Source organism: Sceloporus occidentalis, unplaced genomic scaffold, assembly GCF_023333645.1.
Source record: "Sceloporus occidentalis isolate IW3139 unplaced genomic scaffold, rSceOcc1.0.p SCAF_1, whole genome shotgun sequence".
Classification (NCBI taxonomy): domain Eukaryota; kingdom Metazoa; phylum Chordata; class Lepidosauria; order Squamata; family Phrynosomatidae; genus Sceloporus; species Sceloporus occidentalis.
Window position 1 is genome coordinate 193,514,329 of NW_028316981.1, and position 141,893 is coordinate 193,656,221.

At 39.7% G+C, this 141,893-nt stretch overlaps 2 protein-coding genes across 3 annotated transcripts; one reads left to right on the forward strand and one right to left on the reverse strand.

Annotated features, from left to right (window-relative positions):
• Window positions 1-4,619: 4,619 nt before the first annotated feature.
• On the reverse strand, window positions 4,620-103,640 carry MOB3B (MOB kinase activator 3B). 2 transcript variants are annotated; one of them, XM_089488142.1, is made up of 5 exons: window positions 96,726-96,810; window positions 88,484-88,604; window positions 69,042-69,604; window positions 20,820-21,022; window positions 4,620-9,577 (listed from the first exon to the last, which is right to left on the reverse strand). In XM_089488142.1, the coding sequence occupies exons 3-5, from the start codon at window positions 69,457-69,459 to the stop codon at window positions 9,548-9,550; spliced, it is 651 nt and encodes a 216-aa protein (XP_089344268.1). In that variant the 5' UTR covers window positions 69,460-69,604; window positions 88,484-88,604; window positions 96,726-96,810; the 3' UTR covers window positions 4,620-9,547. The 2 variants fall into 2 exon arrangements, with proteins under 2 accessions (XP_089344268.1, XP_089344276.1); XM_089488150.1 differs by lacking the exons at window positions 88,484-88,604; window positions 96,726-96,810 and adding an exon at window positions 103,568-103,640.
• Window positions 103,641-113,279: 9,639 nt separating this feature from the next.
• Window positions 113,280-113,873, forward strand: LOC149323168 (interferon tau-2-like). Its single transcript, XM_089536838.1, has one exon. It carries the CDS (start codon window positions 113,280-113,282, stop codon window positions 113,871-113,873), a length of 594 nt encoding a protein of 197 aa, XP_089392964.1.
• The last annotated feature ends 28,020 nt before the right edge of the window (window positions 113,874-141,893 follow it).

Below are 141,893 nucleotides of genomic sequence, written 5' to 3' on the forward strand. Positions count from 1 at the left end.
AATGACCTTATCATGGGGTTTACTTGGCATATTTCTTCAGAGGGGGGTTGCCATTGCCATCCTCTGAGGCTGAGAGAGTATGACTTGCCCAAGGTCACCCAAAGGATTTCCATGGCTGAGCAGGGATTTGAACCCTGCTCTCCAGGGTCATAGTCCAACACTCAAACCACTACACCATACATATGCCCAGATTACAGAGGGACTGTAAAATGTCATAAATAAATATGTGAATCAGAACTTTGAATTTTCTTGGATCTTATTCATAGATAGATGCTTTGTGATGGGATAAATGCCCACCTGAGTCATTTTATTTTTTAAAAAAATAACAATGTATCCTGTATCAGAAATAATCTGTTGAAAGACCAATTAAATGTCTTACCAGTTAAGTGCTATAGCTCCATCCTATGAAATGTTGGGATTTGTAGTTTTACTAGGTCCTTAGCCTTCTCTGCCAAAGAGTGCTGGTGCCTCATAAAACCACAATTCCCAGGATTCTGTAGGATGGTGCCATGACAGTTAAAGTGGGGTCAAACTGCATTATTTTCTACAGTGTAGATGTACTCTACATAGTCTGACTTCAGCGACTCCCCAACAGATGTCTATGAGCATAATGGAACTTTATTTGCATTCTCCCCACTACCATTGTAATCTTCCATGCTGTCCAAAAAGATTTTTGTCAGAAGACTTCTCAGTCCTCTACAACAGAGAGGGAGAACTGCAGGGAAGAGAGGGAATTGCTCTCATCCCAAATCCACTGACAGATCCATCAAATGGAATAAAACTGTAGGATTTCACGCCAAAACCGATTTTGCCACCTGCCTTTTACTTCTGCAACAAGGTAGATGAACATCTGTAGCAGACCATGATTATGACTAGTGGTTTGTGACAACCGGGCACAAAGTAGTTTAAGTGGTTTGTCATTTTTTATGCTGCTTGTCCTCACAACAACCCAGCAGCGTAGATCAGGAGAATTGAAGATGGGAAACAGCACCTTGCCCGGATGTAAGCAATGACTGGATCCTGTTTTTCCAAATCTTAATTCAATGTTCAATTTACTTGAGTTCCCCAGCATCATCATATGTAAACCTTCCAAGGGATAAATACACAAGTCAAGAAATACAAATTCCAAGAATATTATTTTTTCTGTCATTCCTTGGTATCTTGGTACTACTCTTCTTAATTTGTGTTTTTATTGCGTTTATTTATTGCGTTTATTATTAATTATTTGTGTTGATTACTTAATTACATTATAATGATATTGGCTGGAATCCTGTTGGGCAGTTACAAATACATAACCTGCAATTAAGGGTTTGTAATGGCTACGCATTCACAAGTCTCGCATACTACTTGGAGAGGAGACATACACACACCCGTAGCCCCACTTACTGGGCAACAGCCACTGGGAACAATGGGACCTGTGCCTCTGTTGACTGAGAATGTCTCAGGTCAGGCAGCCGCTTCTATGTCAATTAGCAGGGAATGAACCCCCATTGATTCCAATGGCTGGTTATGGGAATGGATGGTTTACTTGTAAGTGGGATTTGAGAGGGTCTGGCTAAAATCCAATACATAGCACTGCAGTTACAGTGCTATGTAGTACGGAATGGTCATATAGGATCCCACTACATATTTGCATGGGTTTAACTATACTGCGTGTAGTTCAGTTTATACATTGCCTTGATTCCCTCCCAGTTCAGGAAGAAAAGGATAGAAATACTGTGAATAATGATAGTAAATAATAACACTTAAATCCTCTTACTTGTTACAGTGTGTTGCTGTTATTTGCTTTGATGATAGAGTAACCGGTTACTACTTTCCTAAAACTCCCCATCACTTTTTTTTGAGGTTCAGAATTTATGTTTATTATTCTCAATTTATAAGAGAATAGCATCAAATTGGGGGGGGGGGGGACCTTGCACCCAAAAAAGTTGAAAAGTAATGTTTCAAAGTTACTAAAACCATTTATGTCTTGCACCAATAATGTAAGTTGTTTCTCACATTACTTTTGGTATCATTGTGCACTCCAAAGAACCAGTACACATCATTTGTAACTCATTACTCTCAAGGTTTGTCTACTATTCTTAGAAATACAGAAATACTACTCTATTACTATTACTAGTTTCTGTTACTATTACTCTGGTTACTACTCCTATTGTTCTTATTACAATTATTACTCTTGGTATGCCTTCTCTTTGTTACTCTTGTTATCACTACTACATATACATTTGTCACTAATTTCCCTTTTCTCAACATTTGTAATTACTTTTATTACTCATCACCCAAGAACTGAAATGGGTCCCATAACTGTGCTCTGAAGCTAATAAAACCTCCAAGGGAAAGTAGTGGTCACATAAGGAAAAAGAGGGAGAGATGGAAGATAGAAACCAGTGGGAAGGGAAATGGTGAAGAAACCACTGAATACAAAACAAGTGAAGGAGGCCTAGAGAAGAGTAGGAGGGAAAAAATTGAATGGAAAAGGACAAGAGGAACAAAAACATTTAATGCCCAAGGGAGAGAAAGAAGTTTACTGTAAAAGATGCATGATAGTATTAACATGGAAATATTGGGAAGAAGCTGTTGTGAAATGAGATGAGATGCTAAAAGAAAATGCAAAGGGGTAAGCCTGAATACCCTGGCTTCTCTGATCTTGCAAACTAAGCAGGACCAGCCCTGTTTACTACTTGGAGAGGAGGCAGCCAAGGGATCCTAGATGCTGGAGGCCATATTTCAGAGGAAGGCAATGGCAAACCATGGCCAAGCATCCCTTGCCTAAGAAAACCTAATGAAATTCATGGGGTCGCCATAAGTCACATGTGACTTGTAGGCACTTTTGCACAGTTAAATAAAGAAAATGGAGAAGAAAGAAATAGAGCACACTATAAAGAATAGGCCTATGTTTCTTTTTCTTTAGCACCCCACCACCACCACCACAAAAGCTCTTTTTAAAACTGGTATGCGATAAAAAGAGTGTAGAGGCAGATGGATGACTAAAATCCCACTTTCATAAGAAATATTATATTAGCAAGAGGGGAGGTAGATATTGGGAACAGAAAAGTTTGGCACTCGAAAACCAAGTCCAGGAACTATAATAATTTACTCACTCACACAGTTACTTGAATAATACCCAGTTCACCATTAGTCCAGCAAAAGGAGGCTCATTTCCAGTCACTTTAGACCCTGTCGTTACCCAGCAACTGTCGCTGACAAAATCCAGCTAGGAAGATTGTTCTTCTCACTCCTCGAGGGCCAGGGAGGGAGACTAAAGTTCATCCATGGCTCTTTTGCCGTATACTCAGATGGATGGCATGAGGTAGTCGCATCCCACAAAAAGGGCATCTTATGTGGCAAGTGCAGGCCTTTTGTGTCCATTGTTTGGAACATTTTGGGTTAGGGAAGTGGGTTGAGCTCTGAGGCAGTCTCCTTCTGTGCCACTGAGATGCAGACTTCGTAGACGCGAAAGGTGGCGAAGGCACCGCCAATAATGCAGCATGTGCCTACAACGTACCACCAGTTGAACACGCCAAATGTGGCTCCCTTTAAAATGCAGTAAATGCCAAAAGAGACTGCAACAAAGACGGAGATGATTTGTGTGCAGACAGGAGGCCCCCATCTATCCTCTTGCATGGTCCAGGCTGGTGTGAGTCAGTCCCGAGGTGCAATTGTCAAGGATTCTGAAAAGTGTCTCATTTTTTGCAGAGCAAAAACACACACCCAGTGCTTGTAGCTATATTCTCAAATCAGAAGATGAGGTTGCTGAGAGAATGAAAGATGGTCTATCATGCTGTGTTCGTACTATCCGCAATATATAGTAGTACTTGACTCAAAGGATTAATGCTGTGGGCGTCTTGTGATGATTTCCAATTAGGCAAAGTGCCTAGTAATCCATCTGGTGTTACCAAGCCCCTTAGAATACACAATGCCTCCTTAATTTATTGGGTACGAGGAGTGAGGTGAACATCAGAGCTTCATAAAATATTGGGGGGGGGGAACCATCCCTCATATTATGATGCCATTTTCAAAGTGGAAAATTCCATTTGAGGGGTTTCAGTGGAATCTACAATAAAATTCTTCTGATCCCCTTGGAGGAATTTCAGAATTTCATGGAGCAGTTTTAATATTACTACAATAGGCAATGAGGTTAACCACTTTACTCATTGACACACAGTGTGTGTGTGTGTGTGGGGGGGTGCACATACCCAATTCCTGTCACACAACCCTCTGAGAACCAGATTAAGACCTGGGAGCATGACCTTACCCTATTTTCAGGTTCCAAGATGAAGTCCTGGTTTGAGGTTGGGAACTCTGCCACATTCCTCCCACTTTGTGTAGTAAACTCAACCTGAGAGACATCCTATCTCTTTCCTTGTGCCAGAAACAAATCTAAACTGATCCTCTCCCATAGGTCATTTGTGTTATTGGGAGACATTAAACAGACCAATGTCATGTTCTTTCTCCAAAGGAAATTTGTCTCTCATCTCCTCTTTTATTGTATGTGTGTTGGACAGTTAAAGTGGACACTTCTACAGAGCAGCTGCAGGAAATATGTGGAGATGTCCCCCTTTTATTTGATGCAATTTAAAAGCGTGGGAATGCAGACCTCAGCACTGTTTATCCTTTTGTAAAAGTCATTTTATTTCACTGACAACATTGGGCTCATCATACAGTTGAACTCTTAATTTAATCACAGACAGAACTAAAATATTCCATAAATGCATTGGCTTTGACATTGTTAAAGCCCACACACTGGTAGAATTTGATGGGGGGGGGGGGGCAGAAAAAATTATTTCTACAAATCATTTCCTGAAAATAAACATGTAGCCTAAACATCTGTAAATAATCAACAGTTTGTCTAAATCAGTGAAGGGAACCCCCCATTATCCATTACAGACCAGACCAGACCAGAAGCACAACCATGTTCCTTGGGAAGCTATTTCAACAGAAAATTACATGCACTCCAAAATCTGAACAGAAAAAAAATGACCTACTACCCTTTTCTAGTATCTGATTTTGTTTGCAGCTAATTCTTGAAAGGGAGTCAGAGATAAGGAAGATCTATCAGACTAAAATTTTAACATCCAACAAACAAATGGTTGTTATTTCAGACCAGTCAAGTGTATTCAAATGGTTCATAATAGTATTTTGATGAAATATTCCTTTTTTTCCTCGTAGGAAATCTAAAACGCAGTAGAAAGATTGCTGGGGTGTGCAATCAATACAATTCTATTCCTGAAATACCAAATGTGATGGTTTAATAGCAGGGATGAACAACCCTGGCCCTCCAGATGCTGCTGGGCTACAATTCCCACCAGCCATTTCCAGCACAGGCAGAAGTGAGGAATGGTATGAGCTACAGTCCAGCACATTCACCCACCTGGGTTTCAACATTCTGAAGTACATGTTTATAAAGCAAAGATTTTGACCACGATTTACTAGTAGAAGAGCAGTGAAAGAGCCAAGTTTGGGCCTGAGCAGATGGGCCAGGAAAGCATGGGCTGAGTCTGTGCTTTCCTAGTCCCAGTGTTCACCTGGGTTGGTCCCTGGGTCAGCACAGGGACTGGCAGATGTTCATGCACCCATCCTCACACCAACCCGGAACTTGTATGCAACTCCTTACCTTGCTGGCCATTGATCTGACTGAGAAGGCCCCCAGTCGCTGCATCTGACATGGAACTGGGGCAACTGACTGCATCCATGAGGCCAGGCATCCCGTTTCCTTATCAGATGCAGCAACTGGAGAGCTTCTCAGTTGGATTAACAGCTGGCATGATAAGGAGCACTGGGTCAGGGCTGTCTGAACCATTTGATTTGTTGTGGAGTTTCTTAGAAAATCTGCACAAAACCAGGATTAATAACCCCGGGTCAGGCCGGATCCTTTGGATCCATGTCTGGATAGGCAGGATCAGGCCTAATCGTGCCCTGGGTGTTTTGCCTGCGTTGTCTAATCTAGATGAGCCAAGACAAGCCATGCCTTTGGCCCTTGTGGACAACCCCTTAGTCATCTTTCAAATTTCTTTAGGATAATTATCTAAGAATGGTCTTAGCTTAGGCCTCTTGGATTCAGTTTAACAGTTCTTTCTCAAGCCGATTAACAAGTGAGAAAGCTGACACAACTCAGCCAGTTCTTCAGGTTTGAACCATCATCTAAAGAAACTGCTTTTTAAATCCATTCATTTCCACTTTCATACACATGCTCACATTCTTCACCACTCTAAAGCACAGAAAATAGCAAATTATTTTTTAATATTACTTCCTGAGTTAAGGATTTAAAAATTGGTTATCACATGCAAAAGAGCAACACTACAAAGCCTGACTGGCTACTGGATGGCAATACATCACCAAACTGTAAAAGGCCATTCCATAGTCTCAATGTTCTTTGCCATCATGCACAAAGTGGTTTTTATCAGTCCAATTAGGCACCTGCTATTTAATTCCCTTGAGATATCAAGTTCAGATAAATATTCTATCTCAGTTTAAGAGAAGAAATGGAAAATGCAAAAATTCCAGTACTCAAAACACTGGAATCATTGCTGGTTTGGGGACTTGGTGGTATCTAGGAAGTGGAACTATCCAAACCTTTGTTGCAGTGAAGTTTTCCTCAGGGTGTTTTGATCCTGGCTTCAGTTTACAAATTCTTGACATGGCAAAAGGTTAATCAGTAAAGTATTAAAAGAATGGAAAACAACCCCTTCGTGTTTTAGTTCCAGGGAGAAAGGTGGCCTAGAGCCATACATATTTTGACCAAGGGGAGTAGTGTGGGAGTATGCACACCGTATTTCATTTACAATGCTGATTTTAGGACTGAGCTCAGGGGACATCAATTCTATCAGCTACAGCACACTGATGGCTTTGTCTCAGTGGACACAAATTCTAAATGGATTTAAATTCATGAATATCAATTTAATCTTTAAGCTTTTAAATAAATAAATGGAAGAGCTGGACACAAATGGCTGGAATCTTGTTTAATTTTTACAATCTTGTATGTTCTTGTACGCTGAATTTAGAACATTATAATTTGGGGGATTCATTTTTATAGTATTTGCACTAGCGCAATCACTGGGAATCCTCTCCAAACCAGACTTTAGAAGCCAGGCAATATCACCAGTAGCAGGATTTCCAAGGGAAAGCACAGGGAACAAGGTGGTTAGTGAAGAAGGCTCCATTCTCAAAGGGTGCTTGGGAACAAGCAGTTGCAAACTCACTGTGGGAAGAGGGAGGATGCTTCTTTATAACCAGTCTTCTATTCTTTATATACTGCTCCACTCCCCAGCACTTTGGATATCCCTATGTTGGCGGCACTGCCTGGCATTTAAGCTGGGTTTGTAGGGGTTGAATCTGGAGATGTACTGCGATGACAGGGAATGAGAATATCTCCATATGGAAAAAAGCAACCCAGAGTCCAACACCTTTCATGTGACATTCTGCTGTAAGGTTATTACAGGCTGTCTGTTGTATCTGTATTTTATAATTTATACCTCCTGTGGGATTAATTTTCTAATATCGTTCTTCAAAACACTCACGAACAATTGACTGATAGGGGCAAGAAGAATTACAAGGGCTGTCAGAGTATTCCAAAATAATCACTATAATGAAAGACTGGACTAAGTTCTACAGAAGGCACACAATGTTTTAGTTCATTTTCCTCTTATTCTTATTTTCTAAATGGTAATTTAAAACTGTGTCAGCAAATACTGGTTAATAAATTTAGCCAGGGATATTCCTTAGCTGTTTATTGATGTCACTAATATTAATTTCGCCAGATAAGACTGGATAACCAGTCGTCTATTTACAATGGAGAGAAGGCAATTTTTTTTATCACACACACACAAACTGGAATGTTTCCATCATTTTCAGCATTGTTTCCGCATCAATTGGACAATGATTTAATTTGTAATTTAAAGAGAACAGAAGTAATGAGGGAAAGCAATGAAATGAACAAGGAATGTACACAACCACACTATGTCATTCATGCGTGCAACATGCCTGCAGATTTTTTGCATGTACAAAGTGCATCAGTTGTGAACAAGCCCTGGGATGGACGGATTGTTCTACAGTTGATGTTGCTTTAAAGCCACCTTATGTTTTCTACCATCCTCTTGCAAAAGGTCTGGATTTAGAAATTTCACATTTAAGCCAATCAGCAATTTCCTGGTAACTGAGTAAGTGTATCCAAGAAAACAAACAGTCAAAACAAAACAAAACAAATCACGGTAGAGGCACAGTGGTATTTCAAAGCATTTGCCAGCTTTAGTATAAAGACAGTCTAGAAAGCTGCATAGGTGTCATCACAACATGGAATATGGTGTCATAGTGCAGAGCCAAGTGGCTTTGAAGGGATCCCTATAATTACACGTTGTGGGTATACCCTCTGAAAATGCCTCACATCTCATATAGTTACAACCACGGTGTATGAGCGGTACATCTAATGCCAACAGACTGGTATTCTTTATGCCTCATAGTATTTGCTTATTAATTACATAGAAGTCTCTGTCTCCTTCCATCTTCCTTTCTATATAATACTCTATACACACACACTTGCTCACAGAGTACCACTTTTCCAAATTCGGAAACATTTCACTTAGCCCATCAGTTCCACTTGTTGCCTTTCTCCAGATGTTCTCATTACTGCTCACTTGCCTGACATGGAATATCACTTTTTATAATCTGACTGTATATGCAAAATGGATTTGGCATTTTGATTGGCTTGGGTGAGCCGACCATACTAAAACTTGCTGCCAGAGAAACTATACAGGAATCTGCCCTCCCTACCAGTTCAGTTTTCATCTGAGGTCTTTGGAATGGATGTCCTTGTTTCCAACACATGAATTAACAGCCTGTCTATGAAATAAGTAATCCCAGGCAATCGTTACACAGGAAAGGAAGAAACATTTATACAGAACTGGAGGTGTTTGAAGGCACTACCTAGGTAATTCCCAGCACTGTAAAAACAGTTTGCCTATTCCCCTGGGTAACCAGCTTCTTCCCTACCTGTGTTTTGGATAACCAAGGATGGTAGTCTAAGATAAGAAAGATAGTGCAACTTTTTAGGCAAATTACAGGCTCACAGTTCTAAGCTGGTTGGACGTATGTAAAGAGCAGAAACTTAGTCTCTCCATGCACACTGTATCTGAAGAACAATGCACTTAATAACCGTTTACATTTTAAAAAAAACCCAACAACAGCAGAAATTTCCAAAGTACACCTAGAAACCACAACTGTAGTAAAGCTTTAAGAGCAGAAAGGTGGATGGAATCAATTTGTATTCTGGGCAAGTCCTCCTCAACCATTCAGGGAATATGGAAAAAGGCTCATTTCATCCTTTCTTTCCAAGAAATCCTCATCATTCCAAGGAGGCACCTAGCAGCATTTTCAGGTTTAAGAGCATACATAATGGTGGGAAGTGTCTGGGAAAGCAATAATCGTTTGTTCTTGACTTTCCTGCTTTTTTGAGAATTAATGAGGCAAGTTTTGTCTATGAAGGCCGGCGTATCCTCTAGCTCTTCTTCATATAGCAGGAAATTGCATTTTATTTTCTTTCAATCCCAGCTCTTCAGTGACACATCCTAGCTGTCATCTCTTTCTGTAAAACATGAGGAGAAATAAAAATCATCAGGTCATATGACTGAAATTGATGCACATTTCTGCCCTTCTTACTAATATCTACAACAACACTGACTCTGTCCATCTCTTCATAACATTCCCTATTTGTCTGTATTATATTGTCTTCAAGGGCAATATTCATAAGTGGCAATTAGGAGAGAGTGCTTTATCAACCTGACAACTTTAATGGGTCATTAATTTTCTAACCTCCCTTATCCTAACTAAAAGAGTTAAACTACCTGCACGGCTCTGACACAAAAAGCATTCCAAGCTGATATAACAAGATCCCCATTGTGCCATTAAGCTCCCATCACAAGTCAATTTTCCATTAGGGAGTGGGAGTTACTTGGGATGGATAGCAGTAAAATCTCACATTTTGGAGGATACAATTTAGGCATATATATATATATATATATATATATATATATATATCCTCCGCAATGTGAGATTTTACTGCTATCCATCCCAAGTAAGTCCCAATCTCTAATGTATGTATGTGTGTGATACACACACACACACATACATGCTTGATGGCATGCTTTAGATAAAAACAAGGTTGGCTGTTTTGACCCATATCTTAAATTAAATGACTTTTAAAAATCCTGTTTAATTATTATTCTTTTCTTTAAAAAAAAAAAAAAGTCTGGCTATTATTACCATTTCTTAACTTTCTTACTGGAACAACAATGACTGTTTGAATTTAAACATTATAACTTTAACAGCCTAATGACAGCTGTTCATTCTTAGACCAGTATCTAGTGTCAGTTTCTCATTTTTAAATACTTTACAGTTGGCCCTCTGTATCCGTGGAGTCAACCATACACACCTTGAATATACAGTATTCACCAAAAAAACAAACAAAACCAAAAAGCAAGCCTTGATTTTTGCCATTTTATATAAGACACCATTTTACTAGGCCATTGTATATAATGGAGCATAAGCATCCAGTGGCATCACGGGGGGGGGGGGGGGGAGTGCGGTGGTGCGACTCACACTAAGTGACACCCCAGAAGGGAGGTGACATCTAGTCTCCTGCCCCCACACTGTCCCCTCATGCGCTTGCACCTGTGTACCATCCCCATTTTATAGAGCAGAAAATGCAATTCAGAAACAAATACTTCAATTAATACAAGTTCAGCCAAAATAACATGTTTGAGTTTTTTAAAGCATTTTTAAAAGAACAATTATTATTTAAGCTAGTGGCCATAATATCTGAACTGCATTTTACTACTTAATTTTCTGATTTAGTGCTATGTTGGTGTAGTCCTATACTCCTATATATAAGCTATTAACTTATCAATACAATATAATGGTTTTATTGAAATATGTAAATCATATCAATGCCTAATAACTTTGGATTGTTAATGTTAGAAAGCATTAAAGCATGGGTGATCAAGCTTTCCAATACATAAAATAATGTTTCATAGTATTAATATAATAAGCAGGAGTCAACTTTTTCATTAATACATTTAAAAAAACCATTTTAAACCCTAAAACCCATTTTTACTGTTTTCCTCCCAACCCTGTATAAAACTTGTATTTTGCTTTTTACACAGCTTGTTTTGAATTTAAGCTTCTGATTTTCATGAAACTCAGCCCCTAATTCAACTGTCCCCAACCTGGTGCCCACTAAATGTGATGTACAACAACCCCTAGAATTCTGCAATGAACTATGCAACCCAATACATCAGGAGAACACTAGGTTGGGAAAGGCTACTCTCACTGGTGAATTTAGGAATTTGACGGCAACTTGCTACTCCTCGGCTTCAGCTGGAATAGAATAAACCCTTCTATGGGGTTGTCCACATGGGCCAAATGGCCTGGGTTCCCCCTTGCCTCGTGTCATCCAGTTTAGACGATGCAGGTCCAGGGCAGGATCGGGTTCTGATCCAGAGGATCTGGTTCAATTCTGGAGTAAATAACCTTTACCTCAGGATAAAAAAAAAGACCTGGTTTTGTGTGGAGTTTCATTGAAACTCTGCTACAAAACAGGGCTGTTTAAACCCCCACTGGTGCTCCTTACCTTAAAGTCCAGTGATCTGTCTGAGAAGCCCCCCAGGCATTGCATCTGATGCAGAAATGGTGCCCCTGGCCATGTGAAGGTCTTTGTTGTCTACTTTAATGTTATGCAAATCATCTGTAGTCATTATTTTTGTTTTCCTAATGTTCAACTGTGCCTTTGCACTGTTTTCCTTGACTTTAGTAATCATTCCAAATCTTACTTGGAATAACTGCATTATAGACAGTGCTATATCAATAGCAGCAATTATTATTGCAGGTGCAGACTGACCAAATGTGGAACTGATAAGTGAATGACACAAGACAGTAATTAACAAAAACTCACTCTCCCAATATTACTTTGATCATTTCCAACAAATGACTCAACTCAGACATCAGCTCCTGTTCAGTTTGTGTTTTGACATACAACCACTAAGTGGCACCAAACCTACTGCTGTTGTTACAAGGCTGGGAGAGGAAACATAATCCCCTTCACCAGCACCGTCTTCCAGATAAAGAGCAATTACAACTTGCTTCCCCCCACTCCCACCCCCTGGTTAATAGACTCCTATTTGGAAGGTACAAGAAATGAAACCTAAATGAAGGCCAGAGATTTAAATATACTTGAACTCCAAAACAACCTTATTAGCAGATCATAAGATATGCCCTTATAAGTATCTATCTGCAGATGCCCAGCTCCAATGTCCATTATAGTGCAATATTCCTTCAAGTGGGTTCCCCACCTCACCCCACCACGCACCCATTGCAAATATAAATAAGGAATTGATATTTGAACAGCACTGAAGTGTCATAAATGATTTGGAAAACTATGGATCCCACTCCCAGATCATTAAGAGACAGTAGAAATCTGATGCCTGGTATCCAAAATTTGTGTTCACTATCTAACCAGTTTACCACAACAAACACCCCCCCCAAAAAAAAACCCCACCAAAACAAGTCACTTAACTTTAAAGCATTTGCTTTTTTTCCTCCTTTCTAATTATAACTTCCTTTTTTTTGTCATGTTACAGTATTCTGAATATAAACCTGAAGGAAAGCAGTAATTATTAAGGCTCTATGGTGCATTCTTCCCATTTGTGGGGGTTTGTTCCCAACCCTGCACAGATGAGGGGGGGAAAACATGCATGCTCATGTCCCATTATAGCCAATGGGTGGCGATGTGCACACAGTTGTATGGGGTACACCATCATAGACAATAATGGGATGCAGCGATCTGCGGATGCTTAAGTCCGTGAGTCACCAGCCTGCTCATATGGCAAGCCCACTGTATGTATAGGGAGCAAGCCCCGCTGGAATCAGTGGTTCTTCCTTCTGAGCACACATGGATAAGATTTGTGGTGTTCTTTTTGTAACCCTGGGTGCACTGCTTGGCAAACATGAGGTTTCCAGCAATTGCAGGAAGGAGGCATTTGCAAGGAAAGATTACGGAGGGCTAACTTTTCTCCTTCACCTATTCCTCAAGCTACTATTCCTCTCTGATTTTAATCAAACAGCGAGAACTATATCCAAGAAGGAATTCCAGAAGAAAAATAACAGATGAAGAAAAGGTTGATTGCCATCACACACACTCTGCCCTTTGTAAAAGTACCCAGCACTGCATGGTACACAGATGGTAAACACAGCATTGGAAATCCCCATTCCTATCAAAGAACTAAATATTCACTATGAATTTACTGAACATGTTTGTTTGTTTGTTTTAGGTTTTTTCCCCTTTTGCTTGATGGCAGGGACCTATGTAACTCACCCGTCAGGAATCAGTTCCATATTCATTTCCCCAACAACCTCACTCACAGAAAAAGGGAGAGTGAAATATGACAACTCAACATTCTTAGAAATGCCCTGGCCTACACAGGCCCAAATGATAAGATTTTTGTGGGTTTGTGAATGTTTGCAATTTCAAAACAGAAGCAGATTTTTCTCTCCTCCTCCTCATTTAAACTATTCAAGGCTTATAATGGCCAAACAACAAAGGCATTAGTGTCTTGACCCCAAAGCAAAGCTGTTTACTAAGAGGGTAACAAACATGTTCACTTAACACTTTTGTCTCTCATGCATACTCATAAAAAACTGCTGGTCACAGATTTGCGCAGGAGGATCCACACATTACAAGAGAAGTGTTCTCTCAGGTAAAAAAAACATATAATATTTTTTCTGGTAGATTTTCCACTTTCATGGGGGGTCCTGTGCCCCTAATCCCAGTGAATGCGGAGGGTCCACTGTATTTCAGAAAAGTGAGATAAATGATACAGTACTCCAACATCCAGGGAAATAAACAGTTGCCCTAGTAAATACCTATACCAAAAACAAAACAAAACACAAAAACCAAAAAGAGATATGTTCTACTTTCAGAGTGGGGAACATTTGCCCTCCAGATACTTTGACCTACTACTTTCACCAACCCTATCAGGTATAGCTAGTGATAAGGGGTTGTGGAATTTATAGATCAACATCTGGAGGATAAAGTTTATACCCTTCAATCTATAGTGGGCCCTTGATATCCACTGGGGGTTGATTCCAGGACCCCTTGCCCAGTGGATACCAAAATGGATGCTCAAGTCCCATTGAATACAATGGAATAATAAAATGGTGTCCTTTGTATAAAATGGTAAAATCAAAGTTTGCTCTGTCTGTCTGTCTGTCTGTCTGTCTGTCTATCTATCTATCTATCTATCTATCTATCTATCTATCTATCTATCTATCTATCTATTCAGAGTGTGGGTGCTTGAATCCGTGGATAAAAAATCCATGGATATGGAGAGCTGACTGTACTTGTTGCAGACTAAACAGGTAGTTCTTCTCAGACCTATGAACATTAGAATGGAAGTTTAATACAGGAAAAGATGATCATGATATGATATAATATGCAGCTCTCACCCACAATGTTCTCCTGAGAAAATATTAACTTGTAATATAAGCACAGTATGGTGTTGCTAATATCTGTGACCATGAGTAATGACAGAAAAGAATGCTTTGCATTTGTATATTTCTTTCCCTAAGTGATTAAAGCAGTTGATATACATCAATTAAGAGAGTGTGATCTTGGTACTACTATGTGAGAGCATAAGGGTTTGCTTATTTATCTTACAGAGTGAACTGATGGTTGAGCTGAGATATGAGCTTGGCGGCCTGACAGCATGTAGCTCAATGTCATTCAACCATTACACTATACAAGTGTTCCCTGAAGGACAAGGTAGGGGGTCAGGGCAAGATTGTGTTCATAGATCAATGTTCCCTTTGGCATTCTTCCATCTTTGCTTTCCCTCTGTGTCTATAAACACATGGTTTTCATTCCAGCAGTTCAAATGATTGTGTGAAATATCTTTGATTAAATAGTAGCACCTCTAAATCAAGCAAGTTTCACTTTCATGTAACTAACACTGAAAAGGCAGTTAATGTACAGTTAATATATGGCATTTTCATAAGGTACAATATGTAGAATTTTAATACTGTTTTGGAATTAGGACTAATGGATTCTTGAGAAGTTATGTACTGATTTTATTTATATATAATTGCATTGTGTGTGTGTGTGTGTGTGTTTAAAAAAACTGTTTGCTCATTAAAGGACAAAAGTGTTTATCTATCAATCTATATCTGTGGAGTTACTGTAATTGTTAGTAAAGGTCGGATGAAAGTTCATATGATAAATATAGTGAATTCATATTTTACATGTTAAATGTTATTTTTGTGTAGTTGTATTTGTAGAAATTAGTAGGAGTGTTTTCTGTATATGTCTGTGATTTTTGTAATATATGTATATATTTAGACAATAAAAAAAGAATTATAGTGCTATTATTCCACTTTAACTGCCATGGTTCCCTTCAATGGAATCTGGGATTTGCAGTTTAGAGAGAAGCTAGAGTGGGATAGCGGTTTGAGTATTGGACGATGACTCTGGAGACCAGGGTTCAATTCCCAGCTCAGCCGTGAAAACCACTGGGTGGCCTTGGGCAAGTCACATGCTCTCAGCCTCAAGGGAAGGCAATGGCAAACTTTCTCTGAACAAATCTTGCCTTGAAGACTCCATGATGGATTTATCTTAGGGTTGCCATAAGTCAGAAATGACTTGAAGGCACACAACAATTCTGTGGTGCAAAAGAGTCCCAGGTTCAGGTTTTCACTGAGTTATGAAACTGACTGTGTGACTGACCCTTGATTAAGTCCTCTCTCTTAGATAACCTTTTTCACTTGGGCCTTTTCACACTATACGATGTGAGGACAAAGGAGAAGGAAAACCACAATGTTGCCTTGAGCATATGGGAGGAAAAGTGGCACAGAGTTGCTGCAAACCAACAAAATCCTGCAGCAGGGAATGATGAGCCAGAGCAGAATTACATAGCCAGAGAAATCAGATTATTTATTTCATGATTTCTTCTACCTCTGTCTTTTTCTGGGAAGATTGAGGATAGATTCTCAACAAGCATCACCATTAAGCAATAAAAGAGAAAATTCAGGACTTCAGGTATGAAAGAAAGTCACAAGAGGACAGAGAAGGAGTGAATGAGATCATGAGGAGTTAATGACTAAGATACAACTTTACATATATATAAAAAAATTTGGTCTAGTCACCCACACAGGTATGCAGAGATACATGGTAATGCATGATAATAAATACCATGCAGCTTGGTAGCCCTGAGTTGCACTTCAGCAACATAAGGACCTTTCCTGAAACTACATATCTCTTAGGTTGATGTTTTGAAGACCTGGGATGGGAACACTGTCATTTCCCCTGTGAAAACTGGTGCTTTGGTCAGGTCACCTGAACCCTCACATCCAAATGAGAGGTTTCAAAGTTCACACTGGGTACACATACAGAATGTACACAGGCCCTCTGGAACCACTGGATTTCTGTCTGCACAGCTACAACTCACATTATATTATGCTCACATTATATTCTGAGCCAAATATTAGAAGTCTAACTGCTTGATAATCAAAAGGTTTGGCAACAGCAGCAACCTCCCCTCCCCCCCAAAAAACCCCCTGCTTTCCCCATATTTTTTAATTTTGATGACTTTTTCCCTTCCTCCCTGGAAAACATGACTCCATCACAGTAACTAAATGTAGCCAGCCATCTAATATAATTTGCAGTACCTTTAAGGGTGGATTTAGTGAAAAGCACAAATACTGCAGTGCAGCAGGGACACAGGGTCACTTTTGGTTTAATATGAAATCAGTCTCGATATTCTCAAGTGATCAGTTCATTTCTGCAATCACCACATGTTGGAGGGCAACTGAAATCCAGCCCAACTGATGTCAGGGAGAACAGTGCCAGTGCTGAAGATTTTCAACAGCATTCATCCAAAGGTGCTTATAGGACAGGAATGTGAGAGCATTCCTGTTACCAGTTGCCACAAACTGCTATGGCAGAACTCTTTCAGAATTGGAGGATAACATGTTCTGGAAAGCACTCCTGCCAGCAAAAATAGATCCCTGGTAGAAGAGCCTGACTGCCCATTCTGCAAATGGAATGCCCCCCTCTTTCTCCTTTGATAAATGACTCTGTGGCATAATCTATAACAATAAAAGAGAATGAATGCCTTTACATCCATCTGTAACTCTTCAGGACATCATGTTAGACACCTCTAAACCTGACAAAGGAGGTTTGGTGTCCAAGTGGCCCGTGCTCAATTTCCAGTTGAAAATACAAGTAGGGGGCTTTCTAGAAGCAAAAGGGGGGCTGGTCTTAACTCATTAGGAAACTACAGTAGATACATTCAAATCTAACAGGGTGTTTTTGCCTTAAGTTTGGGAAGCCAGTTTCAAAGTAAAATGATAAACGGGGGACGCTTCTGAGAAGTAAAAAGGGTCCTGTCGTAATTCATAGGGACATGATGTTAGATACTTCAAAATCTGGCAGAGAATTTTTTTGTTGTTGCCAAAAACCAAACTCAAAAGCATTCTGTCAGATGCTGAAGTATCTGTCACGATGTTCCTATGAATAACGGCAGTCCTTTTTTCTTATTTCTAGGAAATATAGGTTTCAGTGGCTAGTTTCAAATCAAAACTCCAAAGGTGCATGTGTGCATGGAGACTCCAACAAGTTTAAACAGAAAAAGAGGCATGCCATAACTCATTAGAACATATTGTCTAAAAAGGCTAGAAAACAGGAGAGGGCTCTCTGATGCTCTATAAAAAGATTCTTTAGCTGGGAAAAATAAGATAGGAGAAAAGGAAAGGTCTAAGACATTGCTGTTAACATTTCTGAAGTTACAGAAATGGCAAATGCTGGTAAGATTCCTGAGGTAAAAAAGGTGGTGGGAAAAGATGTGGCCAGATGGGTTGCTTTGGGGATTTTAGGTACAGCTCTAGACAACTCCAGATAACCTTAGCTAGTTTTAAAGCAATGTAATTGGAATATAGACAACTACCTAGCAGACTGCAGTTTAGTTCAATTTTATCTTGTTTTTATCTTTTATATTGCTTTGTATAGTTTCATATTACAGTCGGCCCTTCTTATACATGGATTTTATATACACAGATTCAAGTATCCACGGTTTGAAAATGTTCCAAAAAAGTATAACTTTCAAATATCAAACCTTGATATTCCATTTTTTATAAGGGACACCATTTTGCTATGTCATTATATTTAATGGGACTTGAGCAGCCACAGATTTTGTTATCTATGGGGGATCTTGGAACCAAACCCCAGCATATAACAAGGGTCCACTGTAGTTCACTGAGTTCAGGTAATAAGATTTTATAAACAATAGCTTCCATTTACATGTCCATGAACAAAATGAACACAGTCACTCATTCATTTATTCATTCATTCTACAAATGGCATAAAAGAATTATGGGAGATAACCTCTACCTACTTTAACATGGCATATGTAAGTAACACAGTGTGTAAAAGCTATATTGAAGAATTTACAAAACTGCCCTATATTCAGATAGGTAACTGGTCTACCCAGCCCAGTATTTACTGTAATTATCAATGCTTTCTAGAGGCTGAAATTTTTTTAACCTAGGTCTCTTTAAATGGAGACATGGAAGATTCAATCTCAGGTCATCTAAATGCCAAGAATGGGATCCAGCAGTGAAGGCTGGTTGTTTCCATGTCAGTGGGGTGGTGAATCAGGTCTGGGTTTTAGTTTATACTTTAAAAGTACTTTCCAATGAGATGGACCCTATCCCCAAAATAAGTCTGATATCTTAGAAAACATCTTTAAAGTTCATAATAAAATCCATAATGGATTCACTGTCTCATTGACATGGGACCCACCAGCCACCACTGAACTCCAATACTGGATTATGGGCTCCTTGAAAAACAGAAAATCCCCACAAGTAGCCCATGATCTGACTCCTGGGGATCATTCACACTACAGAATTATAGCACTATTATTTCACTTTGATACAGCAACAGTAAGTACATTTCTATACCTCTTATCAGTGCACTTAAGCACTCCCTACGCAGTTTACAATGTGTAAGCTAATTGCCCCCAACAAGCTGGGTACTCATTTTAGCGACTACGGAAGGATGCCAAGCTGAGTCAACCCTGAGCCCCTGGCTAGGATTGAACTCACAACCTTGTGGTAAATGAATGGCTGCAGTACAGGAATTTTAACCACTGTGCCACCAGGGCTCTTTTAACTGCCATGGTACCATTCTATAGAATCCTGGGATTTGCATTTTGGAGGAATCAGGCTAAGGATTCTCATGTTTTCCCTAACCTGCCAATCTTAGGAGTCCAAAGGACAGAATCATGACAGTTGAAGTGGAATAATAGTGCTAAGTGAAATTCTAACAGAACACAACTTTGATTGGTACTTATCACTTGATGATGTGCCTGTCCTGCTACTGTCTTGCATTCTGTTTGTTACTGTAGTACACCTTTGATGGGCAAAACCCATCAACAGGCTCTCAATCTCACTGTTATTCTTTAGTGCCTTCCTGCGATAGGTCCCTTCTGCTGCAGTTCTGCTTCTCAGGAAGTTACGTGGTGTGATTCTGCTGCTCTCCCCCTCGCAGCAATCATGGCAGCCAACACTTTCCTGAAGCCAGCTGCTGTGTGCACATTCAAATAGCAGCAGGCTTCAGGAAGTGGTTGGCTCAGCAGCGATTACTCGTTTCATCCCCTCCTCCTGGAAGGTGGCATTTGGTAGTGAGGAAAACAGATCATGTAACCAAGGATCGCCAAAGCATTATTCTGGGGAAGACTGTGATAAGAAATTATGCCAAGTCAATATGTTTCTAATCATAAACTAGCACAATTGTGGCAAGACAGCAGGCTGGTATGATAAAGTCTGCAGTGTGAATGGCCCCTGGTTTTTATGTTACTCCCATTAACAGAGGCAGTCCTCCTGACAGAGGTAGTCCTCTTTACAAGAGATTCTGTGTCCACAAACTATTCAGTAAAAGGATAGGGAATTATTTGGATACATTAGCATTTTAGTATTAAATTAATGAATTTACACTTCTCATATTTATTTCTGAACACAGTTACTCCCCATTTCAGTATTCATACATCTTAGATTTTTGTAATTCAGTTCTACAAACAAACAAGCAAATGAACAAGGTGTATATGGGGGGAGGAGTTCATACAAAATGTATATATTATTGAAAAATGTCCAAGCCCCCATTATATTTATGGAAAGCTGCTAGTCAAAATACATATATTTAGCAAATTTGCACACTAAAATGCACATATTATGGAATATGTGAACAAAATATTGCTCAAGCTATGAATGGTTGAATCTGTGGATACAGAGGTTCAACTGAACCTCCATCATTAATTCTAAATTAATTTATGTTTTGAACCTTATGCACAATCTGTTTAACAGACTAAGTCTTGGTTGACTTTCTAATCATAGGAATAAAATGAGATATTTTCTTGTCCTGATGAGCTTGTGCCATCAGAGGTCATCCTTAGCTATTATATATTTTATAAGGGAACCTGGGGTATTTCAGAAGCCACAGTAAGCTTTCCAAATGAGAAAGAAACAGAACACAAGTGTTACATGTTTGTGTTTCTTGAGACTCAGTTATAACTTGGTTCTTCTCATCACCCACATTTAGCTTCTTGCAAATGCTGCTGCTGAGAAAAAAATAGTAAGAGCAAAAGTTCATTTCTTTAAATATCCTTTGCCAAGGCGCATGGTTTTCTGTTTACAGTGCAAAAAGCTGACCTTTTTTGAGAGAAAGAGCAATGAGCAGATAGATAACCCTGAATTTGGCACTTAATGCCTCATTCTACACTAACACTTACCAAAGGCTCCAGTTCTTTGCGGTCTATGAGGTTGAGCTCTGTTACAAAATAATAAAAGTGCTTGTAACAGGTGTTGACATGGGCTTCAGCCCCCATGATGATGATGCGGTCAAAGTGATGAATGTAGACATGAACAAATACTCTAAACAGCCTGCACAGGATCTTCTTGCAGATCTGGAGGAAGTTCTTTGGGAATGGTACACCTGTGAAAACAGAAAGGACAGTTTCAGTTTCCATTTCCTGTAACCATGCTCATTGTCCTAGTTCTTAGGGAGTCCATATAACAGGATAGCTGTGGTGGTGTCCCAGTTCTGGAATGCCCTCCCCAAAGTGGCTTGCCTAATGGCTACATTATCTTTTGTTTCTCCGGTATCAAGTGTATATATACCTCTTTATTTCCTCAGGATATCAAGTTCATTTTAACTGTTTTAACCATTTTACTGAGGAGACATAATGGTGTGGCAAACTGCTTTTCTTGCTGCCAGCACAGTAGATTTGCCTTTGAACTCTACACTGTATCCAACCAAATTTGCTCTAACGTTTTGACCTTAATCACTCTAGTCACCAACCCACTCATTTCATCACCAACAGCTGCCCTGGTTATTGATCCACATTTCTGAAGTCAACCAGAACGCCAACAGAACTGCATATGGAGACAATAGGAAATCCCCAAAAGCTGTTAAAAAATCATCTAGATCTATCAGCCGTCTGGGATGGATCATCTTAATTCTTCCCCCAACGTTGCAAACCATTAGTTCCAGCAAGCTTAAATCTCACTAGATAAAGATATATCCATGGCAATGGCACTACACAGAGTCCTCCATACAAAGATCACCATAATCATCTAATCTAAGACAGAAGGCCAGGTCCTACAACCATGATGGCAAACTTATGGCATGCATGCCACGGGTCACATGTGACAATATTTTGCCCAGCACGGGTCAGGGAGGAGCAGGTGTGCACACACCTGTTGCTCCTCTTCTCTGCTGTTTCCCAGCCTTCATCTGTTTGTCTGAGACAGCTGGAAGCCGGCAAATGGCGCTGGGGAGAAGGAGCCAGAGGCATGCACCTCTGGCTTCTCCTCCCTGGCTTCTCCTGGCTTTCAGCTGTCTCTCAGAGACAGCTGGAGGCCAGGAAAAGGCCGAGGAGAGGAGATGCAACTGGCACGTGCAAGTTGCTCCTCCCCAGGGACCCTTCCCGGCCCCCAGCTGCTTCTGAAGGGACAGCTGGAGGCAAGGAAAGGTCCAGAAGGAGGCAGAATGGCACACACCTATTTGTCCTCCGCCCCAGGGACCCTTCCCAGGTTCCAACTGCCTCCGGAGGGACATATTTTTTCAATGACAACCTCACCCTGTGAATAAAAATACCACAAATAGCTATGGGAAGGAAGAAATTCATCTGGTAAAAAAGGAGGAGGAGGAGGATGCCAGGGTTCCCATGAGATGTTTTGTTACTTTACCCCAAGTAAGATAACTATCTCATCTTTATTATTGATGCTTAAGCCAAAGGCCATTCGCATGATAAAATATAAAATATAAAACCAATAACAGCAATTTAGAATTATAAAATATCCCCTCAAATAACATCCAGATTTAATACATAATACATAATATACTTCCAATCAGTCAAATAGAACAACATTAAAAAAAAGTGGGAAAAGAGAAAAAAAAAAAAAAAAACACTTCAAAGTTTGGGTAAAATCATCCACCTAACAACCATTAAAAGCATTGAGAAGAGAAGTAAAAAAAAGAAAAAGGAAAAAGCTTCAAAGTTTAGATAAGGTCATCCCCCTGGCAATCAACTGCGATGTCTGCCATTACCCTTGCCCGAATTTTAATTGCTGCTGAAGCAAATAGTGAAACCTTATAAGTTACCTTAGAATCGGTATCAGACAGAAGATAATAAATTTTTTCAGAAATGGTATTAGACTGTAAATTGGACAAAATAGATCCCATAAATTTAGTTCTTGGACCAGTATATAGTGAGCAAGAAAACAAATAATGAGGTAAATCCTCAATTTCTGGGGCTCCACAAATACATAAACGGGAATCCTTAGGTGTATGTGAATATCTACCATCAATCATAGCTGAGGGCATTGTTTGAAAGCGGAGAGCTGTAAAAGCCTGTCTAAGCTTTAAAAATGTAAGATTCCCTAAATAAACAGCCATTTGATGGTCCAATTTATATAATCTAAACCATTTAGAAAATTTCGAGTTATTAATAGTCAGTCTATCCAGATGCATATCTTGGTTAAAGATATATTCACGAAGTAAGATAACTAAATGACCCATCTATCCCCTAACATCTACTCAGAATAAGAGATCTTCAAGATCTTAGACTTCCTCAGCCAGGAATCCCAAGAACTTTTAACAGGAGATATGAGAGACTAAAGCGAACAGCTTGCCTTTAAAGCATAAGCTCTGTCCTTGAGCCCTTTGGAAGTTCTGTTCCACTTCTAGAATAAATACAGGATCAAAAACCAAACAGTGCTGTCAGCTACAGCCTCTGAATATGAAAAGGCTATCACTGGGACAACCAATGTACAGAAAGCTTCAAAAATGTTATTTTTTAATTATTAATAATTTTACTTTTATGCTAGCTTTTTCACTGGCACACTCACTGCTATCCACAACTATATGTTAAAAGAATTCTGCTTAGCCAATACAAGTTATATTTTTTTCTGTTTTCCATAAATTAGTATTCCAGGGTAGAAAATGCACAGAGGCATCTAAAAGCAGTAAAACAGAATTGCTACTGTAATAGGTAGCAGCCACATCACTCTAAAATGCATTACTATGGAGCCCTACTTTACCATCTGGAATCAGCTTCCCTGAGCCTTCCTTTGTCTATTATGTCAATGAAACAGCCCTGCCATGAAGGAGACATAAATGGATAGCAGACAGCACTTAAATTTAAATGATTTGCACAAGTGTCACAGTGTAATACCTCAGTGAGCAGTTAAAGATAAAGGGCCTAGGGAAGAAGGAGACTCAATTACTTCTTCCATGTGCCTATATATGCTCCTTCCTTCCTTCCTTCCTTCCTTCCTTCCTTCCTTCCTTCCTTCCTTCCAAAAAACCCCTCTAAATTCCATTCTGGGACTGCAAAGCTTGAAAGTGCCTCAGTAAGATGGTGATGATGATTATATGCCAGACATAACGGTGACTGAAAAAAAGATGATCAGATTATAGATGTGGCAACACCCAAGGACAGAAGAACTGAAGACAAAGCGAGGGAAAAGATTTTGAAATATCAAGACCTACAAATTGAGATTCAGCAAACAGAAATTTCAGAGTGGGAGGGGGGATCAGATGTAGTTCCCATGGTCATAGATGTTCTGGGAGCAATTCCAAACAAGGTGAAAAACATCTGAATGAATTGTCACAGATGGGATCACAGTAGCACAATTAGCAAAAGTGACACTACTTGGAATATGCCACATTATCTGACAACTGATTCCAAGGAGATTATCAAATGGGAGAAAATCGGGGAAGAAAAATGCATACTTCTGTCAAAGTTGTGTGATCACGCTGCAAACTTTCAGATGATGTCGCACTTTTCCAGGAGTTAACTCATGAAGATCCAGGAATGTTCCAGCAACAAACCATCCCAGTGAATGGTTTGCATTGAAGAACTGGCATCCCATATAATAGCTGCTGGAAAACTCAAAATGGATCCAGAGATGCAGTGGCCTATCTTGTGTGGCTGATCCAGAATGATCTACATTACAGGCAGTGGCGTCACTAGGGTTAGCGTCACCTCCTCCTATTGGTCTCCACCCATACCACACCATACAGAATCCTTAGTAATGGGTTGTTGTTGTTGTTGTTGTTGTTTTGTATTAACATTACTCATGGATCATGATTCCTGTACATCACTGAAGGTAATGGCAATAGTTGTGACATAAACAATTAGCAAAATTAAAATTATACCTTTATATTGCAATATCATATGCACAGCCCAAATGTATTAACATGTCCATTATGTGGTTAAAGTGAAGATTTGGTAAGATGTGAGACTTTTGAAGAACATTTAAAAAAAACCTGGGGCCTCTCCTTTCTCTTCCCACTGAGCCACACACCATCTCTTCAGCATTTTAAAGCAATTCAGGCAAACTCCACAGCCCTTTTCTCCCAAAAGACAGATATTTGGGGAGCAGTGTTGTCACCTCACCTTAGCGTATCACCTGGTGCGGCCTGCAGCCCACTTGTGATGCTCCTGATTCCAGGCAAGCATCACAGAACATAACTGAGATAATCAATTAGTCAATTATTGTGCTGGCCAAATGGCCGTAATAAAGTTATTATTAATTAGTCGATTATTAGTATATTGGAGGTTATTTCAATTGCTAGAGTGTTGTCTGATGGCAAGAATAGACATGTGGCCTTACAGAACTTTGAAAATTAGAAGGAAGAGAATTTTGTGATAGAATGAAAATGCACTAAAATATGACCACGAGATGCTGCCATCTCAGGAAAAAATTACCAAAACAAGCTCTTACGGCAACAACTGTTATTATGTTTGTGTATAGAAAGGAAACCGCCAGACATTTGGCTCTGCAATCTGGAGTGAAACTCATGTCACAATAGGAAGTAATTAGTTTGTTTCCTCTGAGTGAATTGAAATTGCTACAGCCTGCTTACAGTAATGCAAGAACCTCCATACATATCATATTCATTAATAATTAGTTGACACAACTGTAATAAACTATCTGGAAAAGAAAGAACCTCCTCCTTTTAGCTTGGTGATCAACATGCATGGTATGAAAACAACAACACTGCGAATACACAGATGGTTGACTAGGAACTTGTTTGGAATCAGCAAGTGGAAGATGTGGGACTATGCTGTGTAATGGGCAGATCTCTATTCCCATTTCCACTTAGTCAATGAATGGCCTAGATCCTATCATCCTTTCTCCACCAAACAAGGATAAAATGATGTCCCAATCTCTCAGAAAAAGAGAACAACCCAAACATTGGGATGGGGAGGGAAGGCTGCAATTTTTTTGTAATTTTTTTTGGTAAATCAATAGAAGTGAGTGATATCTTATTTAATCCATGCTTCCCATTTATATATATACAATGGCCAAGGCTGCATCTGAACTGTAAAAATAATGCAGTTTGACACCACTTTAGCTGCCATGGCTCAATGTGATGGAATTCTGGGATTTGTAGGGTTTTTTTTACATATTATTATTCATATTCAGCCTTCTTATTCATATTATTATTACATAGTCAGCCTTCTCTGTCAGAGAGCTTTCGTGCCACAACAAACTACAAATCACAGGATTCCATAGCACTGAGCCATGACACTTAAAGTGTTGTCAAAATATATTATTTCTGCAGTACATATGCAGCTTAAGACAAAAAAAGTACCCTTAGCATCAACCACAGTATCCTCCACATTAGAAATTCTGGAAAATTGCTACCAATTAGAGAGCTAAATCCAGTATCATTTCTACTTAGGTCAAGCCCACTGAAATCAGTAAGACCAAAGTAACAATTGTGTGGCCCTCCAGATATTGCTGAAATGCCATTCCCAGTCACCCAGACAGTATAGTGAATGGTGAGAAATTTCCAGCTTCTGGATTTGCTGGATAGTTCATCTGAGAAAGAGGAGAAAGTAACTGTGAACTGTGTTTGGGGAACTTTTGACTTACACCTTTAAATATGTTCCTTCCTCCTTGAAAAAGCAGTAATTAACATCCTCTTCTAATGATAAGTTCAACACCAACTTGACATTGTCCTCCAGTGAAGCAATCCTCTGCCAATGTGCTTTGCTAGTTGCACATTTGGTAATGCTGAGCTCCAAAGCAGGAGCAGGGAATTTTGGTCCCAGGGGCATATTGCCCCAAGACCGATCCATAAGGCTAGATGACATTATGGGGGTGAGGTACAACCCTGAGACCTGCCTTTGCCAATATCTGAACCTGCTCTCCCACATCCATTTCAATTTCGTCCACAAAGAGGTCAAGCAGAGAGTTCCTTGTCTCCATCTAGAGAAAGGACTTGGCCAGTGCCTGTTAAGAGCCCACTTTGAATATGGCATGATATTCACTCACACATTTTGAGTTGGGAAGGTAGTTGGAGAATCCTCTCACTCCAACAAGTGGATCTCCCCAGAGGGACAAGCAGTTCCTCTCCCCTGCTCTAAATGGAGATAACTGGGCCTTTCTCAAACAATTCAGTTATTGATCTCACTTGTAATAAAAATCTCATTTGTAATAAAAAAAACTTAACTCTGTTAAGTGGGTGTCCATATATGTTTCACTGCACGACTGAAAGCCTCACTCCATTCCATTAATTAAAGCAAACCCTTTAATTGTGGCCCTTCTGAACTCTTTAAGAGTGAATAAGGCCTAAGTGTTAACATGTAACATTGTTGATACTTTTAAAAGAAAGAAACTTTTTGATGTTTTGCCAACATAGTGAGTTTCTCAATCTTCAGTTCAATTCCTTTCATGTTAAATACACAATGAGTCACTGAAGGGGAGGTACAGGTTTAAATTTTAACAAATATTAATTACTGTACCTTCAACATAATCCAATTTTGTACAAATTAGCAAAGAGAAAGCACCAAACACTGGTTCCAACTTTGCTTTAAAAACAAAGGTCTGCATTTTTCCATTCAATTACACTGCATGAGTTGTAAATATGCTGTCTAATATTAAACTCGGTGGAGTTACTCTTTAGTTGTGCAGCAAAACTGAGCCTAGTATTTTTACCTTGCTGTAGTTTCCATTAGTAGAATTAAGCCAACCAGGAAGCACAATCAACTCTCATATTGATTTTACTTCTATTTAGGTCTGGCAAAATGATATTTTCTAATTTATTTAGTTTTATGACTCCTCTCTTCCTTTCTACTGCCAAAGACCTTGGCTGACACAAAGCCCAAATGTACTTAATCCCCCCTACTAGTACACTATAGAATAAAACAAATTTTAAAAATATGTTTAAATAGTCTGATTTTAAAAAGTTAAAGAATTAAGGAAGTGGGGAAGAAAAAGAAGACTATGTAAGTTCCAAAAGAGAAAATATCTGTTTTATCAGAAGCACAGGAGGCACTGTGGGTAGAAGGAGAAAGAGAAATGGATTAGCTCACTCAGCTATAGTTATTAAAAAGAAGAACAAAGATGCCAGGATTTCTGTTACTTGCAGCTACTTGCTGAAATAGGCAAAAAGAATTTACTCCTGGATGAATGACCTGGCTGTGGTTCAAGCCATGCAAGTGAGTCAGCCAGGTTTCAGCCTGTGAATAAAGGGAAAATGACAGAAATATTTTGCTAACCTGGAGTTTACAATCCTATGGCTCCAGATGGTGTCCCTCCAAAGTGCCAAATTATTACACAAGAGATTTGCAAGAATTCCAGCCGCACATTTCAGACTCCTCCAAAATGCTATGTGATGGTAACAACAGGCCTGGAACACACTTGATGTTGATCTAATTTAACTAGGGCTGCAGTTCTTATGCAAGCACACCTACACCCATGCTGTGCAACAACCCTGCTACAGAATTAGTCACATCATCATCTAAGGTAGCTTTCTCCACTCTGGTGCCTTCTGGTTCTATTGGCCTGTAGTTCCCAAAAGCCTGTAGCCAGTATGACCAAGAGTCAGACATTATAGGAATTGCAGTCCAAGCTATCTGGAGGGCAGGGCTGGCCTGTGTACTTCAGAATTATATTGAAGAATAATCTAGATGGCAGGCAGAATGTACAAGACCCCTTCACGTCTTGCAAAAGCTGCTTTAGTTCACTCCATGTAGAACACTGCATGCAGTAGTGGTGAAACCCACTCTTAAAATGTCTCAGTACTGTGTGTGAAACTCAGGAAAACAGTAATCAGCTGGCTTCATGCAAATGTATGGTTGTGGATTGGAAATATCTGCCTCCTAAAGCAGATTAATATGGTCATCACATGAAAGCCTATGATATAAAAACTGTAATGGTAAGAATAGTTTGAAACAAAAAAAAAGATTAGCTTTCAAAGAGTTAGCGTTTTCATCTGTTGATATAAAAAGAGGGAAGGAAGAGAAAAGGAAAAGAGAAAAAAGAGATTTGTAGCATCTTGAAACTAACCAATGTATTTCAGCATAAATTTATATGAACTTACAGGTCACCTCTTCAGAGGCAAATGCACCTAAATTATCAGTAGCCATATAGTTTTACCTCTTGTCTAGTAGACTGAGTCTTCTGGAAAGGAAGTAGAGACAGAATACTGAAGAGAAAGGCAGGAAGACAGTGCTTTATTCTATGCCAGCAGTAGGGAGTCCCAGACCCTGTCGCTATTTTGGCCTATGGATTATGGGGACTGAGGATCAAAACATCTGGAAAGCTGAAGATTCCCAGGCTTGTGAGTCCACCTGTGGCAAGTGAAGAAAGACAATACCCCTCACTGCTGTGACTGCTATCTGTGGTGCCCATGATGTATGCTGGTTCATGCAAGCTGGTCTTTTAACTATACTGAGCAACTGCTTCTCTACCAGTCCATTGGTTTCCATCAACATAGAGAGAATCCTTATTAGCCCTAGGGCTCATGATACTAAGTCATACTATAATGTGGAAAGGGTCATCCTACTGTTGGGATGTAAGAGCCCCCCATCCCTTGAGGTTGTCCAGATCTCATTCACTTTCAGAGGCAAGGCAAGAATAGATGGTCTTTGGAGTCCAAGTAGACATGCACACGCACACACACACACACACCCTTAAAGCTGCAACTGTACCTTTGAAAATCACCTACTAAAGTTAACATCTTCCACTCATTTCTCCTAAACCAAAGTCCACATAATTTTGTTTCTGACTCCATATTGCTGTGCTCCGGGAAACTCCACTAGTAAGAGGAGAACCAAGGATTCCAAGCCAGATGTTTCAAGTTATTCTCAGTGAGTTACTAAAGGAATCATCTGTCTTGAGTGCCAAGGAAAACAAGTTCAGGGAAGCAGGACTTTGTTCCTCCCCAAAATAACCTGACAGCTGCAAACAGTTAGATAAACTGGACTACTTACTCGATACCCACAGCTTTCCAGATGCTGCCCTCCTATAATGGCGAGCTCAAGAAAGCAGAAAAGAGACTAGACTTATGATGAAGTCTGCACACACAAATCAATCAATTTTATGGGAATTTTACTGTCAACTCTTTAGAATAGGGATAATAATAATGCAACATCTGGAGAGCTACACAATTCCTACTTCTGGTCTAGAAGAAATCTGTCTCTTTTGACTGGTGTGTTTCATGTTCGGAAAAAAACTAACCTGGTGACAGTAAGAAGCTTTTGTGTGCCAATCCCTGTTGTTGTTGTCTTTATTTATACTGTACTCTGCCTTTTTCTCATAACTGGGACATAAGGAGGCTACAGGACTATTTTTATTACCCCATCATATTAAGTGAACAACATGAAAGAGTATATTGATTTCTATTAATATACATAACACACACATCTCTACATTTTCTGTCTGTTGAGGCCATCAATAGACTTTTATTTTTATTTGGCGCACTTATACCTTTGGCTCTTTAGTACAGTTCACAGATCTCAAGAACTCAGAGCTCGACAGAAAAGTATTGAGTTTGAGAGAATATGAGATGACATGAAAGTGGCTGGCATTTAACAAAATGGGAAGCAGGATCCAAGAATGGCAAAAGAAGATTATGGCTGAGATCCTGCTGCAAGCTGGAGAAAAGCTTGGCTGATACATAGGGCTGAGAAGAGGGCAGAGATAGCCAGCCTGGCAGCAGTTGGGACTGCTCTGTCAGCTAACTGGGGGCTTCCTAGTGCATCTAACAGTGGCCTTCATGGTTGGAGAGGTGTTGGTGTGCCCAGGGGAACACCTGCCCAAAAAGATACCTGCTTGTGCTAGCTCAGAAAAAAATAAAATAAAACAACTAATGCAACCCGAAGTTGTGCTAGAGTAGTGCCCCATCAGGATTTGGGCCTAACCATATAGCCACATTAAATCAAGATAGCAGCTTGATACCACTTCAACAGGCATGGAGTCATCCCACCAAATCCTGGGATTTGTAGTTTGGGGAAATAATTCTCTGCAGGAGTGTTCTAGTGCTGTAGTTCAGGAGAGTTTACTTGAGCTCTTTATCAGGAAATTTTAAACACCAAACTATAAACTCCAGGATCACACAGAATGATGAATTATTTCATGAACCACAAACTCACATCAGGATGTGCCTAACTGCTTTTGTCATTTTACAGCTTTCTATCCTTGGGGCTGATGGAAGAGTTAAAATGAGATGAAGTTTTCTTAAATGAAGAGAACGATTTTACAGTTGCCATACTATACTGAGTGCTGATTTGAGGGAGCTCCGATTGGGAACTAACACTTTGGTAGCCATTTGTTAAGTGATACTTTACTCTTGTGACAGAAAGACAACTGGAGAATATGACTTCTGTACAACAGATCAAGTTCTACTGCAGTTTATAAAAGAATCAATGGCAACTGGGAGTGCAAATCCATGGTCTGGCATCTATTCATAGGATCTGCAATCAAAAACAAAATGGGGACTCCTTAGAATCTCAGCTATAGAGGTGAAACATGGGACGTTTCAAGATTGCTTCGCAAATGTGGAAGCAAGAGCACAACAGTGGCACATGTACATAAGACAGCATTGTTCAGAGACAAAACTAAATCAGTGGCAAACCTCACCACTGAAAAGCATATACAGTGGGGCCCTCCATATCCACTGGGGTTTGGTTCCAAGACCCTCAGTGGATACCAAAATCCGTGGATGCTCAAGACCCATTACATATCACAGTGCAGTAAAATGCCATCTCTCATATAAAATAGTAAAATCAAGTTTCTTTATTTGGTTGTTTGTGTGTGTGTGTGAATATTTTTAAGTTGTGAGTGGTTGAATCCATTGATGCAGAATCCATGGATATGGAGGGCCAACTGTATTCCTAAACATTACCAATGTTCCACTCTATCATTTCTCAGATGTGTACATGAATCCTTTGAAGATGTCATCCAAACTCATTATGACCGCATCCCCAAATAAGAGCATCCATTAAATATGCCTCTCATATCTAGATATTTAGAATAAGCCCCATCGCCAGAAATTATGTCACGAGAATCTATGATTTCATTTGGCCTATTGCATCATTTGATTCTACAGTTCTAAGCTGTACAAATCAGAACATCATAAAAAGCTAATGCTGAGTTTATTAAGTTGGCAAAAATCAAGACCAGCTTCTAAAAGTACTCAGATCTTCTCAGGTCTTGTATGAGATATTACCCTGGGACATCTGAGACTTAACTAAATAACTAGGCACTTTCCATCTTTACTGGAGGAATTATATGCAGTCAATTGTAACAAATACCAGCTTTCCAAAGGAAAGTAAAAAGGACCAAAGCATACAAGCCATCAACAAAGGTAGCAATCTTTCATTTTGTTGCCCACATTTGTCTCCTCAAAAGCTGCCCCTTAAAGCGCTTTTCTAGGAGGCATTTTGTTGTTTCTCTGTTAACACATATTATGTTATCCCTTAAGATCAACCTTGACATCTGGGACAAAGTTAGCATGGCAGATTGTCAAGTGGCTCATTTCATTTGTTTCTCGGTTGCGTAGGTCAAGGGGGAAAAGAGGGAGGGAAAAAAACTAGATCAGAAAGGTTGTAAAATAAATGAAGAAGGAGCAGAAATAATGGGGGAGGGGACCACCTTAATCTGTTGTCCCAACATAACCCAATGGTTGGGAAAGTTAAATGCATATTTATAATCAAATAATAAGAAGCATATGATTCAGATAGTGTGTGTGCACGCGCGCAAAGAAATCTGCTCTGCAGTGTCCTGCTTAAGGACCTCTGGATTGAACTGATGTATTTTATCACATTAAGACTTGGTGGGTCATGCCAGGATTGACAATCAACCCAATTTCAAACTGGATTGAAAAGTCAGAGGTATAATGAGTTGTTTAAGTGGAAATTTGCTTATGATTCACCTTGGTCCAAAACACACTCCAAAAATAATCCAGTTTGAGACCACTGTAACTGCCCTGGCTCAATGCTAGGATATTCTGAAAAATATAGTTTTGTGAGACATTTAGCCTTCACTTTCTGAAAGGTTGAGTGCCACAATAAACTACAATTCCCAGGATTCCCTAGTACTGAGCCAAGACAATTAAAGCAGTCTCAAACTGGATTATTTCTGCAGTGTGTTTTGGACCATTGTTTTAAAAAGACAAAAAGAAGAAGAAGAGAGAAGTGGTTATTCAATAGTTCAGAGTTAGATAACCAAATATAAAATAATGCATTGTTTTTTTATAATGCTATGGCTTTTTGTCCAGCGTCATTTCATAACAAAAAAAATATGGAGAGCCTTTTTTCTGCATGACTTTCAGTGCTTGGTGCTTTAAATAAACACCTGCTAAGGCATAATGGTCTCACAATGCAAGAGCCGCTCTTGCTGAACAATGGGTATGAAAAGAGTTAGTGTTGCAAAATAACCAAGTAATTAGTTTTTTCTGTTGAACACAAAGGGAGCAAAGACCTTTGTATGGTGTGGCCTGTCAACAGATGGCAAGTTAATAAAACCATGCACCCCTTGCAATGCTTCCATTATTAAATTACTATAAAATACTTTATCCACCAGTTATGTCCAGCGTGCATAATCCATCACAGTCTTTAACTAGTCACTGAAATGACAAATCTTTTCTTGTCATCGAATTACAGATTGACATAAAAATCATGGGAACAGAAAGAACATGCGTATTTGTATCACTATCACATCTGTGAAAGATGAATGCTGTGGGTTTTCTGGTTCAGAGCCATACACTTGCCAAGAAAACCCTATGATAGGTTTGCCTTAGGGTTGCTGTAAGTCAGAAACATCTTGAAGGCATGCAACAACAACAACAATAGTAGAAGAAACCCACTGGGTGGCCTAGGGCACATCATGCTCTCTCAGCCTCACAAAAAGGCAATGGCAAACCTCCTCTGAACAAATCTTGCCAAGAAAACCCCATAATAGGGTCACCTTAAGGTCGCCAAAAGTTGGAAACGACTTGAAGGCACACAACAAACAAAAATCTGCTTTATTTTACATTTGCCTTCAATATTAATTCTGTAGCATGAGTTTTCTATTTCTCAAGGTCCACATATACATAAGCAGCATCTTAAAGAGACTGTAAGGACTCTCTGATCATTGTAAAAGCATCATTGAGGTGTACATAGCAATGAATGCACTGTCAGGGGAGGGGAACCATTTCCCTGTTGCAGTGTACACTGTTACCAAACCTGGCAGAGTCTACATTCTAGATGATGGCAGGAGAGCTATAGCTAAAACTACAGAGGCTAGGTGTCAAAGACAAAGTAGTCAGAGCTTGCAAAGCTGACAGGGTTAAAACTAAGCCGAGCTCCTGTGTGCTCACTCTCGTATTCAAAGTACTGAAAATAAGAGTGGGAAGTAGCTCCAAAATGATCTGCCTGAATTTTGATATTCTCAGTAGATGGCTTGTTGCAAGCCCTACCATCTCAAGCGGTTAGGTTGGTGAGTATGTAGCAACAGGACTTCCTTTGCAGCAGCACCCAGAAGAATCTCCTTGCAAGGGAAATTGGGATGGCTGCACCCGTATCAGACATAGTCTTCAATCCTTAAAACCAGAGGTGCCTGTTTTAACGGTGTGTTTATAAACTATTTTTAAAATAAATTCCTTTAGTCTCCTGTTAAATTATTATTCTGACTATATCAAATCTTTATGTTATCGTCTTTAATTTGTTGTACATTCCCTTGGGCACCTTGGTGGGCTAAATAAATAAATGCTTTTAAAAACTATCTAACCAACCAACCACAAATCTAAATGTAGGAATTTAATATTTTTTCATGTGCATTTTTAGCTTCTCTTGTTTATTTTTATTTTTTAATTTGGACTCAAGGTTTCTCTTGTTCTTCCAAATCAGACTTTTGAAGGACTTAAGTATTATCTCTCCCCACATCTCAGGAGGTTATCCCTCAACTGGTATTTTGGATTTTGGAATTCCAGATAAAGGAGACCCAGCCTATAGTAGCAAAAAGTTTCCAACACTCACAAGCATCCATTAAGACTGACACCTTGTCTCCAGCTTCAGTGCAGCATACAACCCCCTGCCTTCCTAGAAACAAATTAACAAGGCCTAACATGAAAAAAATATATATGAAAGGATAGATTAATTACTCAACCAAATGTAATGTCTATTTATTTATATCTAGTCTGTTACACCTGAAAGAACAAGCTAAAACCACAACCATTTTCACTCTTTTAAAGTAGCCACTTTGCCAGACAGCTTGTTCTTAGTCACTCCAGAATCAAGGCACCAAGACTGACTTTGCACAAAGGAGCTGGTAACCAAAGACTCAGCAATAAAAAGGAGCAGCAGCCTATTTATACTCTAAAGTTTGGAACTTGGGTCATTTGCTAAAAGTCATTAGCAACAAGCGATACAAAAGATTCCTATATACCAGGCAAGAAATAGTTATGTACTCGGGATATCTTAACTTTCTTCTCCCCATGTATACTCTGTGACACAATATATGACTCAAGATATACAACACAACAAACACAGGACTGCCTTCTCCTCCAAAAGGGAGGCAGGTGGGAGAGGAAGAAATGATCTCAAGAATTCAGCGTACACTACATATGTCTAAGAGATCGTATGCAATTCCACATTAACTAGACAGACTTATACATGCTCTCTCCATGTGCAAGTGCATAGCAAATGTCTGGTTAATAATCCCACAAAAGGTAAGGAAAAAATAAGGTACAGTCTGCCTCCATATCCACTGATTCTTTATCCATAGATTCAACCATCCATAGCTTGAAAATATTTAAACATACACACACACTCCAAAACCCAACCCTGAGTTTGCATTTTATATAAGGGGCACCATTTAACTATGCCATTGTATTTAATGGATGTTAGTATCCATGGGGTGGGGGTCCTGGAACCAAACCCCAATACCAAAATAGTAAGGGCCCACTGTATTTAGCTCTCTCTGTCAGTGAGCCCTGGTGCCACAACAAACTACAAATCCCAGAATTCCACAGCACTGAACCACAGTGTTCTAGCCAATGCAGTCACCATCGTGGTTGTGAAACCTTCCTTAGACATCTGAAGTTTCAAAAAGCTTTGCATGAGTTTCTCAGTGGAAAAGAATGATAAAACATACAAGCAGCCCCAAAGACAATTTGTCTGCCATTACTTGTCTTCCCTGGCAATGCACAAGATGAAAGCCCTACATTTCATGGACCATTCAAGAACCATTCTCAGACAGTGTAAGACAACAGTTAGGGCCAAACGTGCATCCCAGAATCGATGACACGAACAGCTTTTGTGGGTGATGTACATGGCTTCTTTGGTGGGCAAATCAATGTGGAACAAGCTTTTTGATGATAAGAATTTCAACAACATGTAGTCTATTAACTGATCAAATGAAGCTATATGAAAATTTTTACCATGAGCCAAACTATTTTGTAAGCTTGTAAAATTTTGATCTTGTAAGACAAACACACTAGAGGGACATGGCATATAAAACTTATCATGATGATGATACTGATATTGACGATATTGACGACTGATGATGCAACTCCTTAAAGTTCATCCAGTATTATCCAAATAGTCCAGATTTCTGGAGGGGGGGGAGCATGATGAATCTAAGTCTCATTGGTTTCAATAGGAATAAAGAGTGTCTAATTTAGTCAAACCTGTATGTTGATGAAAACTGCCCATTTGAATTAATGGTAGAAGTGCTAATAGTATGGGTGTTTCTTGGCCCAAAGTTAATTCAGCATCTGTACTTCATCTTCGTGTTCCTGTCTGTATGCTAGTATAAAGAAAGAAAATACCACATGTATGGCTCATATAAAGAATATTTGCACAGAACCCATGAAGCATTTGGCACTATGGATATAAGCTGATTTCTAACAAGCAGCTAACACTATATACTGGAACTGCCATAGCAAAACTGGTTCAACATCATAGATCAAGTTCTGCCATCTGGATATCAAGGCTAGTTTCTGTTGTCCATCTGCCCCTTTATTTCCCTATAACATAGATTCCCAGAATGTGAAAATGCATTAGCACCAAAACAGTGCCCTATATTTCTCATGACATTATTACTTTCCTTAACAAAGATCTCAAGAGGGCACTTTATAGATTATGCAACTAATTCCTTTCTGGTGCACAGATGACTTTTCCATATGGTCATGCTTTTACAGAACAAATGCACCTTTGTTGCACAAAAAAAGCCAAACATTCCCCCCTTGAACTGGTGTATTTGTGGCAGCAGCACTTGCAATGTACCTTATTCTGAAAACACACACAAAGATGTAGTAATGTAGACATCAGCACATCTCTTGTCTGTATAAACAGCAAAGAATCAAAGCAAATCTCCTGCTCTTTTACAGTATCAGGGACATTGTCTCCTGGGGGAACAAAACCTTTGGAAAAAGAAATCCTACCCTGTCATTTTCAGATGCAATTGCGGAAGTTGTTTACTGCTAGATAATTACAAACCAAAGGCTTTTAAATCCTTTGATTTTAATTTTTTTTACATTGTCAACTGACAATAAAATAAAATAAATCATTATATCTTCTCAAGACTAACTTGATATCCATTGTCTTCAGGCATGTTTCTAAGGATCCCTTGCCTTAAATAGCCAGTAAATTAAGGGATATCAGGGTTTTTTAGTTTTTAATTGTTGTTTTTATGCATTGATATTGTGTTTTAATATGTTATACTGTTTAATACTGTCTTAAGGGGGGGAGGGATAAAGTGTTTTTAATTGTCATATTTTATATTTTACTGTTGTTAACCGCCCGGATTGGTTTGCCAGAGGGCGGTATACAAATAATTATTATTATTATTATTATTATTATTATTATTATTATTATTATTAACTAAAAATAGAGAGAAATCCTCCTATAGATACTGTTCAGTTCCCTGCACTTTCTGGCACAGTCTGAGCAACAGTCCTCTTTAAAACCATTGTCAACACAAGTGAACAAGGTGGACAATTGCTCTTACTCAATATAAGGCAGCTTCCTGATCTAAATTGTGCTGAATTGTGTGTATGTTTAAATTTGGATTATTTCATTTGTTGTTGTTTCTTAACTGCAAATATCACAGAGAAATGCAATTTCATAACAGAGATCTTGGAAACAATCTAGATGCAGCACCAAGCAAACATTTATAATGATAATATTCCAAGACTGAAGGGCCAAGATCCTGCATATGAAGATAGAGCGTAAAATTTGGCCCAGATGGAAATATACCCTGTATTCCCCCCCCCCCCCCCATCTCTCACAGGACTCACATTCTCTTGCACCTTCTCCAGACATGGTCTCCAGACATGGACAGGTGGACAATGTGTGGTGTCCAAAGGAGTGTCCAACTATATCTCTATAGCTGGACCCTCCCCCCCGCCCGCTTTCAACTGGCTATTAAATGGCCATGTTGGGGTGGGAGGCAGGAGACTGGTTGAGTTTTGAGTGGGTTGGTGGGTCACTATGGGAGAGAAGTGCTGAATCCTTCTTTTCACAATGACCACACACACACACACACACACACGACATGCAACAGTTATGATGGTGTATGTAAGTAACAGGATATCAGCCAAAGTTTTTAAAAAATATCTAGGTATAAAGACTGCAAACTGAATGTAAAAAAATACCAATTCATCTACTGCAATGTTATTCTTATGCATTTGCCTAGGTAGTCTCCTCTTCAGTGTTTCTCTCTGGCTCCTCTTGGACTCCGCCATTTGCTTTGACCTCTGAGGGAGAAGGAGAGCAGGCAACATCTTGTGGACTCAATCCTCTCCTCCACTGCCATTTCCTTTTCTTTATGCGTCATGTCTTATTTAGACTGTAAGCCTGAAGACAGGGAATTGTCTAATTAATGATTTGCAAGCCATTCTGGGAAATTTTCTAGCTGAAGGACAGAGTTTATATACTCTAAATAGATAAATGCTGTAAACAAACAAACAAATGTTGCCTTCACACAGCATGCTTCTTCATTCATACAGTTGGCCCTGTATGAGTGGACTAGTCACCCACAGATCAGAGCATCCATGGATTGGCGCATCCACAGATGGTCCCACCCCGTTATTGTCTATGGCACGCAGCCGTGCCAACATGGCCACACACACACTGTCATCCACTGACAGTAATGAGACTTTAGGTTCCATGGTTTTTAGTATCTGCACGGGGGTGTGAGTCAGAACTGAACTCCCACCAATATGGAGGGCCGACTGTACACAGACAAGTACTGTATTAAAACAAAAAGATTTCACTCTGCATGGATGAGAGAAGGATGTAGCTAATTTACTCTGCTTTCACTTCCTTCCTAGTGGGAAGTTTTGGATGAGCATGAAAGCCCCTCCAACTTCTGGACCATGAAAAATTTGTGGCACTTTACCAATCTCCTGGACCTCTCAACCGCACAGATGTTTTTAGGTTGGGCTGATGAGACATTCCTCTGGCAAGCAGCCTATTTTGCATATACCTTGTCCTGAGCTGAGTTCTGCAGTTTCACGCATGTATGCACACAAAGCTGTTCTGTGCATACAGAACATATTTTTTTTTTAAGTATTTACTTCCCAGGGCTGGGGGAGGGGGAGAAGTTAAGGATAAATATCCAATGTAAAAAGAATCTGTAAGGTAACAACACTTACTTAACAAAAACAAAAACAACAAAAAAAAAACAAATTCATTTACAACAGAGAGATCAATGACTATTAGCAAAATTAGCCAACTGAACTAGACAGCAGATTACAACACTGGTGTCCCACAAGAAGCTACACTGCATGGAGTTTCAGAGTTTCACAATCAATCAACATAAACAGAGGCCTGTTACAGACAGCCAAAATAAAGCTGCTTCGAGTCACAGTGGAGGTATGGTGTTTCAATGATGCAAGAGTCCAGAAGCCACACCAAAGCCACGCTCCAGTCCTTAGGGCCGGAGCGTGGCTTTGGTGCGATTTCTGGACTCTTAGGACGCATGCATCATTGAAACACCATACCTCCACTGTGACTCGAAGCAGCTTTATTTTGGCTGTCTGTAACAGGCCAGAGAAAATCAGCCCAGGTACTAAGTTACTACCCTGTCACCTCAAAGCTATATTACTATTTAAAGTGTTGTTCTGTTATGCTGTACAAATCCACATGTCCTTAATCCACAGATATGCAGATTATTCCATGTGTGGCCATCCATCTGTTTCAGATGGATATGGATCCCTGAGCATTTTCAACAGAGGAAGGGGCAACAGATGCAAATAAATGTGAATTGATCCAAATTTGTGCAGGCAAGTGAATACTATTAACCACTGATGAGAATATGTGAAAATCTACACATTCGTATAAGACGCTAATGTGTAGACTATCCCTACTACTGACATTCTGAACATCCTGGGTTACTATAATTTCAGTCTGATAATGTATGCTCTTACTTTAACTTTTTGCAATAACTGACCAATGCAAGTTCCTAAAATTATGGTTTGATTGTTTTGTTGTTGTGGCGACTGATGGCAATACTAAGGTGAACCTATCATGGGTTTTCCTTTGCAAGATTTGTTCAGAGCAGGTTTGCCATTGTTCTACTCTGAGGCTGGGTGAATGTGACTTTCCCAAAGTCACCTAGTGGGTTTTATGGCCAAGCTAGGAATCGAACCCTGGTCTCCAGAGTTGTAGTCCCACACTCAAACCACTATGCCACATCATATCTCATGTTTAAATCACATGAATGTTAAAGCATGACGCCAAATGTAAGCAAAACCATTTGTAAAACACTGTACAGTAATTCAGTTTGTGTTGGTTATTATTTTTCTCTGAGACGCCTCTTAGTGAAATTATAATATAATTGAGTAGGCCAGAACCGTGCCTATGCTACTCTCTCTTAGGTCCAAGACAGTGTGGCTACCTTAGCTGTGACTGCTATGGAAAGAAGGCTTCAAGTTGAGTCTGTAAATGATGAGGAAGAAAAAGCTACCTTTACTTGCATTTGTCAAGGGAGCCAACAAATGTGGTTGCCAACCAGATGTTCCATAAGGAACATGACTGGGCAGAGATTCTTGCCAGGAGATTTAAAGGGGGGGGGGAGTATTTTGAAGATGGTTGGTGACAGCTGACAAATTAGAAAGGAGGACATTAAAAAACCATAGTAAAGGAAGAGGACTGGACCCTGTGAAGAGAGAGAGAGAGAGAGAAATTGCTCAGAGCTGGAAAAGGAGATGTCTAGCAGCATTCTTCTAGGTCAGTGATGGTGAACCTTTTACAGACCGAGTGCCCAAACTGCAACCCAGACCCCAATTATTTATTGCAAAGTGCCATGCCCCTCTGGCTTTCTAGTAATAAACTCTGGCAAACTCTGTGCTAGAGCAACAGCATGTGTGCCAACAGAGAGGGCTCTGAGTGCCACCTCTGGCACGCATGCCATAGGTTCGCCATCACTGCTCTAGGTCGATCTGGAACTTGGAGTTAGTGGTTAAGGAGACATTCTGCTGTGATGCTGAAGCATCAAGCAGGCAGCAAAATCCAGCTCCAGAAGGCTCCAGATGGAGGTCTGAGCAGGATTTCAGCAAATAATACTTAAAACCAAATAATCATAGCAGACAGGAAGAGCTGGCGGCAGAGGAAGATTTCTTGTTCCTTGCTGAGAGGGATTACTTGATGTGCAGTTTAGGGGAAAGCTATGAGAGCTTATTAAGAGGAAAAACTCTCTTATGTATTGGGAATGGTAACTAATCATATTTAGTTTAAATACAGTTAAGTAAGCTCAACATATTGTTTCAAGAGTGATTGTTAATTCCCTCACGTAAATAATAAACATCTTGTCTTTGTTGGTGATATCAGTCCCATGCTGAAATCCTAGAACCCAAGCCACATCACTATTTTGTGACCATGGGAGGAAATGTATATAGCATTGCCACAGAACAGTAAAGTGGATAAATGAGAACTAATGACAGCCTTAGATGTGTGTAATGGAAGCGAAGACTCTTACAGAAGCCAATTCTATATTATATTATATTATATTATATTATATTATATTATATTATATTATATTATATTATATTGCATGAAGGACAAGTTCATATTAACAAAGAAGAAGTAATAGTCAGAGAAAGGGCCTCAAAAGTTGACAAAACTTATAATCCATCATTTTATACAGTTGCTAGTTCAATACTTCCAGTGAGCTGCAGAGCCCTCAAGGAAGTGTCACAATGAATGTTCTATTATTCTTCTCTTTGTCTGTCATGTCTCCCAGGGGCTATTAGGAGAGTTTCTAGATAATGTAACCCCATCATACCACCACTGCCTTCAGCCTAGCCACATAAATATTTAAAAACTGCCCAGGCAATCGCTGCAGCTCAGGCAAGGTTAGATACATACAATTATATGGATATGTGAAAAGATAGGGTTTCTTCAAAAACTATTCACACTCGCAGCTCAGGACATATCCCGTGCAAAATTTGTGCATGGTATGTTTCAGTAGAAAACACATTTTCTGCTCAAAGAATAATGTTTTTGCTATTTTCTGTACAACAACAACAACAACAACAACAAAAAACATTTTTAAAAATAGAATAAGTCCCGAACTGTGATGATTCTCATCAGCCTACAATTCTTCTTGTCAGTGTCTCCCAACTTCTGAGAAATATCTTTTAAATTTATTGTTTGAATATTCTTTCCACCCCATGGAAGGATTACTACACTTGTTGTTTTACTGATATGAATGGTACTGCATAAGAAGTTTGCAGCAGAAATATGTGGTTTGATTTTCTGCGTGCGAGTGAGATGAAAACAAGTTTAAATCTTCCCTGCTGTGTGCATATGTTTTCAACAATAAACTGGTTGCAGATACAGTTGGAACTGCTTACAGGATGCTCTCGCTTTTTGAGGTACCACTCTTTCAATGCCTGCAAATTACTGTACAGACAAGTTCCATTAATTTGATGCAGGGTCCACTTTTTCATCAGTTCTTCTTGCCTACCACACATGCTTGGGACCACTCACACATGCACACATGGTCCCAAGGATTGCCTATGGAAAGAGAAGACCCTTCTTTGAATTAATGGAACTTGTCTGTGTAATTTGCAAGCATTGAAAGAGTAGGCTTCCCTCCGTTCTTCTTCCTTCTTCACTTTTGACTGCACATGATATTGCAAAGTGAGTTGAGAGTGGGGGAAAGGTGCTAAGCTGATTACAGAGGCTCGGAGCTTTCCCCCGTCTCAGCTCGCTTTGCAAACAGCATATGCACATGCATGCAAGAAGCCCAGAGTGAAGCTCCATAGCAGTCCAAAGCAAGCACTGCTTGATGCCTCCCCCACCCCCTCTCTGTGATCAGTCTGTGGTGCTTCTGAGATTGTGGACAGTGCTCATTCGATCTGTATTCAGTTGTTTGTGGGAAGTAATACACTTACAGTTCAGTTGGCCCTCGGTATCCATAAACCTGTCACCTGCGGATTCATGCATCCACAGATGGCAATCCTACACTGTCCCCAATGGTGGCACGTGCACATGGCCACACGGCCATTAGAGACAGCCCCTGTTGTCCCCAGTGGTGGCGCATGCACACAGCCACACCATCATTAGGGACGATGGAACTTCTGTTGTCCCTAATGGCAGTGCAGCCACTGGGAAAAACAGGAGCTGCTCAAAGCAGCGTATACGTACGTAATGGTGGCGCAGCCACATCCATGCATTGCCACTGAAGTACCCTTGCCCCTAATGGTACCATTGCCCCTAATTGTCAAGTTCTGGTGGGACAACAAAACTTGAGCATCCTCGGACTCTGGTATCTGCAGAGAGGTCTGGAATGAATCCCCCATACTGAGAACTTACTGTATTTGTACAGTGGGCCCTTTCCATACAGGGGGGTTCCATCCCAGACACACACACCCCGCGTAAGGGAAAAAAATGCTATGCTTAACCCCACTGAAAATAATGGGCATGGGTGCACACACCATTTTGTCCCTCTGGGTTTGCCGTACGTATACGCTGCTTTGAGCAGCTTATAGCAAGCCAACATATGGCATGGGCAGACTGTATACCACGTTTAGATATGTGTGTGTGTGTGTGTGTGTGTGTGTGTGTATAGAGAGAGAGAGAGAGAGAGAGAGAATGTGTTATTTAGTTTTCGTATGCATTCAAATGTGCTGTATAGTGTGCTATTTCAATTTTTCAGTGGCCAAAATGCATTTGCAAGGTAAAAAAATGGGTCCCACTTTTCAACCAATTACACTTTCTGACAGTGCTTTGGTATCTAGCTCATCACATAAGTGGGAGCTTACTATGTATTAAAAGCAGTAAGGACTGACTGAAAAAAAGAGAGAAGGAATGAAGGAAGCAACCTTACCACTACTGTCAGAATCTGACCTTACCACTACTGCCAGATTACTACAACCATGAATCACTGAAGAATGCACATAGACCTAAATAAATCCCCTTGCACTTCTTAACTTTTATCTCTATATATCCCAAATCTGTATTACTACTAGAACTGCAAATGCCAACTCAAGTGCCAAATTCCATTTGCAGTATATCAACAACATTTTTAATGATATAACAGAGAACTTGCCTTATATCAAATCAGCATGCCCATATGCACAATATACCTCTGAGCTGTGCAACTCTTTGGGGTTTTGGGCTTAGGGTTTCCTCATTGCCTACTATTCAATTCCTATTCACATATAACAAAAATTGGATGATTTTACTTATTTGGCTTGCATATCATTTTTAAGAAGTATGAACAGGAGGTATTAGAACCTATCTTTGTAAAATCTGATCTGAATGCAGAAGTAAAATTAAGACTTTATAAAGTGACATGTTAAAAAAAAAATCAGCACAGCTTAAAATACACAAATTAACTGTGCTGCCTCATATAGAAAATTACAATCATACATTGACTGAACCTCAAGAAATAATTATTTTCGATCCATATCAAGTGGTACCTTGTATAATTTCTATTATTCTTTCTGCTTCCTGCCCTCCCTAAATATTTATTCTAATCTCTAATATTCTCATCAACAAATTAATATTCTCATCAGTGATGTAAGATTAAAACTGACAAGTTAATAGCAAATACCACAGAATTGTAAAGACTCACTGGGTACCTATTCTAAATTCCAATCTGGTATATGCTAAAACTATATCAGAACTCCATTTGTAGTCAGAAACTGAAAGAAATGCATTTTTCTTCAAACCTCTGACACATGCACACAAACACACAAAATCTCTATCAATATAAAATGACTGGAAAGAGGCACTGTGTGTATTAACAAGTGAGTTTTTTATAATCACAGGGCAAACGGGTATCAGCTCTGGCAGATGACAGAAGAGATAACAATTAAATCATTCATTTTTGCTGAAAGCTACCGTCTACTACAACAAAATCCCCCATCCCTGGTTTTACATATCATTGTGTTAGTGTAAGTCTCTCTAGCTCATGGATAGACAACAGCAGCAGCTGCTGCTGCTTATAAATGAGCAACCAGATCAGTATCTAGCTATCTTTTAACAAAATTCCTAGCAAATTAGGGGTTTGTCCAAATAGCTGATTGCTGGTTGTGAAACCTTTAAACATCGCAGTTCCCCCCCCAAAAAATAACACTGTATAGTCTGTTTTCCCTCTCTTTAACAGACTTTAGACAAGCATTAACTCGCAAAAAGAACAGAACACCTGCAGGCTTTTCCCTTTATTCCTCTGGTTTGGTATAAACAATAATCAGAGGAGGTGATGCATCTGTGCTTGGACAATCTCACTTTAGAGAGCAGGTTGAAGTCACATATTTGAATGCTCACTCATGGTGGGAACCCACTTAAAAAAACCTTGTACATTAGCAAGGCTGGGCTAAGGCATTCCACTTCTTGAAACACAGAACAAGATTCTCAGTTCCCGTTCCTGCATATGGAAGACAATTAGGCTGGCAACTGCATCTTTGATACTGGTAAAGGGAAAGCGTTCTCCATCACATCTAAGGGCAGCTGTTTAGCGTAGCAGGGACACGCAAGCCTGGGGGAACACAGTGCTCTGTCCTCTAAAACAACGGCTCTCAAACTTTTTACCCTTGTGGCCACCGCTTTGCATCTGTATGCGGACATCACCCCCTCCCAACTCAACATAGTATATGGATAAAACTGTTTAGTTTAGTTTGTGTATTTTCATTCATAAATTCCTGTGTATGTATATTTTAACATTTATAAGGAAATGACTCCCCCTTCCTCGTCCTCCTCCGGCAGAAGTTCCAAGCACCCTCCTCAACTTTCTCTTCTCCTCCAGGACAGAAAATGTGTGGGAAGTGGAGAAGGAAGAATCAGGACCTCCAAGTCTCACCCCAAGCTCTTGCACCTTCCCTAGGGGTCCCACCCCACAGTTTGAGAATCACTACTCTAAAACTAATCAATCAATTAGTCATCTAATCTCTCCTCTAGGACTACCACCAGAAAATATCTCTAAAAACAGCTACCTGACAATTATTAACAGTAGGGCCAGCCCTGTGTAATAATGCCAAGAGTAGACCCTTTCTGCCAAATGTCTAACATTCTATGTGACGAAAAGTTAAACATTTGGTAGAAAGGGTCTACTCTTGGCATTTTCCCACAGGGTCAGCCCTGCTATTGCTTATTGTCAGGTAGCTGGTTTCAGAGGTATTTTCTGGAGGCAATCCTGGAGGAGACATCAGATGACTAATTGACTGACTATTCTATGTGTAGATAGTTAGACATTAGTCTACTTTCCCTACTTTCTTTTTGCAGACAAGCAAAGACTTTTCTATTCGGACAGGCATTTAAAAGTAATTATATAAAGGCCTGTCTTACACAATACACTGGATATTGCTAATTGTTATGCTGGTATTTGTGTGTGTTTTGATAATATATGTTTTAACCTGGTTTAATTTTTGAAACTTATGTAATTGTGTCTTAACTTCTGACTTTTATGTATTTTTAACCATTTTTTTTAAAAATTGTAAGCCATTTAGAGTCCCAGTCTGGGAAAAAGGTGAGATCAGAAGAGGGGTGACCAGACACCCCCCTTTCCCAGGACATGTCCTACATCTGAACCTTCTGTCCTGGAGGATTTTCAAAATGTCCTCCATTGTATACATTTACAATTATATTAGTGTTTTTAGCTTTATTTTGCAATGTCTTACATTGTTCTTGAATGTTCTATATTTTGTGGTGCCTTGTCCTCCATTGTGTCCATGACATCTGGTCACCATGGACAGAGATAACAACAACAACAACATCTTGCTTGATCATTAGAGAGCAGAAGCCGTTATGAGCAGCAATCTTTGAGCAGCTCAGCTTACATCTGTGCAGCGTGTTGCTCAGCCAGAGTCATTCAGCAGCTTTCTAAGGTCAGATGGACTCATACTGGCTTGCATTTAAATGGATCCCAGCAGTACCAACACCGTGTTTCAGCCACTTGCCATGATAGTGCAGCAATTCAGCAAATACAAGATCAGCAGTTACCTTTCCTTTAAAGAGAGAGTACGTGTTTTGCCCATGGCACCAAAATTCCCAGTACACAACCCTTGGCATCTAACATCCAAAACACACTGTAGAAATAATCCAGTTTGACACCACTTTAATTGCCTTGGCTCAGTGCTAGGGAATCCTGGGAACTGTAGTTATTGTGGCCGTAGAGTGTTCTGACAGAGAAGGCTAAATGTCTCACAAAACTACAGTTCCCAGTATTACCTAGCATTGGGCCATCTCCAACTGGATTATTTCTTTAGTGTGTTTTGGACCTAACTTATGCCACCTTTGCAAAACATCTCAGGAAAGAGAATACATGTAAGTTATCGTAACAAGCTTCAAATTATGAGTATCGACTTAAAAACATGGGTGGAAATAATGTGGCTTGAGGGCCACATGTGGTCATCCAGACTATTTTGGAAGACTCTCTTCAAACCCAGTTTTACCCCATAAAAGCTGGAAAGATCCTTCAGGTCACAAGGAAACTAATGACATCATAAGAGGTCCTCGAGCCAAAATAAATATGGCCCACAAATTGCCAGATCATGTCTACTACTATTTAAAAACTACTATCTGTATATATGTATCTTCAAGTTGCCTGTCAACCTATGTCAATCCCATGAATTTCATTGGCTTTTCTTAGGCAAGGAATTTTCAGATGTGGCTATGCCAGTTGTTTCCTCTGAAATATAGCTTACAGCACCTGGTATTTGCTGGCGGTCTCCCACCAAAGAACTGAACAGAGCTGACACTATTTAGCTTCCCACATCAGACAGGGATCTGGTGCCTTTAGGGTATTCAGATTGCCTATACTCCTATACAGCTATCAAAATACTGTAATGTCAAGCTAAAGCTTTAGATAACATTGACGCAAATATTCTAAAAAAAGGTCAGCGTCTTGTGATCAGGGCAAGTCTACGAAGCTCAGCGCTCCAACAAAGCAGTTCTATTAACAATTCAGAGCCGCAGCCAAATGCCAAGGCAGCCTTTGCCTGGATGAGGTCAAGCTCTTAGAACTCCCTGGCAAAATACTTTGGCTTTAGAACAATGAGGCTGCTAGAGTTTCGCAGTGTTTTTTTAAAGAAACATTCTCATACCAAGACTGGTTTTATAATTAAAAAATGTGGCTTGCTGATGTTGCATGTTATAAAACAAGCTGCAGCTTTTAAAGGGCTGGATCCAAACCAGTCATTCTGCTGACACAACAACTTTCACTGATGGAACAGGGAGTGGTCATTGTCTCCTCTCTTCCTGCAACCCTGCTCCCCACATAAACTTTTAAAATGTCTTCCAGAGGGCTAGGAAAATCTCTAGGGCAGATTTTGGGTCAATTATGGGCCACAGAAACAGAGGAGAGAGATAGATGCTCAAATGCACTAGTGGAAGTCCACTCGTGTAAGCCAAAACACTTGGAATTTTAACAAGTAGATGTGATTTCACTACAATTTCAAATTGGAAAAGCAACTCATTGACTGCTGGGAACAACAGATCATTGATTCTTATGTAGAACAGCAATGAGAAGACTGTATATTGCATCACTTGAGGCTTTTGCCAGTCATTTGGGGTTAAAATTCTTCATAATGGCGTGAATTTCAGGTGTACCTTGACAATACAAATTTAAGTATTCTTACCTCAACATAGTGGGAGTAACTTTCAAATTAAACATATATATCTTGAGGGCCAAAGAGCAGTCTGCACACTGCATGTGGCCCTTGGGGCAAGTCTTGAAGCTCTCTCAAGCCTCCAGACCGCTTTAAAAAATACACAAATATTTCACTGTGACTTTTCACCTCCAAACAGCTCCAAACTGCTATAAAATGCAGCAGTTTTGCACAGCTTTAAAATACCTTTAAAACATGCTAAAAATTCCCCTCCTCCCCATTTGTCAAAAAATGAAACTGGAACACGGTACACTTATTCTTTTAACATGTCATTTGTTTTGATACTTTAATAATTTAATTCTATTTTAATGTACTAATTATGTAACTTTATTATTAATGTTACCAGCTGCCCTGAGTCCCAGTTTTGGGGAAAGGGTGCAATATAAACAACAACAGCAATAGCAACAACGTCCTTGGCCTCAGAGGGAGAGGAGTCAGGCATTGCTCCACTAGGTTTAACCCCCGAGGAAGATGATGAAAGGCCTCCCTCCATTTCAACTGGCCCTCTCTCCCTGGACTTGGAGGGAGAGAAGAACTGGCAGTATCTGCTGGACTTGATCCCCTTCCCCACTGCCATTCCCTTCTCCTTGTGTTTCATGTTGCTGTGTAAGCCTTAGGGCTGGGAACTGTGTTATTAACAATTTGTAAGCCACCCTGACAAAAAAGTGGAGTATAAATACTCTGAATGAAGGAAGGAAGGAAGGAAGGAAAGTTGACAGCTGACATTTCTATCATTACTGATCATCAAATCTTATTTCCCATCTTTCTAGGACATGCGTGGGCAGGATAACTTCAAGAGGTCTGAGGATCACAAATATTCCCCATTAAACCTCAGAAGTGTTTTAGATTTATTTTTTCAGATTTTGCAATATTTGCGTATACTTGGAGATGAGACCCAAGTCTAAACACAAAATTCATTTATGTCTCATACACTCCTTGTACACCGACCCTGAAGATATTTTATACAGTTTTTAAAATAATGTTGTGCATGAAACAAAGGTGCAAAACACACTGCAGAAATAATTCAGTTTGAGACCACTTTAACTTCCCTGGCTCAGTGCTAGGAAATTATGGGAATTGTAGTTTTGTGAGACATTTAGCCTTCTCTGGCTCTGGTGCCACAATAAATTATAATCCCCAAGATTTCCTAGCACTGAACCTGGGCAGTTAAAGCTATCTCAAACTGGATTATTTCTGCAGTGTGTTTTGGACCAAAGTTTGTGTTCACTGAACCATCAGAAAGCAAAGGTGTCACTGTTTCAACTACCCATTTGGATTTCAGATTAGGGATACTCAACCTGCATTCCGCAAAATGGGCAGACTGAGGCCTAAATCCTACTGTTAGTGCTGACTAGAGCTAACCCGCTATATCAATGGGATTTTACCTATGTGTTCAATAACTGGGTCAATTGATCTACTCTAGTTGGAAATAACCCACAGGATTCCAGCCTCCAAAACCAACAATATAGCAATTTCATAGGATATCTATAAACACTCAGGCACATACGCTGAAGTTGAAATCATAATTTAGATTAGCTTTCTTGTGTCTGTGAAAACCTAGGAGTGGCAAGAGGGCTTTTGGGTCATTTCAAATTGACAAGAAAAATTAGCCCTTGAAAAAGACTCAGAACCTGTTTTCCATCACAAAATCAGAAATGCTGTGGCTTCGAACTGGCATTCCTATCAATAGATATCCACATTATACATGCCACTATTTCATTAATTTGTTTCACAGATGATTTTTTGTTTCCTCTAGGAGGGGTTGTAAAATTGCTTTTCTCAATACATAATATGTATGTTTGCATGAAAAAAACAGAATTCTTTAGGTACCCAATTTGCACAATTCCATGGTAGCTTAGGGAAGAAGGTTGAGGTTGGAATCTTATACCCACTTAGTTGAGAGTGAGCCTTATTGGAATCAATGAGACTTACTTCTAAGTAGACATGCATAGAGTGGATCTGAATTTATTTTAATTTGTAGCATGAGTTCCCTCTTTCTGTTGTTTTGTTGCTCAGAATGAGCAACCTCAACTTTCTCCCCTAAGCTACCATGGAATTGTGCAAATCTATGCTCACTGTTACTGGTAAATATGTTGTACCCTTACCTGTCTAAAGCACTATAGTCGCCCCTTGGAACTCGCGGGGGATCTGTTCCAAAACTCATATTCAAGCCCCATAGGCACATGCCCCATTGAGGTTAATGGCAGTCACCCCTCCGTGGATTTTCAAGTCCATGGATTTCAAGTCCATGTACTTGAAGAGGTGACTGTACATGAATAAAAGTAAGCAAGCTACTTTTCTAGTAAGTTCTGATAATGTCTGCAAAGAGGACCATACAGGTCACCTGAAGGAGGGATGCAATTCCTTCAAGCACCAACATAACTCACTCTCAGGAAGAAGTTATATACATTTACCCTTACCCACTGTCCTGCTCTCTACAGGTGTTACCAGAACAATATAATATAACACCACAGAAAAGAAGCTCTCATACCTTATGGGTAATATATGAATCAGAACCAACTAAGACAAGCAGCATTCCTGTTTCTATGCATGTCTGAGCAATCCTTTGGCCCTCATGTGAGCTGGGATTCTTGAGATGAGGAATAGCAATGTGTCAGCAGTGAGGTACACCTGATTCACTTCAGTCCTTAAAATATGCAAAGTATTTCTTTTAAACGGATTACTTTCTTTAAAACTCCATTGATTGTCCAAGTCTTCCACATCGGTAGTCATCAGGGAGTTAATTCAGCTATTTGTTTGCTCATGAACTCAAGTATTATTTTAACAGGTAATGTCCCAAATATATCCATTTTAAAATGAAACCACTTTAATTCCCCACTTTCTAAAGTTTCCACATGAGAACCAGCATGGCATAGTGGTTTGAGCATTGGACTTTGACTCTAGAGACCAGGGTTTGATCCCCAGTTTGGCCATAAAACCCACTGGGTGACCTTGGGCAAGTTATATGCGCTCAACCTTAGGGGAAGGAAATGGCAAACCTCTGAATAAATCTTGCCATGAGAACCCCATGATAGGTTTACCTTTTCGCCATAAGTCAGAAACGACTTGAAGGCAAACAACAACAACAACAACAAATGTTCCTATACAGTGGAGCCTCTCCTTATGCGGAGGATCCATTTCAGACCCCCCTGCATAAGGCAAATTCCACTTAAGCACAAGCCCCATTCAATAGAATGGGGCTCGTGCTCGCAGCGTCGTGGAGCATGCACACCATGGGCACACACCCCATTCATTCAAATGCAACACAGCTTCCGCATAAAGTAGAAGCCACGTATGGTGCGCGTGCGTATGGAGCGGGCGCACTGTAGTTGTTTGTAAATTTAAGGAATGCTGGCTCTTTTTTCCAACATACTACAGTCATGTACTTTCAGTAACAAAGGATTCTTTTTTGTTTTCCTGGTGCGATCGCTTATTTGAAACTGACCCTTTCTCCCTGGACTTGGCTACAGATCAAATTTGGCTATGCACCTGGTCATCTGGCCAATGGGACTTTGCCCTAGCTTCAACCAGTTGGGGAAAGTGAGGAAAAAGCAAAGCTACACCTACTCAGGCAGCACTTGGTCAATAAGCCATGAGGGCAATGACCAGAATTAGTCAGCTCCTGAAGATCCTGCTGCTTATTCTTTGGTCCTCGTCCTCCCTATGCTGTCTTAAATCATAATAAACATGTTCAATTCTTGCCCTAAGACTTGGTCTTCTTCACTGCAGCAGAGTAACACAGCTATATCCCCTGGAATTCGTAAGGTGCCATATTTACTGATGGTGCTATTCAACAGTAATACAACAACAGAATTCATTTACAATAGTCCCATTTTGTACATAATCTCTCTCTTGGCCAACTACCAGGCCATCAAGACACAACCTGAGAAAAGACCTTCACAACCCCAAGTCCTCCACACAATGCCTAAGAGCAAAGAACTACTGCAACAACAACAACAGTTAAAAATAAAACCTGATGTGAACTGATGTCACCTTTGATCCTACTGGATATGCTGGTAGAAATTAAAAACAGGAAGGGTTATGGATTGGGCTACACACTTCCATAGTGTATGTGCCTTTTCAAATATTTTCAAGTATTCCTTCCATCCCTAGTCAGAGACTGACCCTTTAAAATGTAGAGGAATTTCACCCACTTATTTTGGCATTTGTCAGATGGTGGTATGCAGCAGTGCAAGTAAAGTTAAAGGATGCTGAAATTCACTCTTTCTGATGCAGTTCCATCACTTTGCATTTTAACTTCTGGCACCTTTCAGCCTATGCTATCTTGTTCCCTCCTTCAGCAGGCACTCCATTGTCAGTTGAGACAAATGCCCATTAAATTTACATAAGCCCAGTAAACGTGATCCCAGGGCACAAGGAAACAGTAGACAAACTAGTTCAGCAACAGTGAGCAGGTTCTTTGCCTTCCTCCATTTCACATATGGCACCTTTATTTCTCACAAATATTTTCTGAATTCTTTTTCAGCTCTAAGGGCTGATCCTATTCCTATGATTTTACATTAGTAGTAAGTTTAGTTCTTGCACTGAATGATTCTACAGCGTCACAACCTGCTCCTTATATAAAAGGGGAGCTCTCCTAAAACTGTTGTGGTGACTTTCAGAAGTCATCGAAAGAATAACACTATGGAGCAATTTCACAAGCTCATAATACTGCTACTTCAGTTTTAAGCTTTTGGACAATATACATCAGCAGAGCCAACAACACAATCTGTTCTGCAGCTGAATGACACCTCTTTGAAAAATCCAAAGGAAAAATTGCTTGGGAAAGTTATGCAGGTAATACAAAAGCAGGTTTGGTTCTGTATGATGACCAGATGGAATATTGTCTGGGAAGGAGATCAAAATCATATGATATCTTGGGAGGAGCAACCATAGTTCCCAGCATTCCTAACCGCTTATCATGTTTGAACCACTAAGTTCACACTCCTCAGTTGTTCCCACTTGTTTTTTTCTGCAAGTGTGAGCAGCTAAACAAACCACAGATCTTCTTTTCACAGTTTGTTTATTGCGACATGTAAACTAGTAACTCTGGCTTATCCTCATGAGATAAGCCAGACTTATAAGCCATGATTTGTTTTTAGCTGTTATGACGCAGACTTGTCTGGGGAGAGACAGGCCAAAATTCCTGGTTTACATGTCACAATAAAGGTCTGTGGTTTGTTCAACCATTCCTACTTGGAGGATGAGTGACCGTTTCCATCAGCAATGCTACCTCATTCATGATAATCTTTAGTGAGCTGGTTTATTATGCCATGCAAATGTGGCTAATGACTCACATCACCTGCATTTCAGAAATGTAAGTATGGAGTAAGATGTCTGCCAAACTGAAGTGTGTCAGAAATACAAGATACAGTATTCTTCAGAACAGTGGTTCTTAACCTATTATTTAACATGGGCCCCCTTTAAATATCTTTTGTATTCATGGACCTCACCCAGATACAACTCAATGATGATGATGATGATGATGCCACCTGAACTCTGAATTAATTACACCATCCATTAAACCTTCTCTCAGAGAGGTTGGGGTAGAAGAAAGACTTTTCTCCTGTTTTTTCCTGCCAGTCTGAAGCTCGAGCGGATTGAACAGCAACATGCAAGCCCAGCCAGCCAGCCAGCCAGTCTTTGCCTCCTGTCACGTGGCTGCTCTGCTGTGGGAAGGAGGTGGGCTTCAAGCCCTCATAGACCCCCTATGAGGACATCACAGCTCCCTGGGGGTACGTGGACCACAGGTTAAGAACCATTGCTTCAGAATATAAAACCAAATGTAGGTCCAGTGCAGCATCCTGTTTCCCAGAGTAGCAGGCATCTCTGGTCAGTCTACAAGCAAGAGCTGAGGACAATCCATTAATACAGGAATATCTGGGAATGGCTGAACACAGAGAAGCATAACAATTGCTAACTAACTAACTAACTAACTTAAAAAAAAAGATTCCTAGAAGCACAGAGTATGTCTCCTATATCTCATAAGCACAGAAGAAACACAATACAAATGGAACACTGTAGACCTGTCAAATTAAGGGTTTTAATCTTGTTTTTCTGGTACCTAATTTTGATTTTTCACTGGAGGATGATTCAGACATTCTCTTCCTGCTCACAGCATTAACACAGAGACTTGAGAATTTCCACAGAAAAGTCCTAGGAGTAGTTCTTACCACAGGTATTTTAATACAAAAATAGCTGTACTGTTCCAATTACTGACAATGGAAAATAACCTCATAATCAGATATGCATAGATGAGCCCAACCTTGCATTTCCTTTCACAAGGTACCTGTGAAATGTTCCTAATAAAGGTCAAATTTTATTGCTCTTATCTATAAATGCCCTTTCTCTTTTTTGCCATTGCAGGAAAAATGCATAACAAATAATGTGATGGCAATAATCCCTTTTGCAGCAGTAATTTCAGTGGGATTTATGAGCTAGGGTTTGGGATGCAACATTCTGTAGTGATTTAAACTGACTAGAGACTGCAGAATGTTTTTAAATTTGAAACATAAGGAATCACATACTTTTATCATCAGGAGGTCGTATGTATTCATTTAGTTTTTAATTACATGCTTGAGTTCAAGTTCAAGAAGTCTAGAAAAGCAAAAGGATTGCAATGAAATCCAATAATGAATTTAATCTTGTTCCTTTATAAAGGCAGTTATTTTTCTCTTTTCAGACCCAATGTAATTTGATGCAAGTTCTTGTAAACCACCAACATTCTGCATTCTTTCAGTAATTCTGAGCATGTACACTGCATAACTTCAGACAGCTAACCTGACAGTGCCAAGGGCTAAAAATGTACAAGTAATTACATTTGAAATGGGATCTGAAAGGAGGAGGAACTACTGCTCCAATTGTGAGCCTAACATAACCTGTAGTCTTCATTTATATGGGGACAACAATTCCATGAGTTCAAAGAAATGCTACAGAGACCATTAGCTTTATTTGAAAAACTGTGTTTTCAGAGGAGCATTCTGCATGTTTACCCTTGTGTTCAAATAATGGAACTCCTACACCCATTTGTTACTGTTGCTGTTTTAACTGCCTTTGAGTTGCCTTGTGGATGAGACATCTCCAAGACCCTCTTGTCCTCAACCACACTCTGCTCAAGTCCTGCAGGCTCAGGGCTGGGCCTCCTTGACTGAGTCCATCCATCTGATATGTGGTCTTCCTCACTTCCTACTGCTCTCCACCTTACCTAATATTATTGTCTTTTCTAGTGAGTCTTGCTTTCTTGTGATATGTATAAAGTATGACAGCCTCAGTTTGGTCATCTTGGCTTCCATGGAGAGTTCTGTCTTGGTCTGTTCTAGGACCAAATCGTTTGTCTTTTTGGCTATCTATGGTATCCTCAGCACACTTCTCCAGCACCACATTTTGAATGTGTTGATTTTCCTTATATCAGCTTTCTTCATTGTCCAGCTCTCCCATCCATACATGGTAAGGGGGAATAATATGGCTTGGATGAGCCTAACTTCATAGCAGGTTTCTGTATTATGAGTTTGATTTTACTTCTGCACATGAGCCACCCAGAATGCACCACTAATTCTGTTCTCTACAGCCAAGCACTCTGCTACAATCACAAGACAGGGACTCCAAACTCACGGATTTACTGTCAATTGTGGATGAGTGAATGAGGTGGAAAAAAATTGACAAGGCAAAACTGATATCTGGGAATGAAGCACAACACAGACCCAACAACGTAAAAAGGACAGGACACCACTCACTGTTGCTTAAAGCTTCCAGCTGAGGAACCCAAACACATAACCAGTGACCTACAACCCCATCCCAGACAATAACATTGCCTTTGCATAAGCACTCACTCGCTGGCAGTCCAAGCCTCAGCCTTAAACAATCACAAACCATGTAGCATGGATGGAAATACAAGAATGAGACCAAATCCAAAAGCAGATGCCAACTTTGTTTGCATATCTATTTTGGCATCACCGCTTACAGGCCCTAACAACATCGCCCACAGCATCAAAAGTACATTTCCTTGCTCATCTTCTAATATGATATATACTATCCTCTGCCAGCATTCTGCATAGGACAAAAGAACTGCCTCTATGCAAGAGAATAAATGGACACAAATATGACATTATGAATGGATATACGTGTCCCTATTTGTATTTTGTTTTATTGTAGTTTATTTTGTGTGACTATGTGTTTTATTGAATTTTTAGTATATGCAGAATTTTTATAAAAATTATTTTTTAAAAAAGGGAATGGCAATATTCCAAAATGGAATCAGAATACTTCAACCTCCCAGGAAACTCAGTCTCTGACCTGAAAGTAAGTATTGCTGAACAAAAGAATATGCAAGGAAGATTTAAAAGGGAGTCAAAAATTCCAACCTTTGATCAGGGATCTGAACAGAGATAATGACTTCAGAGAGAGAAAGAGAGAGAGAGAGTGAGAGAGAACATATATTCAATAGTGACACCACACTCTTAATATTTGATGATTTATCACTTTATACCAACATGATTCCACTGTTACTGAACTCATAAAATTCAGAAACAACAAAACTTCATGTGCAAAAGTTATTAGTCCCTCAATAATTTTGCTTTTAACCACTAATTTTACTTCTAACCAAAAACATTACCTTGTAATGGAACGTGCACCAATGGGAACATGCATTGTTCCATCATATGATCATTTATTTATGGGTAAACTACTTTCTATTTATCTGTTTAATTTATATCCTTGCTTTCCCATTGTACAGGATACAAAGCGGCTGAGAGCCATCTTAGGAAATGCAAATATAAACCACTTGTATGGTGGAGATACATTGATGATAACTTCACAGTATGGAAAAGCAACCGATAACATTTTAAATTCTTTATAAATTATATCAACTCTGTTTATTCTACAATTAAATTCACCTATAACACCACCCTGAAGATGGATATTTTTTCTGGACGATATTCTAACCATCAGGCAAAATAAGATGGTTACAGATCTGTTTGGAAACTACGTGATGCTCACATGTAATGGAAATGGAATTCTAGCCATCTTCAACATATGAAAAAACAGTATCATATAAAACAGTTTTAAACTCAGTGTTAAAATATTTTTCAATTATAATACTACATACTAATAAAGAAACCAGGACCTGCTCCAAATAGGATATCAATCTTTTCTTATTAAACACAACATTCATCAGGCTGTTACTTTCACTTGTACGGTTCCAGATCTCAGGGCCTGACCTTTCTTGTCCAGGTCTCAGGACAAAGGAAAGGAGTCTCAGTGCATGAGTGCTGTGTTGAAAACAAGGTGCGTACATGTCCATGTACATTTCTTTCATTATTGTTATTTGGATGGCCTAATTTGTGCAACCCATGCCAAATGGCATCACCAGGCGTTGTCCCTTGTAATATCACCCTTGCAGTAACACCAGGACCCACTCTGTGACAAGGGGGCATCCAAAGGGCTCGCATTTTGCCCCTAAAATCTTGGGGCCTTTAATGGTCCTGAGTTGGCAACCCTACGGACTACAGAATGTCACTTGTACAAAATAGAGGGAGTATGAAATGAAGAGACTTGCACTTTGTATAGTCGACTGCCAATTGTCATCTCCCAATTGCCACTCAGAAATTAAGGATAGCTAATTCACTAGGCCTTGCTAATGCTATTTATAAGCTCCTTATTGTTGCTTTCTATCAACCACCTACTCTAAAGAATCTGCTGGTGAGAGCTGCAATAAAAATGCCAACTGAAAATGCTGGATCACATCACTGTGCATCCAAGCATTGCATCCCTTGTGCATATCTGTGCAGAACATCTTTTAAAAGCAGAAGCACATGTAAAATAATTAAACAAAACATGATTTGCAATTCCACCAATATCATATATGTGACTGAATGCCAGTAGCCTGGATGCAGCACACAATATGTAGGAAGAATCACTGCTGATATGTAGATCAGATTCAGGAACCATAAGTAAGGAATCAGAAGCTGGAACAACTTGTTGCTAAGCACTGCCATTCTGACAGGCCCAGCCTTTACGTTACTGTATTTCTAACAGAAAAACACCATATCTAATCAAGCTTGAGAAAAGAGAAAACTTTTAGATATATAGACTTGATGCTCTTGACACTATATGGTCTTAATGAAAAGGACAACATACACTCCAGCACCATCCATTGAATGCCACTTTCAGACCTTAGCAATTCTGTCACTGCCACCATCACTAGATGCTATTTATCTCTCCCACTCCAAGGCAGAAGTTTAAAAAAAGTATATATATACACACACACACACACACACACACACACATCTGTTTTCATTATGTTTACTGAATTTTATTAAATCAACTTCATTTTTATAGTATCCTTTTGGGATCCAAGTGTTACCTGAGAACAGTGCTGTTGCTTTTTGTGCAAACCAGATAGATGGATAATTGATAGATGATAGATAGATAGATAAGATGGTTTTTATGTGTAAGTTCAGCGGTTGACAACTAGCCCTTTCTGTATCACATTTTAACCCGATCCTCTTCCTCAATGATGTAACAGCATTTCTATCTTCCCCCTGAATATTGTACTTCTGAGGTTTGTTGTTGTTGTTGTGTGCCTTCAAGTCATTTCAGACTTATGGCGACCCTAAGGTGAACCTATCATGGGGTTTTCTTGGCAAGATTTGTTCAGAGGAGATTTGCCATTGCCTTCCCCTGAAGCTGAGAGCATGTAACTTGGCCAAGGTCACCCAGTGGACTTCATGGCCAAGTGGGGAAATCAAACCCTTGTCTCCAGGGTCACTCAAACTGCTACACTGTGGACACAACTTTAATATCCCTTTGCACTACAACTGGTAGGAGACCTTTAAATGATACTAAAATCTAGGGAACCTAAAGTTAACATAAATGAATTGTTTAGTCCTAAGGTACTACAAGATTCATCCTATCCACCTCCTGGTGACTTTATTTTTATACTACAGTGTAATGTATTTCAGCAGGCAGCAAGAGAATCATCTAAAGATAATCATCAGGCAAGCCAAAATAATAAACTTGAACAGCTTGTTCCACAGGTGTTTTTTTTGTTTGTTTATTTTGGGGACTCCTTTGCTAACTGCAACATTAATTCTTTGATATGGTATCCAAAGAAAACATAATATAAAGAAGGAGAAAAGACCATCAATTTAAAGGTCTTCTACCAGTTGTACAGTATGCACAAAGGGGTGTTAAAGCTATGTAAAAGAATAACTAATCTCTGTTAAGATCTTGAATGTATATCCTAAATTCCATGAATATTCAATGCCTCAAAATCACCCACTTTGTTTTGAGTTACACCAATGCACCATCAAACACAAACCAACATCTCAGCTAACAGCAAAATCTAAAACATAAGACTGTAAATGGAGACTCCACAAGTTTTCTCCATGTTGACAACCAAATCTTTAATGCTATTTCAGTTAATTCAGTAGTCTAGTATGTCCAAACTACTTTCAAAAATCGACAAATAACAGAGAATTTGGACTGGGGGTGGGATTGCTATTTCATTTTAAAATATAGCATATTATAAGTTTAAATAATAAACTTGCACAAAAAGTTTAAATAATAAAGCATAAAAAACAATAAACTAAAAATGAAGTTTTTAAAAGTTCTGTAAATAGTGCTGATCAATACTGTAGAGGCAGTGGGATAAAGGGAGGCTGTTTCTGAAGTTACTTTAGACAGAGACATATTTTAATGTCTGAAGAGCACAAGAGGAAGAAGAAGGTGAGAAACAATAACTTTGGTTTTTGTTTTGCTCTTACACAGTCTCATTATAGCAGGGGTAGGCAACCTTTTTGAGCCAGGGGCCGGGTTGCTGTCCCTCAGACAACTGGGGGGCCGAAGCCAAAAAATAAATAATTAAATAATTTTTAAAGAATTTAAATAAATAAATAAATAAACTGGGACAAATGTAGGACAACATTTTCAAATGGTGGACACTTTTTTTAAAAAAGTGGAGGACACGCAAAAAAATTTGCTGATTTTAAAAAAAAATGTTAATATAAATGCATGTTTCTGAGGTGTCTATAGACAATTGCCCCCGCGTGCGAGAGGCCAAAGGCCCCGGCGGCAATCGGTGGCAGGACCGGGCTGGGGCCGGTCCCAAGGCCTCGCCGGGCCGCATCTGGCCCGCGGGCCGCAGGTTGCCTACCCCTGCATTATAGCATTTGTATGATAGTGGCCAACCTATTTCAGACTTTGTTTTCTCTCTTAGCTTGCTCTCAAAAACACAAGTGATCCAAAATTCTAATTTTATGTCATTTGTCTGCTGATTTTCCTTCAAGAATTTAGTTCTTTTCCGTGGCCCATTTTCTCCTGCCAAAATCCCCACAAGGTATGTTAAGATAAGAGTCTGTGACTAATCCAAGTTCATTCAGTAACTTTCATCAGAGAGTGAAGATCTCAACCTGGTCCTCCCCAGTTCTAACCCAATATTCTAACCACTAGACCACATTCGCTCTCAGCTTTACCATTATATAAATAAGTACCAGCACCTCTTCCCACAGACAACTTTATCTAGAATAAACAATACCCTAAAAGCACTAGAATCTGTCTGATCTTGGAAGCTAAGCAGTGTCAGCCCTGGTTAGTACTTGGGTGGGAAACTGCAAATGAATACCAGATGTTGCAGGCTATATTTCCGAGACAGGAACCGGCAAAACCATCTCTGAGTATTCCTTGCCTAAGCAAACCCTATTAAAATCCATGGGATTACTCTAAATTGACAAAATGACTTGAAGGCATATATACAAACACACAAAACTAAAACTCAGTAGGATGCTATCTTAGTTGATGCAGGAAAAAGGGGGAAGCAATGAGGTGCTGGAAAACAGAATGGTAGATATCATTCAGCTTGCCCTATATCTCTAAGTTAAGCTATCTTGCTGTTTTCAGGTGTGGGAAACAATAGCAATAGCAATAGCAAGTACATTTCTATACCACTTATCAGTGAACTAACACTCCCTAAGTGGTTTACAATCTGTAAGCCAATTGTCCCCAACAAGCTGGGTACTCATTTTACCAACCTATGAAAGGGAAGGCTGAGTGGATGCTGGAGCCCTGTCTCGGATCAAACTCAAAACCTTGTGGCTGCAGTACTGGCATTTAACCACTGTGCCACCAAGGCTCCAATGCTGCCCCACGCCCAGGACAGATGTCACATTCAGTGTGACTGTCCTTCGTATAGGCAACAGTTGCAGCCTTTATCACTGATTGTGCAGATACACAGATACAACTTCTTACCTTGCATCTAGCCAGAAATTTAAAACAAACAAACACACTAAAATAAATGCCAGTACTATCAGCCTAAATTGTGATCCGTCCAATTTTCTGCTCCTTCTTGCTGCTATTTGCCATCAAGTCAGCTTCAATTCAGGACAACCCTAGGAACAAGTGACCTCCATGAGCAACAATCCAGCTCAGGTCATGCAAATGTGGGGCCACTGCTTCCTTGAGTCATTTCATCTGTAATGTGGCCCTCCTCTTTTCCTAATGTCTTCTTCATGATGGCCATACTATCTCAATCAATACACAATGTGTGTGTGGAGAGGGAAAGTCTTAAAGAACGGAATGGGGAAATTATTTATCCAGAATGATTTGTGGTATTCCAGACACTGTTTTCCATGCCAACTAGCAATTCAACAAAAGCTCCACTTAAGTGTATGTCTAGAAATCTGTCTCTAAATGTGTTGCAAGGAAGCATTTAAAATTAAACAGGGTAGATTTAATAAGATTAACCCAGAAAGCATCCTATTTCTCAAAACAGACACTGAAAAATTCCATCCTGGTTGTTCTTCTGTAAATTCATTTGCTGATGAAAACTGCTACATAAATCTAGTTTTTTAAATAAAATAAAATAAAATAAAAACGTTCTAAAGAAATCAAAATGGGTTGCTGTACTGAAAGGAGATACAGCAGCATAAATTAAATTAATCACAATGCAACTAGGCCTAAAGCCATCATTACAACCCATCCATGACACACAGTCTAAAGGAGACAGGCAACCAAGACAAGGGCTAGCCACTGAATTGCCTTGCCAATTATGTCCATCTCTAGATCAGAAACCCTTATTCCACTCCAGGGTCAGGAGCAACCACTGTCATGAGAGGAAAAATAGAAGCAAGCACACAAGATCTGTATTGTCACACATGCTGGTTTGCCAGTTACCGTTTGTCTCATGCCTCTCTTATCTGTATGCATCTTATGAGTGATTTCTAGTCAATCCAGCTGCCTTTAATAGTTCTTGGATTGGCCTGTGTCCAGTTCTGGGAGACACTGGGAATTTTTTCTTGGTAGCACACTTGTCAATACCAAGGGCAACATGTACCAGCCAAGTATTAGGCTGCCAATTTACTCACTTGTTGTGGCACAATATCAACAATCAGGCCAGAATAAGCAAGATGGCAGAGCTAGCAAATTTGCATGGGCACTGCAAGAAGCCCAGAACTACATTAAGAACTACTACCAGGTGCTGTTCAGCAGCAGTCAGCCCTGCTCTGGCGTTTGAATAAGTATGCCGTTTTCTGGTGTCTGTCTTGGTGTTAGGCTTTGTTGCCCACTCAGGATTTTGTATGAATAATGCCTATACCTTTAAAAGTTGGAAAGATGTAAAGCTTTCAACAAGTGTGGTGTTTTGCATAATCAGGCTATGGTGAGGAGGGGACTAGCAGAATTTAGAAACAAATAAGACAATGGTACCCCATTGGTGTCACCCGGTGCAGTAACTGGTGGTGACCCTCCGCCACCACTGATCTCCTCCCATTTCACACCATACAGAATCCTTAGTAATGTTTTTTACAGTAATGTTACTCGTAAATCGTAATTCCCATAAACCACTGAATGTAATGCTAATGTAATATAAGCAACTAGCAAAAATAAAATTATACCTTCAAATTACAGTATCATACGCACAACCTAAATGTATTTACATATACACAGTGAATATTTGCTTAAGGTATGATGTTTTTTAAAGAAAATTTTAAAAGAATATTTTTTTTAAATTACAAAAAATTACAAAAAATTAAAAATTTGAAATTTTAGTTTTGAAAAATGTGGGGGCCTCTCCTTTCTCCTCCCATTGAGCTTCACCCCATTCCTACCATCTCTTAGCAGTTTAAATGGAAGCAGATGAATGCCACAGCCTGTTTCTGCCAAAAGGTAGATCCTTGAGCAGCAGTAGTGTCACTCTCCCTGTGGTGTCATCTGGTGCGATCCACATCCCTGCACCCCCCCCCAAGAGACATCACTGAAATACAAATCAGGTTTTAGAAACCAAATGCCCCCAGATACTTTTGCCCAAGTGCTCCTTTTCTGCCAGCAGTTCATATCCACTCTATTTCTGGGCCAATACTCCAATTTCACTTTTTCATCTGCCAGAAATATACATTATACATTAGTATACATTTGTTCTATAGACCACTATATTTTCACAGGCCTCTGCTTTCCTTGCCCATTTTCTCTGACGTCAGCCTTCTCTTGCCAGATTCTGCCCTCTGAGGTTAAACATTTTAATGTACTAGGAAACTCGTAATTGTATACATGCAACCTGTGCAGTTTGCAAGTTATTTTAAAAATTTATGAGGGATCTCTTAGAACAACTTTTATTTTCTATAAATCCACAAGACCAAAAGCCATACAGTCCCTTTCCAACTCTGCCAATTCACTCACTGGGTAAGTGTGTTGGTTTCATGCCAGAGGTAAAACAGTTGCACTCTGGAATCCAAAATTATAGACCTGTAAGATTTAAGTCAGAGATTTTCATGCCAAATCCTCTCCCTGCTTCAAACACCACATTTCCTGTGAACACCTTCCTCTTCCTGATCATCCCTGCTTTGAGAAAAATGCCTCATACAAAGCTGGAATGGAATGCCATCCCATGCCTAACAACCTCAGCAGCATTTGGCTCTTTTATTCTCACAATTCAGATTGCTTGTGAAAAGAAAAAGAAAAAAATGTCGACAATTATGCCCACATTCCCTGCAAAATAAAATAAATAGTGATTAACCAAAGAAGGAGACTAATAAATGTCTTTGGTCACATCCTCCTAGTACACTTGTCCCTCCACATTTGTGGCTTTGACTTTTGTGGCTTTGATTATTCACACGGATTTTATTAATATGACTGCTTTAGGAATATCTTGGTCCTCCAGTGAAAATCTATGGTCAGCTTTAACCAAAAGTCACACTGAAGGACATAGAGATTCCTAGAGAGAACACTCCACTAGGCATTTGTAGCTCCACCAGCCCAATTCTATGGTCAATGTCTGGCAGATGTTGACCACAGAGTTGCACTGGAGAACCTAGAGGTTCCTAGAAAGGTGTTCTCTCAGGGAAAAACGTAGTATTTTTGTTATTTGTGTTTTTTCTACATTCACTGGAGTCCTGTGCCCCTAACCCCAGCAAATGTGGAGGGACAAGTGTACAGAGAGATTTCATGGTTGTAATGACATGCTCTCTCTCATATGGTGGTGGGCAACCTATGGCACTACAGACCAGGTTTATTTGATTGCTAAGATAAGTCCAAAACACATTGCAGAAATAATCCAGTTTGAGACTACTTTAATTTTCCTGGCTCAGTGGGAATTGTAGTTTTTTGTGGCACCAAAGCTCTCTGATAGAGAAGGCTAAATATCTCACAAAATTACAGTTCCCAGGATTCCATAGCATTGAGCCAGAGCTGTTAAAGCAGTCTCGAACTGAATTGTTTCTGCAGTGTGTTTTGGACCTTTGTGGCCTAGGAAAAAACATATGAAGTAAACAATGCAACCTAGGGGGAAAAGTATAAAAAGATACAATGCAGACAGTTAGATGTATTAGAATGTGTGTACGTATCATTGAGAACCTGATGGCAACTTAGGTCTGGGCAAAACACTTCCTCAAATACAAATAAGATAAGGGATGAGAATGCTTGAGCTTCGAACAATGCTGGCAGATGTGGACATATGTGACCTATAATGACCTCCTAGCAGTTGAAATGGCTGATGCAATTAGAATGGGAGGCAGCCAAAGACTCCAATTAGTCTCCAAGAGTGATATAAAACAAATTATTATTATTATATCATTGCACCAAATGCATCTGAGGAAGTAGACTGAAGTTTATGAAAGCTCATGCTGCCAATTTCTTTCCTTCAGCTAGTCTCAAAGGTGCTACAAGTTCTCTCACCATATCTGTGTTTTGATTGGATACCATACACAGGGACTAGTCAGTATGTTTGTTCTGATTATATTGATTGTACAGCTGATAGCTTGGGTGAGGTCAAGGAGAGAATAAAAGAGCCAAGGTAGAGCAAACACATTGGACTGCTTTGCAGTTTGCACCAAAGCTGTTCATTATAACTGTGCTGTTCCCGATAACTAACAAACTGCCCTGACATACTGGTAAGAATCGTCTACACTTATATTTAAATAGCTATATGTCCTGTTATGATTGTAATGGATACTCATTAAGATGATTATGGATATACCAGATGCAGATCAGATGTAGCAGTGCTCAAGGATATTAACTCTTTGGATGCCTGTGTGTTCACAGATGCTATTTGGAGATGTGTAGTATAGAAGAGACCAAGTCGCAGTGTGTTGAAAAATATGATTTTATTCTTGCAAGTAGTCCAACGTGTTTCAACCTAGTAATATTGAATGGCCTACTTCATGCTAAAAGGTAAAAGAAAGAAGTCTTCCAGACCTCATGGAACACCATGGAAAGTATGAAAGAACATGATGAAGATGGATAAATATCTAAGTTATATTGTTTAAGATGCTGTGAAGGGAGGGGCTGGGCACGTGCCAACCAATCATAGCTCAGAGAATGCAGTAAAGAGGGGGCACAAAGAATAGGACAATCAGCCAGGGGGAGAACTGAATAGGATGTTGGGAGCTCTGAATGATTACATAGTTCAGGCATTGATGTGTGATCCACATGGTTATTAATAAACTTCTACTTTACTATTTTTCACAACTGTGTCTGGCTATTCCTGTTAAATTTTGATAGCACATCTATTCATGCTTACCACAGTGTGCCCACAGAACAACACCTCCACTAGCCCATACAGGGATCACCTAGAGGCCCAATTACCTGACCCAGAGAGGGATGTTGTAGGGCAAGGGGCAAAGTGAATGACAGGAGCCCAGAGGTTTGGAACAGTAGGACCAGCCTACAGAGGGCATCCATTACAGATAATAATGTTCCTCTATGTGATAACTATTAAAAAGTCTGTTAGAGATAAATATTCCAGACCTTATAAGTGTGCAACATCTTAATGGACATATGATGTAAATCAATGAAATGTACAATCTTTATAAACAATGTAATATATTGACATGTCTGTGTTTCTCCCTAAGCTGAATGTATATCTTTGTATATCTATGACTGCATATAATAAATAGCCTAAAAGATTACCAAGAGCCTGCTAATAATTCTGTGTAAGTATCCTGAGATTCCAACACTTAAGAATAGTTATGTGAAATGCTGATGTTAACTCAGCCTATCTGGTTTAACCACCATCACAATGTGAGTGCTCAGGTGGCCAGGAGGTGATAATGGAATCACAGAAAGAACCCAGATTAGCTGACAAGTGATAAGGACCATCAGTCCCTCCATTTAACAAAATAGTGATGGAGAACCACATCTGTTTCAATGGTCAATAGCCTGCATTGTCCATGGGCTGCATGTTCCAGTGGTCCATGGGCTACAAAGAGGATTTGTGTATAGCTCCTTAGAGATACTCCAAATTCTTTAACCCCCTAAGTTGGACTGCCAATATATTCTTTTTTATTGTTCATTCCTGGCTTTCTGCTTCTGAGTGTGGCCACTACAGCCAATGGCTCCGACTGCAGACACTCTGTTACCTGCTGTCAAAGGGGTCTGTGGTTTATGCCCTCTGAGCATAAATTTTTTGTCAGTTTCTCTGAAAAGGTTCTATGATTCAAGTTTGGAAGTCAGAGAATCGTTTAGCGTAATCTGTGATTCCTGCTCTCTGAGGGTTCACTTTAGAGCACTATTTTTTTCAAGTGAGCTTAAAAATAGGAAAAGAGAAGCTGTTTTCACTGGAGGAAGCAGAGTGAGTGAGTGGTTCCTAGAAGGATAGGCAAAGAAAAAACAAGAAGTAATAAAAAGGCAGCAAGTAAAAGTAATAAAAAGGTTGCAAGAAAAAAATTGGCATGTTGCTTGGTGTTATTTCATTTGAATAGAGTAGGTGGTGGAGGAGGGTTGAAAGCAAGGCAAAGCAACACAAAGGGATATGCAAAGTAGAATAAATAATATAAAATATGCACAGTCCCCTTGTCAAAAACACGCTGTAAAATACTATATAAGTGGCATAGTACATAGCTTCTTCATATTCACTGGAAATCATGTTCTTGCCTATGTGAGAGATATCTTAATGATCAGTGCTGCCTAAACAAAAGAAATAGGGCTGAGAAGCGGAAGCTGGCAAAGATTCATATATTGATTCCTTTGCTCTTAAGCTTTTGTTTGTTTTGTCCTAGAATAGACAAGTCAGGAGAAAGTACACTACCTGAAAGCTACTCATTATAGAAAAGGCAACAGGGAATTTCTCTCCCACAAAGACACTGCAGGGATTTAATAACAAAATTATTAAAGATGTTGCTTACTGACACCACAAATATTCACAATAAGATGATAAAATATGGAATCCTGCATGCGACAAATGGACTCCCTGGGATCTCTTACAAGGAATGGACCTAGTTATGTTGAGAAGTCCAGTAAGTAACAAAAATTCCCATAAAACAGAATGTAAAGAGATACTAGTTCTTATTCTCTCTTATTATGTCCCCATTCAGAACACACGTAACTGTTTTTACTGACTCGTACCTTAACACAGTTAAACAATCTGGCCATCTAACACAACAGCACAGAGGTGCATCTAATTCTTCTCTGCCCCCACTCTGCTCCCCACAAATGGTTGGGGTCTAAATATCCAAAGAACACAGGGCAACAGTACGTACAATACATTTCTATGTAGGTTGAAAAAATGAAAGAAAAAAAAATCATATTTGAAAACTGATTTGAAGATTTCCAGTGTAAAATTCAACAAGCTGTAAAGGGAATCTCTGAAAGGCACGTGAGTCTTAAGACACAAGTGCAAACTTACCTACACTAGTAGGAAATATGTCTTCGTTGTTGATTTGCACTTCAATCCAGTCCATCAAAAGGTTCATATACTGGGGTGCTGGCAATGCTGTAGGTTTCTTGTACTTGAGATCATCCTGCCACCGGTATTCATACTTTGGACCACCAGACATCACAGGACAGGTCCTTTCTGTGCAGAACTCACAGATAGTTCCATAGATCAGGTTGATCCTGTTGAAAAAGTCAACCACGTGGACAGCTACCCAATCATTTAGATCTTCTCCATTTGGTAGCTGCACCGCTGCTTTTAAGTCCACTCCAGAGTTCAGAGAGGCCTGAGCTCGTTTGTGGAGTTCAAACCTCTGCGTCCCAGGTTCAAATTTCCGTTTCGGACGGAACGTCTTGTCTTTATTAAAGACTTGCTTGAGTGCAATGGACATGTCTTGTAAGTTTTCAAAAACAAACAAAGAGGCACTGAAATGATGAAAAGTATATCCAAGAAGGAGGGAAGAGAAATGTCTGCAGAAGGTGTCCTTGGTCCACTAGCTCTTCCTGCTGGAAGTTTTCTTAGGAGACTTCATGTCCCTAAAGGTTCAGGGAGAGAAAAATCTACAAGTTAGTAATAAACTTGACACCCAACAATTTACTAGTGATTTTCTAAAATTATTTTGAAGTCTAGCGATTCTTACTTAACAGGTAGCTGAGACAATATATCCAGTCTAATGATCCCTTAGGCAGGCAGTCAACTTTCCTTTGTACATTTTGTTTTCAAAAGCTCTCCATTTAGAAAGCTAGGTACAGGTTGAGTATCCCTTATCTGGAGTACTTAAAAACAAACACCCCCCCTCCTAAAAAAAGAAAAGAAAAGAAAACTGAGCTACAACACAAGTAGTGTACTATGCACCTGAACTGTATTTGTGCGGCTAGAAAGAGATGTGGCTGAAGATTGACCCAGGGAATCCAAGCCTCCTGACATTTCACAGATCCACAGATATGTCAAAAGAGGCAGCATGCAAGAAAAAACAGGGAAAGGGAAGGGAGAGGATGCTGTTGCTTTCCAATACTATTCACCTCGAGATTCAAGGAATCAGCTATGTTATGCTGCCTCCTCTCAGATGGGCTACATTTATAATTATATGAAGATAATAATAATCCAAGAATTATATATTTTTGCTATTGGAGCTTGATGTGGTAGACTGAGTACATATCATGCCATCTGTCTGTCTGTCTGTCTGTCTGTCTGTCTGTCTGTCTGTCTGTCTGTCTGTCCGTCCGTCCGTCCATCCATCCATCCATCCATCCATCCATCCATCCATCCAAATAGTTCTGGTTCTCCTATTCAGGCCTGTCTACCTAGATTCACCGACGAAGCAGGAGTTCCAGCACACTGTCTATCCTCTTCTGAATCAGTACAGTACAGATTTATTTCTGATGTTGGAAAAGTAATGCCACCGACATTTAATGGGCTCTTAGAAAATTGTGTGCAGGAGGGAGCAAGAAAGAGGTATCACTGAAGCTTGAAGAGTTGCCTTCCTCAGTATAAACCACTGAAACCTTGGGGAGAAGTTGCTTTCCACATAGGGTTGCCATAACTGTCAACCTCCAAACCGGGACAAATGGGAAAAAATGTAGGACAATGTAGGACAAAATTTAGCCCCAAATGTAGGACATATTTTTAAAATGGAGGACACACAAGAAAATTTAATGATTTAAAAAAGTATTGATATAAACACATGTTTCTTAGGCATGCTCAAAATGGAGGACATTTTGGCATTATTCCTTGACAGATGGCAGAAATGTACTTCCCTTTCTGGCCACCCCCCCCCCCCAATTCTAAAACACACACAACAGCACAAGTCCAGGCATCCTTAGCATTTGAGCCGAGGTAGACAGGCAGCCCCTTGAGCTGGCAAACTACATGTTCCAAGCCTCCTTAGCAATTCCCCTCTTCCTCCTTCTCCTTGCGGTGGCGGCAACCAGCTCAACCCGGAGCAAAAAGCAAAAACGGGGCAGGACCGTGCCAACTGGCCAAAAATCGGGTTTGTCATGCCCCCAGGCGGGTTATGGCAACCCTATTTCCACATCCCACGATGTGGCTGCAAGGGATTTCTCAGTAACTGTGACCAAGGCTCAGGAACATTCTAGCTAGACAAGTTCCCCTAAAAATCAAGTCAAATCAAGGAGAAGAAAGTTGTTTGCTTTCTGTTTTGATTCTTTTGTTTTGTCTTTTCCCCTACCCCTTTCAGCTGTTTGGAACATCTTGTCTGATGATAAGATCTGGAAACCTTGAAAGAATGAAGGCGTGGCCAAATAAGGATATTAATCTGAGATGGATTTTTGGAATGTTCTCAGAGTCCACTTATACTCCTTTTTGATAGCCTTCCAGTAGAGGCTGAAGATTTACTTATTTATTTAATTAGAGATTTGTTGGACTTCTTCAAATTATCTGTCTCTCATGCTTTGACTGATAGGTTAATTGCTGCTCATTTTGTCTCTTTTTTATTTATTTATTTTTAAAAATCTGATCACTTTCTATGTTTTGATGTGGTTTTAATACTGTATTTTGCTATACAGTGGGCCCTTGACATCCACTGGTCTTTGGTTCCAGGTCCAGGACCAGCCAGGGAATACCAAAACCCATGGATGATCAAGTCCCATTATAAAATGGCTTTTCCAGATATATATAAATATATGTATATTCAAGCTGTGGATGGTTGAATCCATGGACAGAGAAAGAGAACTGTATTGTATTTAAAACTGTTGTTAGCTTTGGAGGGGGTTAGTGCAGACAGAGAGGGTATCAATATAGGTAATAAATAGATAAAGCCATTTTTTTCTTGTTCTTTGTCTACCTTGTGGAAAGCTTCACTAACATAGCAGGGCACTCCTCTGCTTTCAAACTTTCTAGCAGTAGCTTTCAAACAAAAAAGCTTGTCCAGACTGAGTTTGTTTGCCAATAAAGTCCTCCATCATTGTCATAGAAGTATTGCATGTGGCAGGAGAGAAGGTTAGTTTGTCTTGTTGGCATAGAACTAGAGAACAGAATCACAGAAAGGCCCACAAGGGCCATTTAGTCTAACCCCCTGCCATGCATGACTCAACTCAAGATAAAAACAGAGGAAAGCACATACAGATTAAAACAAATAATAAGTTATAGTGGCAGAATTACAGTTGTCCTTCCGTTTGTGCGGACTTTGAATCTGTGTCCCTCGCTTACTTGAGGGGGGCAAACAGAGGAACTTAAAATGGGGAGCACGCCACCATTCAATAGGGCTTGAATACCAGCAGATTTCTGTTTTTCTGGAGGGGTTCGGAACGGATCCCCTGCAAAAACAGAGTAGCGACTGTATACTATAGTGAAGAACTCTTCGGGTTTTGTTTTTTTTAAATTAAAGGCATGTTTTAAAATGTGCAAAACATGTTAAAAGCCACTTTCTCAGTAGTCAGTCAGCTACTGAACAAAAAGGATTTGCTTGCCAGTAGAAGATCAATAGGGAGTGGCCAGCCTAGCTTCCCTTAGAAGGAAACTCCAGAGCTTGGGAGTAGGCAGTCAGAAGACACTCTCTCACATCTCCACCAAATGTGCCTGTAAGGGTGGCAGGACTGAAAGATACTGGACAGGACATAGGTTAGTAGGCAGACACATTGGGTGTAATCATTTGTTTTGGGGTTATTAACTGCTATCAAGTTGACATTGGTTCATGGGGACCTATGAATGAGAGACTTCTATGGCCCAAAACAGATGGGCAAAAAGCAGTGCCTTTGGGCTGGTCTGGGGCGTGGTGTGCAGATGACAAACCTGGTTGCAAAAGGAACAGGGGGAAAAAACTCCTTGCTGTCATTCCATTCCACACCATGGCAGTGGCTGGCCTTTGGACCACGGTGTCCAGTTGCTGCGGTCCCGCACTGATTGGGATTCACTCCCAGCTGGAGTGCCCAGAGGCTGCTCCAAGTTGTTCATCTGCTTGAGCCCTAAGTCACCCTATCATTATGAATCCTGCCCAGATCTTGCAGACTAAGGATACTGGATCTATCCATCCAGAATGTGTCCCCCCCCCCCCCCGAAGCCTTCTATCTTTTTCATGGTAAAAGACATTCTAAAGGGGTTTACCATGACTCCTTCTGCAAATATTCACAATTATTATCTATGGTGCCACTGCCATTGTCTCCGAGACATCAGCTACCAGTGTCAGCTCTCATTACTGCTGCCACCCAGTAGCTGTTTGACACATTTAGCCTGGCTCCTCAGCAAAAGCCTGACATGGGAGACCCTACTAGTAGCACTGATGCCATCAGCATAGCCTCTTGCCTCACAGGAGCATACAATCCCACCATCATGGGAAAGCAATGCCATGGTGAGGGCGTAAATCATCACTCTGCATAAATTCAAGGAGAGCAACTGTGTCTTTTAGGCAAGGAATGGCAGCAATAAACAAGCTTTATTTCAAGGGGGAAAACTTGGTTACTGTTGCTGATCTTGGCTCCTGTTACTGATCTTCTCATTGAAGAACCCTTTGAAAGCTGCTCAAATGGAAAATTCTTGACCTCTTTCATCAAAGGATCAGTCTGCTCTTTACTGCCCACAAACCACAAAGGATATAAGTAAACCTAGAGCTGTGAAAATGGCAAATGAAAACTGGTTAGAAAAATAGCCTCTTAACCTCTCTCTTGTGTTTTCTTCCCCTTCAGTGCACACAAAAAGATTTTTAAAAACACACAAGAGAGAAATATCATCTGACTTTCATGGGATTCTGTGGTCAACCAACCCTGTGAGATCATCCCCTGGTTTTTCTGCTGTGATATTCTACTCCCCACCCCCCACCCCCAACAGACACAACACTTTCCTTTGAAAACGCAATGCTTATCTTTCCCTCCTCACCATGTAAATTGTGGATACAAAAATTCTAATTACTGTTTCCCTGACAGTTCACTGAACTTGGGAAACTTGCATGACTGGGAGCCAAATTCCACACATGCTGCAATCAATGGGCTCAATACAAGAAGAGAAAGAAAATACAGCAGTGATTTTGTGCATTGGTAGTCAATTGAGCAACAAATCCGTATATTTGGGGTCAGCCATTTATCCACCTCCTGGCACAGGGACACAGATTTATCACTCCCTGCTCCCACCACTCATTGGCTGGGCAGTTTCTTGGGCAAGAGAAAGGAACAGTGAGCACTGGTACACAGCAGAGTGGAAGAAGATGCCTTGAACAGTAGCTCAAGAACAAACTATAATTTAGTTATTAGTCAAAAGGTCCAATCCAATGCCCACTGCAACTAAATGATGTATCCAACTCCACTGAAATTAAGAGTGCAAAGACAGCATGTTGCATGCATCTGAGGTCATACCCTTAACAAGAAACCAGTGACAATGCTCACAAACCATATAATCAATACGAATCCAATTATTAATGTTACTGTTTATTCTTTCTAATGTAAATTAGCCATTATGTGTTCCTTTATGTTACACCTTCACTACTGAGGCCTTTCATACACTAGGTACAATGGGAAACTATGATCTTCATTATACTGCATGGGGGGAAACACTTTTTAAAATGATGCAGAGTTAACTGAAATTTACAATAACATTTTTGAACAATACAAAGAACGTAACAGTCAAATAAATTAAAGTGTTGGAAGAACATGAGGAGATCACCTAAAATGTTTTGACATTTTAATAAACCTCATTATATTTAACTTGAATATTACTATAACCAATAACAGTATCTTAAAACATAAAATATGTTATAGTCAATTAACAATAAAAATCAATTAGTTACTAAGAACATCATACTGTATGTTATTAGTACTGTGTATGAAATATAATATAGTGCACCCTTCTTTTACATGGTGTGTGTGTGTGTGTGTGTGTGTGTGTCCGGAACAGGAAAAAAGATTCCACCTCAACATTAGGAGGAACTTCCTGACAGTGAGGGCTGTTCGACAGTGGAACACACTCCCTTGGAGTGTAGTGGAATCTCCTTCCTTGGAGGTCTTTAAGCAGAGGCTGGATGGCCATCTGTCGGGGATGCTTTGATTTGGATTTCCTGCATGGCAGGGGGTTGGACTGGATGGCCCTTGTGGTCTCTTCCAGCTCTGTGATTCTATGATTCTATGACTTTTTTAGTTTAACATACTGTGTTAAGTGCTTCCATATCCACTCAAGTTCCAACATCCTAAGAAATGGCACTGCTAAGAGATATAGTGTAGTAACTTATATTTTGGGTAGTTTCAGTTTCAACACTACCTTGGAGTTGGATGGCTTTCAGTAGTGCTGGTCCTACATTCCAGATTTATCTGTTCACAAGGCATGCAATATATGCAACTGAAGTTATTCTACAATTGCAAGTACCATTACACATTTCAAACACATGTTTAAATCTCACTTGCTATTATATAAATGTCTATCTGAATTAAACTGTACCATTGTTGAAATAGTTTTGGATACCACTATTCCCATATAAATAAGGAGTTCCAGACACCAATTAAATTGCCATGCAGAAAACAGGTCCCTAGTGGCATCTAAACCCAAGGATGTGAGATTTGTTCAAACTACAGTAATGATCAGTCCTATATGTAGCTGAATTTGTGAATCAAGCAAAGAATTGTTTTGATCAGAATTAGGATTAGTGTATCATTTCCCTATAATGCCAATATGGATTGCCTCTCCCAAATTAAAACCTTGACCATATTGGAATTTGTAATGACAAGAGGCCAATGAGTCCAGAAATAAATAATAAAGAAAGAGAGAAAGTGGATATTTTTGCTGAGTAGCAACAACTGTGAGAACATATGTTATTCAGAGGAAAACAATGGCAAACTCCCTCTGAACAAATCTTGCCAAGAAAGGCCTTTGGGTTGCCATAAGTTAGAAACAACTTAAAGGCACACAACAATTGCAAGAACATGCAATTTGTATGTTCACAGGTCTTAGGCATGATATGGTGTTTATCTCTAATATATCCTTAGCATTTAGTGACAAAACTAGTGCTAGCTCTCTATTCTTCCTGGCTTTGTGAAGCATTAAAATATAAGCTTCTTTGAGAGATTCATGAAAGAGAAAACCCATCTCTGTCTCGAGGAGCTTACAGGTTGACATATCGGATATAGTTTATGTCAGTTGGACGCAAACCTGTCCAGTCCCAGGGATTAGCCACTTTTCTTGCTTTCTACTGTTACTGTACTTCTGTTTCTTTTAATAGTAGGGGTGCACTGCAGGTAAGAGGCTGCTTGACTTTGATTCCACTTTGCAAGAGTTACCTTGGGCTGAGCAGAAAGGATCAGCTTTATCTCTGAATTATTTGTATAGAATAAATCCTGTTGTGTGACTTTCCTTCCAAGGATTAAGATGACCAACTAGTTACAAGATCTTTTTCCAAAGCCTATGGTAGTATCTTTGACAATACCAAAGCTTGATGAGTTGATATTCTCTTATGAAAATATGACTGAATGGCTCTTATTGGAATACTTATAGCAGTAAGAGTTTTTTCACCTTTTTTTCTAAGTTATACCTCTTTGGGACCCGTTCTTTCTTATGTCAGACATAGCCAGCACTCTTAACATCATCCGAAATCATGGCATTTAATTTGGTAGAGGGGAAAAAGTCAGTTTGTACACATATGTATAATGAAGACCTAATGTCTTCATAATGTCTGAATTACTTAACTGAACCACCACCTTGACATAACATGTCCCGTATGCTAAGGTAAAGCAAAATATGATTCAAACATTTGGTAATAGAAACTAATCTAATCCAAAACAACTTTAATGTATATGTATAATCTCACCCATATAGGTTTTTTAAGATAACTGCCCTGTCAGTTCTATATGTGTTTACTTGCTTATGTGTAAGACTAAACTAGGGATGCAGAAATGGGAGCACATAAGCATCACCTCTAAAAGGTACACCTGATAGCTTCTCAAATATTTGCACACTGAGCACAAAGGCTCATATAGGGTACTGTAACTGTGTTCAAATGAACACTTACAGAGCTCCTGTGATCAGGAACCCATGCTTACAAGGGTTCCAGATCACACAAGTTTTGCAACCACATTCAGTTGAAAACTATTACAAAGCCTAGTACAGACTCAGGCGCTCAGTGCATGAAGGTGTGGGAAGTTGCTAAGCATGCAGTGATCTTTGGGGACAGGGTTTATGTACATGCCCATACACCTGTCCTACCTATGAGTAGGTGAAGGCCTGAACAGAATTATACCCCCCCCCCAAAAAAAAAGGATTGATTGGTTTAGGGTGGAAGTGAGGAACAGTTTTTGAGTGGGGAAATGGATGACCTCACCACTACCAAGCCTTCCATAGATGGGATGACACTAGATGGGATGGCATCAATCCCAGAAGTTCAATTTTACCCAGTCTGTGTCCTCTACAGTGGGAGAAGGAGCAGGGACAATGAACAACTCTGATATGCTTTAATTATACATGAAATTTCCCCTATTAAAGCCCACACATACAGCAAATCGCCCAATCTAATCCCCTGCTCCAGAAACCATTTTGTAGTCTGTTCCAAAATCTGGGAACTTTATTTGCTGCACAGCAAATCAGACCTTCAGCCCCAAAGAAGCATGACTGGTCCTTCAGCTAATACATGAGTTGGCCTGGTTTCGTCTACCACATATCTTCCCCCAATGGAAAGGATGTGAAGTAGCTGAAGTCCTTTCCAATCATTGATCACTCCCTTGTGCACCACTGGTTTTTGTAACTGGGAAAATGTGTATAGTGTGTGTGTTTGAGAGAGAGAGAGAGAGAGAGAGAGAGAGAGAGAGAGAGAATCTGCATTGTTTCATCCACTCGAATCAGATATAACTGCAGGATCCCCCCACAGACATGCCTCTAGCCTTCCTAGCTGGAAAAGCCTGAGGCAAATAGGGGAATCTCCCAGCACTGGGGTGTGTGAATTGGGAAGGAGTAAATTTTGGAGCAGGGGATTCCAAATGGGGAGTCTCTGGGGGCTAGGTTAGACCTAGGGTTTTGGATTTCATCTTTCATGCTTTAGGGAGAGAAATATTGCAATCCAAAGCAGATCTATGAGCCCAAGTGTATTGTGATCATGTCTGTTTTCAAAATCTGCAGGACAGCAGCTATTGTCAGATATCCCATCCAAGTCATCAAAACAATAATCAGGTTCTTGGATTGCTTCCTCTGCTTGCAAACTGGAAGATGTGTGAATGAACACAGATATTATTTTGCCCTTTGAGGAGGGTTTGCCTAATCCTAGAACAATGTGGTCAACTTTGGCTTCATTTTTTCTGGCTTTATTAACTGTTATCTGTTTATTGGGACCACTGAGGCTTTCAACCTTTCCTGAAATCAGAGTGGGAGTCAGAGCAATATCCACAGAAAGTAGTGGAGTGGAGAAATGGCTCAGAAAGGATAAGCCCCATTAATTTCAGCATTCACCGGTCATCCTTGGACCCAACATAGGTTGACTTTACTTTTCAGAAAATCTGGTATAGTGGGCCTTTAGTATCTGATAGGATTTGGTTCCAGGATTCCCCCGTGGATATTAAAATCCATGGATGCTCAGATCCCATTATATACAATTATGTAGTAAAATAATGTCCCTTATATAAAATGGCAAAAATAAGGGGGTATTTTCAAGCTGTGGATGGTTGAATCTCTGGATGCAGAATCCATGGATATGGAGGGGAGACTATAACATTCTTTGTATACTGAAAGGAATAAAATTCTGTTAAAGTTAGTAACACTGCAATCAAAACAATCCAAAAAACACCCATTATGGAAGGAATAAAGTACCCTGGCAGATTACTTCAGTGTGGAGGGAGGGTGAGCTGAGAGAGGATTCTTTCAAGAAAGATAAGAATAATGTACTTTTGACTGCTACCATTACATGTTGCTCTAATGTCATTACATTAGCATTTCTACATGCTCATTTGAGATTAGTAAACAACCCCTCACAGCTGTAGAGAATATGTTAAGGGCAAAGGAGCAACTATTATGCCAAGCTGTGGGAATTCTGAAACAATAAAAGCCATTATTCAAGCAAAGTCTATATGACCTGGCATCTCCTTCCACCAGCAATAAATAACAACTATTGAGAAGGCACATGCATTGTTTAGGGAATGGCTTGTGTCGATTATGAGAAAGATAATAATACATTTATACTAGATTAAGTTCTTAACATGTACAAACACCATTTACTAGACCAGGAACAGATTAGCTCCTTAAGAATTTAACCAACAAAACCACTTTTTCTACACCTGTACTTTATACCAAAGTATTCTTTAGTTCTTAAGTCTTTATGGTGAAATCCACTTTTTGTCATTTAAAAGAAGGGGAACTAGTAGATATGCCCCAATGCTTAAACCCCTACATCACACTGGTACACACTGCCCAACAAGTCCTGTTTGCCCTGAGAGTAGCTAAATCACCTTTGTGCCATGTGTTGTTCATTTACTCTGTCATCTGAATATGGGTGCTTTCCCCTCCTCTATAGAAACATGCCAAGAAAACCCCATGACAGGTTGTCCTTAGGGTCACCATAAGTCGGAAAGAACTTGAAAGCAAATAACACACAGAGAGACATAGGTAGAACTCAGCCAATAAAAATGGACAGTTGAGATAAAACTATCTGGAAGCATCCATAGTTTTTTGTGGGTTTTTCGGGCTATGTGGCCATGTTCTAGCAGAGTTTCTTCCTGACGTTTCTCTGAAGATGCCAGCCACAGATGCTGGTGAAACGTCAGGAAAAAACTGCTAGAACATGGCCACATAGCCCGAAAAACCCACAAAAACTATCTGGAAGCCCTTCACTCATGGAAGCCCTCCCCAAAATTCTGAAAAGAAGAGGCAAAAAAAAAAAAAAAATAGTGCCCTCCATATCAATTCAGCAACCAGAAACTGACTAAACTGGTAGCTGGACCCTGAAAGAAAAGCAAAAGGACAGATCACTTGTCACACCTAAGGGCTGAATGACACAATTCTTTCTTCCAAAGGCTTGCCACTCTTCTGACTCTCAGCATGTTGCCTGTGGCAGCTGTCCCACCCAGTTAGATGGTAGAGCTGGCCCTGCCGTGGATGGGAAGGCTTATGTAGCAGTGCCATAAAAAGCTTAACCTACTGATTTCTTCGAGTCAAGTGAGAGTGGCCGTGTGAGATTTTCTACAGAGAACTATCTTCTATTTGAAAAGCTCCCAGAGGATAGTCCTCTTTTTGAAGGCTTCTCCCATTTGATAGGCTGTCCAATCCAACTCTTATTTAACAAAAAAGAATGGTTAAAAGGGATGGACATTAGGAACCTCGAAACTATCTATCAACTGTGAAGTCGAAGGCTTTCACAGCCAGCATCCATATTTTTTTTTAAATCTATCTATCAAAAGTGAGCACCTAGACTGCAGACTCAGCAGAAACACAGCTCACTTGGTCACAACCTTCCCCACTTAAGTGAGATGCAGTATAAATTCTGTTTCAATGATAGAAGTAATTTCCAATTTGGCATCTGTAAATTAACTCATGCAATTTAATTAAAATTGGAGTCATTTTTTTTCCTTTGGGGTGAGGGGTTTGTGTAAGTAGCTACCCTAGATCAAACTGCTCTTACAGACACAGGATTTTTCCCCTTCTGCTCACTGGCAATGTTTTAGATTGGGTTGGCCATTCCTAATCCTCATGATGTTTCTGGACTGCAACTCCCATCGTCCCTCATCACTGGCTATGCTGGTTAGTTGTCCACACATTTTAGATGTTTAATTCAACGCCACTGAGGTCAAATTCTAAAAATGCTGGCTCAATGGCCAGAAACCTTTTCTGCAACAAATGAGTTGATTTCCCTAGCTTCAGCGCAAATCCCAGTTTGATGTTTGGGTTATGAAGTACTCAGTATATTAGAAGGTTTGGCTACAGACAACTCATTAAAATAGCAAACTGGCAAAGAATAGATTGGGCCTATGTTCATATTTGGGTGGGAGACAGCCAACAAATACCAGGTGCTGTAGACTATATTTGAGAAGAAGGAACTGGCAAAACCACCTCTGAGTATTCCTTTCCTAAGAAAAGCCTATCTAATTCATGGGGTTGCCAGAAGTCAACAAGTGACTATTCGCATGCATGCTCTGAATTCAACAGTTAAGTGCTGTGGCAGTCTGTGGTATGGCAATTTTAAATCTCAGGAGCTCTAGAACGGTGCTTCTTAAGCTAAGTAATGTATGGGAATAGCAAGGTTTCTTTCCCAGTATGCCAGGGACTAGCATTATATTTGTACACGTTGACTACAACCCTTTCTTTTTCCCTCACAACTTTCCACAATCTGGCATCCAACAGCTTGCAGACCAGCACTGGTCTATGGACTACCATTTTGAGCAGCAATGCTCTAGAGAGTATTCTAAGATTTGGTTAAACAGAACTCCCACTCTGGACTTTGCCAAACTAATGTTTCGTCTTTTTTCTCAAACACACGCCCAAATACATCATGATGGATTTGGTGTTAAGTCAATGTTATTAGAATCATTCCTCTTAGACTAAAAAAAAATATTTAAAGGGGAAAGACACACTCAAAAACATATGTAATATGTACCCCACACTTACTAAGGCAACCTGAAGTAAACAATGTAGAGAACTCTAACATATATGTTAAAAAAGTTGTATCTCAACACTCAAGCAAATCTCACTTTGCTTTTTACACATCATGTTTAGATTTTTTTAAAAAAACTGTGAATTCCCCTTGGATAGGATTTTAAAATATATATTTGGTTTACTATTATCTGGATAATTTTCAGGGACACTGGTGTTGCAGGTAGCATTTCCACATTTCACACAAGTCAGCTTTCTAGCAGTTCCTATGGGGATAAGATAAATCTAAAATCATAACCAACAACTTCAATTATTTAATGGATGACAATTTAATGTTCGAGGGACTCCACAGTAACTTCAAAAGAACACAGTGGTAAAGAACAGAAAGAAAGAAAGAAAGAAAGAAAGAAAGAAAGAAAGAAAGAAAGAAAGAAAGCCTTTACAATGAACTAATTTCAGAGCTTGGTTTCTGTGACAGTTCATGTAATTTTTTTTCCACCCAGGGAAAGTCTCCAAACCCACTTCAGAACACTACCCTACAATCTGATTATTCATAGACTTGTCATTTTGTCAAAATAGCCTAGTATTATATAGAGAGAGGATAATCTATATATATCCATTCTCCACAACAAGGACAGAATACATCAGAACTGGCAGTCACTTGTCCACCTTGGGATCACACTTTTTAAAGACTCTATACAATACAGACTTCATGCAAAAAGAATTCAGTGCCTCCTTTTTTCCTCAAGGAAATGATCTTTCTAAGGGGCCAATCTTGGGCAGAGAGGTGCCAAAGCTGTGCTTGGTCCTTTCTCCATTGGCTCCTCTTCCACTGTAACTTCTTCTCAGCTATGTCCTGCCATGTGCCATTTCAAAAGTGCCTTACGTTTTGTAACAAAAAAAATAGTTGACAAGGGAATGGTCAAGCACCCCTTGTGAAGTTGTTTTTCCTTAGAAGAAAGGTAACTGTTAAAGTTTTCTTACCTATCTATAATGTGCAGATTGGCTATTAGATAAAACTTGGAGAAAAAGCACAGATAATGTCTTTATCATGTATTATTTTTGTTCCTCAAGAAAAATAATATCTGTATCATTTATTGTAACGGTAATACTCATTAGCATTTGGGAGCATTTAAATCAGTGGTAGGCAAAGTATAGCTGAGCCAGTGTGGTGTTTGAGAGCTGGACTATGACTCTGGAAAGCAGGGTTCGAATCCTGGCTCGGTCATGTAAACCTACTGGGTGACGTTGGGCAAGTCACACTCTCTCAGTCTCAGGAGAGCAATGGCAATCCTCTGAGGGAACTTGCCAAGAAAACCCTGTGACAGAGTTGCCGTAGGATCACCATAAGTAGGAAATGACTTGAAGGCACATAACACACAAGAGCCAAAGTGTAGCTCACAGGCTGCACATGCCTCCCAGGGGCATTCTTCTGACTCCCCAGGGGTCAAAGATTTATTTGTTTCCAAATAACCTCCAGGGGCATTTTCACCATGTTTTGATGCCTCCATTGGGCCATTTTAGGGCAAGGAGAGAACTTTTTAAAAACAAGAAGTGATCAGAAAGTGACCCAGTTGTAAGAAAGACCTTAGATGGGCTTAAGATAAATGTAAGAAATGTTCCCACATCTCAAACTTCAAATTTTAAATTTTCTTTTGCTGGGTAGGTACAGGCCTCCAGATCTTCCTGGCACCTTATGCATCTCCCTCCCTTCCAACAGTTGCTCACTCCTGATTCAAACCATTCAAAGTTCTTCAAGTATTTTTCCTCCATAACACAAAAGTTTTTTTCTGAATTGGTCCCCCTGATGATGTAGACAACAATTCCACCATCTCTGACCACAAGCCTAGGCTACATTACAGCAACCTTGTATGGTAAAAAAAATGTTATCCTTCATTTGCACATGGATGTTAAGGGAATGTGTATGTTAGCATATCCAGAGTCACCAAACAAACTAACAAATGAGAGAAGGCACAAAACATGGACTTCTCTGGTTTATTGTTGAAGGTTTCAGGCATTACTTTATAAAAAAAATTCTATACACTGAAAAAAGACAATAAAAATTGAAGTAAAATCCAATCTCCTTCTCAGTAACAAGATTTCAGACATAACCCTTGAAGCACCATTCCCTTCCACATAATATTTTTTTTTAGATTATTGTCTAAAGGAGAGGCAGGCTGTATCCTTAGGAGGCATTCTAATAAAATAAGGAAGAAGTGGTCATTTAAGGGACGAAGCTATGAAACAAAAGGTTCTTCCCCTAAAGTAAAAGGACAGATGGCCACTGTGATTTTATTGGCCATTTAGATGCAAAGTATACTATAACCCAATAAGAATCTGCCTGTCATCTGTTGTTCCAAAAAACATTCACACTTGTTCAAAAAAACATTCACATTATTAACTTAAAACAGCTTCTAGTCTGCTTGTGTGGGAGAATTCACTGCTCTCATTTTTGCTGGTATACAGTTGTCATCGACACAGCTGTACAGAAAGCAACATCCAATCTACATCCTATTGCTTGTGGAATATTCCCCTCAAACAGGGGTGCAGAAAGTATGGCACATGGCCCTCCTTTCAGGGCAACTAAAGCCCCTGACTCCCCATAACCACAGCCAAAAATGGGGAGAGGGGAATGTAAAAAGATAGCGGGTAAAGTTAAATAATTTCTGTCTGAAGACTTTCTGGAGCAGTGAATTGCTTCAAAATGCCTCGCCATCCCCCCCCCCCCCCCCCCGAAACAGAACCAAAAATCTAGATGTAGGGTTGCCAGATTCAAAACTGGAGACGGTTCCTTTACCTTTAATAGGTGTGTAGAATTAGGGATTTCAACAGATGTTGCATATCATACAGACAGGTAACAAGCAACAACTGCTAAAATTCCCTCTTCTAAACAATAATTAGGAGTTCTGATGGCACAGTGGTTAAATGCCAGTACTTTGGCCACTCACTCACAAACATAAGGTTGTCACAAATTAGAGGATCAGAACTATAAAAAATTAAGAATAGAAATTAAAAGGAAATTAGAAGAATATAAAAATATAAAATTATCATGGTTCGGTAGAATCGCATTAATAAAAATGAAAATTCTGCCTAAGATTAATTTTTTGTTTAGGATGTTGCCAATACAAATATCAGAGGTTGAAATTAAAAATTGGCAAGTATTAGTGAATAACTATTGTAATGGGAATAAAAAAGCAAGGATTAATAAAAGATATTGGTATAAACCCCAAAAAGAAGGAGGTTTGGGTCTCCCAAATTTAAAATTGTACTATAATGCAAACCAAATAAGATATATTATAGATGGAATCATAGAGAAAGGGGAATTAGATTGGTTAGAGATGGAAACAACAGGAATAGAGGAAAAATTGGAAAATATATTTTTTAAAGAACTTACTATGAAAGAAATGAAGGAAATAGAAAACCCCTTTTTAAAGAATATATTAGAAATTTGGAAAAAAAAATAAAGAAAAACTAATGCCAGCTATTTCACCTTTAACACCAGTTATAATGCTAAAAATTTTTCCAGTAAATTTAAAGGAAGAAGTAGGGAAATTAGTAAAAGGTCAAGAAATATATAGGATAAAAGAATGGATGAAGACTATGAGGGAGAAAGGGAAAATAAAGGAGAAATTGCAAGGATCAAAATTAACTTGGTATAATTGTATTCAGTTGGAACAATGGACAAAGAAGTATGAGAAAAATATAGGAGAGATTAGAGAATACACAAAATTTGAACAGTTGATTAGGCAAAGAGAAAGTATAGAGGCGAATGAAACTTTGAAAGGGGTCACAAGTGAAATATATAAATTACTATTAAAATATAATGAGAAAGAAGATTATTTAAAGACAACATGGGAGGATGATTTGGTACAAAAAATAAATGACCACGAATGGGGGAAAATTTGGAATCAACGCCATTTAAAATTTTATTCTATACGAATAAAAGCGAACTATTACAAAATAATTTGGAAATGGTATTTAACGCCTGTAAGGTTAAGTCATATAAATAAGAATTATTCAAGGTTATGTTGGAGAGGGTGTCAAGAGATAGGCACTTATATGCATATGTGGTGGGGTTGTAGAACCGTAAGGAAATTCTGGCAAATTGTATTTGAGGAGATAAAAGAAATAACAAAAATTGATTTAGAATTTAGTCCAAAGATAGCGTTATTATCTTTATATGATAAAATTAACTGCACCCAAGTTATAAAGGATCTAATTACAAATTTATTAACAGCGGCGAGATTAATGATAGCAAAAAAGTGGAAAGACCAGGGAGATTTACAAATACAAGATTGGTATAGAGAGATTTGGCAAATAGCAATTAATGATAAGTTAACTAGTGAAATTAAGTTTAGAAGAGGAATAATCAAGAGAAATGATTTCGAAGCAATATGGAAAACATTTGTACAAAAAGTTTTAGGAAAAGAAGGAGGTGTTTTACCACCAGAGGAAGAGTTACAATTCTGGAGATAGAGTAATAAGAAGACAGGCTCGGGTGATGGGGAGCACTTGGGGAAGGGGGAAATTATGAAAAATATATGATGAAAAGAAATATGAATTAAAGTTAGATAAAGTAGTAAAGAATGGAATATAAAGGGATATATTATATGTATGGGGAATATAATGTAAAAGTTTTTTTATATATTATTGTAAGGTGAATTTAATCAATATTTTATCAATTTATTATAATAACATGTATCAATTTCATTCTACCAATAAAATAACCCAGTTACAAAAAACAAACAAACAAACAAACAAACAAACAAAAACATAAGGTTGTGAGTTCAATACCAACCAAGGGTTCAAACTTGACTCAGGCTTGCATCCTTCCGAGGTCTCTAAAATGAGTACCCAGCCTGTTGGGGGCAATTAGCTTACAATGTGAAGGTGAAGGCTTTCATGGCCGGCATCCATAGTTTTTTGGTGGTTTTTTTTGGGCTATGTGGCCATGTTCTAGAAGAGTTTATTCCTGAAGTCTTGCCAGCATCTATGGCTGGTATCTTCAGAGAACTATACTTTCTCTGAAGATGCCAGCCACAGATACTGGCAAAACATCAGGAATAAACTCTTATAGAACATGGCCACATAACCTGAAAACCCCACAAAAAACAATTAGCTTACACATTGTAAACTGTTTAAGGAATACTGAAGTGCACTGATAAGCGGTGTAGAAATGTACTTGCTATTGCTATAATTAAAGGTAAAGGAGCTCTCTCCAGTTTCCATCTGGCAACCCTACCCAGGGGTTACATCATCTGATTGCCCAAGCTTGCCAAAGTCCTGCTCGTTTTGGACAGTGCAACCCACTATAAGGACATGGAGGCTAAAACTGCACCCTTTCAACTGCCACAGTTGCCCAGCTCTGGCCTTAAGCTCTGCTTCTAAATTCCGCATTTGATTGTACTCTTTAAGGATGTATTTCCCCATATACATGCACTTTGCTTGTGAAGCTCTGAAAAGCACTCTTGTACACTGGGACAAAACCCAACACTGGACTTCCACTGGAAGAGGAGAACACATCAGGGAGTGGGGGGATGTCTCCCTACTGTAGCCCTCCAAAGCCAGTTTTAGATCAACTCAAAGAACTGTATAGTGAAAGGGGAACAGGAAGGGCAGAATTTCTTGGAGTTGTGGTAATACTGGCTCCGAAGGGCTACAGTAGCTCTGAAGCGGCTGCAGCACTACCACTGTGTTGGATTTGGGTCTTGAGGCAGAACAACAGCTGTCAAGTGACTAAATCATTTGTGACTTGATCAGAGGTAATTACATACATTTTAGACACAGGCTGAATCTCCCTTATCTGAAATGATTTTGATGTTAAGTGTTTTAAATTTCAGATTTTTTTGGATTTTGGAATATTTGTATATACATAATGAGATGTCTTCGAGATGGGACGCAAGTTTAAACACAAAATTTGTTTATGTTTCTCATATGCCTTGTATAAATAGCCTGAAAGTAATTTTATACACAATATGTTTTTAAATAGTTTTGTCCATGAAACAAAGATTGTGTACACTGAACCATCAGAAAGCAAAGGGGTCACTAACTCAATCACTCATGTGGAGAATGTTGGATTTTGGAGTATTTCAGAATCCCAGATAAGGGGGACTCAACCTGTATAATCAAAGCCTTTATAAACTTACTGATTTGAGATACAGAAGCAAATATAATATAAATTATAATTTTTAAAAATACTCTTTTCTCTTTTGACTCCTTTTTAGTTTCAATACAAGATAACTATAGCAGCCTGCAAAAAAACATTTGGTTAAACTTTGCACTTACTGATTAAAAATGTCCTCTATTGATTAATTATCAATAACTTTAGTTGATTAATTTATCAAGAATGGAAATTATTCTCAGATTCTAAGTTTATTACAATCATTAAATTAAATGTTAGGCTTCAGACAACCATAAATTCCAAATATTCAGCTTTCCCTCTTTGACACTTGGAGTCTGATGAATTGCTTCCATTCTATTATGCTGTATGTGCACCTCATAACAGTTAAATGAATGTTTCCCATTCTCTTGTATTATTGCTTAATTTTAAAGAGAGTGGGAGACAACTCAAGTTCCAACAGATCTGTAAAAACACAAAATAAAGAAGCCACCATGATAGAGGCTTTGAATAAAGGAACTCCCATTAACCTGTTCCTTTCATCCTTAGGCTATCACCACATTCCAGAATACCAGACTAATGACTAAATCGGTGACTTATTATTAATCAACTCCAATTCTTCTCTGCAATCAACCCTTGGAAGGACTGTTAGATTTATCCCATTTTTATCAAGACAATTACAGACAGTTGTTTTAGAGACACACTGAAATCACACCGCCTCCAAGACTCTTCACTTTACACCCACTTGGCCATTTACATCACTTACACCATTCCTCAAGTCCCACATAACTCTACTTACAGCCCCGTTGAGAATCATCACACGGTTGGGGACTGTATTTATGACAGCTTGAAAAGAAATCCCAGATGCTGTAGCCACATTTTCTTTGTCCCAGTAGGCAAGTCCTCCTCAGCCTTTGAATCTAAATGGGAAGAGGATGGCATAAAGGGCTCTCAACTACAATGTACTTTAAAGCAGTGGTTCTCAAATGGTGGGACAGAATCCCCAAAAGGGGCACGAGAGTTGCTTGAGACTTGAATGCCCTGATCTCCCGTCTCTTCCCAAACTTTTAAATGTAAAATTTACACATGCATTGAATTAAATACTGAATTTACTTAAATAAAACTGTTCTAATTTGAATGATGTTATTGTCTTAAAAATGTTCCAATATGAATATACATTGTTGAATATGAATACACACTACATAAACATCAAGTGGGGTGGCGCAACATCCACATGTAGATGTAAAGAGTGAAAAGTTTGAGTACATCTGCATTAAAGACAATATATAGCTACAGAGATCCTACTACTGGCTGGCAGAGTTGGCTCTATCATTAGGCACAATGTGGTAATTGCCTTAAGCAGCTAACTTTGTGTTGTTTTTGCCGTTGTGTGCATTTAAGTTGTTTCCAACTTATGATGACCCTAAGGTGAACCTATCCTTGGCAAGATTTTTTCAGAAGGGAGTTGCCAATGCCTTCCTCTGAGGCTGAGTGAGTGTGACTTGTCCACGGCTGTCCAGTGGCCATTCATGACTGAGTGGTAATTCGAACCCTGGTCTCCATGTCATAGTCCAACAATGAAACCACAAATTGTTACTTATTTACTCACTCATAGGCTCGATAGATGGCCCCTAAGGGGCAGCTCTGTGCCACCCCTTTCCTCGCCGGATCGGAGTCTTGGCAACCACATGCTGCGGCCCGTATCTGGCCTTTCTGCAGTGCAAAAAGAAGCCGCAAAAAGCAGCTCCTTTTTGTGCTGTGGAAAGGGCGCTCTAGCTGCCATGGTAGCAACTTTTTACCACTTCTTCGGCACAGCGCTTGTAAGCATTGCACCGAAGAAGAACCATGATGCTGCCTGCTGCATGCCCCCACATCACTCCCATGCCAGCATATAATGCCAGTCTGTACAGCCCCTCAGAGACAAATCCATGTTAGTCTGGAATATCAGTATGCAAAGGGACTTTGTAGCACCTTTGGGACCAATTGTGCGAAAGAAGTTGTAGACTTGGGTCTATGAAAGACTGGCATCTGAGGAAATAGACCAAGTCTACGAAAGCTTATGCTACAACTTCTTTCACACAGTTAGTCTCAAAGGTACTACAATGTCCCTTTGCTTACTCATTTATTATTACTGTGTATTTACTGCTAGAGAAGGGGAGAAATACATATTGAATTTTCTAGCTTTGGTGAAAAAAATAGTATGATGCAAATAGGCAGGGTTCTGCTAGTTGTGTCTCAGACAGCAGATGGATTTTCAGGCAGCTCTGCTGGCTAGATTTCCCACCTCAGCATGCTTCACAAAGCAGTCAACAGTTACAGAAGGAACTTGGGAAAGTTTCTTTTTAGACTACAATTTCTAGAATCCTTGAGCTAGCATAACCTCTGGGAGTTAACAGTCCAAAAACAATTCCCAAGCCCTGCTTTTACTGCCTGCTCAACTGGAAGCAGCTACCAGATACCCAGCCTTGTACTTTATCTACAAGGCAAAGATAGGATAGCCTTGCCCTGAGCCACTGTATACCTGCATGTCATATCCTTTTATTGGCCCACGACAAAAAGAGCAAAGAGATTTCAACACAAGGTCACTAACATATTAAGTAATCCGACCTGTTTGGTTTGCTCTGTCCTCTGCCAGTACATACATCAATTTCATCACACTTATTCATCCATTAATGGGAAGATAAAATGAAACAGCTTCACACTACAGGGGCATGAAAAATACTGTCTCCAGCATTTAAATTGTCATCTTCTTAAACTGTAACATGGATTTGGTTTCCAGAATGCTATCACATATCGACAAGGATACCAAGCAAAGAAGCCACGCATACTCCTGAGATAGAGCTTACATTTATCTCATCAGCAACAAAGATGCTTGGTTCAGGAACTTCTCATGCTGATGCTGCAATACACACACACACACACACACACACGGTCAAAGAGTGGGAGAGAGCTCAATGCTGCCACCCCACTTTGCAGATAACAAAGGATAGGAGCACACAACATAGATTCCATGGCTCAGATCTCACTGGGCATATCTGTTGATTGAAGATGCCTTTTCAATCAATCCAAGAAGTGGTGATTGTTCTCCCTACACAGACATACAGCCCTCATGCCCTTCATATATACTACATATATAGACAACTGGTAAACCCTAAAGCAATGTTTAGTTAACTATCTGATGTGAGAGACTAGAAATTTCCCCTCAAGTGTTCCAATATTTCTTTTGTTCTGGGAAGGTTTTGGGGCCAAAATTATGAATTTTGATATGACTCATGGATAAGTTGAGCGTAAACGCTAGGGTCACATAACAAAGAAGGTAAAGGATGTAGCAAAGAAAAACAATGCCGAAGAACTTAGAAAATTCTGGCAGGCATAACTACTTATACTCACCATAAAAGCTGGTGATTCTTTTAGGTGCTCCCAGGACAGTCTATGCTTTTGCCTTTTGCCACTCTACTCAAGAGAAGGAGATGGGTACTTTTTTAAATCATAGCTAAAGTACAGCGCTTATTTTGACCAGTGGATAAATGGACCCACGTTTTGGGGGTCACTTTTTAAACTAAAATTTTTAGACTTATACATGAGTACATATAGTATGTACAAGATTCTGAATCCCTTACCCCATGTGGTGGAGGAACTGTCCTATTTGAGTTATTGTATATACTGGGCTACCATTCCTTACTTTACTTTGGAGATTATTACACGGGGTTATAAAACAGGAGAAAAATGGAATGCTCCTGTTGTTATCGCACAATCACACTAAGTTTTTCACATGACATCATGCTCATCCAGTACTTCTCCTGTGAATAACAAGTAATTGTCCTGTAATATCTTATTTATGGGGAAACCCCATGAATGGCTTGCCAATAACACTTCATTTGCACTATTGCAAAGGTGAAGAAGCTAATAAAGATACAATCGCGCTATTGTGGAAGATCCCATCATCGGTTTTCACATGCATGAAACTTCACTTTCATGATCTGGGAATGGAAAGTTGCGGACCGCAAAAGCGCTATCATATCATTTTTGGTTTGTTGTTATAGTGCAACTGTGAAACTGCATGGAAAAATATATTCTCATAGAGCTACTGTCCTGTTCATTACCAATAATGGGATAACTGTGGGATGGTTCTGGAATTGACCCTAGTATGATAATCTCCTTTATCTGCATCCTAGAGGGATGCTTTATCCTCCAGAGGGCAAGCAGCTTTCAGCATCCAAACAACAGAATATTCCTGTTGCTACTGACATTAATCTAACAATTCTGGCATGTCTATATAGAAGCTTATATCAGGTCATTAAAAACTGTATAGTGTATAGCACTGATGCCTGAAAGCATGGCTGAGTGAATGCAGAGCATGATCGTCCTATTAATAAGAACAGAGAAATTATATGTGGTAAGAAGGTTTCAAAATCATGTTAAATTTCAGCAGAGGTCAGCTTGCGTTCACAGTAAAGCTGAATGTTGCAGTCTCAGAACAACAGCAGTTGGTGAAGCTATCCCATAAATACAATAATTAGCTTGCGCCAATTCCAAACTAAGCACTTCTGGTTAAAAGGTCAGGCTTGCCAGCAGGTTCTAAACAATCGGAATATAGAAAATGCCCCAGAAAGTATGCAAGGAAAACCTAGCAGCGGTAGTTCAAATGAACATCTGCACTCCACCTGATTTTCAGGTTGTGCTATATTTGAAACAGAACAAAGACAGCTTCTCTTCTAATGAACATAATACAAAACACAGGTTAGGAGGTATTTATTTTTCAGCTCTTTGGACAGGTTGTGGTTTTCTTAGCCTTGCTTAAGATGTTCAAAGAGCCACACTTTGTAGAATTAGCTCATTTCATGTTATTCTTTGAAGCCATGTAGAGTCTTTCAAGATGACAAGTTCCTATCAGCTTTCTAAATCTGAAGGCATTCATCTTCAAGATTTCTGGGTTTTGTTTTGTTTTTTTGTTTGTTTTGTTTTGTTTTTTGGTAGCTTTGCAATGTGTTTTATGATATTTTTCATTTTTGTAAGTAGCTCTAAGGACTTCCTGAGGGTCAGTTTATAAATCTCTAAAATGCACAATATTTGTCTTTAACGGTATTGTTCTGATTAGTGTTATTTGTATGCCATAGCATTTTATGATAGCTTTTTACAGTTCTATTGTGCACTGCTTCGAGGGCCATCCTGGGTAGAAATGGCCTCTAAATTGTCATATACTGTACTGAATATACTCATTTATAAGTCTAGAATTTATAGTCAAAATATCAGCATCAAAAATCTGGGTCAACTTAACAGTCAATGTAAGTTCTATACCATAAGTCTTATCAAGAAATGGAACCATGCTCTTCTCTGAGTAGAGTGGCAAAAGAAGCAATAACCCCTTCTATTTCTCTGCCATGGTACTGCTTCTGGCTTTTTTGAATGCCTGGGCAGAAAAATGGTGCAGCCACGATTTGCAGCTTCCTCTCAAAGGAGCACTAAAAGTGCAAACCTGTGTGCATTTTCTTAGCTCTACCCATGTCTGATTGGCTCTCCCAAACATTTCATGACCAGCATTTATTGTAATTCCCTCCTCATCCACCCAAACTTTAGGGTGAGCACAAACAATTATGCCTGCCACAATTTTGTAAGTACAGTGTGCCCTCCCGTCCGCGTAAAGGGAAATCAGTGTGTGCTGAAGCCCCATAGGAAGTAAAGGGGCTCGTGCCCATGGCGCACACCCCATTAGTTCTTCCAAGGCAGGCGACGGGCTTTTCCGGCATGGCATTCAACATATGCTGAAAGCTGCGTATGGTGCTCCCATGTAAAATACAGCCGTGCTGTACTTTGACGTCATTTTCCTTTGTTTTATCCTTTGCACCCGTTGTCATATACCCTTAAGTTTTACCCTCAACTTATATACAAGGTCAACTATATAAATACTGTAAACAAACAAACAAACATATATGAGTATATATGGTATATTTATTTATTTATTTATTTATTTATTTATTTCCCCCCAAACTGGGACTCAGAGCATTTTACAAGATTAAAAACAATATACAAGATTAAAAAAAGATTAAATAACAATTCAAGGTAAATTTTTAACCCTCATTGCTCTAAAAGTGGGTTGAAAAATGTTGAGAACACTAACTGAGGAAAGCTCAAAAACTAGTAACAGGCCAAACAAGGCAGATTTCCATAATCTGGAATCTTAGCTTCAGTATTATTCACTACTTCCAATTTTTCCCCAATGACTAGCAGAAATCGAATTATGCAAACAACATATGTTTGTTTAATTTTGTTTAATTTGCAATATTTAAATAGACTGTAGAATCTGTATTTTTCTTAAAACAGAATTTCATCCAAATTTTGTTAATGTATAAGACAACAAAGAACTAACACATAAAGATGACCCTTCTTGAAATAGCAACTTAAGTCAATTATTTGTGGCTCAGGATAATTATCCTGGTTATCACAGCAACAATCTCTGTCAGTCTCTCTAATAACAACAATAAGACCAAACAATGTTTAAGCTACTGTTGGCATTGCTCCTCCCAGTGTTTACATCATCCCAACAAGGGGAGAAATGACACCTCTGGGTACCATTACCTTATCAAAGATGATATCTGATCATGAGCATTGACATTTCAATAAATTGTCAGATGTCAACAAATGCCTTGCGTCAAATTATGATGAAGTATATTCAAGAGATAATCCTGTTACGATGGCCATATTACTGGATATCCTCTTTTATCTTGTAATCTCATCAACAGTTCCAGACAGATCCAAAATCCATGCCAAAATCTGTAACTACATAGACTGGGCTAGATCCAAAAGAAACATCAGTTTTTCTTCAGAGGTCATGAACGTCATTGAGCAAGTGCAGGTGCATCTTCTGCAACAAAGCTCAATGTGTTTACAGTAAATTATCAGTGTGTCTGGCACACCTCATTTTACTTACCTGCTTTATGTAATTATCCAGATGGAGACCTCCTACCAGTTTGACTAGTCATTAAACGAATAGTATGGATGAAATAGAAGGAAACCAAGAAAGTGACTCCAAGTCCTAGAGCAGGACATCTTATCAGCAGGGCTATCTGTATCACACTGTTTTGTAGGACAGTATTGTATGGTACACTTTGTTAAAGACACTTTGTTTTACAGGCTGAGAACTACACTACAATCATAAAGTCAGAAGGCCTTAATGATGCCAAAAATTCTGTCATGCACAGACCTACATATTCAGTTTTTCCTTTGGGGGAAGAGAGAAGCTACGGTAGTTAAGCTCCATAGTGCAGGCATATCGATGGATGGAAACAAATTCCAAGGAAAGAAAATGAGTGAGGAACAAGAGCAACTGTCAATATTCCCAATCTCTTTAAAGTTAGTCATTTCTGAGGCTCCAGGAAAAACTCACTGAGGTCAGTAATACAGCACTGGGTCTTACTTATAGTTTGTACCACAAGTAACGGTTCATTTACAAGTTAAGGTAAAACAATGGAGTGGGGAGGTATGGTCCTCCAGATGTTAAAATGGAGCTCCCCTCAGCACTAGGCAGTGTAACTAATGGTGAAAGGTGAGGGGAATGGCTATCCAGCAACACCTGGATCCTAATCCCATCCCTGATGTAAATGTGTCTTTCAGTTATGACCAAGAACACAGTAAGGACAGGATGAGTCTCTCTTATCTGGAATTCTAAAATCCAAATTATTCCAATAACTAAAACTTATTTCATCAGTAGCTGGGATAGTAACACCTTTTGATGTAGACAAACTTTGTTTCATGCACAAAATTATTTTAAAACATTGTATAAAATTACCTTCAGACTATGTGTATAAGGTGACTATGAAATATAAATGAATTTTATGTTCAGACTCGAGTCCCACCTCCACGATATTTCATCATGTCTGTATATGCAACACTTCTGGTCCCAAGCATTTTGGATACTGGTGACTCAGTATATAAATAAGTCAGCTTGAAAAGAAGGAATTAGCAGGTTAGATTAGGAATTCTAAAATACAAGCAACCCAATTCCTTTTTCCGCCCAGGGAGCTTGAATCTCATTGCAGCACTGAGAGGTTGTAAAGTGAGCAACTAGCAAATGCCATGACAGCAAGAGAGGGCAGAAATCCAAGGGTAGCTTGCCATTTGACATTTACACATTCTTTCCTTTTATTACACTTCAATCCCTCCTTTCCACCAAAAAGCCTAGGGTAGTTGAATTATGAAAGTACCCAGTTAGTGACATATATGTACATAGATATGGCTTATGTGAGAGCCAGTATGGTTTGAGCATTGAACTACGACTCTGGGGATCAGGGTTCAGTTCCCTGCTCAGCCATGGAAACCCACTGGGTGACACACTCTCAGTCCCAGAAAACCCCATGATAGGTTCACCTTAGGGTCAGAAATGACTTGAAGGCACACAACAACTATATGGCTCATGTGCATTTATGTTTCTTTCTGGACAGGGTATAGGAAGCTGTACTCAAGTCCCTTGTATTCCTTGTATTCTGTCTAACATCTCCCAACCTTGACAGCTGTAAGGCCTTGGGAGGGACCACTGTTGTGGCTACTTACTAATGAGAAGAAGAGGGAAGGCCATTCAGACAATGAAGATGTGTCTGATCTAGAATCCCAAGGGAAGGAAAAGAAGACTGCATTCCAGGGATCTGAGATGCCTTCATTTCTTCCCTCCTCTGAGCTTAGACTAGCTGCTTCATCATAATCTGAACTGCCTTCTTTATGTATAAGGGAATGATACAAGATGCACTCCTGGGACAAGTTAGACAGCAGTTAAGGGGAAGGAATAAGTATGTGAAGAAGGAAAGAGTAAGTAGATAAAGGAAGAAAGACTGTAAAAGAAGAAGATTGAAGACCAGTAGTTGGGAGGGACATTAGGAAGAAGAACATCAATGATGGCATGAATATGGAGAAGATAGAGGGATATTCAGGAAGATGCAACCAACATTAATAGGAGAAGGGGGGTGGGATTTTCATGGATAGCTGTTCATTGTATGTAATCTGTATGTCTGTTTATATTTGATATATCTGAAGTGCCTTCCTCCACTCACCACCAATAGACTGCAGTGATGCCTCTTCCTGAGGTTGATAGCTGCCAGGGCAGAGGGAGGACACAGAACCATGTGTACGGAGTATTGCAGGATCTCACTTATGATTCCCAATCCTGACAGTGTCTTAGCCTAGGCAGGAGAATGATTTCTCATGGGAATTTTCCACATCACAGCAGCTATTGCAGTTACTCAGATGTGGTGGCCAGCCTCAGAGGTAATATCTTCTCCTGGCAAAGTTATTCTAGATTAGCATCAACCATGGACAAAGGGGCAAAATGAAGGAACTGTTGACCAAGGCAAAAGAGAAAAAGGAAAAGATGTGGAAACAACAGGCCCATAGAAGCATAAAACAATTAAGAAAGACCTTTGCTCTAAGTCTCCTTTTACCATACTTTTCTATTGTTTATTGGCCCTTGGGGAGTTAATTTTTGAAGGGAAAAGCGATCTTTATGGCTTTCTCCCTGAACTACTGACAAAACCAAGCTATAGGCTTAATACTTCCTCTTTATTTGGTTATGTGGACACATTTCTTTTCCTTTTTTTGGAAAGAAATTTATTGCTTTTAGCATCGCTCATGACGGCCCACCCTGCCCAACCCAATAAAAGTAGGAATGCAGTTTAATTGGCTTTTGTACAGCTCCAAAGTGCATAGTTGTTTGCCAGTCTAATTAGATATTTTTTCTGAATATGATCTTTAAAAGGCACCTCCTTGAAGTTATATGAGGTTCCTGAGGGGAAAAGCAGCTTCCTTGTCTTGTGAACACATGCTATAACATGGTGAACCAACTTGAACGTAACATCAGCTACAACACAATACTAATTGGCAAGGAAAACATACATTTATGGAATTCAATTAGCAAAATTGCTTTTTACATGGACATTTCATTCCCCTTGTGGATGGTAAGGACGAGTTTTCCTAGTCAGTCACAAATCTGCCTGCACTGGGTATTAGAAAGGAAGCAGGACTTGCATCTTAAGAATACATTCAAATTAACCCACCAATACATCTTTGGCAAGTCATATTCTCTCAGCTGCAGAGGAAGGCAATAGCAAACCCACCCTTGAAAAAAAAATTGCCACGAAAACTCTATGATACATTTAGGGTTGCCATAAGTCAGAAATGATTTAAAGACACACAGTAACTCCCATATCTTTCAGCACTTGCTCATTTATGAAGTGATAGTTCAGGTTCGTAATTGTGGTGTTACTCCAGAGGTAGCTAATATAGTATAAGAGGGTGCCCCACCTTTAAAAAAAGGCTCACAATACCACTTGCCAAAGTAAGTGTGTAAAAAGAAGCCACTGTTTGCCTCCTTAAATAGGAACGTTGCGGGGGGTGGGGGGTGGGGGTGGTTGTCATTTTCTTTTCCAAAACATGTTGCTATATGAGACAGGGCAGCAAATCATCCAAGATGACATACGGTACCCAGAATGAGTTTTTGATATATAAGACTGAACATGCACAAGCACCTCACCCCATCCCTGACACTAAAAAATACAGTAAAAACATCAGATATTAGTAACAATGTTCATGGCACCCCAAATCTACTGCCTGAAATATCTATCTCAACCTCCCTAACAGTAGAACTGGCCCCAGAGAACAAGCTAGAGTAGAACACTAGAGCTGGCAAGGAAAATCAGGAATTTGAGTGCTGGACTATGGGGGCACCTCAACTGCCTTAGCAGCTCAGCACAAAAACAATGCTCTCATCTCCTTCCCAGCTCCATGCCTGAAACTGGCAAGGGAGGTGGGAACTGACCTCCTACTTGCCTTCTTCCACTGTGGAGACAATCCATCCCACAAAACCAAACCTGGAGCTGGGCAAGGGATAGGCATTTTGATCTGAACTCTCACAGAGGCAGGGCAGGCAAGGTACAAGGAAAGGGATAATGTCCTGGCTACCGCAAACTTCTGGTCTGGTAACAAGATCAAGCATAAATAAAACTGCAAGCCCCATGTAGAGTTATGAGGTGTCCTTCTTTATATGGGATGTCTCTTATGTGAGGGTTGGAAAGCTTGTCCCTTGCTCAGGGTGACCAGATATCCTTCTTTCTTTAAAATACAATCTATTATTATTCCCTCCCCCCCCCCAACTATATCATATTAAAATACCATTAAAACTATTAAGTAATCAACAATCAAAACAAACAGCAACAGAGGGATGGGCAATTTTGGGTGTTCTCTATGATAGACCATATCCATGGGAGACCAGGTGAATCACTCAGGGAAGGCCTGTCGGAAGAGATCCGTCTTGACAGCTTTTTTTAACGCTGTCAAGACTGGTAATGTTCCGGATCTCTTCCGACATGTCATTCCATAGTTTGGGAGAGGCAGATGAAAAGGCCCTTTGGGTAACCGCAGTCAACCTGGTCTTTATTGGTTGTAAGAGGTTTTTCCCAGAGGACCTAGTGTGCAGAGTGGATTGTATGTCCTCCATTCTGAGCATGATTGAGAAGCATTAATTTATATTTGTGATTTTAGCTATTATTTTGTAATGTCCTATGTTTTTCTTGAATGTCCTACATTTTGCGGTGCCTTCTCCTCCTTTGTAGTTAGTTAGGACATCTGGTCACCCTGCCCTTATTGGACTGGCAGGTGTCCCTTATCATAAGGAATGCCCCCTATCTGAGGCTTGGGCACCTTTTCCTTTTACACATTGAATCTGCCTTATTCAGAATTCCAAAATACTCCAAAAACCAAAACTTCTTCCATGTGTGGTTGAGACAGTGACACCTTCGCTTTCTGATGAGTTCAACGTGTACAAATTTTATTTCATACAGAAAATTATTTAAAATATTTTATAAAATCACATTCAGGCTATATGGATAAAGTATACATGAAACATAAATGAATTTCTTGTTTAGACCTGAATCACATCTCTGCGATATCTCATTATGCACATACATGCAAATAAAGGCATTCCAAAATCCCCCAAAATCTAAAGCCCAAAACACTTCTGGTTCCAAGCATTTCAGATAAGGGATACTCAACCTGTATCAATCAATCAATCAATCAATCAATCAATCATCAATCGTTTTATTGTGCTCAATGACCATATTACAACCTGTATACTTAACCTATATATAGTTTGATCAGTCTTGTGTTGTATAGCAGCAGCAGCATGCATGGGAATATGAGAAGACTAAAGTGCTACTGATCAGTACTGGGGAATTTTAATCCTTATCCTCCCTCTCTCCCACCTACAGTAAAGAATAGCAGACATATAATAAAGTTTTAAAACTACTGAATACCAACAAAAATGGGCGAAACTGTGTATTATGCAAACTTGCAGTAGTTGTTTCTCTTCTAAGTGCATAATGTAGGTGTTCATCAAGCACAGAGTCTATACAGGTCATAATAAAAACTCAAGAGCAGCTGGTATATCATGCCTCTATTGTCATTTATTAACTAAACAACAGCTTGAATAAAGAAGACTCCTAATCTATCCCACCTACACACATAGAAAGTGTGTGTGTGGGGGGGGGGGGGATGAGCACAGAAATAAGCAGTTTCACCCACGCCTTCAAAACACAGGCTTCATCCACGCCATGTGCGTTTTTAAAACTATTTCCACTGACACTTTCCCCCTAGTTACGTGGACTGCAAAAGAGAAAGTTCCTCCCAAGATATGCCTTAACACTTTTGTATGCAAGTGAGATTTACAGTCCCTTTAGTTTTATAAACCAGCTGCCATATCACTTCACATGGAAGACTAACAGACAAAGAGACAGAAAAGGGAGAACGATGGACACCATCAAACTGCACAGTGGAAACTCTTGCTCTGGCTTTCTTTGGAAGTGACTGAATATATATAATGTGCTCTTCTGACTTAGGAAGCCGTTTCTCACATCACACAGCATCATTAGACTCTGTCTACAAAGTGCTTTGCAGCCTCACACAAGACAAAGACAGCCTTGATCTTGAAGGAAGTCATTTTATTGCTGCTAATGGAGACAGAAATTTCATTGCCTGGTTTTTACTGCCTTTGTCTTCAGCCGTCTCATGGCCAAGAACGGGTGGGGTTTCTACCTGTATCAGCCTTCAAGACCACCCTTAAACATCAAATTAAGTAGACATCTCAAACAAGATGCAAGCTCATGATTCTGACATCATCACATTTCATTCCCTAAAGTGACTATTATCATCTATGCCTGATGAAGAAACTGGTCCACTCTGGAAGATACATAATGTATTTTGTGCATTTTGGCTGGCCAAAAAAAGTGATTAGCATGAGACGTATTTTGGATTTTGTTTCATTTTACTGCATGGCCAATATACCTACCTGCAAATACTGTATATATTTTAAACATACCACATCCAACACTGGACATTAGCAAAGCTTCTCTCACATGACATACATATATTGATATTTTGCATTCGGTTTGAGCACTGGGGTAGGACATTGGGAGAACAGGGTTGGAATTCCCAATCGGCCATGCAACCCACTCAGTGATCTTGGGCAAGTCAAGCTTTCTCATCCCCACAATGATAAACCCCCTCCAAAGAAAATTGCCAAGAAAAACCTGTGATAGGTTCACCTTAAGGTTGCCATAAGTCAGAAATAACTTGAAGGCACACAGCACATACATACTAAAATTATACCATGTTAATTTCCTATCGGTAAACCTGAGGGATCCTTTGAAGGGAGATATGTTTCATTCCCAGCAGCACTTCCCACTAAAGGCTATAATGAAGAACAGTGGGAGATGCAATCCCAAAGCATCTTGGAAGGGTACACGTTGCCCATCCCTATTTTAACCAATATGGGCTCACAGATGAATCACAGCACTACAAACCAATCCTTCCAACTGAGCTGCTAGATTAACACACTGTACTAGCAAAGCCTGGTTCAAGACCATCAGTCACATATCCCACTGTCTGTAGATCCCCTCATGCATCTTATTCTTCCTCGGGACAAGGAGAATTACCAGGTGCCTGGGAGGAAAGGAGGTTGCTTGCAGAGTTTCTGTGCCCAGCATCTATCTTCAAGGTATTTTTAAAAACTTTTCCCAACCAGAGGATCAGCAAGCAAGGGACAGAGATGAAACAAGTTTTACATGCTTGAACCAGCATTTGATTCACTGGTATGCTCCCTCTGACAGCTCATCTGGGATCATGTGTTTGCAGCGTGGCTGGCTAACGTGTTGTGAGCCAATTTTAATATTACATTGTCTTCATCTTAAAAAGTCAGGTACCGCAGACTGTCTGAGTATGAATCAGCAGCATGTGCCAAAATAAGAACGTGCACCTGGATTGCTTGGAGCATCTTATTAGTTATTTGGAACAACTTATTTTCCTTCAGAGTGAGTCAAACTTATTCACCAACCACAAATGAGTTTTATGCTGTAAGGCAACAAATGAATCAGGCTAGACCTGGTCTGAAAACACATCACCACAGCAAAAGAAGCATTCCATTAAAAACAGCAACTTTTACTATCTTTTGGCCAGTTTCAAACTTTGCCTGTAAGAACATATACATTTTCTGTTAAACTGAGGAAGGCAATAGATGATTGGGACTCTTGGAGACCTCTCATTTAAAGTCACTATATGTTGAAGTCAACTTGATTGCAAGTAACAATAACAAAAAAGCACATTTTGACATTCAATAAGAAATTTGTCTCTATCAACCGAACTGCTGAATGAGTTTTCAAACAGACTAATGGGGAAAGATTTTCTCCTGTTTCCCTCAAGAGATAGATCTGAGTAGCTCTAGTATAGAGCAAGAACACACTCCAAATATTGTTGGCCCACACACATCTCCTAGCATTCCTCATCATTGACTGTGCTGGCTACAGCTACTAAAACTTGCAGTCCTGCAACATCTGGAAAGGGAGCCCTGGTGCCTCAGTGGTTAAATGCCAGTACTGCAGCCACAAGGTTGTGAGTATAATCCCAGGCAGGGCTCCAAGGCCGACTCAGCCTTCCATCCTTTCATAGGCTTGTAGAATGAGTACCTAGCATGTTGGGGGCAATTCAGTTACATATTGTAAACCACTTAGTGAGTGCTAGTTCACTGATAAGTGTGTATGGAAATATACTTGCTATTGCTATATTGCACAATTCCTATCCTTGCTTTAGAGTCACGTATCACACAGAGGGGCAATCTGCTTTTCCCACACTTAAAATATTGCCCTTAATACGATAATCTCAGGGTTCTGTATATCAGGTTTCCTGTGGCCCTCCAAATTCTGGATTGTAATTTCTAACATCTCTGACTTTGGCTATGATAGCCATGAAAGATGCAGTCCAACATTTGGCCACGTGTTCTCCAGCGCCGCTTATAGATCCTAGTAGGTATCCTTTTCAAATCATAGCTAGTTCCTCAGAAGAGGAATAGGTACACGTTGAGTCCCCCTTATGCAGAATTCCTAAATCTGAAATACTCCAAATTCCAAAAATGTCCATATTGGTGGCTGAGATAGTGCCACTTTTGTTTTCTGATGATTCAATGTACATACACTTTGTTTCATGCATGAAATCATTTAAAATATTGTATAACATTACTTTCAGGCTATGCGTATAAGATATATATGAAACATAAATGAATTTTGTGTTTAGACTGGGGACCTAGTTCCAAGATATTTCATTATGTGTATATATGCAAATACAGATATTCCAGAATCCCCAAAAAATGAAATCCAAAACACTTCTGATCCCAAGCATTTTAGATAAGAGGCATTCAATCTGTAGAAGGTACAGTAGGATCACAATGATTTACAACAGATTAATGAGGGTTTCTGCCTCCCAGTTTGAAAACATGAGACAAAAAAAAAAGGTCTCACATTCAATTCAATTAAATAAGATAAAATAATCTTATCAGTAGTACCTCAGATGTACTTACATATGCAAGCTGTCTCAGTCGATTGTATGGGTACAGATGTTAATGGCTCCACTCTCTGAACCATCCCCAAAACATCTGGTTCTCAGAACTGATCCTCAGAAGTCTAGTAAAAAAACAAATGAGATACTGCTCTAAACCAATCACTGCATTTCTTTGGTTCAGATACTCTGCAACTCTCCGTGTAGAACGTCCATGAGAATTTAGGCAAAAGCATGAAATAATATTGCTAAGGCAGTTCCTAATAGCAACACAGTTTAGGCTGAAGGCAGATATAATATTCACAGAGTATTCAAGCCAGTTGGGGAGCACTCTCAACACATTTAACTGACAAGCATCTCTCCCTATCTTCAGTGGTATAATCCCAAATGAAGGAGAGGCTGGTTGGAGACAGTGTTGACTCACTGGAGTCCATCATGAAGCCCAGAGGTACATACAATTCCCAACAATGATGTGTGCCTAGATAGGAACTTTGAGAAGACCAGGAGAACCTGCTTATGGCCATAAAACAAGGCAATAAAAATGTTGCTAGGGTCTGTGATTCCTTTGCTATACTAACACTCAGTACATCTGTTATGTAGTCACAAAAGATATGCATGAAATGCAACTTTTGTCCTCAGTGATACATTTCTGTTTATTCCTTTGCATGAATCTCAGGCCAAAAACCAATGGCTATCTACACAATCATGCCAATGCACGTGACATTCTGAGCACACTTCATGAATGTTCTGTGTGGTGACTTTTAGAGCAGAAGGTGTGCCACTCATTATTTTTACAATTGTTTTAAAGAACTATCTAGAAGCTATTCATGCCTACAATTTTAGACAGTTTTTCATACATATGGTGCCGAAGAAAGATTTCAGTGTTCAAAACATCAACAACAAAACAGCAGCACATACAAACAAAAAGTACAGCCAGCCCGCAAAAGTGTAAAAAATGCAAATACAGTTGCCACCACCAACCCCTTCCTGAAGACCAAGGCTGATGTTTAAATGTGCACAGCACACCTGAAGACAGCTGGCAGCAATGGCGATAATCACTAGAGCTCCCCCTTCCCAAAGACCAAGGCTGTTCTGGGCACATACACAGCAGTTTGGGCATTGGGAGGAGGTTGGCAGCAGCAGTGGTGATCACTAGTGCTGCCCTCTTCTGAAGTCAGAGGTTTTTATGTGAATACCCACACAGCTGTTTCAGAGGAGAGCAGAGGTTGTGGATGGGCTGTAACTAACTCACAAATAATTTAATCCATGGATGTTAAACCAGCGGACGTGGAAGGCGGACTGTATATTAGTTTAAAATTGTAATGCCTCTCAGATTGGCATTACATATCTTCCTTGCAGCCTGAAAAGTGAAACACAATGATCTTCTTTTGAGGGACCTGTATGTTCAGAAATAAGTGTGTCCCACTCAAACACCCCAAGGCAAAAACCATAAGGGAAATTAAAGTGAAGTACAGTCAGCCCCTCATATCCTCATGTTCTTTATCCACGGATTCAACCATCCACAGCTTGAAAATATTTCCAAAAGATGTAACTTCCAAAAAAGCAAACCTTGATTTTGCCATTTTATATAAGGGACACGATTTTACTACACTATCATCTGTAATGGGACTTGAGCATCCACAGATTTTGGTATCCATGGGGGGCCCTGGTACCAATCAACAACAGATACCAAGAGCCTACTGTATTAATGTAGGTTCTACAGCAGACAAATACTCTCAAACAGATGCATCCAGCTGCAGATTTTAGACATGTAGGTGGATATCTATAGCTGCATTCCAGCCTAGGGCTGTACAGCAGTAGACTGGCATGAGAAGAGTGATTAAATCTTTCAATATCAGATTAAAATAAATTTAAATGAACACTTATTATAGTGTAGAGTATTTCTTGATTTCAGTGAAGTTCAACATCCCATCTCATGGAAGAAATTTCAATTTCCCTCCAAAGGAGACAACCTCCTCAGATCCAGAGCACATCATTGTTCACTTGAAAAATGGCATATAGGACAAAAAAGAATGTCAATTACCAAATCAATAGATTGTCCTATATTTCTAGCTACTTTTTTGTCCCAGCCAGTTTTATTTGTTTGTTTGTAAAAAAAATACACCACACGTGGTCGGTGGCTGAAATTTGAGGACACAGGTGGCAATGCTGCAAGAAACTTACACTGCAGGTCTAGTTATGTCTGTATTCTGCAACAAAACAAGGCTCTGGGAGACTTAAAAAACACAATGTCATAGTGCACAAAGGTCAAGAATGTTCTTTTTTAGGACCACAGGAAGCCACATCATCCATTACCTGATCCTTCTTAGCAGAGAAATGAATAGGGATCTTCTCGGTGCAAACTGCTTTTACCACTAAATTATTTTCAAGATCTTGTACATTAAATTATTTTATATATTTTAAAGCCATACCCCACAATCTTTTGCATGCTAGAAAAATGGAGAAACAACCCAAAGCATGGCTACATAGAGGTACCAATTTGATGTTGCGGCATACCCTGGACAATGGTGATGCCATCTGCGGCAGGCAAAAACATTCTTATTTAAGCAAGCTTTTCAATGCTTAAGCTGGGAAGGGTTTTAATGTAGGTAGGTGTATGGTTTTTTCGGTTTTTAACATTTGTACAATTTTTAATCAGTTTTGTAGTGCTTTAGTGTGGTGTTTTTAAATTTGTCTTAAACTTTTTAATATGTTATGTCTCATGTGTTATGGAAGCTGCCTTGGATCCTAGCCGGAGAGAAAGTTCGAATATAAAGTAAGTAAGTAAGTAAGTAAGTAAGTAAATAAGCACCTTCGACAGATACTATCGGCTTGACAATTAAACATGAGCAATTAAACATGGGACATGGGCAGGTGGGAATAATATTCCACCACAGTGCTCACCTCAGAGTCACTAAGATGTGATTCTGACTATTCAGTCATGATTATCTTGATCTTTCGCTGTATTCCTATATAGAGATAACTATGATCACAAGCTTTTTCCTAACATTTTCAAGAAATAAAAATGTTTACCAAGAAACTGAGGATTAGGCTATCCAGAGAGTGACATTCTCTGTTCGAGGTTGTCATTTACTCCTATGGGGGGGGGGGGGGGCGGATAAATTGGTATGGTTTAGGGCAACTCTACAATTTGGTCTACTCTTAGGGACAAGTGATGTTGGGTGATCTGCCCTGGTCTCCATCAAGTCATCTGCCACAGATAGGCACTCCTCCTACATATTCCCAGCATCAAAATAACAGACGTTTTGCTAGTTGAATATAACTTTTTTTTTTAATACCAGGATACACTCTGATTTCAGCTACATAAGTAACCTCACTGAATCTGCTTGGGCTATAAATCTTTAAAAACATTATCTGACCCATTTTGCTCCCTTTTAATGCCTAGAATAATTTGATATTACCCAGCAGTAGCATAGTTAAACAATCCTCTTTCACCATATGGCCCTAGCCATGTGTAATGAGCCATGTCAGCTGGCCACTTAATTTGTCCTAGTTATCAATTCAAACCAACTGATGACAAGATGTTCTGTAAACAAACACTGCCTGATTTCATAAGGAAGAGAATCTTCCTGAATCTATTTGTGCTGTTCTACCATGATCCAAATTTACATGAATAAAAGGACAAACATGACCAGACAGAATGTAAACTAGGACAAAAATTGGGGTTCTTATCATTATTTCCACCAAAACAAGTTACAAAAGATACTAGACAAAAATTCAAAACACACAGACTAAATAACAAAGACAAAAAGAAACAAGAAAAAAAACCTGCCTAACAGGATCAAACAGATACCAGGGAGCAACAAAATAAAGGCATTGTTCCTTCCAAATAACAGTTCCCCGTCCATTAAATTTTCTTTCAGTCCTGACATTTCTATCATTGCAGCAACTTAAAACTTCATTTGAACATTTAGAAGCACAATTCAGACATCTAAAGAAAAGGGACAGACAGAATCGCTAAGTGATGCAAATATAGGAGTTCCAGGTATGAAGGATTTTCACATCTCACCATCGGCAATGCTAGAAATTTGGAGACTGAAGGAAAATTTAATTAGGGGGTAGAATTCTTATGCAGGGCAATGCCCTCATTCTGCCCACACCCCACAGAAACAATCCTACTCAAATGGAGGTCACATTGTCCTTGATACAGTATAAGACATCTACCAGTATGATTTACTACGGACTGTTGGACTATGACTAGGAAGGCACAGGCTCAAATCCACACTTGTCCTTTAAGGTCACAGGTCTTAAGTTAAGTGTACACAATCTTCAACTCTGGAGCAATTGCAGAATATAAATGTAATGAAATAAATGAGTTCATGCACCTTCTGTTAAAGCTGAATATCGAAACTACCACAGATACCAGTGGTACATCCAAAATCTTCACTTTATTCCATTAGCTGGAGTGGTGGAAGTCTGACTCAGAACAGTGAAATGCCAAGTGCTGGACAAGCTTACATTTTGCAGCCTGATACAGGCAGTGGACAGCAAAGTGGACATTTATGGAGTCTTCAATAGGCCTCCATATAGGACTGGGGTTAAAGAAAGGCTGTATTTATCACAGTAGGTCACATGCTGTGCAAGCTTGGTGTTTGCCAACTTTCCAACAACTGGGAAGCTTTATTAAATTTTCCTACCCAGATTTGGGAGATTATCGCATATCGTTCTCAGAACGTTCTGCATCGTAACGTGATGAGAACGTTCCTGGAACGGATATTACTGCATTGAGTAAACTGGAACGTGATCAGAACATGATTGGAACGCATTTTACCGCACAGCGCTTTCTTTTTCTTGAAACCATTCCCAGAACATATTCCACCGAGGTCCATTCAAGCCGAGAGAAATCCATTCTCTCATTCCTCCGTCTCCTGATTGGCTGAAAGAATGACAGGCAGGGAGGCAGGCAGGCGAGCGACTGCAGTGAGGGAAGGTGTGTGTGTGTGTGTGTGTGTGTGTGTGTGTGTGTGAGGGGGGAAAGAAGGAGGGAGGGAAGGGAGGGAGGGAAGTTGGGACAAGGGAGAGAAGAGGAAAGGAGGGAAAGAGAAAGAGAGAGGGAAACAGGGGACCAGGGCAGAGAACAAGAGGGAGAGGGTCTGGCTCTTTGCTATGGAATTCTGGGAGTTTGCTTGCTTTTGTGTGGTGCTCCAAACAGAGGAGCTTTTGTGGGTTCCTTCCTGGAGGGAAGGAGGAGAAGGCTCGCCTGCCTGCCTCCCTGCTTCTCTGCCTGTCATTCTTTCAGCCAATCAGGAGACGGAGGAATGAGAGAACGGATTTGAGAACAGATAAGAATACCGCACACACCTCTGTTGGAACGTTCTCAGAACGTTACAGCTCACTGGGAACACATTTAATCCGTCCCCTCCTGGAACACATGTAGAACACATTTAGAACATTCTGAGAACCCGATTGGAACACATACGTGCGGTATTCTTAAATGTGTTCCATTCTCATCACGTTCTGAGAACGTTCTGAGAACGCAGTGCGGTATTCTCCTTGGTTATATGCTATTGTTTTGCTTGCTAGAATTTAATGCATAAATCTTCCTAACCCACTTCTCTTTTTGATGCCTCCTCTGATTTTCCACTTGCTACAACCATTTTTGGACACTGTTAGCAAACTATCCATTAGCTTTATATTCCTTGAAATTAATTAATGAAAAGACCTGCAGGTTGAATGAGGACTCAGTCTTTATCACCTTTTTGATAATTAGAAAAATCACTTTGCCCTGCCATCACACATGCTGAAAATCTGTATTATTTGCTTGATACCTCCTGTGGTTTTCTGTTGCATGAGCAGGGCTGTGTGTATGTGTATATGTGTTTTTTAAAAAAGGAAGTTTTCAAGACCACCTCGGTAAGTCTTTTGCAGCCATTTTGGGAACAGGAAATTGTCCAACTTTTGAGTGGGGTGAATACATGGAGGAACAAAAATGAGTGTGTAACCCATCAAGTTTCCATTAGATCACTCCTCTTTCCCAGCCTGAAATGTTCTTCCATAACTAAAAAGCAAAATAAATAAATACAGGTTGAGTCTCCCTTATATGAAATGCTTGGGACCAGAAGCACTTTGGAGTTCAGATTTATTTGTTTATTTATTTGTTTATTTTGAAATATCTATATTTGCAGAATGAGATAGCTTGGAGATGGGACCTAAGTCTAAACACAACTTCATTTCTGTTTCATGTATATCTTATGCACATAGCTTGACAGTAATTTTATACAATATTTTAAATTACTTTTGTACATGAAACAGTTTGTGTACACTAAATCATCAACAAGTTTTGGGTTTTGGAAAATTTTAGATTTCGGAATTCTAGATAAGGGAGACCCAACCTGGTCTTTTTTATGAGTAATTCATATGATAGCTCTTTTGCTCATACTTTGGATTGATAAGCATTTAAACAACAGTTATTCTTGCCAAAATGCCGAAGGCCAAGCACCGTAATTAAAAGGATGTGTTGCCTGAATCATTATGTCTAGTTTGTGTTTTTGCTATCTAATAATGCTTAGCATGCTGTTAATCATTTCACCCATATTGCTCTGCAGTGTCACGGTGTAAAATAAAAAGGTATAACGTCATTCATGGTCACCATCCAACCATGTGGCAGTCCAAAGCTCATTTGAGAGGGGGATATTAGAACCTTTAAAGCAAATACTTGTGGAAAGGAAAATGTGTTTTCAATGAAAGTTTGCAAGCAGCCCTTCAAGAAAACTGGGAATAATTAAATGTCTCTTGAAGCTTTATTTCTAGTGTGAATCCATATTATCAGAGATGTTTTAATGAGACATTAATCTCTACAGGTCACTCCATTATTGATTTCTTACACACCAAGCATTAGGTTTTCCAACAGACAAATTCTACACTTCTTCTGCGTCTGACACTGCATTCTTCTATGCTTGTGTTGAAAAACCTGTATAGGAAATGGGCAGAAAGTAGCAAAAGATGTTTGGTTTTTCAGTGATTAAATTTCTACACTCCTAGGACTGTCCTCATTTCTTGAGCTGTCCACACTAAGGCCCAAATGGTAAGAGCGCATTCAAATATTACAATGGAAAAGTGAACAGAATGCAAAAGCAACTCACATCAGCTGGTGCCTATATTCAGGGTATGAAGATACAACAGAGAACCATAAAAAGCTACTTGACATCTAGTCACACTATATTAATTTGCCTAGCACAGTCTATTCCACAGCATGGAAAAGGACTGGCTAACCCTGGGGCCTTTTGTTGTTTTTATGTTTTTGTAATTGTGTTATGCTTTTATTGTTATTATTACATTGTATTGTATTTTAAATTGCTGTAAACCGCCCTGATCTGAAGGAAGGGCGGTATACAAATAAAAACTTTATTATTATTATTATTATGTTTTTTACAAGTCCCAGAGGCACCCAGTGAGAAATCATGGAAACTGTATTCTCCACAACGTGACTTTTTCAAGCTATCTCTATTCTGATGACCAGCATCTTTCCAGGCTCCTGGCCACAGAAGAGTCCTTCCCATCAACTTTTTAAAATGGAGATGTCTGGGATTGAATCTGGGATTTTGTGTATGCAAATCATGTGCTCTTCCACTGAGCCATGGTGCCACCCAGCCTTTCCAAACTTGCACTTTTTTGAACATTTTTATTGATTTCTTATAGACACATAAATGAAATGCAACTGTCTGAAAAAAACTATCCATCTTGAAACGCTGGATATGACATGACTTGCTCTTTGATGCCATTCAACTCAACCTGACTGTAGGAGAGCCTCTCTGTATCTTTCACTAATCTCTTACAGGAATAAGAAAGTGGGCTATCAGTGACTATTAGCTGTTAATGCCAAGATATTACTATCCAGGTCAGAGGCAGCATGCCTTTCAACACACTGTTGTTGAATAACAGCAGGAGGCTGCTGCTATGTTCATGTCCTTTTTGTAGGCTTCCCATAGGCAACTCTATGGGAATAAAACATTGTACTGGATAGGACGTCGGTTCCATCCACTATATTCTTTCAGGATCCTTTTCTGTGGCCACCTCAGATTATGGAACTCTTCCCCATAAAAGCGCACTTTCTCACCTCCACTCCCACTGATGGTTTTTCATTGCTGTTCAAATAAGTCTTGGCCTCTGAAGTTACTCATTTTAAATTCTTGCTGTTGTTGCTGTGTGCCTTCAAGTCCTTTCCGATTAATGGCAACCCTAAAGTAACCATGTCATCAGGTTTTCTTGGCAAGATTTGTTCAGAGGGGTTTGTCATTGCCTTCCTCTGAGGTTGAGAAAGTATGATTTGACCAAGGTCACCCACTAGATATCCAAGACTGAGTGGAAATTCAAACTCTAGTCTCCCAGTCCTGTTCTCAAACCACTACAGAACACTGGCTCTTTTGCCTCTAATACTAGATGTAATATAAAATAATTGTAACAAGTAGCCACTGATAACTAGCATAATCTTTCCTGCATGTATTTAATCCTCTTATAAAGCCATGCGAGTTGGTTTCTACAAGTATACCTAATGGTACTGAATTCCACAATTTAATTCTGTGTTGTGACAAAGTATTACCTTGCGTTTGTCCTTAATCTGCCAACATTCAGGTTGATAGCATTATGAAAGAGGAAAACCTTCACCCTATCCACCCCTCTCCATAACCTGCGTACTTTACAGACTTTCTATCACAAGCCTCCACACATGCCTTATGTCTATGCTAAAAAATACGTATATTCAAGGGCACAGATCTCAGATCCATGCATTAGGAGGGGCAACTGTATAAGGCAGCACTGGAGCTGAAAATCAAATGCCAAGACACATATTTGATGCCAGAACAAAATACCAAATTACACAAAAGTCAATTAATTTTCTAAAATTGCTTCCAAGTAAGTTAAGGATTCTATCTCCATTAGTTCAATAATGAATTTATTAATGAATTTTATGGAATAATTACAAATTGCTTTATTTCCCCAATCTCATCAGAAAATTGTCCATAAACCAATTTTCTCCCAAATCATCACCTAATAAATCTTTAATTGCATAATTAATATCCAGTCCATTTATACCTTATCTCCCAGACACTGTACTACCCAGCTCTAACAGCTTTCTGATGTGTTATGCCTAAATCAAGAGGGTCAAACACATGGCAAAATTGCCCCCACATCCCTTATGACTTCTAGGGGTATATTTAGTTTTAATTTTTTTAAAAAAAGTGAAATGTTTTTACTGAGAATATATGGGGGCAGTCCTCTAAGATTCTTCAGTATGGCCCCCAAATCCCTAACAATTGGCCACCTCTGCCCTAAACAATTCCCCACCCATGTGGTCTCCTACTATTCCACAATACTCCTACCCACTCACACAGAAAACACTTCCTGCTGCCTTCCTAAGCCCTTTATCTCCAGCAGCCCCCCTCAATTTCTTTGCAAAGTACCCCACCTCTCTCCTCCTATACGCACACTCTTGTTAGCTTCCCTACATACAATGAACCAGTCATCCTGGAAGTTAGACTTTTTTGGGGAGGAATCACAAATGTTAATTAAAATTCATTGAACAGAAACTGAAAGTAACTAACAATGCCCCTTCGAGGCATTTGGTGACTGGAAGAAAAGAAATAAATTATATTATGATTAATACAATATTATGATTAATACATGAAATAAATTAAGGATGGTATATTTCTCGAGAGGTTCCAAAATGTATTTAAAGAGACTCCAAGAAGCAAGGCAGCTGCAACAACGTCATCACCATGGCCATCACAACACGCAACTGTGGCTTACAAGTTTGCCTTACATTGGTGCTCTTCAGCAAACTCACCCAAACCAGCCAACTGTCACCTTCCAAATGCCCCATCATTCACACCCAGTGGAACCAGCTGACTGAGACCAACTTGCCTCATCTCTGCAAAATGAGTGGACCATCTCTTCCTCAGTGCTTATCTGAAATACAAGACTTTAGATTTCCTCTGGATGTTCTCAAAGTTATTCAGAGCGACACTGTTAATGTAGTCTACAGGATCCTCCAACAGATCTTCTACTTTCTCAGCAAAGAAAATCCTTATGAAGCCTGGAACTCAACCTGCACCGAGAACCTACAGAATACTCTTCACCAACAAATTAAGGAAGTGGAGACATGCTTGGGTGCAAGAGAGACACAGAAGAGGCCAGTGATCTTTGGAGATATGGCATCACATTCTTCCACTCTGAAAGTCAAAAGATACTTCCAAAGGATGAACAGTTTCCTAAATGAAAATCAACACAGTCAGTGTGCTTGGGAAGTGATCTACTCAGAAATCACAGGATGCTTTCTGTTCATAACCCGGATTCTCAAAATGCTTACATAGCAAGGTAATTTTTGAAATAATATTGTCATATGCAAAGAACTGGTAGTTGGGGTGGAATGGTAAATGTAGGAGCACCTTGCTCTTTTCCCCCTCTTTAGATATCTTCATAGGATGGCAAAATGCTAGGAATGCTCTGGTACAGCAATAGCACTTTACATTTCTATACCATTTTATAGTGAACTAAATACTCGCTAAGCAGTTTACAATGTGTTAGCCAATTAATGGTACAAGGTTCACTGAAAGGAACAAAAACAGGTCAATAAGATAAATGACCACATTTGCACATCATTTTAAGTCAAAAAGTGTAGTTCAATAGATCAGGATGAGAACAAGCAGCATTCAAGCCCATTCTCTCCAAACATCACTCCTCTCTTTTCACAAACAGATAAACTAATCAGGAAGGAGACAACACTGCACAACATCTGAATTTGAGATTATGGTTAAATGTGAACACAAAAGACATAATTGTCAGATACATGAACATGGGTGACTTGTTTGGACAAAAGTATCTGTATCTGTGACCCTAAATTCAAACATTTTGCAAATCTATCTTTCGCCCAATTAAGCAGGTAAGCAGGTTATCTTATCTGAACACAATAAGCAGGAACGAACCAGCCATGGTCACCAAAACAGTGTTCGTCCATATCTAGTGTTTTAAACCATAAATGGTGGTCAGGATTGGCTGGTTTAAACCAGATTAAATCAAATGACTTAAAAAAACAACACTTGTAGGTTTTTTAATAGATTATTCTTTTTTAAAAAAAGGTCTACCTATTATTACTATTTTTGAACCCTCTTAATGGAACAACAATGATTGTTTCCATTTTAAAATGTTTCACTGTATATAATCATGCATATGTCTAGAAATTTTAGTCAAAAAATTGACTCCAAAAGCATGAGTTGAATTATCCATGGGTCAATGTAAGTACTGTACTTTAACTGTTATTTAAAAAGGAACAATGCTCTGGTGAAAAGCAAGAGCATAATCTGTCCTGGAAACAGATTAGGATGAGCACAAATATTTGTACCTGCTGAAATTTTGGAAGTTGTCTGGCCTTGTTTTCCTTGCTTCATCCTTTAGATCCTTTGTCATATGCTCCTAAGTTTTACCCCCAACTTATCCATGGGTCATATCAAAATCCATAATTTTGGCCCCAAAACCTACCCTCAACTTATACATGAGGGTGACTTATAGTTGAGTATATACAGTAACTTTAAAAAGTTTACTGGAAATTGTTCATTAGCCAATGTCAGTTGCTTCTTTTTAATCACTTTATTTTATAAGGCAAGAAATGCCATTCAGAAAGAAATCCTTCTCTTTATAAGATCAACCAAAACAACTTGCTTTAAAAAAGCAATTTGTAAAGAACAGTTATTCTTTAAGATAGTGGTCATAACATCTAAACTACAATTGCCACTTAATTTTATGATTTAGTCCTATATTGGTGTAGTCTTACTTATCAATGCAACAAAAATGGTTTAAAAATCAGTTTAAAACAAGCAAGCAAACAAACAAAAATTGGAGGGGGGGGGTTAAAATTGGTTTGGTTTGGTTTTTCCCCAACCTTGGTAGTGGTGGTAGTTGTTTTAGATAAAGGGGCATGAAAATGCAGCCAATAAGTCAAAGTTACATTTCTTTTTTAAAGGACTTTACACAGAAGTTTATGGTGGGCTGTTGATTAAAATAAGTCATATTTACATACTGTGCGCTCTAAGGATCACACAGCATATTCGATGCTACAGTTTCAGATTTAAAGAAAAACTGGATTTAATCTACAGGTAGATATATGGAATTTAGTAAGGGAATTGTTTCATCCAGTCCACGACACATGCTGTCGTTTTCATATTACCATGTAATCTGAATAATATTTACTGCATTGGCTACAACTCTGAATGAGGGATTAAGGTCAATGCAGAAAACTGGAACAAGTGACCTCAAGAATAATTACAGATTAAAAATCTATAGGTTTGAAAAAGCCATTTAAAAATGAGTTAGCCTTTGTTTGTTTGAAAAAATGAAATGTCTCAATAATAATAATAATAATAATAATAGTAATAGGATTTATTTATATGCCGCCCAATCATAATAATTAATAAGCAAATTTAAAAGCGCATTTGTTAATACTCTGAATTTAGCAGAAACAAGTTAACATCTACAGTTGCAATGACTTCTTCCTATATTATCACCGCCACATTTATTTATACCTGCCCTTTCTCCAAAGCTAGGGCTCAAGGTGGCTATGAAAAACACAGATCTTGATGATACTTAATATTTATAAAATTCAAGAATTCAAAGCACTTCACATACCTTTTCTCAGGTGTTAAAAGTGAGATACATAGCTTTTTCTTTTCTTTTTAAAAACAGTCTCCAATCTACATCCAGCACTGTAGGGATTGGATTAGGAATAGGACAGTGGTGCGCAGAGAGAAAAGTTAGTATTTTCACTTTATATTACCTAATAACCCAAAACCACCAAAAGTTGATGTTTGATATGGGAGAAAAGCTGTAACTGGTGTAACATATGGGTTGGAGCCCAGCAGTCTTTACAACAGCTCTACTAACAGATGTCACTATTAGCACCATATTGCTAGTAGGAATGTCACAGGCTGCCCAGTGAACTTGTGGCTATGACAAAATTTATGGCGATACGGATTCTCAGTACAGCTTGGACTGCTACCTTTGAAAAGCAAATCGTTCCCCTTCCTCATTGTAGCATTTGAGAAATAACTAACTGATGCTACTTGATGCAGTTTTAAAAATAATTTGTTCCTGGTTCCTGGATTATTTCTGCAGTGTGGACTGAACCTCTGAAGTTCCCATACGTTCTGCTATTTTTGAAATCTAATTCCATTATATTATTATCAAAATTGAAACAAACAAAGCAAAGCAAAGGCGCTCTTTCCATTTCCAGATCTTTTTTCATCTAAGCCTTCCAGGCCCCTCACTCCCTTATAATTCCTTCGATCCTATACCCCTCCACAGGACATAGCACCCTTATACTACTTTGACTGAGGGCTCTTTCATACTACGCAGTTTATTTACTTGATTTATATCTCACCTTTTGCTCAGTATGTGACCCAAAGCGGCTAACAGTGTTAAGTTAAAACAAAATAGAGGTCGGATATCCTTTTTCCCAAACTGCTTGGGACCAGAAGCATCTGAGATTTCAGATTTATTTTTTTTCATTTTTATTTTGTGGATTTTGGTATAACTGCATTTGCATCTACATACATAATGAGATATCCTGGAGATGGGACCCAAGTCTAAACCCAAAATTCATTTATGTTTCATATTCACCTTATTCACATAACCTGACATTTTATACACAATATTTCTAAATAATTTTGCGCATGAAACCAAGTTTGTGTACACTGAACCATCAGAAAGCAAAGGTGTGACTATCTCAGCCACCTTTTGGGGTATTTTGGATCTCAGAATTTTAGGTCAAGGAGACTCAACCTGCAACTAAAACAGTACATAGTAAAAAAAAGGTTTTTAACAAATTAAAAATCCAATTAAAACACTTAAATTAAAAGAACATTAAATACATATTAAATAGTTTAAAAGCAACTCAGTCATCACACACACCCTTCTACCACAGTCAGAAACTAAAAGACTGGTTTAAATAAGAAGGTCTTTACTTGCCAGTGAAAAGAGTGTGGAGAAAAGGGAGCAGAGAGAGGGCCATCTGAGCATCTCCGGGAAGGGAGTTCAAGGCCTAGGAGTAGCCACCAAGAAGGGCCTCTCTTGTGTCTCTACCAGACAAACCTATGAGGATGGTGAGATAAAGAGAAAACTCTCTCCAAAATTATAAGTCTCAGACAGGCTCATATACAGGCTTTCAGATAGTTTGAGCCTATTTGTATTGGGCTTTATAAATCCATAACCAGCATTCTGACATCACTTTATCATTGTATGGTATGATATGAGGATTGCCTTAGGATTGCCGTAAGTTGGAAACAACTTTAAGGCACATAACAACAAAAAGTTTTAACAACTGAACAAACACATAGTCTTTTCTACTTTACTCTTGCCTTGCCTTGCCATGCTAGCTGTGGGTTTTTTTTGAGAGCCACCGAACTTTCCCAAACTCTGGTCCTCACCATAAATTTCCCATTATGTGGTAAACTTCAACATGGTGTAATTTTTATTTCAACCATCATGGATAGTCAAGAGCATGCCAGTTTAGAAGCTGGGCTACCAAAACAACAAAAGCAGTTGTGGAACTCTGGACAAGTGCTGAACAAAGTGTGGTCCTCAAGATGCTGTTTGGCTGCAACTCCCATTGTGTGGACTACAGAATTAGGATGATTTAGGATGCATCTGCACTGCAGAAATAATCCAGTTTGATGTCCCTTTAAAGCTATGAAATTTGGCAACTGTTTGTTGTGGTACCAGAGCTCTGTGACCGAGAAGACTAAATGTCTCACAAAACTGCCACTCCTAGAATTTCATAGCACTGAGCCATGGCAGTTAAAGTGGTTACCAAACTGGATTATTTCTGCGGTGTGGATGCATCCTGAGTGCAACCATTCCCATCAGGATATCTTACAAGTTGGCTGGAAGTAATGGGAGTTGTAATCCAGCACATCTCAAGAGTGCCTGGTTGGGCAAGGTTAAAGAAAAGTATATTTCATACTTCTCTCTTATTGAATAAACCAACCATCTCCCTGAATAGCTTGCTTGGTTCCTAGATGTATTCTGACATTTTAGTGGAATATTTGAAGTTGTGATGCACCAACACATCTGGAGGGTTGCACTTTTGCCTAACTGATGTACAGAGGTATTTGAATTTGCAAATTGAAACAAAATATCAGAACAGCCTGTAAATTATGTACAAATAACGTGCCAAGGGAGAAAAATAGAGAGGGGAGGCAAACAGGGAAGACTAACCTGCAGTCCTATGTCCCTTAAGCGTATATACAGAGCATCCCCCCCCCATAAAAACTTTATCCACCCCAACTGCTTCTTCTTGTGGGGGTACCATAAAATAGTATTTATGCCACAAAACCAAATACACTTGCAGAATTAAAGATTACAATAATAAAGAAGTGTCACGAAATTGCAAGAAAAATTACAAGAGAAACTTTAACTGAGGTTTGTAAATCTGTACTTCGACAATTGTAGCACAGGGATGACAATTTGAACAACTTACATAAAACTGAAATTTAAGATGGAATTTGTAACTGAAGCTGGAATTTGCAACTTAAATCATTATAAAATTTATTCTTCAATATAAATGTATTTGCTTAGCCTTCAAATAATCACAATCATTATTAGCTGTTTAAGGGTTTATACATTTTTGGGGGACACACTGTATCTCCTTGAGGTCTCAGTTGTGCTTTAGATTTGACAAAATGCATCCAGGAACCAAACAAGCCATTTAGGGAGTTTGATGGCTTTTTCAATAATATGAAAGAAAAGCAAGAGAGAGGTATACTCTACCTCAACCTTCCCCAACTTGCACTCATGGGATATACTGGATTACAACTCCTATTATCCCCAATCAGCATGGAAGGCATGCAGATGGGAACAGCGACACTAAGTCATTCTAATACTATACCCCACACAAGATCATTTATTAAATTGTAGGTTGCACCTCCGCTGCAGAATTCATGTGGTTTGATACTGCTTTAACTGCCACAGCTCAATGCCATGGAATTCTGGAATGTGTAGTTTTGTGAGATATTTAGCCTTCTCCATCAGAGAGCTCTGGTGCCACCACCAACTACATATTCCAGGATTCCATCGGATGGAACCTTGACAGCTAAAGTGGTGCCAAACTGCATTAATCCTGCAGTGTGACAGCAGCCTTAGGTATACTAAATTTAAATGAATGACTGAGATTTAATTGCCAGAATCTATTATAATTTTTTAGGAACCTAGGTATTTACTATTACTATGAATACCGTAAGCTAAAGTAGAACTCCATGTTCAAGAATAATAAATGTTTGAAAACTGGATGTTAGGAACATTCAGTAGGAAAGCCTCCATTACTTTCATCTCATGCCTGTGAACACACAGAGGCACCTGGCTGGCAATGGCCACTATTGAACACAGAATTACTGGTTAGATGGATGTTGATTATGATGCAGGAAAATGATTTTTATGGTCTTTGTTCTCTTTTTCATTTCTGGCAGAAACAAGTGAAAGGAGCTCATCAAGGTGTTCAGAATAAAAGTTATCTGGATGAGAGACTGCTAACAAATATCTGGTGCTATATTTCAGAGGAAGAAATTGGCAAAACCACCTCTGAGTATTCATTGTCAAAAAAACCCTATCACATTCATGGGGTCTTTGGCAAGTGACTTTAAGGTGTGTGTGTGCGCGCACACACACAAACACACACACACACACACAGAGGACAGATGGACACTGGAACCCAGCTGTAACGTTCAGAAAAATAACAACCGTGACTTTTTGCTGCTGCTAATTTTGCCAGGTTTACTTTTATGGAAGAACAGATGTGTAACCTGAGCAACCAGACAAGCACCTATATCATTCCTTATTAATTGCATACCTCTTAAACTTTTCTACAGCAAACTTCGCATATGCAAATCACTTTTAAGATACAACAAATACAAGAATCCAGACTTCAAGCTCTCCCCTCTATTACTCTATAAATTGTGTGCATGCTTGGATGCAGAAGGAAAAGAGATCACTTTCTCTAGAGGAAGCTGGTAGGAGAGTGCAAGGGATCTACTGAGATGGAAGACAGCCCTCTATAAAACTGAATACTTCCATATGTACATGTAGGACTATGATGGGTGGGAATTTTTTTAATGAACATTTCCGCATTGTAGCCACCCTCCTAACCAAACCAAAACCCTCTTCATCTTGAGATATCCCATGCCTTTAACAACATTAATACCTTTTAGTTGCTACGAGTGCAACAAAATGTATTTTGTAGCCTTCTTCAGAAAGGTTAAAGAGGGTTAAAGATATCTATGACCACACAGTGCCTAGAGAATTCAAAATGAGCAAGGTTAAGCTGCATCTTATATTACTTTCACACATCTATACAGCAGCCCAAAATATCCTTGACAGTTTCTAGTGCTGAAGCTAAGCATATCTGGCCACAAGGATCAACTGGATGAGAAACCTCCTGGGCACTGCATAAAAGACGTTTTGAATGCTTTAGAAGAATTTCAAAGAAGGAGTGTTCGTCTGCAAGATGTTTGTGTTAAATGAAAGGTTTACAAAATGGTGGTCCCTGGTTGGTATTCAGCCCCACTATTTTCTGTTTTTTGTTGCTCCAACTGAGTTCTTAGTGCTACACCAATTGGTGTATTCCTGAGACCTCCTCTCTTGGACAGTATCGTGATCTTGAAAGAGAATACAGTAGAATGAATGGTGTAATACACTTTTACAGATATGAGGGAGACTGAGAAGTCATTGCCACCCATGTCCCAGGCAACTCTCAGAATTGGGAATTTGTGCGGCCCCCTAGAATTTGCTGGTTTGCTACTATTCATTGTTACTGACCATTGCCTGGCTGGGTTTGATGGGATTTGGAAACCCAACAAGCATATGGAAGACCAAAGATTCTCCAGTCCTGTTCTAACAGATGCCTTTGATACTTGTGTAGGCATAATCACTCCAACAACACAAGAATCCTTGCAATATTTGCTGACCTTTAAGCATTCAAGCTTCAACTGCTCAGAAAACTAGTTATCTCTACAACAGAGACATCATTACAAAGGGGCCTTATGGCTGAAATCCTGTGTGCACTCTATTTAGGACTAAAGTCCAAGGAAGATAATGGGACAGGCATCTGAATAAATATGTTGAGGATTGTGCTACATATTTCTCCCTTTCATAAGTCCTAAGACTCTTCAGTTTGTGAGCTACAGACCAAAGAGTGACTAAATACATAATTTGCCTAAGTGCATCTTACTTTTGTTTCATATTAGTTAATAAGTCCAACTTTATTTCATATTTCAACAATTTTCTCCACTTCAAAAAGCGTATGTTTTACTAAACTGATATTTTAAATGTAACCAAGCAAAAATCAATATTCACCCTCGTCACTTCTTTTTTTAAATAAAATAAAATAAAAATACCTAAATCAGGGACTTGCTAGTGACTAATTCTGGAGTTTTCTTGTGGGAGAGAGAGATGCAGAAGAAAAAAGCAGATGCTTGCAATTTCCTTACCTTAGTAATTAGACCATTAGTAAGGAACCTTTATTAAATCTGGATAAGAATTACTTTCCAGAAGAAGCCAGTGGGAAGCGGAAGGCCAATACAGGTACTTCAACTCTTTCCCCCAATTTGACTTTCCAGCAAGTTCTGATGCAACGAGACTGATTTTTACAAACCAATTCCACCTCCACAAGACCGGTCAAACGATTTTTCTTGCTGGACTGGATTTGCTCTCTCTTTCAGCCACACTTTTTGCTTTGGGTTAAGCCATCTTCCGGTTAGCATTTTTGTATGTTAATCACTTTCCAACAAAGAATGCCTTTCATTCCATGCACTCAGGCACAACAAGCTCACTGTTTGCATCTGTATTAGAGACAAATATAGTGGCCACTGATAAGACAAGCTGACATATTAGGGGGACTCTCATGTAGTGATTTATTCATATCAGGTGACCTGCAGCAAAGCAGATCTCATTAGCTCTCTTGGAAAGCAAAAATAGGTCAGTTAATCCTGGGATAACCACCCTTTTAAGTCACCATGATTTGTCGGCATCATCATCACTGCCGATAAACCACAAGCTAAGACACAGAACTTGCAACAGAGGCAAAGTGAGCAATTCCTTTGTCAACAATGAATATCTACCTCAGCTAATGTGTTTTCTCACATGAATACGGTGTCCCTGTCCATACTCATCTATGGAAGGCAACTCAGTTTGCATCCGCACTGCAGAAATAATCCAGTCTGACACCACTTTAACTGGTCTGGCTCTGTGCTATGGAACTGGAATTCCCACAACTCCATAGCATGGAGCCAAGGTAGTTAAAGTGGTGTTAAACCCGATTATTTTTGCAGTGTGAATGCAGCCTCAGTCAACAAAATTTCAATCACCTCAATGAAACTTCAGCCCCATTGCTTTAACTGATTGTCAAAAAAGAGTGCCAGCCCTTCTTTCAGCTGAATCCAAACCTGTCTGCCCCCAATTGTATTGCCATCACTACGATGTTTATCACACTATGCTCTTAAAGAGCTACTATTCCAGTGTGACTCCTCTAGCAGCCTCCTGTTGCATGCTGGGATTGGCAGTTTTAAGGAGCTGAACTTCTCTGCCTGAGAATCCTAAATACCCCTCCTTAAAACTGCCAATCCCAGCATGCAACAGGAGGCAGCTAGAGGAGTCACACTGGAATAGTACCTCTTTAAGAGCATAGTGTGATAAACATCTACGTAATATGGCAGAATCATAAAATTATTGAATCCTCCAAAGTACTTTTGTAAAGCTGCTGGTAGCAATCATGTGAAAACATTTTATAATCCAGCGGACAAAGGGAGCCTGCCAAATTCTGTCATTTTTAGTGTTCAACCATTTAAACCTACAGTTTAGGGAAAACATGAGCAATCCTTGATCTTTCGTGCCAAGCTACGGCTCGCCAGCTCTATCTCACAGTTTCTCAGCTTGATAAACCTGATTTTGCCTAAGATTCCAAATATGCAGGTGTGGATTTAATGTGCCTCAGTGATCACAATTTGTTTGTATGGTAGGTTCAGTTTAACAGGTAGCTTATAGTACTGGCCTATGAAAAATTTATCAGTCAGATAACTGTCGATGCAAAGTGATTTCATATGAACATCAGCAGCTTTTCAGATGTGATCTGGAGAAATCAATTTTTTCCTGATTCTGCCAATTTAAGGTTTGATGTTGTATTGTTAGGGAAAGTCTGCCAGATTTGGTACAACTGAAAGGAAGACTGGCACTCTCCTGGGAAGAACTCACCCAATCACGTCAGTTCTTTTTTGATGGCTATTTTAAACACAGCCCTCCGCATTTGCTTGGGTTAGGAGTGAAGGACCCCCATGAATGTGGAAAAACCATAAATAAAAAAAACACTATTCTCTTTACTTGAGGGAACACTTTTCTAGGAATCTCTAGGATCTCCAGTGCAAGTCTATGGTCAACATCTGCCAGAGGATGATCAGAGAATCAAGATGGAAGACCTCCAAATGCCTAGAGAAGTGTTTTCTCTAGAAACGTCTAGGTTCCCCAGCACAACTCTATGGTCAATGTCTGGCAGAGTTTCTCTGGAGAACCTAGAAATTTCTAGAGATAACATATTAATCAAAACCAAAAATAATCAAATCCTCAAAAGTCAACCGGCAAATGCGGAGCGCCAACTGTATACTGTATATAAGTGAGAGAACAAGGTGATGGTGCAGAAACCAAAGGAAGGTCTGAAGTTGTGAAGAAGAGACACAGCAGTCACAAAGATCTGGTGTACAGGTTGTAAAACCTCTCCACATCTCCCAAAATATATGGTGTAGACAAATTTAGGGATCTCCAGTAGAAGCCTGAGCCTTCCCAAATATGGAATCCTAGTAATGTTCTGTAATTCAATTTCTGCCAATGCCACACACATAGAGGGTATTTGAGGAAGGCTAATCTTTTGTGATCGGCAGTGACTCTCGTCTTCAAAATCCTAGCCTGTCCCATCAGTCTGCTTAGAAAAGTTATTTTTTGGACTACTGCTATGCAAACCCCTAGTCACCACTATCAAAGAGACACATAGTTCAAAAAAGTAACTTGCCATGTAATCTAAGATGTCATAGAACAAACCTGGGGCTTTCTATGAGCAAATAATATGTGCTACGATTCTTCTTCAAAATTCATCCCACTTATATCAAGGTTCTTCACTCCTTTCCCCTAACTGTTTTAAGTTCGGTTTCAGCCCCATGGATGGCTCCTCTAATGTATGGATTAAAATGTGGAGTGGAATCATGGCTTCACCAGCAGTTGCCACTTGGACTGTGTCAGCCCCCAGAAGGGAGTGGAGAGGTTTTCATGACTTCCAGACTTTGGAGAAAGGCAGGCTCTAAATAAAGTTGATCATATAGGTGGAGTATCCCTCATCCCAAAACCTCCAAAATCCAAAACTGTTTTCATCAGTGACTGAGATAATAACACCTGTGCTATTTGATGGTTCACTGTACATAAACTATAAAAATCTAAAATCCAAAAAACTTCTAGTTCCAAGCATTTTGGTAAGGAATATTCAACCTGTAATAATGCCCTGCCTGATAAAAGAAGAATTGTGGAAAACACCTGCAATTATCTACATAATATCATGAATTGTGCAATTCACCTTCACTCCTTTTACCTCACTTGGTTTGAGAGACTATCAAGCTCAGCTTGTATCTTCTGCAATAGATCAAAATTACTCCTAATTCTTTCTCCTCCATTCAGCTGTGACTAATGTTGTCTTAGTTCTACTCACAAAAGGCTAAGTTACTCTCTTAGCACACCTGAAAAACTTCCGCTGTGGTTTATAAAATAACATTTCAGCATTTAATCTTCAATGCCATCTCTACTGAAAATGCCAAGTCTTAAAAGAATAGGCCTGTATCCTGGCTGCCACTTGCCAAACCTTGGAAATACTGATGCCTGGACAAGCCCAAAATGTCTTTAAAATCTTACGTTTGTTTTCCATGCTTATGATTCATTCTGATAAGCACATCACTTTTGAGCTTTTCTTCCCCATTAATAAGCCTCGTTCTGAATCAGTACAAGTATACCTGAGTTAACAAAGTAGACGTATGCCTTGCCATTACTTCTTTCTCAGAAAATTTGGTAGAAATAATCGTGGAAACCTGTTCCCCAAAAAAGCAGAGCAGTTCAATGTTTCAGCAAACTTTTTATTCAAAACTAACAACATGTATTTCCCCCCAGCTGTAGGTTCTGGTTTTCTTTTGTTCAATAGATATTTGAAGGGGAAAAAATTCAGGTTCTGACTCAGTTCAAGACTGGTTTGTTCAAATCCACTTCATGCATAGTTTGACATTGTGGTCTCCTGTCATAACTGTATCAGGTTCATTTTTTTGTTCACTATTCCAAATTCTGGAATGCAGCTAACTCGACAAAAATGCTTACATGTGGTTTTACCTAGTAACCCCTGAGATGTTTTTAAAATGGTGAGTCATGTTAAGACACAACGCAGCAGGCAAGTGCAAAGTACACTTACGTATACAAACTGAATGCCAGGCACTTTTCCCAGAAGATCAAAATGTGGAAAATCAGTATGCAAAGGTATCTTGTAACACCTTTGAGACTCACAGCGTAAAACAAATTGTAACATAAGCCATGCATCTGAGGAAGCAGGCCAATTCTACGAAAGCATGTGTTACAAGTTATTTTGTACAATTAGTCTCAAAGGTTCTACAAATTTGCGTACTGGTATGTAACACAGCTATGTTCATCATAGTCAGATGAACATAGCAGAGATTGTTTGAAAGTATTTCTTGGCAAACTTGCGTATAAGGGCTCGTTCTGCACGGGCCTTTGCGGTGCCCCCGTCACGTGGTAGGGGTTGGCCGAGGACCTAGCTTCCATACCGGTCTCACTCCTAGCACGTGATGGGGGCGTAAAAATGGCCGCGCCCTATACACACGGGCGCGGCCATTTTTACGTGCCGGACGCTTAGCGTCCACAGGTAGCATCATGAGAATGATGCGCCGAGTGCGCCATTGGAGCCTCGTCGCATAATTTCCGCAACGCAAGAAGAAGCGCTATTTTGGCGCTTCTTTTTAGCTGCACCAGGAAGCCTCGCGGTTTGGCTGCTGGGGCTTCTTGGCGGAGCTAATGACGACGCAGGCAGAGCGCCGCTTTTCGGCGCTCTGTAACGCACCTAAGTAATCTATTTTAAAAGATCCTTTTGCATACTGATATTCCAAGCTAACACGGCTCTGTCTCAGAACCTGAAAAAGTTACTTTTTTCAACTACAACTTCCATAATCCCTCAATCAGCATGGCTAGTGAATTTGCTAGCTGAGACTCCATCCACACTGCAGAAATAATCCAATTTGACACCACTTTAACTGCCATGGCTCAATGCTATGTTATTCTGGGAATGGTAGTTTTGTGAGATGTTTAGCCTTCTCTGTCACAGTGCTCTGGTGTCACAACAGACTACAATTCCCAGAATTCCACAGCACTGAGCCATGGCAGTTAAAGTGCTGTTAAAATGGATTATTTCTGCAGTGTGGATAAACCCTGAAAGATTCTAAAAGGTAGAGTACAAAAAACCCCAAACCTTTTCTAGCAGTCAGAAAGACAAGTCAAGATTGGCAGAAGGCAAAGCTATGAAACAAAAACTGCACACAGCTGATGAGATCCTTTGGGAGCTCTGATGCAGGCAGTGAGCCCAAGGGTTGCACTCCATCCTTGTATCCCTGTCATAAACCCTGATTCATTAAACCAATAGCAATCTATAAATACACAGCACCTTCATCTGCACACCTGGATTTTCCTTAACCCAAGATGACTGAATGCTAGATAGGGAAGTGGGGAGGAGAGACTAAGTTGTAAAGATCTGCAGTGTCATGCCAGGTGATGCACTTCTGACAAGTACCGAGAGAAAGATTAATGCACACCCACCACTCCTCCAGGATTATCAACAAGAAAACTGGAAGGTTTGTGAAACCACTGCAGAGCAGAACATATGGTTCATGTTGCAGAATGTAGAGGCAGTCTGGGATCCTGAGAAAAAGAGTTACAGGGTTCATCAGGGGGATAGCTGATTTAAACCAGGTTAGTTTAAATCATGGTTTAAACCAGGTTATTTAAGCCATGGTTTAAACCAAGTAAATTTAAACCCTGTTTTAAACCAGATAGTTTAAGCCATGGTGTAAACCAGGTTAGGTGAAGTCATGGTTTAAACCAAATGACTTTTTTTTTTTTAAAGACCACTCCTGTTTGTTTGTTTTTAATTGGTTTTTTTAAAAGCTTTGCTATTGATTCCCAGCTTGGCCATGAAACCCACTGATAAGCTTGGTCATGTCACACACTCTCAGCCTCAGGGGAAGGCAACTGAAAACCCCCTCTGAACAAATCGTGCCAAGAAAACCCTGCGAAAGGGTCACCATAAGTCAGAAACAGCAACAATTATTACTATTTTCCAATGTTCATTGTGAGATCAGTACTCCGTGTCAGTCGCTTCTTTTTATTCATTTTACTGTATAGTGCAAGAAAGGCTATTCACAAACATCCTTCAGTTAACATAAGCTCAACCAAAACCTTATACAAAAAATAAAAAATAAACCCAGTTTTAAACTTTTTTTAAAAAAATATATTTTTTCCCAACTCTAGAGGTTTTTTTTACAATGCTCAACATTTTTGAATGAGTGTTAAGACTGTAAGCTCGATGGGGCAAGGAGCTATTTTTTGTCTTTTGGAATACCGTGAAGTATACTGACAAACCTGTAAATACAGTAATAAGAAATGGCATAAATGGGAGTAGTTTCCTGTAATAAAGGAACTGAAATCTCTCACACAGCGTGCCTGCCAACTTTTCTTCTTCTTTTTACCTTTAACAGGTTACGACAGAGGCAATTTTAGCAAACAAACCTTCTTTTATTACTTCCTTTACAGTATAAATGAAATGCTAACACATTCCTTGTTAGGTATGTAGATTTTAAACAGCTTGGCAAAGTTGGTTTTTTTCCCAGCTACAACTCCTCTAGTTTCCAACCTAGAGACAATGTTGGTTGGGGGATTCTGGGAATTATATTTAAAACACACACATATATATACACACACACACACACCTCTTTTTCCACACTCTGATTCTAAATTATTTCAAACTTTAAATAAGCAGCCACTGAAAAGCAGTCAGACTAGTCAAAGGGAGAAAACACAGCAGGCTAGATGTCCAAATAAAAATATGTTGTACAATTATATATGCAACTATAAAATAGGTAAGATATTATGAACTGACAATGCATTGGAAAAGCACATTGTTTCTTCAGTATTTTAAACTGCAGTATAAGGTCCAAAACACACTGCAGAAATAATCCAGACTGCTTTAACTACCCTGGCTCAGTGCTAGGGGATCCTAGGAATTGTAGTTTATTGTAGCACCAGAGCTCTCTCATGGAGAAGGCTAAAGGTCTCACAAAACTACAGTTCCCAGGATTCCCTAGCATTGAGCCAGGACAGTTAAAGTGGTCTCAAATTGGATTATTTCTGCAATGTGTTTTGGTCCTATGAACCAGCGTGGTGTAGTGGTTTGAGCATTGGACTGTGACTCTGAAGAGCAGGGTTTGAATCCCTGCTCAGCCGTGGAAACCCACTGAGTAACTTTGGGCAAATTACACTCTCTCAGCCTCAGAAGACGGCAGTGGCAAACCCCCTCTTAAGAAACATGCCAAGAAAACCCCATGACAGGTAGGGTTGCCATTTCACGGTGGTGGGCGGGACTTTCCCGACCCCTGGGGGGCGTGCCTGGTCCCGTCCCGCCCCCACCCCCCGCCCCCGGGTGGCTGCCCAACTCTGAGCTCCCAGGGCTGCTGCCTGCCTTCTATAGAGTGCTGCCTGTGCAGCTTGTCTGGAGCAGCAGGAGGAGGACTGAACCCAGCAGGGGCGGGGTCTGCTGCACTGCCCTGCCTCTATTGGCCAGCCCTCTGCTTCCTTATTTGGGCAACATCCAAGCAGGGAGGAATTTACACTCAGGCAAGCTGCTTCCCCTCTTTCTCTTTCTCTTTCCCCTCCTTCTCTTCTTCTTGTTACTCCGTTTTTTTTCTCCTCCTCCTCTTCCCCTCCTCTTCCTCCTCTCCTTTTTCTTCCTTTCTTCCCCTCCTCATCTTCTTTTTCTCTTTCTTCCTCTCTCTAATCCCCCCTCCTCTTCTTCTCAGGGGTCCAGGGCTTCTCAAGGCTTTGCCCCCATTAGAAAAGAAAAAAGGCTTTGGATCTGTCCCATAAATCCCTCCTAAGTTGAGACATACCTGGGAAAAAGAGGGGGCGAGGGGTTTGGGGGGGTTGGAGGGGGCAAGGAAAAGGAGGAAGGGGGGAATTGCTAAGAAGGCTTGAGAGTGAGAAATGTAGTTTGCAATGGCACAAGGGACTGCCTGTGATCTTGCAAATGCTATGCCTGCTTGGGAGTGGGAAATGTAGTTTGCAATGGCACAAGGGACTGCCTGTGATCTTGCAAATGCTATGCCTGCTTGGGAGTGGGAAATGTAGTTTGCAATGGCACAAGGGACTGCCTGTGATCTTGCAAATGCTATGCCTGCTTGGGAGTGGGAAATGTAGTTTGCAATGGCACAAGGGACTGCCTGTGATCTTGCAAATGCTATGCCTGCTTGGGAGTGAGAAATGTTCTTGTAGAATTGGGGGGGGGGGTGTTTGGCCAGAAAGAGAAGTACATTTCAGCCTTCTGTCTAGGAATAATGCCAAAATGTCCTCCATTTTGAGCATACCTAAGAAACATGCATTTATATTAGCATTTTTAAAGAAATTATCAATTTTTTCATGTGTCCTCCATTTTTTAAAAAACATGTCCTACATTTGAAAATGTGGCCCTACATTTGTCCTACATTTGTCCCAGTTTGGAGGTCCTGCCTTATGGCAACCCTAATGACAGGGTCTCCCTAAGTCAGAAATGACTTGCACACAACACATGTACACTATTGAATCCTAAGCTGTGGCAGTTCAGAAATGGCAGCAGTACACTAAATAAGGCCCAAATTCATAGCTGTGTGGTAACCATATTTGGAACAATATCCCAAATGTCCATCTAAGGTACTAGTGATTTTTCTGGGTCTTACGCAGAAGTCTCTTGCATCCATTACTAATTGGTGCTTATATGGAAAGGTAGGGAACTTAATAAGATACATTGCGAAAACCCATACCACTGCTTTACAATGGTCTCGCTCTAATGGACTGGAAATTCTCTCTCTAATACAGGTTGAGTTTCCTTTATCCGAAATGCTAGTGACCAGAAATATTTGGGATTCTGTTGGATTTTGGAATGTGCTTGGGGGGCCCACATTCATGCAGAATAGTGGCAATTCCCTCTGTGAAAGTGGAAAAACCATAAATATAAATAAAAATCACGCTAGAACACTTCTCTAGGAATGCCCAGATCCTCCCGTGTGACTGGAAGTTGATGACAGAATTGCTCTGGAGGAACTAGAGATTCCTGGAAATAATATATTAGTCAAATTGGTTAATCATCAAATCTGTGAAAGGGAAGTCATCAAAAACGGGGAGCTGACTATATCTGTATTTAAATATACGTACATCATGAGATAGCTTAAAGAGATGGGATCCATGCCTAAACATGAAATCTATTGATGTTTCATATGCGCTGTAAAAACATAGCCTGAAGGTACTTTTATACAACATTTTAAATAATTTTATACATATAACAAAGCTTGTGTATACTGAACCAAAAGCAAATATGCCACTACCTTAGCCACCCATGAAAGGTTTTGTTTTTTGGAATATTTCAGATTTTGGAATTTTAGATCAGTTAGGCTTAATCCGTATGCAGAAAATGTATTACAATAAGATGTTTCCCTAAGCTGGGGTCAGTATTCACACAGGCTCTATCTGTATATTTGTGGTCAGACAATGAACCAAGCATGTGAGAAAGCAGTACCACTAGAGATATAATTAATATTCACACATTTTTTCATCATTGAAAACTGACAAAACTATTCAAACATTTTCTCATTATCAGAAACTGTGAGAGTTTTAACTCTTGCCCCAGTTTCCATTATTTTCTGTTCAAAAAAGCCATTGTATTTTCTCCAAACAAAACTTTACTTTGCAGATAACACATATTTGGGGCAAATATTTTTTTTCAAAAAGCCCCAAAATACAAAATTAAAAAATTGCACAAAAACTTCCAAAATGTTTCCAATGCAGAGAAAATTTTAATTTTTTGTTCGCATATGTGAGAATTAAATAAGATTTATACTTGTCCCAAAAGTTGGAACTAGGTTGATCAAATGTTCAATACTGAGACTGATCCAGTTCCACTTCCTCCCCAGTATAAACAAGTTGGTGTGATTAATAATTTTTGAAGAGAATTCTGAATATTAACAGACAATGAATCAGGTCAACATCTGTCCACACTTTTCTTAGACAACAATGAAAGGTTGTGACTAAAATGTCTTCTCTTAGCCCTGGCTTCTGTTTCAAGAAAGAAGTGAGCAGGGGATAAAAATTATGAAACAGTGCAAAATGTAAACATATACACTTTCCAAAGTGCTAGTGTGGATTCATCTGTTTTATACACTTACACTTCTACACTTCTACAGTGATACATCAGCCAACATTGGTGTAGTATTTTGAGAGTTGGACTATGACTCTGGAAACTAGAGTTCAAATCCCGACTTGGACATGGAAATGCACTGGCAAGTCACATTCTCTCAGCCTCAGAAGATGGCAATGGCAAACCCCCTCTGAAGAAACATGCCCAGAAAATCCTATGAGAGTTTCACCTTAGGACCAACCTAAGTTGGAAACAACTTGAAGGCACATAACAACAACAAAAACAAATATCTATTTCATTAACTGAAGTCTACTGCTACTGATCCAGAAGGAGTCTTAGGGATGAAAAGCTTGGAAATAATGTGCTTACCAAAATAAATCATAAACATGTTAAATAAATGGAAGATTCTAAAGCCCTGAAGGCACACGACAACAAAGTGATTCACATTCTGGTTTTCATATTTGTTCTGAAAACAGAAATTATTATGTAAGCTAATGAGAAGCATGTAATAATTCCAGTACTCCTGACCATTTCCAAACTCCCCGTTTTCACAAATTGAAATAATTCCAACAGTAGCTACCAGACACTGGTGATTACAGTGGGGCCAAAAAGTCATTTTGTTACTAATTGCCATCAACTTGGCTTTGACTTATGGCAACCCTATGAAGACTTCCAAGGCACCATGCTGCTGCTAAATCCCTAGTTACCATATTTGTTTTGCTACAGTGACGAAATCGAACCATGCCCTATGAGGAGCGACTTAGGGAGCTGAGTATGTTTGGCCTGGAGAAAGAAGCTTAAGAGGTGACATGATAGTTATGTTTAAATATTTCAAAGGATGTCATATTGCTGATGGAGCAGGTTTGTTTTCTGCAGCTCCAGAAAATAGGACCTGGAGCAATGGATTCAAAATTACTGAAATGGTGGTTCTAATACTACATTAGAAAGAACTGCATGACCTTAAGAGCTGTTTGAGAGAGGAATATGCTACTTCTGTGTGTGATGGCATCTCCTTCTTTGGAGGTTTTTAAACAGAGGCTGGATGGCCATCTGTCAGGAGTGCTTTGATTGTGAGTTCCTGCATGGCAGGCGGTTAGACTGGATGGCTATTGGGATGTCCTCTAACTCTATGATTCTATTCTATCTTTTAACCAGCAGCTTGCCCCATCATTTAACTGGTTTGATTGAACCAACAGGGCTGCAAATTCTTCCCCCTTCAAGCTGTTCTGACCCCTCTGTTAATTTGATGAACGAAGACCATATGGTCAAACATTTGGCTCAAGTCCACTTCATCTCTCCTCTCTCCTCCATGTTATATAACTGTGGGTCATTTCCATTCGTAATGAGCTTTGCCTGAGAGGTGACAAACAGGTCACACTAGTCCCAAGAGATTTGGCTCTGGGCCTCCTTTCCCCCTTAGCAGTAAGCAGATGACTAAAGAGAGAGCCAGCTTTGAGTGTTGGACCACGATTCTGGAGTTCAGAGTTCAATTTCTAACTCAGCGATTAAATCCACTCTCAGCTTCAGGGGAAGGCAATGGCAAACCTCCTCTGAACAAATCTGGCCAAGAAAACCCCAGGACAGGTTCACCCCAGAGTTGTCATAAGTCAGAAACTACTTGAAGGCACACCACGCAATGTGGATCATTTTAATATGTATTATGTGAGCTTAACACATAATAACACATCTTGTTTGTCCTTTTAAATCAATGCGTGTTTTAACCGGTGGCTTTTTAAAATTGGTTTTGGTTCATTTTACTGCATAAAAGCACCAAACAACAAAACTTGGCATACAACGTCTACGTCAACACAAAAACAAGCAAAAAAAATTACACAACACTAATTTAAACATCCAAACAAACAAAAGAAATGACAGATACATAATCATGTAAAACAAGCCAATAATCCTAACTCATACACAGGCATCTATCCATTGTAACTTTCCCCTGATGTGACTGGGCTCTTTTTTTGTAGCCCAAGTTAGCTATAATTTGGATTAACTGATGTCTTTTAACTGACGTTGTTTGTCTGTTAATCGTTCTTTTTCCCCACCTTGATCCATGGGGAGAAGCGGGTAAGAAATAATAATAATAATAATAATAATAATAATACACACAAATAGCCTGCACCTTTTGAGAGCTTTCACCTTGTGCCTGTCAAGCGGGGCTGGGAAAGAGTCACTGGCCAACATTAGTTGAGAAGAGTAAGAGTTATTATACATCCATTATTATTATTATTATTATTATTACTATTATTCTCACTTTGGGATGAAATTTCGTCCACCCCTATCCCCAAAATAAAAGCACACTTGTTGACACTTGTTGATTTTCAGGCATTACCTCCCCCCAGAGATACAAATCAAACGCGTTCAGAGTGGCAGACCTAGAATAACCAGTTTGCGACTCCCTTAAGGCAGAAAAAGAAGAGATGCCTTAACACAAGCCTGGCCAATCCCTTAAATCAGGAATACGTTTATATCCACTACAAAGACCATCCGGACACAGCATGGAAGAACATCCTCGCCTCTTGACCATCTAGGATTAAAACAAAATCTGTGTGGTGGTTTCCCCCCCTTCCCTACATCCTTCTCAGGTTGCGTCTACACTTCAGAATTAATGCAGTTTGACTCTGCTTTAACTGCTCAATGCTATGGGATCCTGGGATTTGTAGCTTTGTGAGGTATTTAGCCGTCGTCAGAGAGGTTGGGAGCCAGTGTAGCGTAATGGTTAGAGTGTCAGACTAGGACTCTGGCAACCAGGGTTCGATTCCCAGCTTGGCCATGAAAATGTGCCAGGTGACCTAGGAGAGGTCACATACTCTCAGCCTCAGAGAAAAAGCAATGGCAAACCTCCTCTGAACAAATCTTACCAAGATAAACCCCATGAAAGGGTCGCTTTAGGGTTGCCGTAAGTTGGAAACGACTTCAAGGCACAAAACAACAACAGCAGAGAGATCTGCCATGACATATTACAAATCCCAGGGGTCCATAGGATGGAGCCATGACAATTAAAGTGGTATTAAACTGCATTAATTCTCCCGTGTGGCAGCAGCTCCAGATTTCTCTTCTTCCAGGCCGTCTAGCTTTTAAAACTATTCACCAGCAGGATTTTTATAAAAAACTGGACAAAAGAAATGGTTCCCCTCCTGCTCTCTTCTTTCATCGCCTTCTATTCAGAATATAAACAACAAGGAAAGAAAAGCCCATTCAATGCTCTGTTTCTGTGGGCCACTCTTTCGGATGTGGGGCTCTTTTGGTTTCCTTTAAAAACCGCAAAGAAGGCCAGGCGCAACATGTCAAAAGCCTTTGCACACAATAATATGAGGAGGGAAGGCCCCATCTTCTGTGTTAGGTGTGGGTTGAGTCAGGCTTAGGGAAGGTTTTTATTAAAAGATAGAGAAAATAGAAATTTTTTGTCTTCCCCACAGTTTTCCAAACAAACTCATTTACTGCACTGAAGGGAGGAGCGATGGAGAATCCAGATGTTTGACAGAAGATGCAGAAGAGTTCAGCTACCTTCCCACCAAATGACAACAAAACAACAACATATATATCCAGCTTCCCTGGATTTTTCCCTGGTGAAAAAGAAGCATCCAAGATTACATTTAAGCCAGTGTGGCATAGCGATTTGAGTGTTGGACTATGACTCTGGAGGCCCAGGGTCCGAATCCCAGTTTGGCCACAAAACCCACTGGGTGACCCTGGCGAAGTCACACTCTCTCAGCCTCAAGGGAAAGGCAATGGCAAACCGCCTCTAAGCATGATGACCAGGTGTCCTAACCGCAAAGGGGGACGAGGCACCATGAAATGTAGGGCATTCAAGAAAAATGTAGGAGGTGACAAAAAGAAAAGCTAGAAACTCGAATACAAATGTAAATTCGTGCTTCTTAGTCATGCTTGAAAGGAAGGACATTTTGGAGTTCCTCCTGGATGGAAGGCTGAAACGTAGGATGTATCCTGGAAAAGGAGGACCTTTGGTGACCCTGCCTCAGCAAATCCTGTCAAGAAAACTCCATGATAGGGTTGCCATAAATTGGAAATAACTTGAAGGCACACAACAACAACAACAGCAACAAGACTATATTCACACACAATTCCCCCTGAATGGAGGGAAAGGGTCTTCCTTCAGAGGAGGCACAGCTCTGTGGGATGCAGCGTGGTCATGATCATTCCACTCCACACAAAGGCTTCATCCGCACTGCAGAAATAATCTGTTGTGACACCACTTCAACTACCATGGCTCCATGCTATGGAATCCTGGGAATTGTAATTTGCTGTGGCACCAGAGCTCTCTGACAGAGAAGGGCAACTGTCTCACAAAACTACCAAATGTTTCACAAATCTGTCATTCTCAGACTTCCATAGCACTGAGCCATGGCCGTGCAAGCAAAATCAAACCAGATTACTTCTATGGTGCGGATACTGCCTAAGGCACAGTAATCACTATAGAATGAATGCAGTTTGACACCACTTTAACTACCATGGCTCCCTACTTTGGAATCCTGGGATTTGTAGTTTTGTAAGCCGCTTAGCCTCATCTGCCTTGGGCCACAGCAAACTACGCATCCCAGGAACCCACAGCATGGAACCATGGCAGTTCAAGCAGTGCCGAACTGCATTAGTTCTGTAGTGCAGATCTGTCTTAAGTCACACACACTCACCCCGAAAAAGGTGAGAGAAGTCTCTTGTTGGACTAGATTTCCCAACAAAGGACAGACTATCCAGTACTGCTATCCTCCTCCCTGCTCCAAAACCCCCAAATAAAACCTTTTTTCCAAAGGTTTCTTCCTCAGACTTCTGACCTGGGTTGCTTTAGGACCCTCTTTTCCATGTTCCCATGGAAAGAGAAGAAGACAAATACCAAGTACTGTACAGGACTTTAAGGTCCAATCCACACGGCATAAATAATCCAGTTTGACACTGCTTTAACCGCCCTGGCTCAGTGCTAGGGACTCCTGGGAACTGTAGTTTTGTGAGACATTTAGCCTTCTCTGTCAGAGTACTCTGGTGCCACAAGAAGCTACAAGTCCCAGGATTCCTTAGCAACAAGCCAGGACAGTTAAAACGGTCCCAAACTGGATTATTTTTGTAGTGTGTTTGGACTTTATAGCCTTCTCTGTCAGGTCCAAAACACCCTGCAGAACTAACCCAGTTTGACACCGCTTTAACTGCCCTGGCTGAAGGCTAGGGAATCCTGGGAACTGTAGTTCATTGTGGCACAGAGCTCTTTAACAGAGAAAGCTAAATGCCTCCCCAAAGTAGAGGTCCCAGAATCCCTTAGCCCTGAGCCAGGGCAGTTAAAGCGGTCTCAAACTGGACTATTTCTGCAGTGTGGTTTGGACCTCAGAGAGCTCTGGTGCCTACAACAAGCTACAATTCCCAGAATTCCACAGCATGGAGCCAGAAGGCAGTTAAAGTAGTTTGCCAATCTTCTCCTGGCGAGTGAACCCGAGTGGGGCTGATTATACCGGGATGATCCCGGAGGAAGCGTCCACACGGGTTCATTCCAGGAAAGAAGAGGGGGAAAGAAACAAAAAAGGAGAGGAAGGAGGGAGGCAACTTTTAGGAGACATTGTTGCACAATGCAAGAGGCATGGTTTCCTTCTCTCCCTTTCCCAGACAGAGACACAAAACACACCTCTCCTTCCCTCCTCCATCTGCAGAGCATTTTAAATGCGACCCCCAAAATAAAATAAAATGCAACCCAAAACAAGTAGGATCAGGGGGAAAGGGGGGTAAGGGAGGATCAACTTGCAAAATACATACATACATACATTTACCCTTCTCTGGGATTTACCTTTCAGCAGCTCCAGGGTCTCTCCTCCTCCAAGCCTCTGCAAATATATATATGTATATATAGTCCCAAAACTGAGGATCATCCAGTGCAATCCCAGGCGATCCCCCTCCAAAGGCAAAACGATCCAGGAGGGTGGGATGCTAGGCGGGGAACAGGCTGCCCACGCCCCACTCGGACCCCAAAGTCCCAGGGATGGGAAAAAAATGGGGGGAAAGGAAAAGGAAAAACTCCCCTTTTCTGCTTCCAGGAGCAGTGCTGCTTTGCCAGAGCTATGGCCAAAAAGTCCTCCTGGGCTGAGGATGGAATGCAAGGCAGCGCCCCCAGAGGCCGCGCCTAGGTACTGCAGGGCTCCCTTCCCTCTGTCCCTTGAGCTGCCCAAGGGAGAGTGGCTAAAGTGCCTCTCCTGGGCCAAGAGGAAAGGAGGAAAGGAAAGGATGCCCAAGAGGGCAGGGGTCCAGTGGCATCTCTAGGGTTGTTATTGTTGTCATTATTACTATTATTAACATTTATTTATAGAGCGCTGTAAAGTTTGTGCAGCGCTTACCTAGTAAGAGTCAAATACAATAAGAAAAAGGTGGGGGAGAATCAAAACCTGCCAAGTGGCATATAATCCAAAACAATAACATTACGTGATTAAAATATCTCTAAAATAATACTACCCGTATATACTCAACTATACGTCGACTTCACGTATAAGTTGAGGGCAAGTTTTGGAACCAAAATTATGGATTTTGACTTGACCCGTGGATAAGTCGAGGGTCAAACATAGGGCTAAGGAATTCTGGAAACTAGTTTTGTGAGACATTTAGCTGTCAGAGAGCTCTGGGCCCACAATAAACTACAATCCCTAGGACTGATGTCCTTAATAATAGTGTAGATCAGTGGTTTCCAAACTCTGGCCCTCCAGGTGTTTTGGACTTCAACTCCCAGAAGCCCTAGCCAGGTTGGCCAACAGTCAGGAATTCTGGGTGCCGAAGTCTAAAACATCTGGAGGACCAAAGTTTGGGACCTGCCAGTGAATAGACTTTCAGGTTTGCTACAAATCTGGAAAACCTGGGGGCCACCAAGATTTTATGGCAAGTGTACACTTGTCTACAATCAATCCTATTTCTGCCCAATTTCTCAATAGTCGTACATAGGACTATATTGATAGTAACTTGAAGTCTATTTTCCTTTTGACAAGTGCAAAGTGAATTAGTTGTTCTGCACTATTGTTTTTATTTTGTATGCAACATTCCTTATGATGCAAGCATATTTTAATTGTGAAATAGATGGAAACATTGACACATGGATCCATAACTGGTTGGAAATTCATGTTCAAAGAGTTGGACTTCAAACTGGAGGGAAGTTGCTCAAGTAAATTGCCACAGCATTCTGTCCTGGGTTTGCCATATTTTTCCCAATGACTTAGAAGATGATGTGGTAGAGAGAATCCTTATCCAGCTTGTGGGTGATACACATCTAGGACTAGCTAACACATTGGAAGATAGGGGCAGAATTCAAAAGGGCCTTGATAAATTAGAAAATTGGGCTGGAACAGTCTTTTCAATTGGCAGTGCCATGGATTGAACCCAGGACCTTCAGTGTGCAGTTGCTGTGCTCTGCAAGTGAGTTGTAGTACCTTCAGACTTCTGATATACAGTGTTGAAAGTACCTATCATATTGTATAATCTTGCTTTTTAATGACTTTTCAAGAATGCTGTTATCATCACCACTTGTAATTGAGCATCTGGGCTTTAGGATAAAGAAATACAAATACAAACCTTCATGCAAGATGGTGATATGAAAACTAAGTTTCACAGCATGGGTGTATGTATGGTTTTTTATTGTTTTGTTTACAGACCACAAACATTAATCATATCATCATTGTCCATATAAATGCTTACGGAGCACACCGTACAAATTTACTTTAGTGCCTTTTTGATTGCTCTTTGATGTAAGACTTGTAAACATGAGGGTTTACAAGTCTTACAAGGGTTTTGGATTGGTCTTTGTGAGGTGCAGAAGCACTAACTGAGCAGGTCTTCCACCTACATCATTGCTTGGGCTGAATTCATGAACTGAAATCTTCCTTTTGTGAAGTCTGTTTCCTCCACCAGTGTTGCTGGGATCACAAACACCTGGTACAAGATTGGAAAGAGTATGTTACAAAATAATTTGTTATTTATAATTCATTAAATGCTTTCCGAAATGGTTTTTAACATTATTATTTTAATCGTTAAGTGCCAACTAAGTTATTTTGGAGTGATAATTAATTGTGACCATTTCTTAATTTTTGGCCATATTCAGTCACTGCAAATGATTTTTATTCTAACGATTTAATAAATCTATTAACGAAATTTATAATTTGCTATTACCATTTTAATGTTAATGAATTATTTCTTTTGATGATTTGGTGTTAACAAGTTAGCACTAACGTTAATGGTGTTAATGAGAGTGAGACTAATGTTTACAAGCTTTGCCCAGATCCCATAAGAGTCACTCCATTATATTTTGTTACCTGATGTGAAGGGCAAGATGCTACCCTCTCTCCAATCCACATACAGAATCTGTCCAGATCATTCTTTCTGAACTGTTAATTCGCTAGATTAGGATATAGCCTCTAGTAGATTTAAACCATTAGTAAACTTTTGTTTAAACTGCAAGCTGCTTGTGTTTGTTCAGGGACGTAGCTAGGATTTTAGGAAGGGGGGGGTCCAGACTAAGTGCCACCATTATAATGGGGCTTGAGTGCGGCGGCGCAGCAGCACACACCATTCATTTTTCTAATGGAAAGGGGGGGGGTCTGGACCCCAAGAACCCCCCCGCTTGGCTACGTCCCTGGTTTGTTGTTTTTTGAGTCAGTCTCAGTTCTTAGAGAAGTATAGACAAAGACATGTTTCCGCTACTCTGCTGATTCAAAGCTAGACTCTAACAGGCTTGGCTTTGATATTTATTTAAATATTTTTTGTTTCCTTAACAAAGAGTGGCATAGTTGCTGAGCACAAATTATCAGAAAAAACAAAGTCCTGAATGACCATTCAACTCAATTTGAATTTGGTGTAAAAGACTGAAATAATTTTCCCCTTGTGCATTTGCATTACTATCCCTTTTGGTTGCAATTAAGTGCACTTCCAAATATGCAGACAGGAGAGTGAAACAATGTTCTACTGAACCTTTTAGTTTGTTTAATTCACTTTTGTTCAACCTAACATGTTCACGTCTAAGGTAATGCTGTCTGAGAAGGAATAGGAAAGACATGAACAAATAGGGAGGTACTTACCAGTGTCTGATCTGTGATGTCCATGTCACAATCACACATATATATCAGCAAGCAACAATACATGGTTTTGTGGACTCAGCTTTCTCCATGATGAAATTAAAGATCACTTTGACCTGAAATAGACAAGCCGAATGGAGCAGCAAGAGACCACACTAGCGCAATTTGCACTGGGACTGCAGCAACCCGGTTGCAGTTTGAGCCACCACCACAGCCCTGAACCACTCCTTCTTGGCCCGATTCTTTGAAAATGATGCAGTTTCAGGCCACGTTCAGTGCGTGTGTCATGTAAATGGCACACACACACACACCCCGCCCTGCAGCCTGAAGCCACATCATTTGTCTGTGTATTCCGGGCCATTCTCTCATTGGAATTCTGATACATCTAATGATCTGTAATCCCTCACTCTTCTTCCTAGCCTCTATTTTTCACTTTAGAGTTAGGCAAACAAAAAATTTTTTGTGGGAGACAAGGCCATGCTTTCAGTACGTATTTGAAGGCAGAAAGCTATCACGCTATGCAAGCAGCCAACCCAACTCTTACACTTGGAACAATTGGAAATAGCCTGAAATGCAGCCAACATAGCTCAAGAAAGCTGGAGTTGTTTATGTTCAAAGATGTGCTGAAGCAATCATAAAAGCAGGCTGCGTGAATTAATGGAACTACTCTGTCTAAATTCAAAGCAGAAGATGGGCGTAAAAAATATTTTACAATCAGCACTTAATTACAAGCAACCATCAAGGCTATGTATCCAAAATACTTACATCAGGGGTGAACA

What these genes read in the sequence shown, in the direction of transcription:
- MOB3B (XM_089488150.1), bottom strand. Translation starts at nt 69,459, where the DNA reads ATGTCCATTGCACTCAAGCAAGTCTTTAATAAAGACAAGACGTTCCGT. An exon ending in CATATTTCCTACTAGTGTAG is followed by an intron (nt 21,023 to 69,041) that starts GTAAGTTTGCAC and finishes CTGTTTTCACAG; the next exon opens with GTGTACCATTCCCAAAGAAC. An exon ending in GCAAAGAACTGGAGCCTTTG is followed by an intron (nt 9,578 to 20,819) that starts GTAAGTGTTAGT and finishes CATGTTTTACAG; the next exon opens with AAAGAGATGACAGCTAGGAT.
- LOC149323168 (XM_089536838.1), top strand. Translation starts at nt 113,280, where the DNA reads ATGGCCATCACAACACGCAACTGTGGCTTACAAGTTTGCCTTACATTG.